This window comes from Elephas maximus, chromosome 5 (genome assembly GCF_024166365.1).
Source record: "Elephas maximus indicus isolate mEleMax1 chromosome 5, mEleMax1 primary haplotype, whole genome shotgun sequence".
Taxonomy (NCBI): domain Eukaryota; kingdom Metazoa; phylum Chordata; class Mammalia; order Proboscidea; family Elephantidae; genus Elephas; species Elephas maximus.
The window spans coordinates 43,259,548-43,401,779 of record NC_064823.1 but is presented as its reverse complement, the minus strand read 5'-3'; the positions used below and the strand labels follow the sequence as shown (position 1 = coordinate 43,401,779).

General features: G+C 41.5%; 2 protein-coding genes across 2 annotated transcripts; both read left to right on the top strand.

Moving 5' to 3' along the window:
* The first annotated feature begins 22,563 nt into the window (after positions 1-22,563).
* On the top strand, positions 22,564-57,337 carry LOC126076882 (cytochrome P450 2U1). The gene is made up of 5 exons (XM_049885562.1): positions 22,564-23,159; positions 41,154-41,789; positions 43,279-43,440; positions 44,778-44,945; positions 48,001-57,337. Exons 1-5 carry the CDS (start codon positions 22,670-22,672, stop codon positions 48,177-48,179), a joined length of 1,635 nt encoding a protein of 544 aa, XP_049741519.1. The 5' UTR covers positions 22,564-22,669; the 3' UTR covers positions 48,180-57,337.
* An 18,725-nt stretch (positions 57,338-76,062) lies between these two features.
* On the top strand, positions 76,063-138,678 carry HADH (hydroxyacyl-CoA dehydrogenase). Its single transcript, XM_049885563.1, has 8 exons — positions 76,063-76,280; positions 113,881-114,009; positions 116,599-116,756; positions 123,959-124,085; positions 127,523-127,612; positions 131,366-131,438; positions 136,686-136,802; positions 137,862-138,678. Exons 1-8 carry the CDS (start codon positions 76,149-76,151, stop codon positions 137,978-137,980), a joined length of 945 nt encoding a protein of 314 aa, XP_049741520.1. The 5' UTR covers positions 76,063-76,148; the 3' UTR covers positions 137,981-138,678.
* The last annotated feature ends 3,554 nt before the right edge of the window (positions 138,679-142,232 follow it).

Here is a 142,232-nt window from a genome sequence, read left to right as displayed (position 1 = left end):
AATGACACTTTGTGAGCACCTGCTTTGTGACAAGTATGGCAGAGTGGGAAATAAGATAAATATGATATAGGCCACTGCCCTCTCAAATTACTCATAGTCTTTTGAGCAGACAAATATATAAACATACACAGTGTAATGTATGGAATAATAGCAGAATGCACACGTTACAAAATGATTAGTTCTGCTGGTGGAGGTGGAGTGGGGAATGAAGGCTTCACAGAGGACATCATGTCTGGAAGAAACAGAGACTCACCAACTCCTGAGAAGGTAAACAAAAGAAGTGAACTATTCTCTACCTGCAACTGGGAAGGCTGATCAGAAATTCAACAAAGGGAATATACACACCTATCAAATGAAAAATTTCTGTGTGGTAAAGCAGAAAGGTATAGGCATCAGATGCAAACAGACCTGAGTTTATATCCAGTTCCCCAACTACACAGCAGTGTGAATTTGGGCAAGTTATTGAAGGCATCTGGACCTCAGTTTCCATACAGGGCTGGTGTGAGGACTAAAGTGTATAAAGCCAACAGTGGGTATTACAAAATCATCTTTTGATAAATGTTTCAAGGAACAGAATGGAAAGCTGGCATAAGAATTGATAAAACCCAGTTTGGGCAAAGGAGTGAGAATCGGTACTGTATATAAAAAATCCTTATAATAACTGTGACCAATAATTCTACTTCTGGAATCCTAAGGAGGGAGGGAGATTTAACCAAGTGTTCAAAAACATATTAAAACAATGTTTATTCCAACACCATTTATAATAGAAACTGGAAATAACCTAAATGTTTATCAACAGATGATTAGGTTAATAAATTGTAATGTGCCCATCTTGATCTCTTAATGGCCTCCCTGCTTTCATCTTTGCCCTCTTACAGAGCCAGATCACGGTATTCCTTTTTTAAAAAAAAAAAAAACCTCCAATGGCTCTCAGTCATAGTAAAAGCCAAAGTCCCTACAAGGCTATCTCTCTAATTTCATCTCTTACCACTCTGCCCCTTGCCCTCTCCACTCCAGCCATACTGGCCTCTTTGGTCCTACAAAGTCTCCAAGGACACTTCAGCCTCAGGGGCTGTGCACCTGCTCTTTCCTCTACCTGAATGCTCTTCTTCTAGATATCTGTAAGCTTTCCACCAGGTGATCAGGCGTCTGCTCAAGAAAGATCTTCCCCAGTTACCCTATATAAGATAGCAACCCCCCGCACACACATACACACACACACACACACACACGTGTGCATGCACAGATAGCAGTCTCTACCATCACTTTTATGTGCCTTATTTCCTCCATAGTACTTACTACCAACTGACACATTATACATTTGTTTATTTTTAATCTGTCTTCCCCAACTAGAAAGTAGCTCCTTGAGGGGAAAGCATTTTATTTCGTTCACTTAATACTCCCACTGCCAAGAATACTGCATGATACACAGTAGGTGTTCAGTAAATATTTGTTGAAGAAGTGAGTCCATTCAATGAAATACCAGACAACTGATAAAAAGGATGAAGTAGATTAATACTCACTGAGAGAGCAAGGTTATCAAAATACACTGTTAAGTTAAAAGAGCAGGTTACTGAACCAAATACACATTATGATGTCATTTATGGGGAAAAAAATCTATGTAAGCATATAAAAATTCTGGAAGGATATATGCCACACTTTTAACAGAGGTCGTCTCTGAGAGTTATTGAAGAGGAATGAAAGCAACATGCTTGTATGTGTGTGTGCATTTTATGTATCAAAAGTCGTAGAAATTCTACTTAATAATCAAAGATGCATATTTCACCGTACAGCTCATAATAGCAAAAACTGAAAATAACCTAAGTGTCAACCACAGGGGACTGGTCAGATAAATTTTAGAATATTACATAACAATGGACTAGGTTTTTTAAATTGGGGGATCAGCAAACAAATGATCTGCAGGCTAAATCCAGCTGCTACCTTTTTTGTAAATAAAGTTCTATTGCCCATCCTTTCCATGTTATCTATGGCTGCTTTCCCACAACAATGGCAGAGTTGTGTAGTTGTGACAGAAACCATATGGCCCACAAAGCCTAAAATATTTACTATTTGGCCCTTTACAGAAAGTGTTGCCAACCCCTGAATTAGAATATAGTAGTTAAAAACGATTTGTGGTAACTCTACAACTTGAGGAACTAGAAAAAGAAGAGCAAATTAGGCCTAAAGCTACCAGAAGAAAGGAAATAATAAAGATCAGAGCAGAAATAAATGAAATAGAGAACAGAAAAACAATAGAGAGAATCAACAAAACCAGAAGTTGTTTTTTAAAATAGATCAATAAAATCAACAAACCTTTGGATAGACTGACAAAAAGAGAGAGAAGATGCAAATATCTAAAATTAGAAATGGAAGTGGGAACATCAGAACTGACCCTATAGAAACTTAAAAAAAAAAAAAGGATTGTGAGAATACTACAAATGGTTATATGCCAACAAATTAATTTAAAAAAAAGACTAATTTCTTAAAACACATAAACTCCCTACACTGATTCAAGAAGAAATAGTGAATCTCAACCAAGCCATAACAAATTAAGACATTGAAGCCATAATCAAAAACCTTCCAACAAAGAAAAGCCCAGGACTAGATGGCTTCACTGGAGAATTCTACCAACGTTTATAAAAGAAAGGACTTCAATCCTACTTAAACTTCCCCAAAAAACAGGAGGGGAAGGAATATTTTCTAACTCATTCTATAAGGTGAGGATTGCCCTGATACCAAAGCCTGACAAAGACACCACAAGAAAACTACAGACCAATATCCCTAATGAACATAAATATTGAAACAAAATACTATCAAATCTAATCCAAAAACGTATTAAAAGGATTATATGCCATGATCGAGTGGGATTTATCCTAGAAATGCAAGAGTGGTTCAGCCTTAGAAAATCAATGTAATACATCACATTAAAGAACAAAGGAAAAAAATCACAGGATCATCTCAATCAATATAGAAGTATTTGATAAAACTCAACACCCTTTCACAATAAAATCACTCAACAAGACATGAATAAAAGGGAAATTTCTCAATACAATAATGAGCATTTATGAAAAACCCACAGCAAACATTATACTCAATGGAGAAAGACTGAGAGCTTTCTCATTAAGATCAGGAGCAAGACAAAGATGCCCATTCTCACCACTGCTATTCAACATTGTTCTGGAAGTCCTAGCCAGAGCAATTAGGCTAGGAAAAAAAAAAAAGTATCCAAATTGGGATGGAGGAAGTAAAACTACCCCTTTCTGCAGACAAAATTCTGTACATAGAAAGCGCCAAAGATTCCACAAGAAAACTATTAGAACTAACATATAAGTTCAGCCAAGTGGCAGGGTAAGTGGTCAACACAAAAAAAACAGTCACGTTTCTATAAACCAGCAATGAGCAAGCTGAAAAGAAATTAGGAAACATTGTCATTGACATTAACATCTAAAAGAATAAAGTACCTAGGAATAAATGTAAACAGTAATGTGAAAGAGTTGTACACAGAAAATGATAAAACATTTAAAAAATCTAAATAAGTGAAAGGACATTCCATGTTAATGGATTGGAGGACTTAATACAGTTAAGATATCAATACCACTTAAAATCTATAAATTCAATGGAATCCCCATCAAAACTCCAATAGCCTTTTTTACAGAAATGGAAAAGCCAATTCTTAAATTTATACAGAAGGGCAAAGGACACCAAACAGCTAAAGCAATACTGAAGAAGAATAAAGTAGATTAACACTTCCTGATTTCAAAACATACTATAAATCTACAGTACCTGGTACTGGTATAATAATAGACATATAGACCAATGGAATAGAATTGAGAGTCCAGAAATAAATCCACACATATGGTCAACTGATTTTCAACAAGGGTGTTAAGTCTATTCAATGAGGAAGGAAGAGTGTATTCAACAAATGATGCTGGGAAAATTGGATTACCACATGCAGAAGAACGAAATAGGACTCATGCCTCACACCATACACAAAAACCAACTCAAAACTTATCAAGGACCTAAATGTGAAAACTAAAACCATAAAATTCTTAGAAGAAAATGTAAGAGCAAGGCTGTGCGACCTAGTTTTAACGTTGCGTTATCAGGTATGACATCAAAAGCATGAAAAGCAAAAGACAAAATAAACAAATAGGACCTCAAAAAGTTAAATACTTTTGTTCATCAAAGGACTTTATCAACAAAATGAAGAGACAACCTACAGATTGGGAGAAAATTTTGGGGAACCATTATGTCTGACAATGGTCTAATAACCAAAATATATACAAAACTTATTTAACTTAACAACAAAAAGATAACACAATCAAAAAATGGACAGAGGACTTGAACAGACCTTAGAAACAAGAGGTCATTTGAAGCAAATATTCAAATGAGCAACAAGCACATGAAAAGATATTCAACATCCTTAATCATTGCGGTTGTTGCTGGGTGCTGTCGAGTCAATTTTTGACTCATAGCAACCCAATGTGACACAGTAGAACTGCCCCAAAGGGTTTTCTTGGTTGTAATCTTTATGGAAGCAGATTGCCAGGTCTTTCTCCCAAGGAGCTACTGGGTGAGTTCAAATAGCCGATCATTCAGCAAGCAGCCAAGAGTGTAACTATGGTACCACCAGGGCTCAACATCATTAGCCATTACAGAGATGCAAATTAAAACTACAACTCAGAAAGGGAGGGTGAGAATGGCTGCACAACTTGAAGGATGCAATCAGTGTACATGTAGAAACCACTGAATCTGCGTATATTCTCAACAAGAACAACATAATGAATAAAATTTAGAGGGAAAAAACCCACAATAAGATACCACCTCACCCCCATTAGAATGGCAATGATCAAAAAAAGGAAAACAACGGGTGCTGGGGGGGTTGTGGAAAAACTGGAACCCTCATCCATTGCTGGTGGGAGTGTAAAATGGTACAGCCACTGCAGAAAACACTTTGGCAGTTCCTCAAAAACTTGAACATAGAACTACCATATGATCCAGCAATCCCAGTCCTAGAAGGAGTGAAAGCAGGGGTGAAAACTGAAACCTGTACACCAATGTCCCCCGCAGCACTTTTCACAATAGCCGGAAGGTGGAAACAACCAAAATGTCCATCAACAGGTGAATGAATAAACAAAACGTGGCACATACGCACAATGGAATATTACTCAGCCATAAAGAGAAATGAAGTCCTGATGCATGCCACAACGTGAATGAACCTAGAAAACATTAGGCTGAGTGGAATAAATCTGCCCAAAAAGGACAAATAATGTATGATCTCACTTATATGAAATAGGCAAATACACAGAAAACTAAGATTATTAGTGGTTACCAGGGGTGGGAAGGAGAGGGAGGGGGAGCTTTTGTTTAGGCGGCATTGAGTTTAAGTTAATGGAATAATTTGGAAAAGGATAGCAACAGAAGTTGTACAACATGAAGAACGTAATCAGTGTCACTGAATAGTACACGTGGAAATGGTTGAATTGAAGATTTTGTTGTATATGTTTTCAATGCAGTGTAAAAAAATTAAAACTAAAATAAATGATTTATGGGAGAATAACATGGCAAGTGTTAATTATATATATATTATTCATGTAAATATGTGGATGTTGTCAATATAAATATTCATAAAAATTAAAGATTATATATATTTTTATATATATATACATAAAGACTAGAAAGACATATACAGAAATGTAATAATCACCACTGAGTTGTAAGAATAAGGAAAACCTAGTGGAGCTACTGTGAGCTATGGCTGCTAAACAAAAGCTCAGCAATTTGAATCCACCAGCTGCTCCTGGGAAACCCTATGGGGCAGTTCTATGTCCTTTAGGGTCACTATGAGTTGGTATTGACTTGACAGCAATGGGTTTGGTTTTGGTTTCTTAGCAAAAATAAAAAAAGATCATTATTTCTTTCTAAGCCTTTCCTGCATTTTCCAATTTTTGTACAAAAAGTATGTATTTATTATTTTAAAAATCAGAAGATTGACTTCCAAATATCATTTGAAAGTAGGTAACCTTTCAATGTCCTTCCCAACAGGCTTCTTTGTGTGTGTGTGTGTGTGTGTGTGCTTTAAGTGAAAGTTTACAGCTTAAGTTAGTTTCTTATACAAAAATTTATACACACCTTGTTATGTGACCCTAGTTGCTCTCCCTATAATGTGACAGCACACTCCTTTCCACCCTGGATTTCCCCACGTCCATTCAACCAGCTCCTGTCGCTTTCTGCCTTCTCATTTCGCCTCCAGACAGGAGCTCCCCATTTAGTTTCATGTATCTACTTCAAGTAAGATGCACACTCTACATGAGTATCATTTTATGTCTTATAGTCCAGTCTAATCTTTGTCTGAAGAGCCAATTGGCTTTAAGAATGGTTTTACTTCTGAGTTAGCAAAGATTCCTGGTTCCGTGTCTTCTGGGGTTCCTCTAGTCTCAGTCAGACCATTAAGTCCGGTCTTTTTACATGAATTTGAGTTCTGCACCCCACTTTTCTCCTGCTCTGTCAGGAAATCTCTGTTGTGTTCCCTATCAGGGCAGTCATTGGTGGTAGCCGGGCACCATCTAGTTCTTCTGATCTATGGCTGATGTACTCTCTGGTTTATGTGGCCCTTTCTGTCCCTCAGGCTAATATTTTCCTTGTGTCTTTGGTATTCTTCATTCTCCTTTGCCCCAGGTGGGTTGGGACCAATTGATGCATCTTAGATGGCCACTGGCTAGCTTTTAAGACCCCAGGTGCTACTCACCAAAGTGGGACGCAGAACATTTTCTTAATAAACTTTGTTATGCCAATCGACCTAGATGTCCTTTGACGCCATGGTTCCCAGACCACCCACCGCCGCCCCCCCCACCCTGCTCATGCTGCTCTGTCCCTCAAAGTGTTTGGTTGTATTCAGGGAACTTCTTAGCTTTTGGTTTAGTCCAGTTGTGCTGACTTCCCCTGTATTGTATGTTCTCCTAAGATAATTATTCACCTAAGATAATTCTTGTCTACTATTTTTTTTTTTATTTATCTAGTTAGTGAATACCCCTCTCCCTCCCTACCCTCGTAACCATCAAAGAGTGTTTTCGTCTGTGTTAAACCTTTTCTTGAGTTTTTATAATAGTGGTCTCATACAGTATTTGTCCTTTTGTGACTGACTAATTTCACTCCGGATAATGCCTTCCAGATTCATCCATGTTATGAGATGTTTCTTGGGTTCATCATTGTTCTTTATCATTGCATAGTACTCCATTGTGTGAATATACCATAATTTGTTTATCTGTTCATCCACTGATGGACACGTAGGTTGTTTCCATCTTTTTGCTATCGTGAACAGTGCTGCAATGAACATGGGCATGCATATATCTATTCGTGTGACAGCTCTTATTTCTCTAGGATATATTCCAAGGAGTAGGATTGCTGGATCATATAGGACTTCTATTTCTAGCTTTTTAAGGAAGCGCCAAATCAATTTCCAAAGTGGTTATACCATTTTACATTCCCATCAGCAGTGTTTAAGTGTTCCAGTCTCTCCACAACTTCTCCAACATTTATTACTTTGTGTTTTTTGGATTAATGCTAGTCTTGTTGGGGTAAGAGGGTATCTAATTACAGTTTTGATTTGCATTTCTCTAATGGCTAATGACGGTGAGCATTTCCTCATGTATCTGTTAGCCGCTTGAATGTCGTCTTTGGTGGAGTGCCTGTTCATATCCTTTGCCCATTTTTTAATTGTGTGATTTGTCTTTTTGTTGTTGAGGTTTTGCAGTATCTTGTAGATTTTAGAGATTAGACCCTGATCAGATTTGTCATAGCCAAACTTTTCCCAGTCTGTAAGTAGGTTGTCTTTTTACTCTTTTAAAGTCTTTTGATGAGCACAAGTGTTTGATTTTTAGAAGTGTCCAGTTATCTAGTTTCTCTTCTGGTGTTTGTGCATTGTTAGTAATGTTTTGTATTCTGTTCATGCCATGTATTAAGTCTCCTAGCATTGCCCCTAATTTTTCTTCCATGTTCTTCATTGTTTTAGATTTTATATTTAGGTCTTTGATCCATTTTAAGTTACTTTTTGTCCATAATGTGAGGTATGGGTCTTGTTTCATTTATTTGCAAATGGATATCAAGTTATGCCAGGACTATTTGTCAAAGAGGCTGCCTTTTCCCCATTTAACGGACTTTGGGCCTTTGTCAAATATCAGCTGGTCGTAGGTGGATGAATTTACGTCTGGATTCTCAATTCTGTTCCATTGGTCTATGTATCTGTTGTTGTACCAGTACCAAGCTGTTTTGACTACAGTGGCGGTATAATATGTTCTAAAATCAGGTAGTGTAAAGCCTCCCACTTTGTTCTTCTACTTCAGTAATGCTTTACTTTTTGGGGCCTCTTCTCTTTCCACGTGAAGTTAGTGATTTGTTTCTCCATCTCGTTAACAAATGCCATTAGAATTTGGATCAGGGCTGCATTGTATCTGTAGATGTCTTTGGGTAGAGTTGACATTTTCACAATGTTGAGTCTTTGTATCCATGAGCAAGGTATGTTTTTCCACTTATGTAGGTCTCTTGCAATAGTGTCTTGTAGTTTTCTTTGTATAGGTCTTTTATGTCTCCGGTTAGATTTATTCCTAAATATTTTATCTTCTTGGGGCTATTGTAAATGGTGTTGATTTGCCGATTTCCTCTTCAAAGTTCTCTTTGTTGGTGTAGAGGAATCCAACTGATTTTTGTGTGTCTACCTTGTATCCTGATACTTTTCTGAAATCTTCTGTTTCAGTAGTTTTCTTGTAGATTCTTTGTGGTTTTCTGTGAATAAGATCATATCACCTGCAAATAGAGATGTTTTTACTTCTTCCTTACCAGTTTGGATGCCCTTTATTTCTTTTTCTAGCCTAATTGCTCTGGCTAGGACCTCCAGCACAATGTTGAGTAAGAGTGGTGATAAGGGGCATCCTTGTCTGGTTCCCATTGTCAAGGGGAATGCTTTCAGACTTGCTCCATTTAGGGTGATGTTGGCTGTTTTTTTTTTTTTTTTTTTGGCTGTTGGCTTTGCTTAAATGCCTTTTATTATGTTGAGGAATTTCCCTTCTATTCCTATTTTGCTGAGAGTTTTTATCACGAATGGGTTTTGGACTTTGTCAAATGCCTTTTCGGCATCAATTGATAAGATCATGTGATTCTTGTCTTTTATTTATGTGATAGATTACGATGATTGTTTTTCTAATATTGAACCATCCCTGCATACCTCGTATGAATCCCACTTGGTCATAGAGAATTATGTTTTTGATATGTTGTTGAATTCTATTGGCTAGAATTTTGTTGAGGATTTTTGTGTCTCTGTTCATGATGGATATTGGTCCGTAATTTTCTTTTTTTGTGTGTGTGTGTGATGTCTTTACCTGGTTTTGGTATCAGGATTACGCTGGCTTCATACAATGAGTTTGGGAGTATACCATCTTTTTCTATGCTCTGAAATACCTTTAGTAGTAGTGCTGTTAACTCTTCTCTGAAAGTTTGGTAGAATTCTCCAGTGAAGCCTTCAGGGTCAGGTTTTTTCTTTGTTGTTATTGTTGGGAGTTTTTAAATTACCTTTTCAATCTCTTCTTTTGTTGTAGGTTTATTTAGTTGTTCTACCTTTGTGTTAGCTTAGGTAGGTAGTGTGTTTCTAGAAATTTGTCCATTTCCTCTAGGTTTTCAAATTTGTTAGAGTACAATTTTTCATAGTATTCTGTTATAACTATTTAATTTCATTTCGGTCTGTTGTGACATTGCCCATCTCATTTCTTATTCAGATTATTTTCTTCCTCCCCTGTTTTTCTTTTGTCAGTTTGGCCAATGGTTTGTCAATTTTGCTGATCTTTTCAAAGAACCAGCTTTTGGTCTTGTTAACTCTTTCAATTGTTTTTCTATTCTCTGTTGCATTTAATTCTGCTCTAATTTTTATTATTTGCTTTCTTTTGGTGCCCAAGAACTTCTTTTGCTGCTCTCTATTTGCTCAAGTTTTAGGGTTAATGTTTTGATTTTGGCCCTTTCTTCTTTTTGGATGTGTGCATTTATTGCTATAAATTGACCTCTGAGCACTGCTGTTGCTGTGTCCCAAAGTTTCTGGTGGGATGTGTTTTCATTCTCATTTGATTCTGTGAATTTCTTTATTCCATCCTTAATTTCTACTTTTTTTTAAATTTCTTCTACCCAACACAATTCTTAGTGAGATGTAGAAATTAGTCTTCACTGTTAGGCAAAGGGCCAACATGCTTACCTGCACAAGTAATAACAGTCCTGTGTTACTTTTGTTATGACAACTGACTTATGCTTTACCTTGTAAATATACTTTATTCCCTCAAATTTTATTGACTAACCATGCTACTAATCAGAGGCCAACTTCGAATATACTTTAGAGATAGAATGTTAGGAGCTGGAGGGATCTTAGTCCTTGTGTTACAACCCCTCACTTTACACAATGAAGAAAACAAGAGTCTGAAAATTTAACGACTTGCCCATGGCACTCAATTAGATTTGGGCAGAGCTTCCTGGTGTGGTTCCCAGAGTGGTTTCTGCATAATAAATGAGAGTAAATGAGGGTGAAGTAAAGAACAACAGGAATTTCAGCAACACTTTGGCCTAAGTAAAATGTCAAGAGTCAGTAAAATGGTCAGGCTGACTAAAGTAAGTTTATTTTCTAAGAGTAATGTTACTCTTTTCCATTCCTGTTTATTTACATACTAAATTATTAGTCATTATTGTTATTTTGGGAGCTCTGCTGCTAAACAAAAGGTCGGCAGTTTGAATCCACCAGCCACTCCTTGGGAACCCTATGAAACAGTTCTGCTCTGTCCTATGAATCAGGATTCACTCAACAGCAATGGTTTTGGTTTTGTTTCTTTTCTTTTTTTGGTTTGTTGTTATTATAGCAATACATCACTTAATTATTCCTACAAGCCCCCACTCACAGGTCATAAATCATATTAAGCTGAGCCAAGTCTTTTTACTTCACCATATTTTTTGCTCCAACATATTGGCTTTTATTTTTAACATTTTATTGATACAATTTACCAACAATGAAATGCACAGTTTTAAAGTATACAGTTCAATCAGTTTTGACAAATGCATACACCCCAGTAACCCACATCCCAATCAAGATATAGGATATTTCCACCACCCCAAAAATTTCTCTTCTGTCACTTTCCAGTCAGCCTCCATGCCTCCAGCACAATTCTGATTTTTAACACCATAGATCATTTTGCCTGTTCTAAAATTTTATTTTAAATGGATTTATGTACTCTTTTGTGTCTGGCTTTCTCACTCAACATAATAATTTTGAGATTTATCCATGTGGTGGCCCATAGAATCATATCCAATGTGTGGCAGGTATGGGAGTGGGGGCTGCCACTGACCAGTTCCTATTAACCCAGTACTGCTCAACATCCTTCCTCAAGCACAGTAGACACAGATGCATAGCTGGGCGGGGGGTGGGGGGAGGGGGTGGCAGAGGGGCCCTCATCCCCAGTTGCAAGTCCAAGGAGGCACCAGACAAGGTGCAGAATGATATTCTAAGGCGCCACAAATATGAAAGGTGCCTGACTGAGGCAGCCCGTCAAGAGGGGTGAAGGCGTAGCTGCTGACCCATCGCTACTACCAATAAGTTGCCCCTGGGCACTCCAATTGGAGGAGAGCACAACTTAGAGATTGCCCCTGGGCCTTCTTTACCGTCACTATGCCCCCGAGGGGCATATTTTCAGTGCTTGCCATAGGTTCTATTTTCCATAGATACACCTCTGGCAGCACGGTGTATCAGTTGCTGAGTAGTTGGCCTATTCCCCCACGTGTCCGTCAGTTTGTCGTACCATGAGGACTTGCATGTTGCTGTGTTGCTGGAAGCTACGCCACCTGTATTCAAATACCAGCAGGGTCACCTATGGCGAACAGGTTTCAGCTGAGCTTCCAGACTAAGACAGACTAGGAAGGAGGACCTGGCATTCTACCTCCAAAAAGATTCAGCTAGTGAAAACCTTATGAATAGCAGCAGAACACTGTTTGATATAGTGCCAGCAGATGAGCCCCTCAGGCTGGAAGGCGCTCAAAAGATGACTAGGGAGGAGCTGCCTTCTCAAAGTTGACCTTAATGACATGGATGGAGTCAAGCTTTCGGAACCTTCATTTGCTGATGTGACAAGATTCAAAATGAGAAGAAACAGCTGCAAACATCCATTAATAATCAGAAAGGGGAATGTACAAAGTATGATATAGAAAAAATTGAGAGTCATCAAAAATGAAATGGAGCGCAAAAACATCGATATCCTAGGCATTAGTGAGCGGAATCGACTCAACGGCAGTAGGTTTTAGTGAGCTGAAATGGATGGTATTGACCATTTTGAATCGGACAAGCATATGGTCTACTATGCCAGGAACAACAACTTGAAGAGGAATGGTGTTGGATTCATCATCAAAAAGAACATTTCAAGATCTATCCTGAAGTACAACGCTGTCAGCGATAGGATAATATCCATACGCCTACAGGGAAAACCAGTTAATACGACTATTATTCAAATTTACCCACCAAACACTAAGGCCAAAGGTGAAGAAATTGAAGATTTTTACCAACTTCTGCAGTCTGAAATTAAAATAACATGCAGTCAGGATGCATTGATAATTATTAGAGGTTGGAATGCAAAAGCTGGAAACAAAGAATAAAGATCTGTAGTTGGAAAATATGGCCTTGGTGATAGAAACAATGCTGGAGATCACATGATAGAATTTTGCAAGGCCAACAACTTCTTCATTGCAAATACCTTTTTTTCACCAACATAAATGGCAACTGTACACATGGACCTCACCAGATGGAACACACAGGAATCAAATCGACTACATCTGTGGGAAGAGACGATGGAAAAGCTTAATATCATCAGTCAGAACAAGGCCAGGGGCCAACTGCAAAACAGACCATCAATTGCTCATATGCAAGTTCCAGTTTAAACTGAAGAAAATTAGAACAAGTCGACGCGAGTGAAGGTACAACCTTGACTATATCCCACCTGAATTTAGAGACCCTCTCAAGAATAGATTTGATGCACTGAACACTAATGACTGAAGGCCAGATGAGTTGTGGAATGACATTGAGGACATCATACAGGAAGAAAGCAAGAGCTCATTAAAAAGACAGGAAAGAAAGAAAAGACCAAAATGGATGTCAGAAGAGACTCAGAAACTTGCTCTGGAACTTAGAATAGCTAAAGAGAATGGAAGAGATGATGAAGTAAAAGAGCTGAACAGAAGATTTCAAAGAGTGGCTCAAGAAGAAAAAGCAAAGTATTATGATGACATGTGCAAAGACCTGGAGATGGAAAACCAAAATGGAAGAACACGCCCTGCATTTCTCAAGTTGAAAGATCTGAAGAAAAAATTCAAGCCTTGAGTTGCAATAGTGAAGGATTCTATGGGGAAAATATTAAATAACCCAGGAAGCATCAAAAGAAGATGGAAGGAATACACAGAGTCACTATACCCAAAAGAATTGGTTGATGTTCACCCATTTCAGGCAGTAACATATGATCAGGAACCGATGGTACTGAAGGAAGAAGTCCATGCTGCACTAAGGCACTGGTGAAAAACAAGGCTCCAGGAATTGATGGAATGCCAACTGATATGTTTCAACAAACCAGTGTGGCACTGGAAGTGCTCGCTTGTCTGTGCTAAGAAATTTGCAAGACAGCTACCTGGCCAATTGACTGGAAGAGATCTATATTTATGCCTAATCCCAGGAAAGGTGATCCCGCCGAATGCAGAAATTATCAAACCATATTATTAATATCACACACAAGTAAAATTTTGCTGAAGCTCATTCAAGAACGGCTGCAGCAATGTATTGACAGGGAACAGCCAGAAACTCAGGCTGGATTCAGAAGAGGATGCGGAACCAGGGATATCATTGCTGATGTCAGATAGATGCTGGCTGAAAGCAGAAAATACCAGAAATATGTTTACCTGTGTTTTATTGACTATGCAATGACATCTGTGTGGATCATAGCAAATTATAGATAACATTGTGAAAAATGGGAATTCCAGAACACTTAATTGTGCTCATGAGGACTCTGTACATAGATGAACAGGCAGTCGTTCGAACAGAACAAGGGAATACTGTGTGGTTTCAAGTTGGGAAAGCTGTGTGTCAGGGTTGTATCCTTTCACCATACCTATTCATTCTGTATGCTGAGCAAATAATTAGAGAAGCTGAACTGTATGAAGAAGAACGGGGCATCAGGATCGGAGGAAGACTCATCAACAACCTGTGTTATGCAGATGACACAACCTTGTTTGCTGAAAGTGAAGAGGACTTGAAGCACTTACCGATGAAGATCAAAGACCACAGCCTTCGGTACGGATTATACCTCAACATAAAGGAAACAAAAATTATCACAACTGGACCAATAAGCAACATCATGATAAATGGAGAAAAGATTGAGGTTGTCAAGGATTTCATTTTACTTGGATCCACAATCAACACCCATGGACGCAGCAGTCAAGAAATCAAAAGACACATTGCATTGGGCAAATCGGCTGCAAAAGACCTCTTTGAAGTGCTTATCATGAGGGTTAGAGAAAAAGGGGAAAACCTTCAACATGACAGACTGACACAGCAGCTGCAACAATGGGCTTTAGCAAAACAAGGACTGTGAGGATGGAGCAGGACCGGGTAGTGTTTCGTTCTGTCGTACATAGGGTCGCTTTGAGTTGGAACCAACTCAATGGCACCTAACAACAGTAGTCCTATAGGGTCGCTATGACTCAGAATTGAATCATTGGCAACAGGTTTGGTTTAGCTTTTTTAGTAGTTTATTCAACAAATGTATCACAACTTCCCTTCCCAGCCCTGCGCCACTCTTCTGTTGAAAGACATTTAAGCTGTTTTAAGTTTTGGCATTTTAAAAATATTACTGAATCGATATATGCACACCCATGTTTACTGCAGCTCTGTTTACAATAGCAAAAAGCTGGAAGCAACCAAGGTGTCCATCAACGGATGAATGGTTAAATAAATTATGGTATATTCACACGATGGAATACTATGCATCAGTAAAGAACAGTGACGAATCTGTGAAACATTTCATAACATGGAGGAACCTGGAAGGCATTATGTTGAGTGAAATTAGTCAGATGCAAAAGGACAAATATTGTATAAGACCACTATTATGAGATCTTGAGAAATAGTATAAACTGAGAAGAACACATTCTTTTGTGGTTACGAGAGGGGGGAGGGAGGGAGGATAAAAAAAAAATGGGAGAGGGTTATTTACTGATTAGTTAGTAGATAAGAACTACTTTAGGTGAAGGGAAGGACAATACTCAATACAGGGAAGGTCAGCTCAACTGGACTGGGCCAAAAGCAAAGAAGTTTCCGGGATAAACTGAATGCTTCAAAGGTCAGCGGAGCAATGGTGGGGGTTTGGGGACTATAGCTTAATGGTACTTCTAAGTCAATTGGCAAAATAAATTCCATTAAGAAAACATTCTGCATCCCACTTTGAAGTGTGGCATCTGGGGTCTTAAATGCTAACAAGCGGCCATCTAAGATGCATCAATTGGTCTCAAACCACCTGGAGCAAAGGAGAATGAAGAACACCAAGGTCACACGATAACTATGAGCCCAAGAGACAGAAAGGGACAAATGAACTAGAGACTTACATCATCCTGAGACCAGAAGAACTAGATGATGCCCAGCCACAACCGATGACTGCCCTGACAGGGAACACAACTGAGAACCCCTGAGGGAGCAGGAGAACAGTGGGATGCAGACCCCAAATTCTCATAAAAAGATCAGACTTAATGGTCTGACTGAGACTAGAGGAATTCCGGCCGTCATGGTCCCCAAACCTTCTGTTGGCCCAGGACAGGAACCATTCCCAAAGACAACTCATCAGACATGGAAGGGACTGGGCAATGGGTTGGAGAGAGATGCTGATGAAGAGTGAGCTACTTGTACCAGGTGGACACTTGAGACTGTGTTGGCATCTCCTGTCTAGAAGGGAGATGGGAGGGTAGAGAGGGTTAGAAACAGGCAAAATGGTCACGAAAGGAGAGACTGGAAGGAGGGAGTGGGCTGACTCATTAGGGGGAGAGTAAATGTGAGTATGTAGTAAGGTGTGTATAAGCTTACATGTGACAGACTGACTTGATTTGTAAACTTTCACTTAAAGCACAATAAAAATTATTTGAAAAAATATTACTGAATCCTGGCACCACTTTGTTCAAATAAAATGTTTTGAGCACGGGATTTGTTACTTTTGAGATTCTACCTTCTAATGAAATTTAGATTTTTTAGGTGCCCCTCCTTCCTCTGCCTCCTCTGCAAATGTATCAGAGTATGGACATGCAACTGGAGAGGAATAAAGTGGGTAATACTGAACTCGGCTAAGTCTACCTCACTGATCATACAAGGCATAAAAGCCAAATACAGAAAGCAAGTCAATAATATCCTGGCTAGTCTCACAATCGAATCTTGGAAAGGGCTGGTAAAGCTGCAAGGGGTGAGAAAGGGGCAGCAGCAGTGTCGAGCTGCAGGCTTTAAAGTATTATTAGGACCACAATGAAAATTACTATAATTACAGCTTGGAGTTATTGAGTGTTAATTAATGCTAGACATTGGACTAATTATTTAATTTAATCCTTACTCTTGATGCTATTTTTATTGGCCAACAATTCACCTCGCCTCATGGCGGCTCCATGCACAACAGAATCAAATGCTGTCCAGTCCTTGGCCGTCCCCATAATCAGTTGCTGATAGGTCCGTCGTGATCCACAGGGTTTTCAGTGATTTTCAGAAGTAGATCGCTAGGTCTTTCTTCCTAGTCCATCTCAGTCTGGAAGCTCCACTGAAACCTGTCCAGCATCATAGCAACTCACTGACAGACGGGTGGGGCTGTACACAGGGTGCATTGACTGGGATATAGATAAAATTTTTATCCCAATTTCAGGTGAGGCACATGAAGAAGTACATAAAAATGTAGACACTCAATATATAAAGAGCAAACCATAGAAACTTAAAGGAAATGCTTAATGGATTTGTGCAAGTAAATAGTATTAACAGCATTTCTAGTTCCTCTTTTCATTAGCATTTTGTAAACCCATTTTAAGCCATTCGCCCTCTCTGTCCCTGTTCACTGACTCTGCAGGGGTGGGTGTGTGGCATTTACCTCCCAGGCAATTCTGAGCCAGCTGGACAATTGTAGTTTTACAAGTGGAGTAATTTAACACCACTTTTGATAACAATATAATAAGCGCTTCAGTATTTTGAATATACTGTTACCAACAATGCCGGCCAAAAGCCTTGTAGAGCAAAAAGGATTTCAGTAGGAAACTGAATGGTTTAAAATTATCATTGAGGCCTCAATGAAAATGATTTTTAAAATGTTCTCCTTATCTTCCTTCTCACCTCTTTCAGCCCAAAAGAGTTTTAGTATTCTCTTCCTTTACTACTACTATTGTTTTATCCACCTATTTAAAATAGGAAGGCTGGAGCAGGAAGTATTCCTTTATCTGGAAAGGAAGCTGCGAAAGCAATATTGGGAAAATTCATCTCTAACAGGCACCACCCATGGAAGCAGCAGACAAGAAATCAAAAGACGCATTGCATCAGGCAAATCAGCTGCAAAAGACCTCTTTAAATGTCACTTTAAGAACTAAAGTGTGCCTGATCCAAGCCAAGGTGTTCAATCGCTTCATATGCATGTGAAAGCTAGACAATGAATAAGGCAGGTTGAAAAAGAATTCACGCCTTCGAATTATGGTGTTGGCAAAGAATATTGAATATATCATGGACTTTCAGAAGAATGAACAAATCTGTCCTGGAAGAAGTGCACCCAGAATGCTTTTTAAAAGCAAGAATGGCGAGTCTTCATCTCACTCTCACATACTTTGGACATGTTATCAGGAGGGATCAGTCCCTGAAGAAGGACATCATGCTTGGTAAAGGGTCAGTGAAAAAGAGGAAGACTCTCAATGAGATGGATTGACACAACAACTGCAACAACGGGCTTAAGCATAACAAGGACTGTGAGGATGGTACAGGACCGGGCAGTGTTTCGTTCTGTTGTGCACAGGGTCGCTATGAGTTGGAACCGACTCCATGGTGCCTAACAAAAACAACAATATTCATAGTATTAAGAACAATATAGCTTCCTGTTATCTGCCCCAGAGAGCTGTTAACCTAATGAAAATAAGAGAATATTTGGAAAATCGTTATGAATGCAATTACATCCTGTATAATACAAGAGGGTGATTGTTGTTTGCTGGGAGCCAGGCTGCAAGGGCGGCCCCTCTGCACCCACTGCCCCCAGCATAAACATTGAAGAATTCCTGAAAAGTCAGGAGGAGCCAGGCTGCAAGGGCGGCCCCTCTGCACCCACTGCCCCCAGCATAAACATTGAAGAATTCCTGAAAAGTCAGGAGGAGCCAGGTTGCAAGGGCGGCCCCTCTGCACCCACTGCCCCTAGCATAAACATCGAAGAATTCCTGAAAAGTCAGGAATATCTCTGTCATCTGTGTTATGTTTCTGTTTCATTTTCAGCCTGTGTATAGCAGAATGTATAAGCATAAAATTCCATTATAGATTTAGGGACCTTTGGAGGGGGGCGTCCTACTCATAATCCCCCGGTAAAATCCCGGGTAGGGACAGCCTGTGTATTACCTGGGGATCAACATGAAGTTGTCTTAGGGGGAAAACGAATAGCTCAACTATGGAAAACAAAAACAGGATGGTGGAATGCTGGTATTTACCAAGGCCCTTTTTGTGATTAAACCACCACCCACACATGATCCCATAAAAGTGGAAAAACAAAAGGCAGTGAGTTCTCTCAGCCAATTTCTCAGCCAATTACAGGTCAACCTTCTCGTCTACCCCGCTCACTGCTGCGCTTGACTGGTCTTTGGGTATAGAGATTGGGCTAATTGTCCTTGGCATAATCGTGGACAATATGACGTAACCCAAAGTGGCTGGACTTCAAAAATTTGGCCACCCTGGACAAAATGGACAAAGCCTATGTGGCAATGGTTTTTGCAAAAAGATTAATTATTATAAAAACTGTGGAAGGTATTGCAAGATTAAGCATAAGTGTAAAGCAGTATGAAGTCAATTGTTACTTTGTGTAAAAATAAATCAATAAAATATTCTCTTCAATTAAACAAAAACTCATTGTACTTGTGTGTGTATGCGGAACTGTACTATGTGTCACTTGGAAAATTATGTCTCTGGGAAATGATGTTTATGATTATATCTTGTACTGCCCCTTTATTGATCATGCGATGTTATGCTTTTGTAAGCTTATGATATAAAAGACCATGTAAAAAATAAAGAAAAGGCTTCTTTTTCTGCAGAATGAAAATATAAGACACACTACCTCTCATTCTTTTTCGCCAAACTCTACCCCTCCTCTGGTGACCCTGTTCTTTGCTGAGGCTGGCCCCCGGCAGTTGTTTGCTTGCTTGTTGTTGTCATCAAGTTGTCTCAGACACATAGCGACTATGCATATCAGAACCAGTCCTATGCCATCTTCACAATCTTTGGTAAATTTGACCCCATTGTTGCAGTCACCATGTCAAGCCATTTTATGGAGGGTTTCCCTTGTTTTTGCTCACCCTCTGCCTTTGTCAAACATGATGTTCTTTTCTAGTGAGTGGTTTTACATGATGACGTGTCCAAAGTAAGCAAGATGAAGGTTCACCATCCTTACACCTAAGGAGCACTCTGGCTGTACTACCTCAAGACAGATTTTTTTGTTCTTCTCGTAGTCCACAGTACATTCAATATTCTTCACCAGCACCACAATTTGAAAGCATCAATTCTTCTTCGTTGTCCAGCTTTTGCATGCATATAAGGCAATTAATACCATGGCTTGAGTCAGGTGCACCTTTGACATCAGTGACATCTTTGCTTTTTAATACTTTAAAGTGGTCTTTACCAGCAGATTTGTCCAATGCAACAAGTGTTTTCCTTTCTTGATTGCTGCTTCTATGGACAGTGGTGGTTGATCCAAGTAGAATGAAATCCTTGACAACTTCAATTTCTTTGCCATTTATCATGATGTTGTTTATTGGTCCAGTTGTGAGGATTTTTTGTTTTCTTTATGTTCAGGTGTAATCCACAGTGAAAGCTGTAGTCTTTGACTTTCATCAGTAAGTGCTTCAAGTTGTCTTTACTTTCAGCAAGCAAAGTTGTGTCATCTACCTATCATAGGTTGTTAATGAGTCTTCCTCCAATTCTTACACCATGTTCTTGTACATGTAGTCCAGCTTCTCAGATAATCTATTCAGCATCTAGATGGAAAAAGTAAGGTGAAAAGATACAATCCTGCCATACAGCATTTCCGATTTTAAATCACTCGGTATTCCCTTGTTCTGCTCAAATGACTGCCTCTTGATCTATGTCTAGGTTCCACATGAGCACAATTAAATGTTCTGGAATTCTCATTCTTTGTAATTTTATCCATAATTTGCTATGATCCACACTGTAGAATGCCTTCATGTAGGCAATAAAAACAGGTAAACTTCTTTCTGGTATTCTCTGCTTTCAGCCAAGATCCATCTGACATTAGCAAAGATATCCCTCATTCCACATCCTCTTCTGAATCTGGCTTGAATTTCTGGCAGTTCTGTGTTGATGCTTGGGTGCAGCCATTTTTTAATTATCTTCAGCAAGATATCACTAGCACGTGATATTAATGACACTGTTTGATAATTCCCACATTCCATTTGATCACTTTGCTTTGGAATAGGTACAAATACAGATCTCTTCCAGTTGGTTGGCTAGGTACCTGTCTTCCAAATTTCTTGACATAGTTGAGTAAGCACTTCCACCATTTTATCTGTTTGTTCAAAAAGCTTGTGGATTTAAAGTGTTTGTAAGGAAAGATGATCATAGCTACTATTTTAGAGAAGAAGACTATGAGAAAATCAGATATACTGAACAATATATCTTCAAACAAGTAGTTTAAATTTTAAATTCTCTAATTTAATTTAGAAATTTAATAGAATAAGAAAAGTAATCAACAATTGATGGTTAATTATAGAAGTGAAGTGTATGTTTGTGTTTATCAGCTTAAAATAACTAATGAAAAACTTGTCAAAAATGGTATCAGGAGAACAGAGTGGACTTTTAGAAAAAAACTGGGATGGGTCATAAAATGAGTAAAGAGGACTCTATACTTTGGTTACACCTTAAGGACAGTGTGGTTCATAATTTTTAGTGTGAAGAGTGAGAAAAATCAGAAGTCAGGAAATGAACAGATGTGTACATTATTATCAATAAGCTTGACATATGAAACTTACCTTTTAATAGATAAAATACGGCTGAATGTCCACAATTCTACATGTGTCAACCTAGAAACCAGAGGATTTGGCCCGTAGGGGATGGAAAGGGAAGAGCCTAGGCGCCACTATCACAGAAGATCAAGAAAGACTTGAATACTATTATGCTATTCCATACTTTTTTTTTTTATTATTCCATACTTAGTAGCTCGAACTCAGCATTTGAGATCGGGTTTAATACCAATAATAATATTGTCACTCCTCCCTTAGCTGATTAACTTTCTTTGTATATCACTAGTTACGTAAATTATCCAAGCAAATTCTTGTTTATCTACTCCTGGATTAGATCTGCTTTACCGAGGCCACGGAAACCCTGGTGGCATAGCGGTTAAGTGCTACGGCTGCTAACCAAGAGGTCAGCAGTTCCAATCCTCCAGGGGCTCCTTGGAAACTCTATGGGGCAGTTCTACTGGGTCCTATAGGGTCCCTGTGAGTCGGCATCGACTCGACGGCAGTGGATTTGGTTGGGTTTGGGTTTATCGAGGCCACACGCAAAAACGGACTCCAAGCTTTCACCCTCTGCACAGCATATTTGCTGTACTGTCTCCCTCCTCTCCTACGCCCCGCCCCCATCCTCCGTTCTTAGCAGCTTGGGCTTCTTCACCGCCAAACTCTACACCCAGCTGATGGAGCATCACCCTGCTGCTGCCTTTGGGTGGAGGAAAGGGCCCTTTCTTGCTGCGCATCCCGGTTTGGAAAAATAAGTCTTTTTTTCTTTTTTCTTGATACCCAAAACTCTACACCAAAGTCTTTTGGGAAATGGAGTGGGAACCCTATTCTCCCGACTGAGGGCAAAGATGCCATTGTTGAGGCTGAATCATTTCAGGACGCCGCCGTTCACAGCAGTCTCCCCAGCACTCCGTGCAGAACAAGGCACACTTCACGCGCTCCCTAACCATTTGTCAACTGACTGATTATTGACACAAGGCAATTCGACAGCCAATCAGAGCGCAAGGTTTGTGTTGCAAGCGCCCCTGCCTCGTGCGGTCACCACCGACCAGAATCCAGAGTCAGGGGCGCAACCCGACTTTGGAAGGAAACTTTCAGATTGCGCGCCCTCCTTGCCTGAGGATCTCTTCTGCCGGGTTGCGGGCACGTCCCCGGGTTCCGCTCGGACGTCGCTGATTGGAGAAGGCGGGGAGAATGCTGTGGACGCAGCCAATCCGGAGCGGTGTCGCTGCTTGCCTCCGGGCGCCGACCTTCTGCGGACTTGGCAGCGGATGGCTGGGGGCGGGCGTCTGCGCGCGCGCCTCCTAGTTAGAGTCAGCCAGAATCGCCCGGCCGGCACACAATAACAAAAGAGCCGAGGGCTGTGGGTGCGGAGGCCTGAGCGCGGGCCATGGCCTCTCCGGGGTCGCCGCAGCCCCCCGCCGAGAGTCCACCCTGGCCTCTGAGCCTCCTGCGCGCGTCTCTTGGGCTGCTGCGGCTGGACCCTACCGGCGGCGCGCTGCTGCTGCTCGGCCTGGCGGCGCTGCTAGGCTGGAGCTGGCTGCGGCGGCACCGGACGAGGGGCACGCCCCCTGGGCCCACACCCTGGCCCCTGGTGGGCAACTTCGGCTACGTGCTGCTGCCGCCCTTCCTCCGACGACAGAGCTGGAGGTACCGCCAGGCGAGGGCCACAGGGATGGAGCCCGCGGCCCTGAGCCCGCAGGTGCTCCTGGCCCAGCTAGCCCGCGTGTACGGCAACATCTTCAGCTTCTTCATCGGCCACTACCAGGTGGTGGTCCTCAACGACTTCCACAGCGTGCGCGAGGCCCTGGTGCAGCAGGCTGAGGTCTTCAGCGACCGCCCGCGGGTGCCGCTCATCTCCATCGTAACCAAGGAGAAGGGTGAGCGTGGCCTCGGCCGCTGGAGCCCTGGGGTCGCGGGCTGCGTGAACGTGCGCTGGGGCAGCGGTTCCAGCCGCCCCTACCATTCGCACACACCCTGCCCCCCTCACATCTGCATTCTGTGCCAGAGGTTCCTGGTGATGGCTGTAAGACCCCATCGAGCAGTGATGGGTGCATGACTTTTTCAGATTCCTAGATCAGAAGCAGGAAACCCACCGGGAAGTTTAGGGAAGATGATGTGAAGCCAGGTGCCATCCTTCCAGGGGTGTAATTCTCCTTTCCAGAGCTAGGCTTCACTTTTCAGGCTGTGGCTCCTGGGGGGAATTTTGGCCGTTTTGGAAAGAGTGAGGAATCTTCTTTCACTTTGTGAGTTCTGAGTGCAAAAGTTTAAGGTGATCTCAGCCCAATAATAGATTGGCTTACAAAAATAAACAGTATAACTCCTGAGTAATGTGCTCCCTTAAACTAACTATATGACACCAAACGGTCAACGTTTACCCAAAAGCAAAGATGAGAAAGCAAGGAGAGAAGGGAAGCTAGATCAGTGGAAACAAACAGAATGGAAATAATGACAATGCTGACCCAATGTAAAAATCGTAACCACAGCACAGAATAATCTGTATAAAAATTGTTCACCACCACCCACTCCCATCTAGTCGATTCCCACTTATAGTTACCCTATAAGACGGAGTGGAACTGCTCCATAGGGTTCCCAGCACTATAATCTTTACAGAAATAGATTCCTACATCTTTCTCCCAGGGAGTGGCCAGTGGCGAACTATAGGCCTTTGGTTAGCAGCCCAACGCCTAACCACTGTCTGCCAGGGCTCCCTCCAATAAAAACTGTAAAAGGGGAAGCTAATTTGTTGTGTAAACTTTCATCTAAAACACAATAAAATATTAATAAGAATAAGAGTTTAAGGGGATCTTTTCCCATAAGATAGAAAGTCCAGAAAACATGCTAGGAGCCTATTAGCAAACCTAATACACTGTGCTTCCTGTTTAGTATGGGAGACTAAGTTGGGTAGTTTCAGAGCCTGGAAAACGTGTTGTCTGCGTTGGAAAATCAAATTTAACGTTTCGCTAACCCTTTTTTTCCTTTCTTCTTCTTTATCAGTCCTCCCCTTTGCCCTGTTGCCTGGCATAACTCCCAGACTTCTTTGTCTGGGTCACTCCTACCCAGCAGTCAGGTGTCAGTTTAAGTGCCTTTTCCTCAAGGAAGCCTTTTTTCACTGTCTCTCAAGTAGATTAGGCTCCTTTGTTAGAGGCAGTTTCATTGCATTGTGTCCTTTTCTTTATTGCAGTTACGAAAACAGAGGTTACCTAATTTTGTAACCTTTGGCCTAGATGTGGGTCTTCACCACTAGACTGCTGTCTAGAACAGAGTCATTACCTGTTCTGTCTGGCACACTGTAGGGCTCAAGGAGTATTTATTAACATAAATGAACTGCTACTTCCTGTTTCTGGAACATGGCATAAAGACATCCAGCCTTTTTTGAATCTGATAATGCCAGAGTTTTGCGTACTCTAAATGCCCCACTGGAAAATAAACATCACAGTTTGTAACTCACCCTCTCCATATCTTCATGCATGCTGTTTCTTCTACTTGGAGTTCTTTTCCAGTCTCTTGGCTGCCTGGAAAACTCCTGTCTGCTTATAAGATTGTGCTTAAATGTCACCTCTTTGAGAAGGTGTTCCCTCACACACTTCTTCACCCCGCAGGCAGATGTGAGTTTCTCTATGATATCATGGTTCCATTTGAAGACCCACTTTATCTCTTTCCAGTCAACCAGCAAGTCTAGTCAATTCCTATGACAAATAAGGGAGTCCATGAGTGGTGCAAACATTTAACATGCTCAGATGCTAACTGAAGGTTGGAGGTTCAAGTCCACCCAGGGGTGCCTCAAAAGAAAGGCCTGGCTGTTTACTTCTAAAAAATCAGCTATTGAAAACCCTAAGGAGCACAGTTCTACTTTGACACACGTGGGATTGCCACGAGTCAGAATTTTCTCTATGGCAACTGGTAACTACAAATACATGTCCTACATCCATCCTCTTATCTCCATCGTCACTGCCAGCACCCTCATCCAAGCAACGACCATTTCTTATATGGTACTTCAGAAGCCTTTTAACTAGCCTGCCTCAGGCTACCATGTTTGTCTTCGTTGGGATAGAATGATTTCTCACTTGGCTGAGTCCTTGTCATCTGTCAGGCCTCTCAGGCCAGTTGTCACCCTTCAGTCCTATTTTAGTCACTGTCCAGCACCATACTTTATTTTATTTCATTCATTAAACACTTTGAAATACTACCCCCGCCCTCACTGGAATGTGAGCTGCAAGAGGGCAAGGATTTTATCTTGTTAACCGCTGTACCCCCACCACAAGGCACAGAGCAGGTAATCAAGAAATGAATGGCTGTGTGCATACATGCATCTATTGATACACTTACCGCATTATGTGGCACATTGTGTTGTGTGTCTATCTCTTCCTCTAGGTTTCTTGAGGGTAGGAATTAGATTTGCTTCTTTAAAGTCCTAACATCACAGTGCCCAACTCTTAACACAGCACATAATTTGTCAGAATGGTTCTTTGTGGGTATGTAGTTTCCTCAAGAATCTATAATAAGGCAGTCTCTAAGCATTAGTTGGATCGCTGCTTGTTATTAGATTCCTCTTTTACTTAGGAAAAGGTCCCTGGATGACACAAACAGTTTGCACTCATCTATTAACCTAAAGGTTGGTAATTCAAACCCCCTCCGCAGTGCCGTAGAAGGAAGTCCTGATGATCTGCTTCTGTAAAGATTATAGCTAAGAAAACCCTACGGAGCAGTAGTACTACTCTGTAACACATGGGGTCGCCATCAGTCAGAGTCAACGGCAATGGCTTTGGTTTTTTGGTTTTTGTTTAAGAAAGAGCTGGGAGCCTGGGTCACTTGATAGTCCACTATCTCAACTAAAGCGTTTGTCCCTTCAAGAGACCGAATTTGTTAGTCAGTGGTGCTGTGATATTCTGGTAGGTATGCATTGGATGAATGTGCTGTGAAAGAATTAATGAGAAATTTCTGTGGCTAGTGGAGGTGACTGACGAGAACATAAAGCAAGAACTCTATGTCACAAAAAAATAGTTGTGGACTTAATTTGGAATAGTGAACAAATCATGTGGATAAAAAATATAGATGAAAATCTGTAAGAAAATACATAATGCAGCTTTCTCAAGAGCAAAGAATAAAAGGGAAGAAATGTAAGTTTATTTCAAGATGCCTATCAGAGGAAAAAGGAGTAGACTTTAAGAGTTTAAGAGTAGACTTTGCAGATTAAGAAATGAACAGTGTGACCATCCTGAAGAAGAGAGGCCAGTAGAGTTAAAGGCCAAGCTACTGAGCTCAGCAAGATCCTTGGGGACAGCCCAAGGTAGCTTTGGCTACTGTTTCCAAATGCAAAAGAGTTATAAATGAAATTATCCAGAGACAAGACATGCGGACCATAAGAAAAAAGAGATGAGATAGAAATTATAGGCCATAACATTAAATATTGATTACAAGATATTTTCATAGAGTTTTGCTGCCAGATTGGTAAGGCTAGCAGAAAAGGGGATGTTTCCTAAACAGTGATGTGGATAGAGAGGCTGGAAATAGTCTGGCTTAACACATTTGCCAAAAAGTTCTAGCATGTGGAAAGATTATTTATTATATTTGAGTTTTTCAAAGTCTCATTATCAGACAAATCAGTGTCCTTTTTATGCCCATAAAAACTATATAATAGTGTAGATAGGTCAGAAACACGTACTATATTATACGACCGTGATTCTCACTGATCTACCTGATTGTTTTCCTGGGCAGGAAAGGAAATAAAGTTACAAAGTCAGAGGAAAGGATACTAAATGAATGTTTCACTCTAATTGTGGTTTATTTCTTACAAAAGGTTTGTGCATATCACATTTTTATTATAAAATATTTCAAATACAAAGTTCAGAGAGAATATAAACATTTATCCACACTCAGATTTGCTTCAGTACCATAAATAAATAATAGGTAATATTATTTGGTATGGTTTTCAAAAACTTAACATACATTGTGTACTTAAGAAAGTGTGATTCTACCGCTAGTTTTTGTTATCCAACACTTTATGATTTAACCATGTTGTACAGTATTTCACTGAGTGGAATGTATCACGTTATTTCCCTGTTGATAGAAATTAGGTCCTCTCTAATTTTTTGCTCTTACAAGCTGTGTTGCCACGTGGTGGACACGGTTTGTGGAACAGAGTGTGAAGGCAGAAAAGGGAATATTGACTTGACTGTTGAAACCTGTTACAGGCATACCTCGGAGATACAGCAGGTTCAGTTCCAGACCACTGCAACAGAGCAAATATTGCAATAAAGCAAGTCACACAAATTTTTTTGGCTCCCCAGTGCATATATAAGTTATGTTTACACTATATTGTAGTCTGTTAAGTGTGCAGTAGCATTATGGCTAAAAAGCCAATAACAATACTCTAAAAATACTTTATTGCTAAAAATACTAACCATCATCTGAGCCTTCAGTGAGTGTAATCTTTTTGCTGGTGGAGAGTCTTGCCTTGATGTCAATGGCTGCTGACTGATCAGAGTTTGTGGTTGCTGAAAGTTGGGTGGCTGTGGCAATTTCTTAAAATAAGACAACAATGAAATTTGCCGCATCAGTTGACTCTTCCTTTCAGGAAAGATTTCTCTGTAGCATGCAATGCTATTCGATAGCATTTTATCCACAATAGAACTTCTTTCAAAATTGGCATCAATCCTCTCAAACCGTTGTTGTTAGGTGCCATTGAGTCAGTTCTGACTCATAGTGATCCTATAGGAGAGTAGAACTGCCCCATAGGGTTTCCAAGGATTTGAACTGCCAACCTTTTTTGGTTAGCAGCTGAGCTCTTAACCACTATGCCACTAGGGCTCCTCTCAAACCCTACTGCTACTTTATCAACTAAGTTTATGTAATATTCTAAATCCTTTGTTGTCATTTCAACAGCGTTCGCAGCATCTTCACCAGGAGTAGATTCCATCTCAAGAAACCCCTTTCTTTGTTCATCCATAAGAAGCAACTCCTCATCCATGAACACTTTATCATGAGATTGCAGCAATTCAGTCACATCTCAGGTTCCACTTCTGATTCTAGTTTTCTTACTGTTGCCACCACATCTGTAGTTACTTCCTCTACTGAAGTCTTAAACCTCTTAAAGTCATCCATGAGAGTTCGAATCATCTTCTTCCAAACTCCTGTTAATGTTGATATTTTGACCTCCTCCCATGAATCATGAATGTTCTTAATGGTATCTAGAGTGGTGAATCCAGAAGGTTTTCAATTTACTTTGCCCAGATCCATCAGAGGAATCACAGTTGATTGCAGCTATAGCCTTATGAAATGTATTTGTTAAATAATAAGACTTGAAAGTTGAAATTACTCCTTGATCCATGGGTTGCAGAATGGATGTTGTGTTAGCAGGCATGAAAACATTAATCTCCTTGTACATCTCCATCAGAGCTCTGAGGTGACCAAGTGCATTGTCAATGAGCAGTAATATTTCGAAAGGAATAATTTTATTCTGAGCAGTAGGTCTCAACAGTGGGCTTTCAGTAAACCATGTTGTAAACGTGTTTGTCAGTTTGTTGGATTGTGGTGGCTTACATTTTGCTGTGATACTGGAAGCTTTACCACCGGTATTTCAAATATCAACAGGGTCACCCTTGGTGGATAGGTTTCAGTAGAGCTTCCAGACTAAGACTAAAAATAAGGACCTGGCAGTCTACTTCTGGAAAAACTGGCCAGCAAAAACCTTACGAATAGCAGTGGAACATTGTCTGATGTAGTGCCGGAAGATAAGCCCCTCAGATTGGAAGGCACTCAAAATACAACTGAGGAGAGCTAGCTCCTCAAAGTAGAAAAAGAGCCGACACTTAATGACATGGATGGAGTCAAGCTTTCAGGACCTTCATTTGCTGACATGGCATGATTCAAAATGAGAAGAAACAGCTGCAAACATCTGTTAATAATCAGAACCTGTGTCATGGATTGAATTGTGTCCCCCAAAATAGGTGTATCAATTTGGGTAGGCCATGATTCCCAGTATTGTGTAATTGTCCACCATTTTGTCATCTGATGTGATTTTCCTAGCTCTGTGATGTAATGAGATGGGATTAGTGGCAGTTATCTTAATGAGGCAGGACTCAATCTACAAGATTAGAATTTGTCTGAAGCCAATCTCTTTTGAGATATAAAAGAGAGAAGCGAGCAGAGAGACACGGAGACCTCATAACAGCAAGAAAGAGCATGTCCTTTGAACCTGGGGTCCCTATGCCTGAGAAGCTCCTAGACCAGAGGAAGACTGATGACAAGGACCTTCCTCCAAAGCTGACAGAGAGAAAAAGCCATCCCCTGGAACTGGCACCCTGAATTCAGACTTCTATCCTACTAGACCGTGAGAGAATATATCTGTTTGTTAAAGCCACCCACTGGTGGCATTTCTGTTATAGCAGCACTAGGTAACTAAGACAATATGGAATGTGCATGGTATGAATCTAGGAAAATTGGAAGTTGTCAGAAATGTAATGGAATGCATAAAGATTGATATCCTAGGCATTCATAAGCTGAAATGGACAGGTATTGGCCATTTTGAACGGGACGACTATATGCTGTACTATGTCGGAAATGACAAAGAGGAATGGCGTCGCATTCATCATCTAAAAGAACATTTCAAAATCTATCCTGAAATACAACGCTGCTAGTGATAGGATCATATCCATATGCCTACAAGGAAGACCAATTAATATGACTGGTCAAATTTACACACCAACCACTAAAGCCAAAGATGAAGTAATTGAAGATTTTTACCAACTTCAGCAGTCTGAATTGATCACGCATGCTATCAAGACACAATGATAATTATTGGTGATAGGAGTTCAAAAGTTGAAAAGAAAGGTCGGTAGTTAGAAAATACGGCCTTAGAGATAGAAACCATACCAGAGATCGCTTGGTAGGATTTTGCAAGACCAACAACTTCTTCATTGAAAATAACATTTTTAAACAGCATAAATGGCGACTATACATGTGGACCTCGCCAGATGGAATACACAGGGATCAAATTGACTACATCCTGGAAAAAAGATGATGGAGAAGCTCAATATCATCAGTCAGAACAAAGCCAAGGGCCAACTGTGGAAAAGACCATCAATTGTTCATATGCAAGTTCAATTTGAAGTTGAAGAAAATTAGAACAATTCTAAAGTACAACCTTTAGTATATTCCACCTGAATTTAGAGACCATCTCAAGAAAAGATTTGATGCATTGAACGCTAGTGACCAAAGACCAGACGAGTTGTGGAATGACATCAAGGATATCATATATGAAGAAAGCAAAAGGTCATTAAAAAGACAGGAAAGAAACTAAAGACCAAAATGGATGTCAGAAGAGACTGAAACTTGCTCTTAAACTTAGAGTAGCTAAAGTGAAAGGAAGAAATTGTGAAGTAAGAGAGCTGAACAGAAGATTTCAAAGGGCGGCTCGAGAAGACAAAGTAAAGTATTTTAACGACATGTGCAAAGACCTGGAGATAGAAAATCAAAAGGGGAGAACACACTCAGCATTTCTCAAGCTGAAAATATGAACAAACAATTCAAGCCTCAACTTGCAATATTGAAGGATTCTACAGGAAAAATATTAAATGACACCAAATAACCCAAAACCAAACCCGTTGCCATTGAGCCGATTCCAACTCATAACGACCCTATAGGACAGAACAGAACTGCCCCATAGAGTTTCCAAGGAGCATCTGCTGGATTCAAACTGCCGACCTTTTGTTTATGTAGCTCTTAACCATTACACCCCCAGGGTTTCCGTTAAACAATACAGGAAGCATCAAAAGAAGATGGAAGGAATACACAGTGTCACTGTACTAAGAAGAACTGGTTGATGTTCAACCGTTTCAAGAGGTAGCATTATGATCAAGAACCACTGGTACTGAAGGAAGAGGTCCAAGCTGCACTGAAGACATTGGCAAAAAACAAGGCCCTAGAAATGACAGAATACCAATTGAGATGGTTAAACAAAGGGATGCAGCACTGGAGGTACTCACTGGTCTGTGTCAAGAAATTTGGAAGACAGCTACCTGGCCAACCGACTGAAAGAGATTCATATTTAGCCTATTCCAAAGAAAAGTGATCCAACAGAATGCAGGAATTATCGAACAATATCATTAATATCATGTGCCAGCAAAATTTTGCTGAAGATCGTTCAAAAACAGTTGCAGCAGTACGTCAACAGCGAACTGCCAGAAATTCAAGCTGGATTCAGAAGAGGATGTGGAACAGGGATATCATTGCTGATGTCATTTGGATCATGGCCAAAAGCAGAGAATACCAGAAAGGTGTTTACCTGTGTTTTCTCGATTATGCAAAGGTATTCGACTACATGGATCATAATAAATTATGGGTAACATTGTGAAGAATGGGAATTCCAGAGTACTGTGCTCATAAGGAACCTGTACATAGACCAAGAGGCAGTCGTTTGAACAGAACAAAGGATACTGAGTGATTTAAAGTAAAAAAAGGTGTGTGTCGGGGTTGGATTCTTTCACCATACTTATTCAATCTGTATGCTGAGCAAATAATCTGAGAAACTGGACTATATGAAGAAGAATGCAGCATTAGTTTTGGAGGAAGACTCATTAACAACCTTCAGTATGCAGATGACACAACCTTTTTTGTTGAAAGTGAAGAGGACTTGAAGCGCTTACTAGTGAAGATCAAAGACCACACCTTCAGTATGGATTATACCTCAACAAAAGAAAACAAAAGTCCTCACAAGAGGACCAATAAGCAACATCGTGATAAATAGAGAAAAGATTGAAGTCGTCAAGGATTTCATTTTACTTATATCCACAATCAATGCCATGGAAGCAGCAGTTAAGAAGTCAAACAACGCATTGCATTGGGCAAATATGTTGCAAAAGACCTCTTTAAAGTGTTAAAAAGCAAAAATGTCACTTTAAAGATTAAGGTGCTCCCGATCCAAGGCATGGTGTTTTCAGTAGCCTCGTGTACACGCAAAAACTGGATGATGAATAAGGAAGACCAAAGAAGAATTGATGCCTTTTGACTTATGGTGTTGGTGGAGAATATTGACTATACCATGGACTGCCAGAAGAATGAACAAATCTGTCTTGGAAGAAGTACAGCCAGAATGCTCCTTAGAAGCAAGAAGGGAGACTTCATCTCACATACTTGGGACATATTATCAGGAGGGACCAGTCCCTGGAGAAGGACATCATGCCTAGTAAATTAGAGGGTCAGCAAAGAAGAGGAAGAGCCTTGATGAGATGGATTGACATAGTGGCAGCAACAATGAGTTCAAGCATAGCAATGATTGTGAGGATGGCGCAGGACCAGCCAGTGTTTCATTCTGTTGTACATAGGGTCACTAGGAGTCAGAACCGACTTGACGGCATCTAACAACAACAACATGTTGTAAGCAGATGTGCTGTCATCCAGGCTTTGTTGTTCCATTTAGAGAGCATAGACAGAGTAGATTTAGCATAATTTTTAAAGGCCCCAGGATTTTCAGAATGGTAAATTATCATTGGCTTCAACTTAAAGTCACCAGCTGTGTTAGCCCTTGACAAGAGAGTCAGCCTGTCCTTTAAAGCACTGAATCCTTGAAGTGAAACGCTGATTTCTCCTCTCTAGCTATGAAAGTCCTAGATGGCATCTTCTTCCAGTATAAGGCTGTTTCGTCTGCATAGAAAATCTGTTGTCTAGTGTAGCCACTGGCGTTGATTATCTCAGCCGGGTCTCCTGGGTAACTGCTGCAGGTCCTACATCAGCACTTACTGCTTCAGTTTGTACTTTTATGTTATGGAGACGGCTTCTTTCCTTAACCTCATCAACCAGCCTCTGCTAGCTTTTAACTTTTTTCTGCAGCTTCATCACCTCTCTCATCCTTCATAGAATTGAAGAGAGTTAAGTTAGGGCCTTTCTCTGGATTAGGCTTTGGCTTAAGGGAACATTGTGGCTGGTTTGGTCTCCTATCCAGACCACTAAAATTTCTCCACATCAGCAGTAAGCTGTTTCTTATCATTCGTGTGTTCACTGGAGTAACGCTCTTCGTTTCCTTCAAGAGCCTTTCCTTTGCATTCACAGCTCAGCTGTTTGGTGCTAGAGGCCTAGCTTTTGGGTTGTCTCAGCTTTCGACATCCTTCCTCACTAAGCTTAATCATTTCTAGCTTTCAATTTAAAGTGAGACATGCGACTCTTCCTTTCACTTGAACGCTTAAGGCCATTATAGAGTTATTAATTGGCCTAATTTCAATACTGTCATGTCTTGGGGAATAGGGAGGCCTGAAGGGAGGGAGAGACACGGGGAACGTCCAGTCGATGGAGCAGTCAGAACACACCCAACACTTATCAATTAAGTTTGCTTCTTATATGGGCACAGTTTGTGGTGCCTCAAAACAGTTACATTAGTAACATCAAAGATCACTGATCCCAGATCACCATAACAGATATAATAATGAAAAAGTTTGAAATATCACAAGAAAATTACCAGAATGTGACACAGAGACATGAAGTGAAGTGAGCATATGCAGTTGGAAAAATGGCACCGATAGACTTGCTCAATGCAGGGTCACCACAGACCTTCAATTTACAAAAAATGCAGTATTGCAAAATGCAGTAAAGCAAATGCCATAAACCAAAGTATGCCTGGATGGCTCAGATAGTACCACTGGCAAAGACAGAAGGAAAAAAAAAGGCTTAAAATGTTGAGCGTGCCAGAAACTTGGAGCCAGGGTCAGTAAAGCAAATTGCAAAGCCATAAAAATGGGAAGTAAAAAGGAACTTTGTAGAAGTTTAAAAGGAAGGGACAGATCGGTCAGTCAGTATTGACTACCGCAAAGGAGAACAAGATGCAAAATTAAAGTCGGAACTGAAGATAAATAGAAAGCAAAAGTTCATCTAGGGAATTTGAAAATGTATGAGGAAAACAAGATAATGTGAAGTAAAATAGGTGTTTGAGATAGTTATGTACTCATGTCAACAGGCTGGAATTCCTACCGATAGGAATGCTCCTGTGACCCGTGGAAGGAAAGGACAAATGTAATGAGTAGATGCAATTACTCTGTTGCAGGAGGGAGAAGATGTGTCTGTGATAATGGTAGAATTGTATCAAACAATGTATTTTAAGTAATTTTATTAAAATAGAAATGTATTTTTATTATTAGAAAATATAAGACATGGAAAAGGAAAAAAATTAAATCACGTAATCAACGTTATTTTGAGACAGTCATTTTTATGTACATTTTTATGTATTACCATCTATTTCCTACATGTACATATATTTAAACATGTATTTTCTTCCTTGAGAAGCCCTGGTGGTACACTGGTTAAGCCCATGGCTGCTAACTGAAAGGTCAGCAGCATTTAGTCTTCCCTGAGGTGGGAACATCCCGATTTTTTGGTTACATAAGCCAGTTGGTCTTTTTTGGCTATACTAGCTCAAGGGTGTATTTCTGTCATTCTCAGTCAAAGGAGTTCTGATTTTTGCTTTTGAGATGTTTTTGGTTTTCAGTATTATTACTCTCCTTGGAGTTAATTATTTATAATTATTTATACACTACACATTCATGAATACCATTGGTTTTCAGAGCTAATGGAGAAGATGGCAACAACAGTTGTAAGATGTACCTGAACTTCTTCCAAATACTCCTAATATCCTAAGCCTTTTCTGGCTCCAACACAGGTATTTAGTAAAATCTGGAACCCAAAGCCATTAATTCTGTCCACACTTGTTATCCCTGCCATTCTCAGGCACTGTCTCTTTGGTCACCCTTTTTCTTTTACACTTTATTCCTGTCAACTCATCCTCAAAAGTTCTTGAATCTTTTCCTCTTCTGAGAAGGTTCCCTCCACTCCTTTGCCTTTTCTAAAGCCCTGATTTCCCCTTGAAGGTAGTTTAGCCCTTCTTGAAACACCCTCTTTGACTTGGCTAGAGTTCTTTATTTGTCTAAAATGTGCCTCAACACATCCTCAGCTGACATGGTGCTCCTTCCTCTCTGTCTGCATCAGAGTTCCAGTACACCTACAACATGTAAGTGCGTTATGTTTGTTGGTTTACCAAGTTCCTTACAAGACTCTAAGCATCTTGAGAACAGGGATTGTGACTTTTAAATCTGTGCGCCCTTAGTATCTGACATGTAAAAGACTCTGAATAGATTTTGGAAAAACTGATAGGAAAAAGGCATTTTGCTAGACAACGATATTTCTAAAATACAAGGGGCAAACTATACAAATGTGTAGTTTAAAAGATGGTGAATAGATGAAACAGACCTAACAAAAATAAAGTGCCTTGAGAAAGTGTAGAAAACAGGACAGAGCAGAAATGTCTTATGGGATATCTTAAATAATGAGACCCAAACCAAACCCACTGCCATTACATCGATTCCAACTCATCGCGACCCTATGAAACAGAATAGAACAGTCCCATAGGGTTTCCAAAGCTATAAATCTTTATGGAAGTAGACTGCCACATCCTTCTCCCATGGAGTGGCTGGTGGGTTTAAACCGCCAACCTTTCAGTTAACAGCCATGTGCTTAACCACTGCACCACCAGGGTTCCTTAAACAATGAGAGGGTTAAAATTAGTATCAAATCTTGAAGTAGTGTGAGAGACCACATCTGTCCAAGAAAAAAGAAGGAGGCCCAGCAATACTTAGCCTCTGAATACTCTGCAGCAAAAGACTTGGGTATGGTTAAAGACAGGAAGAGTAGTGACTAAGGTTAGGTTGCCTAGGAAATAGCTTAGGGGCTCTTATTAAACAGAAGGAAAGCTCTGGTTTCAGGATGGATAAAGACATTTCTATTTCTTCTTTGTCTTGACAATCACACAGCAAACCAGAAGGACTTTTAACAGAAGGAGACACTCCTTCCATGATGAAATGAGATATCTGCAATCCTGCACCACAACATCTGAAGACAAAAAGTGGATATAAGTTTGGCAAATGATTTAGCAGACTGGAGGAAAACCACAGCTAAGCATTGACAGGGGAAAACCTGGGGTGTGAGACAATTTACCTTATAGGACCTCAGAAAGGCTCAGGAATTGGAGGTGCCAGTGACCACAGGGGACAGGGTTAGGTTAGTCAGCAATTGTTTGAAATGCACATAAAGTAGAGGTAGACCAGTTCCTTACCACCACCCACCCCTGCTGAAAATAGAAGGTAGAAGCTCTGGAGAGCCTTGGACTTTAGTGACCTCTTGGCTGGACATGCAGGGTAGGGGGCCAGGGAGACCTGGGCTTGCAACATGTGAGATGAAAAGTTGCCTCTAGATAAAGACGAGACTCTTGGGGGGCTTCATTATGAGTGAAAGCATGGATTAGACAAAGAACACACGACAAACCTGGCCACCAGCAGAAGAAAGAAGGAAATTTGTCTGTCGTGGCCTGGAACCTGGCAGAGAATATGTTCTTCTACCCTTAATCTCTGCTGCAACTACTCTTCTTTTAGGGCAAAAGAAGCCATAGACCATGTGTAGATGAATTATTGTGGTTCATTAACTGGCTGTGTTCCACTTAAACTTCATTCATAAACACTGAAATTTGAATTTCATATGATTTTCACATATCAGAAAATATTTTTCTTTTGATTTTTTTCAGCCATTTAAAAATGTAAAAATTCTTCTTATCTCTTGGGCCGTATAAGAACAGGCAGCAGCCTGGATTTGACCTGTGGGCTGTAGTTTGCTGACCACTGAACTAGACTTTGCATGTGCGTGTTAAAAACCTAAGTGTGAGCATTCACCCTCTTTCTTTCAACCTAAATGAAGGCAAGAAAGGAGTGTATGGGGGGGAGGAGGGGAGAGGGGAGGGAAGGATAGCAGGACAAATAGAAAGTTCAAAATTAAATGTTAGAAATAAATTATTAATCATAATAAATGCAAATGGACTAAACTTACTGGTTAAAAGATCGTCAGAATGCATTTTTTTAAAATCCAATTTATGCTATTTTGAAAGAGACATACCTCAAACATAAGGATACAGAATGGTTCAAAATAAAAGGAAGGAAAAGGTTATACCCTTCCTTAAAGAAAATACTTGAAAAAGTGATACATATTAAACAAAATACACTTTAAGTCAAACTTCATTGTCAGGAATAAGGAAGGGCATTACATAACGATGAAAGGAGCTTTTTTTTTTTTAACCAGGAAGATACAGTAATTCTAAACTTGAATGCACCTAACAGCATAGATAGATAGATACTTTGATATATATTCGTCTACATATAGCAAAAATTGACAGAGCTACAACAAGAAATTGACAAATCTATATAGCAAAATATATGAGCATATGTATTTGAATAGTTGAGAGGTCAAGCAGACAGAAATTTGGTAAGGATATATAGATCTGATTCCCACAGTTACCAAGCCTTCTCTAGTGGACATATAAAGAAACCTGCACCCCAACAATTACTGAATAAACATTTCTGTCAACTGTATTTGGAAATTTTATTAAAATTGAACACATGGTAGGTGTCTTAGTCATCTAGTGCTGCTATAACAGAAATACAAGTGAATGGCTTTAAAAAAGAGAAGTTTATTCTCTCCCAGTCCAGTGGGCTAGAAGTACAAATTCAGGGCGCTGACTCCAGGGGAAGCCTTTCTCTGTCAGCTCTGGAGGAAGGTCCTTATCAGTCTTCTCTTGGTCTGGGAGCATCTCTGTGCAGAACTTTGGGTCCAAAGGACATGCTTTGCTCCCAGTGCTTCTTTCCTGGTGATACTAGGTCCCCAACTCTCTGCTTGCTTATCTTTCCTTTTATGTCTTGAGAGAGAAAAGGTGATACAGGCCACACCCCAGGGAAACTTCCTTTACATTGGCTCAGGGAGGTGACCTGAGTAAGGGTGGTGTTACAATCCCACCCTAATCCTCTGAACATAAAATTATAATCACAGAATGGAGGACAACCACACAGTACTGGGAATCATGGCCTAACCAAGTTGATACACACATTTTTGGGGGGACGTAATTCTAGCCATGACACTAGGCTAAAAAGCAAACATTAAATGTCAAAAATCAGTATAATCAACTCAGACGGCAAAGAATCATATAGAAAAAAAATTTTTTAACTTAAAACTGACCAGTGAAAATGCATGCAAACAATGCTTTTGGACAACAACTAAAGTGGTATCTCAAGGCAAATGTAGAGCCTTAAATTTTGTATTAGGATAAAAGTCTGAAAATGAGGTAGGTAGCCAACTTTATATATTAGGAAAATAATAATAGAAGTAAACCTGCAGTATATAATAAAGGTAAAAGCAGAAAGGAATTAAAGTACAAAGACAGGAAAGATCAGCAGGGCTAAAAGTTGTTCTTTGAATAGATTAATAAAATAGGGAAAATTAAGAAAGAACAAGAAATACTACATTTTGCTAATAAAATACAACACTTAGTTGAAATGGACAGTTTCCTGAAAAATATATAACTTAATGTTTTGACTCTAAAAGAAACAAAACCAGAAAGATCTATAATCGTTAAAGAAATTGAACCAGTAATATACAATACACACATGCACACCCAGTTTCACGGTTGGTTTTACCATGTATTCAAGAAACCAATCATTCCAATCATACACAAACTCTTCCAGAGAGAAAGAATACTCTCTGGCTCATTTTAGAAGGCCAGTATATCCAGACAAGTACATGATGAGAAAGGAAATATATAGGCCATTTTTATTTACGAATATGAATTAGAAAAACCAAAACAATGTATTAAGAAACAAAATCTAGCAATGTTAAAAAACAAAACATCATAGCCAAGTTTGGGTTTATCCTCAGATTGCAAAGAAGTCTAATTATCAAGGCAATTTTCAAATTAATCTATAAATTAAATATAATTCCAATAAAAATCCCAAAACCTTTTTTATAGAACTTAATGAATTGATTTTAAAGCTTTTGTAAATGATTAAAGAGCCAAGAATAACCTAAAACAATTTGAAAAAGAACAAGGTTGATATGTTGGGGGGGGGGTGGCCAGGGGGGAAGGAGTGACTTTCTTATTAGATATTAAGACATTATAAAATCTATATCTTATAAAGTAATAATTAAAACAATGTGCTTTAAGTACAGCAATAAACAAATAGACCAATATAGCCAGCTAGAAAGCCTAGCAACTGAGCCACCTAAATAGGAAAGTATGACAGAGGCAACATTGCAAATCAGTGGGGGAAAGGAGAGGCTATTTGATAAATGTTACTTGAATAGCGGGCTACTCTAAATGGAGAAAAAATATATATGAATCCCTGTCTCAAACTTAGCACTCACATAAATTCTTGGCAGATTAGAGACTTAAATATGAAAGACAAAATGTTAAAATTTTACAAGAAAATAGAGAATTTGTTTATGAACTCTTGGTAGGAAAAGGTTTCTTAAATAAGACATACAACACAAATCATAAAGAAAAAGATCGATAAATACCATTACCTTTACATTTGAAACTTCTGAGTGGGTGAGTACATTTTGGGTGTGCTCTCTACTTTGGAGAATAATTTGGCAGTGCCTAGTAATGTTGAAGATAGTGCATATTTTATTACTCAGCAATCTGCTCTTAGCATTGCCTTTAAAATGCTGAGGACATACCATCCAAGGCACAACAACTGGTCTCTTTTCACCTGGCGCAACTGAGGAAGAAGGAGAGTCAGGAATAGAAAGAGGATGTAGAATGTGTGGCCAGTTGCCTCCATGAACAACTGCCTCCTTTGCCGTGAGACCAGAAGAACTGGTTGGTGCCCAGGTACTATTACTGAACATTTTGACCAAAGATTCTATAGAAGAATCTGATCAAAAGGGGGAAAATGCAGAACAGAATTAAAATTCTCATGGATTCCAGACTTTCTGGAAAAATGGAGGCTGGATGAAGCCCTGAAACTATTGCCCTGAGATAATCTTTAAATCTTAACCAAAAATATCCCCTAAGGTCTTCTTAAAACCAAACAATAGCTTAACTAGTAAAAATGTCTGCCTTGAGCATTATGCTCTTTTAAGGTCTATCTATATGGAATCAAATTGGCAACAGCAACTTGAAAGATTAGATAGGAACCTTCGGGGCATTGAGTGTATATTAATGGGGGAAGAACAACTCAGAAAAGGAGGGTGAGCATGATTAGACAACTGGAAGAATGTGATCAATGTCACTGAGTTGTACATGTAGACACTGTTGAATTGGTATATGTTCTGTTGTGTATATTCTCAACAACAAAATAAATAAAATTTAAAAATAAATAATTTTTAAACATTCTTATGAAAAAGTATCAAGTCCAAAGATAGAGCAAATACATTTTCAGGTGTGTAAAATCTTAAGAAATGTATCTCCTATGCATCTTTTATCAGGATACTAAAAAAATTAAAAAAATTTTTTTTTAGTATCCTGATCTTTTATCAGGTTACTACAGGATGTATTTCAGCAAAATGAGGGAGTAAAGCAAGAAAGAGGAACACATAGGATTCAGGAAACAAGGATTTCGACACAGGAGAGAGTAAAAGAAAATTCTTAAATGATGACAAATACAAGTCACAAGACAGTACCTGCCTAGAGAACAACCATGTAGATTTGAGCAGAAATGTGGAAGGTTCCAGGGTGGAAGATGGAACTGATAGATAATCTGATGCATTTGACTACATGGATATTTATATTCAGAGGCATTTATAGAGTATTAGAGATTGTGAGAAAACCTAACCACAGAGTAGGTTCGTTCTTTCATTCACAGCTGTATCCCTAGTACCCCAGTGCCTGGCACATAGTAGGTATTCAGAAATATTTGTTAAATGAAGCATGTCTTTGAAGGTGGTCTTTCTCTGTGAACCCGTATATGAACTACACACACGTAACTTGAGAAATCCAAAGTATATTTCATGGTAGATCCCGTTTAGTATTATCAGGTATTGCTCTCTCACATTCCATTCTCGGTGTCCTTTTGCAGGGATTGTGTTCGCACATTATGGTCCAGTCTGGAAACAACAGAGGAGATTCTCTCATTCAACTCTTCGTCATTTTGGCTTGGGAAAGCTCAGCTTGGAGCCCAAGATTATTGAGGAGTTCAAATATGTAAAAGAGGAAATGCAAAAGCATGGAGAAGACCCCTTCAATCCTTTCCCTATTGTCAATAATGCCATCTCTAACATCATTTGCTCCTTGTGCTTTGGCCAGCGTTTTGACTACACCAACAGTGAGTTTAAGAAGATGCTTCATTTTATGTCACGAGGGTTAGAAATCTGTCTGAACAGCCAGGTCCTCCTGGTCAACATATGCTCCTGGCTTTATTACCTTCCCTTTGGACCATTTAAGGAATTAAGACAAATTGAAAAGGATATAACCAGTTTCCTTAAAAAAATCATCAAAGATCATCGAGAGTCTCTGGATGTAGAGAACCCTCAGGACTTCATAGACATGTACCTTCTCCACATGGAAGAGGAAAGGAAAAATAAGAGCAACAGTAGTTTTAATGAAGATTACTTGTTTTATATTATTGGGGATCTCTTCATTGCTGGGACTGATACCACAACTAACTCTTTGCTTTGGTGCCTTCTGTATATGTCACTGAACCCTGATGTACAAGGTAAAAGATGTTTCCTTAATTCATGGTAAAACCAAAATCAGGATCAGCAACCTCATGATCCTGGCTCCTAGCACTAAGCATTGTCTTCAGGCTGGAAAATAAAATACTGCATCTCATAGAGAGTGAAACCCCAAGTTTCTAGACAGTGAGACTGATGTCATAACTTGCTTGCCCTGCTTTAAATACCTACAGGTCTGATTCTCTGTGAAATCTATGATGGAGAAAGAACTTCAGAGAAGGACAACGTTTTAGAGATGAAAGGAATCATAATGATCATCTGAATCCATTCATCTGTTTTGAAAATGGAGAACAGAGCCCCAGAGAAGTTATGTGACTTTCACAGGGTCTCATAGCTATTTCCACCATTTCAACACCAATAGGAAATGAAAGTCAGTGGCACTTTATAGTGAATGCGTACAGGGAAGGATGGTATATTGGTTTTCCATTGCTGCTGTAACAAATTATCACAGATTTAGTGGCTTGAAACTACACAAATTTATTATCTTACAGCTTGGTAGATTAGAAGTCTGACACATGTCTCACGGGGTAAAATCAAGATGTTAGCAGGGCTCCATTTGTTTCTGGAGACTCTAGAGGAAAATCCGTTTCTTTGCTGTTTCCAGCTAGCTTCTAGAGGTCACCCATATTCTTTGGCTCATGGCCCTTGTCCTCAATCATCAAAGTCAGCAATATTGCATCTCTCAGACCATTCTTCTATAGTCACATCTCCCTCTAACTCTGAACTCCACTGGGAAAGATTTTCTGATTTTAAAGATCCATGTGATTACATTGGGCCCATCCAGATAATCCAGGATAATCTCCCCATCTCATGGTCCTTAATTTAAATGCACTTGCAGAATCTCTTTTGCCCTGTAAAGAGATTAGGGTGTGTGCATCTTTGAAGAGTCATTATTCTGCCTGCCATAGATGAGACTGTGCCTACCTGTATTATTTATCTTGCTGAGTAACAAATTATCCCAAAATTTCTTAGCTTAATACAACAAACATTATCTCACACACTGGTAAATATTTATCAAACACATTGCAGTATCTTTTATAGCCTAAGGTCAAAAGTGACATACTTTCACATTTGCCTTATTCTGTTGGTCACATAGACCAACCTGGTACAAAGCGAGAGGGGACTACAACAAAGATTGAACACCAAAGGGACCTTTGGGAGCCATCTGGGCTACCACACATTATCACAATCCGCTTACAGAGTCAATCAGTATTCATATGAGAGAATGATTCAGGGTGCTTTTGAATCCAGAATGCTTTCTTCCTTGTCTCTCTATTATTCTCCTATAAAATCACAGAGTGGCACATGATCCCTGGGGTAGCTGTCTCTACTCGGGGTATCTGAACAATGTTTCACTTCACTGAGGCTGAATCAGGCAGGTACTGTCAGCTTGTGTAAGTGGTGATGGGAAGTGTGCATAGGAGGGCAGACTCAACTCTCTTCTGTCTTATTCTTTTCTTTCTTGTATAGAAAAGGTTCATGAAGAAATCGAAAGGGTCATTGGTCCCGACCGAGCCCCTTCCCTCACTGACAAGGTCGAGATGCCATACACGGAGGCCACCATCATGGAGGTGCAGAGGCTGACTGTGGTGGTGCCACTCGCCATTCCTCATATGACTTCGGGGAAGACAGGCAAGTCCAGGTTCTTCCTCCTCTAAATGCCCTTGGGGGAAGCACAACCCCGCTAAAGATAGATATTCTATCTCCCCAATTCAATGGAGGAAACCCTGGTGGCACAGTAGTTAACAGTCCGGCTGCTAGCCAAAAGGTCAGCAGTTCCATTTCGCCCTATGGGGCAGTTCTACTCTGTCCTACTCGACAGCAACAGGTTTTTTTTTTTTTTTTTTTTTTTAATCCAGTGGAGATATGGAGTGTTGTGTGGTGACTGTTGCCTAGCTTGATCTTTCTGAGGGTTTAGCGTTGCATTTTGGAGAAGCAAATGGACAACCTCAGTTCTCCGTTATGAGTTGTACTGGCATTCTGGCACCACTTTGGCTTATAAATAGCTGTCTTTGCCTTCAGAGCACACACTGGGAAACAAATTATGCCACAATTTAAGTTGGCTGTGTTGGCTGAAACAACTTCAGAATTAACAAAGGTACCTCTCTGTCCTCTTGATGGGTCAGAGGAGCTGGTATAAATGTGAAATTAAGGATTTTAGCTGGAAATTATTCTCCAGTTTTTACAATTCTGCAGCAGAAACATAAATATTACAGAATTAGAAGTCCCCATCTGATTCTATGGTCACATATTTCAGCCTCTCATCTGCAGCAAAATGTGTCTGTTTGGTCATGTCCTTGACACATAACCAGCCACCTAGACTCCCTTTAAGCATCCCTGTTAACAAGGATTCTACCTTCTCTGGAGATAGCCCACTGCATTGTTGCTTTGAATATTATCTTAAGTAATCCCTTGTAAATGGCATTGGATCACATAACAGTTTTTTGGGTACAAATTAGATATACCGTGTGTACAGCGTCTCTTGGGCACCTGTTTAAAGTACATATTAACTTGCCAGCTGGTAGGAGCCAGTGGCTTCCCCGAACCTTCTTTTACCTTAGTTTACCTTCCTCACCATATTGTTTGCAGACATAAGAAGTTCTGTAAACTGTAAAAGCTTATCCAAGTATTAGGAATTTGAATTCTTTGGGAAGGTTTTCCTGGAATGCTTTATTAATTCTTTTTCAGTGTTTTCATTGTTTTTGTGGTCTGATTTAATTTATCATCCATCCAAGCATCTCCTGTGCTCCACCTCAGGCCGGGTTCTAGGAAGATGTGGTTAGAGGGACATCAATAGATAAGACCTTTTCCCTGTCCCCAATGACCTCAGCCTTTAGTCTCAGTATATTAAATGCTGGAAACTAGATTTTTTTTTTCTTTTTTTGAGATAACGAAGGTTAGGGAGAGCTATTAGTAAAATCATGTTGATTGACACTGTGTTTTTTTTTGTCTTGTTTTTTTTGTTTCAGTGCTTCAAGGGTATACCATCCCTAAAGGCACTGTGGTCATACCCAACTTGTGGTCAGTACACAGAGACCCAGCCATCTGGGAGAAACCAGATGACTTCTACCCTAATCGATTTCTGGATGATCAAGGACAACTTATTAAAAAAGAAACCTTTATTCCTTTTGGGATAGGTCAGTTTAACTTTTTAAAAATGATATCAATAAAACTGTAGAACTCAAAGAATCTTTTATTATTTTATGTTTTAAAAAATGCTTCTCTTTAAGGGGATAGAGAAACAAATCACCAATTTCATATGGAAGGGTAAGAAGCCCCGGATAAGCAAAGCACTACTGAAAAAGAAGAAGAAAGTGGGAGGCCTCACTTTACCTGACTTCAGAACCTATTATACAGCCACAGTAGTCAAAACAGCCTGGTACTGGTACAACAACAGGCACATAGACCAATGGAACAGAATTGAGAACCCAGACATAGATCCATCCACGTATGAGCAGCTGATATTTGACAAAGGACCAGTGTCAATTAATTGGGGAAAAGATAGCCTTTTTAACAAATGGTGCTGGCATAACTGGATATCCATTTGCAAAAGAATGAAACAGCACCCATACCTCACACCATGCACAAAAACTAACTCCAAGTGGATCAAAGACCTAAACATAAAGACTAAAACGATAAAGATCATGGAAGAAAAAATTGGGACAACCCTAGGAGCCCTAATACAAGGTATAAACAGAATACAAAACATTACCAACAATGATGAAGAGAAACCCGATAACTGGGAGCTCCTAAAAATCAAACACCTATGCTCATCTAAAGACTTCTCCAAAAGAGTAAAAAGACCACCTACAGACTGGGAAAGAATTTTCAGCTATGACATCTCCGACCAGCGCCTGATCTCTAAAATCTACATGATTCTGTCAAAACTCAACCACAAAAAGACAAACAACCCAATTAAGAAGTGGGCAAAGGATATGAACACACATTTCACTAAAGAAGATATTCAGGCAGCCAACAGATACATGAGAAAATGCTCTCGATCATTAGCCATTAGAGAAATGCAAATTAAAACTACGATGAGATTCCATCTCACACCAGCAAGGCTGGCATTAATCCAAAAAACACAAAATAATAAATGTTGGAGAGGCTGCGGAGAGATTGGAACTCTCATACACTGCTGGTGGGAATGTAAAATGGTACAACCACTTTGGAAAACTATCTGGCGTTATCTTAAACAGTTAGAAATAGAACTACCATACAACCCAGAAATCCCACTCCTCGGAATATACCCTAGAGATACAAGAGCCTTCATACAAACAGATATATGCACACCCATGTTTATTGCAGCTCTGTTTACAATAGCAAAAAGCTGGAAGCAACCAAGGTGTCCATCAATGGATGAATGGTTAAATAAATTGTGGTATATTCACACAATGGAATACTATGCATCGATAAAGAACAGTGACGAATCTCTGAAACATTTCATAACATGGAGGAACCTGGAAGGCATTATGCTGAGCGAAATTAGTCAGAGGCAAAAGGACAAATATTGTATAAGACCACTATTATAAGATCTTGAGAATTAGTAAACCTGAGAAGAACACATACCTTTGTGGTTACGAGGCGGGGAGGGAGGGAGGGTGGGAGAGGGTTTTTTATTGATTAATCAGTAGATAAGAACTGCTTTAGGTGAAGGGAAAGACAACACTCAATACATGGAAGGTCAGCTCAATTGGACTGGACCAAAAGCAAAGAAGTTTCCGGGATAAAATGAATGCTTCAAAGGTCAGGGGAGCAAGTGCGGGGGTCTGGGGAACATGGTTTGCGGGGACTTCTAAGCCAATTGGCAAAATAATTCTATTATGAAATCATTCTGCATCCCACTTTGAAATGTGGCATCTGGGGTCTTAAATGCTAACAAGCGGCCATCTAAGATGCATCAATTGGTCTCAACCCACCTGGAGCAAAGGAAAATGAACAACACCAAGGCCACACGACAACTAAGAGCCCAAGAGACAGAAAGGGCCACGTGAACCAGAGACCTACATCATCCTGAGACCAGAAGAACTAGTTGGTGCCCGGCCACAATCGATGACTGCCCTGACAGGGAGCACAATAGAGAACCCCTGAGGGAGCAGGAGATCAGTGGGATACAGACCCCAAATTCTCATAAAAAGACCAAACTTAATGGTCTGACTGAGACTAGAGGAATCCCGGCGGCCATGCTTCCCAGACCTTCTGTTGGCACAGGACAGGAACCATCCCCGAAGACAACTCATCAGACATGAAAGGGACTGGTCAGCGGGTGGGAGAGAGACGCTGATGAAGAGTGAGCTAATTATATCAGGTGGACACTTGAGATTGTGTTGGCAACTCTTGTCTGGAGGGGGGATGGGAGGATAGAGAGAGAGGGAAGCCGGCAAAATTGTCAAAAAAGGAGAGACTGAAAGGGTTGACTCAAGAGGGGGAGAGCAAGTGGGAGTAGGGAGTGAGATGTATGTAAACTTATATGTGACAGACTGATTGGATTTTTAAACGTTCACTTGAAGCTTAAGAAAAGTTATTAAAAAAAATTGCTTCTTTCTTGGCAAGCTAATATAAAAAATATATATAAGCGATAAATAATTTATGTAATGCACCTTCACTGTTCATTTCAGATTTTAGAAACAAAATGAAAGAAGTCAGTTTTAAATGTTTAAATATTACTAGAAATCATTCTTTCTGAGTTGCCCAAGTAACCGTTTGGGTCTCTGACAACTGTTGGAGTTGAGAGCTACCCCTGACTTTTTGCTGGGTTGGTGGGTGAGAGGGTGAGTTCTCTAATCTGGCCAGTCTCTCTTTTAGGTTCCTAGATTAGAGTACCGGGGATTCTTTCTATGGAAAAGGAAGGCTTCAGAGATTTTTATCTGACTTTTTCCCCTTTAATCTTCAGGTAAGAGCAAAGAAAAGGCATGGAGGAGACAGAGTAGCCTGCCTCATTGGTTCTGGCCTCTCCTTCTTGGCTGGGATGAGGCTAGGCTTTTATGAGTAGGAATGAAAATGTGAAATTGTCATATAAAAATTCTGCTGAGCATACATTAGAGAGGCCATGTGGTCTATGTGGCAATTTTATTTTAAAACTCCCTATATGTGCATTTAAACATTCATATTTAGATATTTCATATAAATTTGTTCTTTTTGCAGTAGGAAAAGGGATAGCATTATGATCCTTTTTTGTGATCTCCTTTTTAGGGAAGCGGGTGTGTATGGGAGAGCAACTGGCAAAGATGGAATTATTCCTGATGTTTGTGAGCCTAATGCAGAGTTTCACATTCACTTTGCCTAAGGATTCAAAGAAGCCTATCCTGACTGGAAGATTTGGTCTCACTTTAGCCCCACATCCATTTAATATAATTGTTTCAAAAAGATGAAGAAAGTCTCCAAAAGGAGACAGTGAACAGACAACATAATGACTTCTGAACAGATTTTCCTTCTGCAATTAACGGCAATAACTCAGCAGATCCAGATTAGACTCAAATTAAGGCGATTTCATCTGTGAGGATTCCTCAGCAGGACACATCAGCCCTTTATTGAGGTATGTCTGTAATTTTGGAGACAAGGACCAGAGCACTGTTTGGGAAGCAGGAGATCTGGATCTGAGTCCCAGTGGCTTCTACCAATGAGCATTTCTTCTCACCCTCTGTGCCTCAGTCATCCGTCTATAAAACGAGGGTACCAGAACTTGCCTTCTCTCTACCTCTTAGCACCAGTGAAGTTAACACGCCTTCTGTCCTTTCTGACATGGCCGAGACACTGTTAGGTTCTGGGGAGGAAATTCCAGAGGAGAAATGTTTATAACCTGTGACAACATGAAGTGTTTGAACTCTTTGTCAGAGAGGGATATGGGTTTAGGTTATGTTGAGCTAGAGCTTTTCTCAGCACAGATCCTTTGCCAGTTTCTTGTCTTGTTATCTTTTAATTATGATTTTAGTTTTGTTTTTGTGGACATAGGATGAAGCAGACTTTCTTCCAGTATGTTAAGGAAATTAGGATTTAAAAAATCCTCCCATAAGGTAATTATTTGAATTTATGTGGCTACCTTCTACTTCAACTACATGGACAGTAAGCCTGGCTGAAGAAGCAGATTCATGTTAGAATTCCTTCCTGCCGACTTGACTTGCAAAGTTGTAACTTACCTTTTGACTTGAGCCCTGAATGGTGAGGTCAGGAGTTTCTATACTGGGATTCATCAGGAAAGGACTCTTCTTTTAAACTGTACTGAACATTTTTTTTTCCCGTTCTCCCTGCCACCAGACCCAGTATATCTCATCCTTGAATACTCTTGAAGACAAGAAGACATTCTTACTGTTTATTAATGGAACTAAATTGTTTCTTAATTAAAAAAAGGTCCCTGTAGAAGAGTACCTACACCCTACAGAGGGTGTTTGGAAATGTGTGGGTACATTATTTTGGTAATCACAATGACAGGGGTGCTTCTGGCCCTATGCTGCTGTGGGGGCCAGGATGGTAAATGTCCTGCAACGTCAGAACAGTCCTATATACAATGACGACTTGCCTAACTCTGTATGCCAGTATTTGTGCCAACGAGAACACTGCTCTAGAAAACCACAGTCCAAGAAATGAATAGCCCTTTCCTGTAGCAGTTCTTATATAGAAGTAATCACAGTAATGATACAATCAGCCATGTTTTGACCTCTCCCTCATGCTGGCACCATGCTCAGTGCTTTACTTGTAAACTTGTTTAAAATTCTTGCAGAAACTCTATTAAGAGGATGCTGTTTTACAGCTGATGGAACTGAAGCTTTGAGAAGTGAAGGCACGTAGTTCAAAGGTGTCATCGCTGGGTTTCAAACCTACCAGTCTTTGTGACTAGAGAACTCTTTCTGAACCACATCTCTGTACTGCCACCACTCAGTCCCATAGCAGTCAGCACCTCTGCCTCACGCTGTAGGCATGTGGGCTCATCTTCATCCCATGCTGAGCTCCTTGAGGTGGGAACTTGTGTTGTTTGCCTGCCTCACAGTGCCTTGCTGTTAGTAGGTGCCCAGTCACCATGCGAGTGACTGTTAAGTGTTGTCGTTATGGTTGGGTGCCGTTGAATCCATTCCATCTCATAGTGACCATGTGACAGAGTAGAACTGCCCCATAGGGTTTTCTTGGCTGTAAGCTGTACAGAAGCAGATTGCCAGGCCTTTCTCCTGAGGAGCGACTGGGTGGGTTCAAACCAACAACCTTTCAGTTAGCAGCTGATCACTTAACTGTTGCGCTGTCAGAGCTCCTTGTTAAGAGGTGTAATTAAAGGGGAAATCCCACCCTATCTGAATAACCCACCCAACCCAGTGCCCTTGCATCGATTCCGATAAGGAGTGCAGCTGAATAACTGCAGGTCATATTTTTGTTACTTAAAGATAATAAAAATCAGTGTGTGTTGTTAATGTCAATTAAAACCAGTTTTATTTTTTTTGGTCTTTTTAATTACTGGACTTTTGTTCATCTTTTAAAATAACCATTTTATGCAAACTTAGAATGATGCCTTGGCAGTTTAAATATAACATGGGATGCAAGCTCCCAGCAGCTGGAGACAAGGCCACATGCAGGGGCCTCTTCTTTACTTTCCTAAAGGAGGGAAGCAGCTAATGCCATTCCTACTGCTGGGGATTTAAAAGAGGACACGGAGCCAGGGATGTCATTGCTGATGTCAGATGGATCCTGGCTAAAAGCAGAGAATGATGTTTACCTGCGTTTTATTGACTATGCAAAGGCATTTGACTGTGTGGATCATAACAAATTATGGATAACGTTGCAAAGAATAGGAATTCCAGAACACTTAATTGTGCTCATGAGGAACCTTTACATAGATCAAGAGGCAGTTGTTCGAACAGTCAGGAGAGGTGTGCCTCAGGGTTGTATCCTTATACCATACCTATTCAGTCTATATGCTGAGCAAATAATCTGAGAAGCTGGACTATATGAAGAAGAATGTAGCATCAGGATTGGAGGAAGACTCATTAACAACCCTGCATTATGGAGATAATATAACCTTGCTTGCTGAAAGTGAAGAGGACTTGAAGCACTTACTGATGAAGATCAAAGACCACAGCCCTCAGTATGGGTTACATCTCAACATAAAGAAAATGGAAATCCTCACAATAAGCAACATCATGATAAATGTGGAAAAGATTGAAGTTGTCAAGGATTTCATTTTACTTGAATCTACAATCAACACCTTTGGAAGCAGCAGTCAAGAAATCAAAAGATGTACTGCACTGGGCAAATCTGCTGCAAAAGACCTCTTTAAAGTGTTGAAAATCAAAGATGTCCCCTTGAAGACTAAGGTGCCCCTGATCCAAGTCATGGTGTTTTCAGTCGCCTCCTATGCATGTGAAAGCTGGATGATGAATAAAGAAGACTAAAGAATTGACGCCTTTGAATTGTGTTCTTGGCGAAGAATATTGAATATACTGTGGAGCGCCAAAAGAATGAACAAATCTGCTTGGAAGAAGTACAACCAGAAAGCTCCTTAGAAGCAAGGATGGCAAAATTACGTCTCATATACTTTGGACATGTTATCAGGAGGGATCCGTCCTTGGAGAAAGACATCATGCTTAGTAAAGTAGAGGGTCAGCAAAAAAGAGGAAGACCTTCAATGAGAAGGATTGGCATAATGGCTGCAACAATGCGCTTAAGCGTAACCATGATTGTGAGGATGGCGCAGGATCGGGCAGTGTTTCGTTCTGTTGCACATAGGGTTGCTTTGAATCAGAACTGACTCGATGGCACCTAACAATAACTGCTGGGGAAGAGGGAAGAAAAGATCCAGGGTGGTTGTTACTTTGAGAAATAAATGAAAAGGGGAAGATGCAACTCTGAACTGGAGCGCGTCAGTTAGCAAGGCCTCCTATGAGTTCCTTGCCCAGCTTTCCAGACCAGTCAAGAGGACGCCAGACCTCCCCAACCTCTGACTTCTCCATTTGTCAGTAGCCACACTTTGAATAGTCAGATGTTCTTGGTGCAGTCCGGGGCAATTTTGAGTACTAGGCTAAGTTTTCCCTTTAATTTAGCACATGCCTAGGCAGACTTCTACTGCATGCTTGAGGAATGGAAATAATATCTGCTTAATAATAAAAAAGATCATAAAAGGAAGAAAAGAGCTGAATATTATGTAAGCAAAAGTGGATTGTTTTTTTTTTTACTCCACATTTTTTATATTATCTACTGCACTGCTCTTTTCCTTTTTATAAATGTAATTAAGCATTTTCAATATAAACCAAATCAAACCCATTGCCATCCAGTCAATTCCAAATCACAGCGACCCTATAGGACAGGGTAGAACTGCACCACAGAGTTTCCAAGGAGTGCCTGGTGGATTCGAACTGCCGACCTTTTGATTAGCAGCCACAGCACTTAACCACTATGCCACCAGGGTTTCTGTTTTCAACCTAGGATAAATGAAATACAGGCTAATATTTAGGTGCGTTGGGAATTTTAGTTATTGTGAAGGAAAAACCACAAGACTAGATGCAGAGGAACTGAGAGTGAATGGGAGGCAGTTGTGTAGGTTTTGGATGAGATGATGTGTGTATGGATCCCACTACACCGCGGGCCGATGAATCTGTCCCTCACGTGTGATTTCACATGCTTTTGAATGGCGCTGATGACTCAGCATTAGCAAGTTTATTCTTCTTCAGTGCGTGCTTGGCATTTTCAGTATTCCTAACCAAAGAACTTTTAACTTACTTGAGAAACAGCCTCTGCTTTCTGTGAGATTCTGTTGAAACTAGATTTGTATTAAACTTTTAAATATAATGCCTCAAATTGTAGCACTTTTTAAAAAAATCTTTACATGGTAAATCGCTGAAGGGGCTGTTAATGCTTCCCTTGCACACGTTAGCATTTTACAATTTTGTACTTTTTGGTTTACTTGAAATGTAAAAATAATTGTACTTTGTTTTATGAGCCTGCCTAATATCTGACTGTTGGTCCTCATCTTCAACATAATTTTGATGCTTATATTAAACTTTTAACAGACAGCGTCTTGTCTGATTTTTTATTTCCGTTTTGGGTTGCTAAACAACAGTCTATTTTACCAGATGTCAAGTTTTTTGTTTTTTTTTTTTCAAGTTAGGAAATGGAGGAGGGAATAAACCTCCAAAAAAGATGTTATTGTTAGCTGCCATCAGAATGGCTTGAGTCATGACAACTGCATGTACAATAGAACAAAATGTTGCCTGGGCCTGCACCATCTTCTCGAGTAATGGTATGTTCGAGTCCATTGTGGAAGCCGCTGTGTATCTCTGTGCCTTCCACCCTAGGGGGTTCATCTTCCAGGAAGCACTATATCAGACAATATTTGTTGTGATCCATAGGGCTTTTCACTGGCTGATTTTCCTGAATAGATTTCCAGGCCTTTCTTCCTAGTCTTAGTCTGGAAGCTCCACTGAAACATGTCCACCATGGTTGACTCTGAAGGTATTTGAAATACCTATGGCATATCTTCCAGCTTCATAGCAACACACAAGTCATCTGGCAGACTGACAGATGGGTAGTAGTTAAAAAGAGTAATCGCAATATAAGCATAGTCTTTAGGCAGGAGGATGAATCTAAAAAAAAAATTCCTTTAGAGCCCAGTTACTCACAGGACTGTATCATAGCCCAAGCTTCTTATTTCCCACTATTTAAGGGAGGGATGGAGCCTTGGTGGTGCAGTGGTTAAGCACTCGGCTGTTAACCAAAAGATTGGCAGTATGAATCCACCTGCTGCTCCTTAGAAACTCTATGGGGCAGTTCTACTCTGCTCAAGTCCACTGTGACAAAGTATTGGATGTCAGTCTTACTCATCTCAGCTAAGAAGAGCTTTTTAATATGTAACCTTTTTTTTTTTTCCCCTCTGTGGACGAACCCCTGCCGGCTTTTCTCATGGCCCACTCCCCTTCCTACAGGTGGCAGCTCCAAGGTTACCTCCTTAGAGAGGTCTTCTGGTGAGGCCCCACCTAAAGTGGCCTCTCCAGAGAGCTCCCTAATCTTATCACCCAGCTTATTTCCTTCAGAGTTCTCATCACTATCTGCATTTACCTTGTTCATTTAAGCTCTTTTTCAGTCATTTCTCTCCCAGCTCCAGCCCGAGGGGTGTAAGGGGTTGGGTGTGTTTGTCTGTTCAGTATCACCAGGCCCAGCACGGTGCCTTGCACAGAGCAGGCACTCAGTAAGTGTGTTGGAGAAGCAAAGAATGAAGAGGTAAAGCCATTGTCTGAAGACCTTGTAAGCTGCAGAGGGGTTGACACTGGCAAGCCTGTCTCTGTTGCCTGTCTCCCTCCTCTGTGTTTGTGGTTGTGAAACGAGAGTATGAATTTCAGTTGAAATAGCAGAAGTGATACTAGGGAAATGCTGAAAATGCAGTAAGTTGACACCCTCAAATCTACTTCAGTTTTGCCATATTTGTTTAGAAACCAAATGAATGTAGGTGGGGTATTTATTCATTAGCAATACAGATGTTTTATTAGCTAAGTGGCTAATCTTACTGGGTTTTATCACAAGTGAAATATTTTGTGTTCATATCAGTTCTCCCTTTTGTATGAGAATTTGAATGCTTCATCAGTTTTCATTAATGGATGTTGTCAGATGCTGACAAGTTGATTTTCGACTAATAGCGACCTCATGTAACAGAGTAGAACTGCCCTGTAAGGTTTTCTAGCCTGCATTCTTTATGGAAGCAGACCGTAGAGCCTCTAGGTGGGTACAAACTGCCAACCTTTCCATTAGCAGCCAAGTGCTTAACCGCTGCACCACCAGGGTTTCTTTCTATTAAGGGATAAACCCAAAAAACCCATTGCCTTCGAGTTGATGACAACTCATAACAACCCTATAGGATAGAGTAGAGCTGCCTCATAGGGTTTCCAAGAATGCAAATCTTTATGGAAGCAGACTGCCACATCTTTCTCCTGTGGAGCAGCTGGTGGATTCTAACCACTGACTTTCAGTTAGCAGTTGAGCATTTTAACCACTGCACCATTAGGACTCCCTTCATTAAGGGATAAACCCACTGCCCTCGAGTCCATTCTGACTCATAGTGACCCCATAGGGTTTCCACGGCTATAAATCTGTACAGAAGCAGACTGCCACATCTTTCTCCCAAGGTGGTCTCGAACCAACAGCCTTTTGGTTGCAGTCGAGCTCTTAACCACTGTGCCACCCAGGGCTCTTTCATTAAGAGATAGGGCTAATTAACCAAGGCACAATTAAAACTCAACTTCTTCATCTTGTTTAGTCAAGGATTTCATGGAGCAACATGCCCAAGGTTCTTTAGGGGCAATGTTGTTTGTAGGATAATCTAGTTAATATTTAATACCTAAAAAAAAAAAAAAAAATTTTTTTTTTTATTAACATATAGTAGGGAGCCCGGGTGGCACAGTGGTTAAGTTTTCGGCTGCTAATCAACATAGTAGCTGCATTTAACAGATTCTCTAAGGCATATTTTTATTAGAAACTCATAGAAAGACAATCTTTGAGGTAATCTAACTTTACTACCAATATTATCTGTTAACATAGGAAATGACTTAAAAAGCCCCACTGAAAATTCACTCTCCTATTTTCAAAAGAAATATTCTCTAGAAATAAAATGATCTATGTTTTTATGGATTATTTTGTTTTTATAAATTTTGGGACTCTTTTAAGTAAGCATGGTGTCATAGATTGAATTGTGTCCCCCAAAAGTATCTGTCAACTTGGCTAGGCCATGATTCTCAGTATTGTGTAATTGTCCTTCATTTTGTCATCTGATGTGAGCTTCCTATGCATTGTAGATCCTACCTCTATGATGTTAATGAGGCAGGATTAGACGCAGTTATGTCAATGAGGCATGATTCAGTCTACAAAGTTGGATTGTGTCTTGAGCCAATCCGTTTTGAGATATAAAAGAAAGAAGCGAGCAAAGAGACATGGGGACCTCATGCCAAGAAACAAGAGCCAGCACAGTGCGTTCTTTGGACCTGGGGTCCCTGCACTGAGAAGCTCCTCAACCAGGAGAAGACTGATGACAAGGACCTTCCTCTAGAGTTGACAGAGAAAGCGTTCCCTGCGCCTGACACTCTGAATTTGGACTTGTAGCCTACTAGACTGTGACAAAATAAATTTCTCTTTGTTAAAGCCATCCACTTGTGGTATTTCTGTTATTGCAGCACTAGATGTCAAATGTCTTCAATGGAAATATATTTGATTATCTTAACTTTTGTAATAATTTTCTAGCATTCTGAAATCTTAAAAGCTCGTTTTGACCCTTTCCTTACATGATGCACAGGCCCCCAACTCCTGATGTAGACTCCAATTAAATATGACTACTTGTTTTTTCAAGAAGCCTAGATGTGCCTCCCAGGACACAGCACAAACCAGAGTCCTGAAACTGGGCCCACATATCTCCAGTAGGCCCTAATAAGGAAGAGGCTTCAGTGTTACAGAGGTGTGCTTTTCTTTAAGGAAACATTTTTATCGGCATGCAACACAGTTAGGTGAGTTTTCACAAATGAACACACCTGTGTAACTAACACCCAACTCAAGAAAGAACATAATCAATGCCCCAGAAGTTGGAGACCCTCCCCATCTGGACCTACTTCCTCCCTGAAACATAAGCCTACAGGTTCTTAATTAGAAATCCTGAGCTGCTTTTGGAGAGCAGAACATTTAGAGATGTAATGTGTGAGGATGTGTTCAAGTTCCAATTCTATTTGCTGACAAGCTGATAGTGCTCCATAGGGTTTTCAGTGGCTTAGTTTTCAGAAATATTTCACCAGGTCTTTCTTCTAAGGTGCCTCTGGGTGAACTCAAACCTCCGAACTTGTGGTTAGCAGCCAAGCAAGTTAACTGTTTGCACCAGCCAGGGACTCGTGTTCAAGTTACTATTCTTTAAACCTAGTTCCTATTTACACATCAAACTTAGTTTCTGTCTCCAAGTTTAAATGGCAGACGCAAATGAGTAATGATTTTTCTCCCTACAAAGCCATTTAGCATATCTTCTTATTTTTAGCCTCGTCTCAGAATTAGTTAGAAATCATGCTATTGACTGGTCATTCATTCTAGAGATACAATGATACTATCTTTTAAAATAATAAATCACTAAACAGTGTTCTGCTAACCCAGAATATACAGATGCATCGATGAAACAAAAATGAGGGCATAAACCCATGTCTTCTGGAGTGTATAAAAGTGGCATCACTCTTTGAAGGAACTTAAAGAAATATTCAAAAAACAGTGCTGGGAGCATCAAAGAACCTTGAAAACGTAGTGCTGAGTGAAGCAAGTCAGTCACAAAAGGACAAATACTGTATGATCACACTTACATGATATATCTAGAACAGGCAAGTGTTTAGAGGCCTAAGCTTATTAGTGCGCTCCCCAGGAACAGGAGGGAAGGGGGAAGGGAAGTTATTTTTCTCGATTGAGTTTTTGTTTCTGGTGATAAAAAACTTGGCAATGGATACTGGTGATGGTTGCACAATATGATCATTGTATTTGGTGTCACTGAAATGTACATGTAAAAAATGTTGAATTAGCAAATGTGTTTTATATATATAATATGTGCGTGTGTGTATTTTATATATATATATCAACAATAAAAAAAAAAAAAAAACAGTGCTGGGGCAATTGGTTAATTATTAGAAAATTAATTCCAGGAGGTCTGAAAAGTAAAAATACCCTGTCTGTATGCAACTGTCTATGAAACAGGGAATGGGAGGTACCTTTCTAAGCACAAAAAAGGAATGAAAGCAATTGTAAAACTAAAGCAAAATAGATTTGATGACATTAAAAATAGAAGACTTCTATGTTCCAAAAAGAGAATTGGCAAATCATGAAAAATACTTGTATCAGCCTTGATAAAAACTTAATATCTTTAATATATGAAGTGTTTATAAATCAGTGAGTAGATCACCCCAATCAAAAAAAGATAAAAAAAAAATTTAATACAAATAGCCAATAATATGAAAAAATGTTCAAACTCATCAAAAATGCTAACTACAACAGTGAGATACCACTTTTTAATCACTAAATTTTAAGGATTTTTTTTTAAAAAAGGACTAAAAAAAAAAAATTTTTTTTTTTTATGCCAAGTAGTACTAAAGGAGAAGTATTCATACACTGCTGTATGGCAATGTATATGGTATGTCAACAATATCAACTGGAGCCACAAATCGGGAGAAAATTTAAGAATACACACCAAATATCTAAAAGTGTTTATTCTTAAAATGCAATGTGGTATCCTAGATTGGATCCTGGAACAGAATAATAACATTAGTGGGAAAACCGGTAAAATACAAATAAAACCTGCCATTTAGTTAAAAGTATTGCACCAAAGTTAATTTTTTAGTTTTGACAGACGTACGATGGTATTTAAGATGTTAACGTTAGGGGAAGCTGGGTGAAGGGAATATGGAAACTCTGCACTCTCTGTGCAATGTTTATAAAAACCTAACATACAAAATAAAAAATATATTTACTCCATTTAGCCAAGTAAATTCTACTTCTAAGATATTAACTACGGGAAATAATCAGAGATTAAAGTAGTTTCAGATAAGTTATTCATTGCAGAGATATATTTGATAGCAAAAGAGAAAAGAAATGGAAAGGAAAGAAAAAAGTAAATAATCCAAATGATCAAAACTACGGACAACGGAAAAGCCATATTCATTCATGTATAAAATAATTATGAGAATTATTCTGATGTTGGGACATAATGAACCAAACAAAGATCCCTATCATCAGCAGCTTAATTCCCAAGAGGGGGAAAAAGACAGTGAGATAAATATAATATGCAGCATATTAGCGATGTGTTATGAAGAAAAATAAAACCAAGAAGAGGATGCAAATTATCAGCGAGAAGTTGCAATTTCGGTGGTGAGGTCAGAGGAAGACTATATGGGAAGGTGATTTTTGAGTGAAGATGACCTGACGGAAGGGAGGAAGTGAGTCCTGCAGATATCTGGGGAAAGAACATTCTAGGCAGAGAGAAAAGTCAGGAAAGGTGTGCACCAGGGTTGTATTCTGTCACCATACCTATTCAATCTGTATGCTGAACAAATAATACGAGAAGCTGGACTATATGAAGAACAGGGCATCAGGATTGGAGGAAGATTCATTAACAACCTGTGTTATGCAGACAACACAACCTTGCTTGCTGAAGTGAAAAATACTTGAAGCACTTACTAATGAAGATCAAAGACCACAGCCTTCAGTATGGATTGCACCTCAACATAAAGAAAACAAAAATCCTCATGACTGGACCAATGAGCAACATCATGATAAACGGAGAAAAGATTGAAGTTGTCAAGGATTTCATTTTACTTGGATCCATAGTCAACACACATGGAAGCAGCAGTCAAGAAATCAAAAGCTGCACTGCATTGGGTAAATCTGCTGCAAAGGACCTCTTTAAAGTGTTGAAGAGCAAAGATGTCACCTTGAAGACTAAGGTGCACCTGACCCAAGCCATGGTATTTTCAATCACATCATATGCATGTGAAAGCTGGACATTGAATAAGGAAGACCAAAGAAGAATTGATGCCTTTGAATTGTGGTGTTGGCAAAGAATATTGAATATACCATGGACTGCCAAATGTATGAACGAATCTGTCTTAGAAGAAGTACAAGCAGAATGCTCCTTAGAAACAAGGATGGTGAGACTGCGTCTTACATACTTTGGACGTGTTGTCAGGAGCGATCAGTCTCTGGAGAAGGACATCATGTTTGGCAAAATACAGAGTCAGCGGAAAAGAGGAAGACCCTTAACGAGGTGGATTGACACAATGGCAGCAACAATGAGCTCAAGCATAACAATGACTGTAAGGATGGAGCAGGACCGGGCAGTGTTTTGTTCTGTTGTGCATAGGGTCACTATAAGTCGGAATGGACTCAACAGCACCTAACAAGAACAACAGGCAGAGAGAACAGCAAGTCAAAAGCTCCAAGGCTGCAGTGTACCTGGAATGTCCCAGGGAACAGCAGGGAAACAGTATGTCTGGAGCAGAGTGAGCAACAGCGGATAGTAGTAAGACAGGAGACAAGAGAAGTGAAGGTGGGGAGGGCAGACCTTAAAGACTGGCCTTTATCTGAGAGATGCCAGCCATTGGAGGGTTTTGAGCAGAGAAGGGACATGATCTGCTTTATGATTTAATAGATTTGTGCTAGCTACTGTGCTGCAAATAGAAGGGGGCAAGGATAGAATAATAGAATATTACTCAACAGTTACATATTACTGTTAATAATATTTACTGATATGAAAAATGCTCAAATATTACATTATCATTTTTAAAAGAAAGGCACAAATCTAAATACACTATGATTTTTCTAAAAACAATTACAGACTGACAAGACTTTGGGGAGTAAAATGATGGTTGATTTTATTTTCCTTTTAATTCTTTTCTATTTTCTATAATGAACATCTAGTCTTAAAAAAAAATATATATATATATATATATATATATCCTAAAGGTTATGAATTGCTCACAGGTAAGGAACTGAGTTACGATTGTGATTTCTTATAGCAGAGAGCCTGTTTGGTTTAGGATACTTTAATATTAATCTGTAAAATGAAAGCCTTCATAGCTCTTAATAAAGCATACTGAACATTTTTAATGGAAAACTTACAAAAAATTTTATTTTGCTGTTGTTGTTGAGAATATACACAATGGAAAACTTCTTTGTCTAAAATGATGATTTAAAAAAAACAAGGCAGAAACCACTTGCTGTCAAGTTGATTCCGACTCAGGGTGACCCCGTGTGTGTCAGACAGAACTGTGCTCCGTAGGGTTTTCAGCGGCTGGTTCTTCAGTAGATCATCAGGCCTTTCTGCTAAGGTGCCTCAGGGTAGCAGCATTAACTCTTTGCTCTACTTAAAACCCACTAAAAAACCCACTGCCATTGAGCCGATTCTGACTCATAGCGGCCCTCAGGGACAGAGTAGAACTGCCCCACAGGGTTTCCAAGGAGCGCCTGGTGGATCTGAACTGATGACCTTTTGGTTAGCAGCTGTAGCTCTTAACCACTACACCACCAGGGTTGCGCTACTCAGGGACTCCTAAAATGATGATAGGCTAGGGTTTTTAAATTATAGAATTCTAGAGCTAAGAAAGGGGAGTTTAGAGGGGATCTAATTCAGTTCCCTACTAGATGAGATGGAGGAACCCAAAAGTAAAATGACCAGTCCAAGGGCTCTTGAATCCAGAACTAGAACCTAACTGTCTGATTTCAACATATTGTCAAAGAAAATTGAGAGTAAGATGCCAAATTTTAAGGACCCACTTAAAGCGATCACAGGTAAGATTCCTACTTCCTGTTGTTTCAAGCAGTAACTTAAATGGCATAAAAATATCCACCAATCTTAAGCTTTTTATTTATTCATTCAAGAAATATGTTGAATGGCTAGTAGGTGCCAAGCACTGTTTAAAACTTAAAGATAAAAAATTTTACTTCAATGAAAAGCTATACTTATAGTTTCTTCTCTTGTTATTGTTGTTGTTAGGTGCCATCAAGTCGATTTTTGACTCACAGTGACCCAAATGTGACACAGTAGAATTGCCCCATAGGATCATCTTGCCAGATCTTTTCTTCCGCAGAGCTGCTGGGTGGGTTCAAACCACCAACCTTTCAGTTAGCAGCCAATTGCTTACCTGCTGTACCACTAGAGCTCCTAGTTTTTTCCTATATGTACACTTTAAAGAAAGAAGGCTAAGAAAAGTTCTTTAAAAATAAAAGGTGCAGGCAACATCAGATTTTAAGCACTCGATAACTGTGTACAATTGTGGCGATGGTGCAGGAGCACGCTGCGTTCCCTTCCCTTGTGCACAGGGTTGACGTGAAGGGCAGCTAACAAGAACATAAACTGTGAATCGAAAAAGCTCTTTGCTGCTCTCTTGTGGAAGAAAAAAGATTTTCCTATTAAAAATCTTAAAGATTAAGAGATACCTTAGAAGTTACAAGATACGTTTGGTTTGGGGGGCTGGGATAAGTTCAGTATAATTTAGCTGTATGACTATATATTCTTTCTAGTCCACTAATGAAAAATGTAATTTTAAGGAAAACAATAGAGCCTTGTTCTTTTCAGGAATCATGCCATGAGGTATGTAGAAGTAAGTTATAGAAAGAAACTCTCAAGGGACCAGAAAATAAGCTGGTGGTAAGAGTTGCTGGCCTGAGTGAGTGGAACTCGGTAAGAAACCAGACAGAATAGGATAATGAGAGCAGGATTAGGAGCATGGCAGACCTCAGACCCAAGTCCCACCCCTGCCAGTAAATGGCCATATGACCTCTCTGGACCTCAATTTCCTCATCTGCCAAAGGATTTGGAGAGATGATCTCTCAGGTCTCTGACTAGCTTCACTATTCCATCTTTTCAGCCTCCCACATTGAGCATTGGGGCCATGTCCAGGACTGATAATCTAATATCCCCTTCTCCGCCTCAACTTCTGCAGCTCCCAGATGTAGAGACTTAGGAAGTCTTCAGGCATCTCCCTCCTCCCTGCTTTTTCCACTAATCTGCAGTGGCATATCCAGGAATAAATGCACAAGGGTGGAAAGAGCACTGAGCTGGAAGGCAGGACACCAGGATCACAGCCCTGGCCATGCAGCTGCCTCTCTGGGTAAACTTTCGTGAGCACTTAACACCTTTGGCCTTGATTCCACAGCTCCCACAGAACAGAGTTCAACTAACTAGTGGTTCCCAACTTTGGCAATACTTTAGAATCACCTGGGGAATTTAATAAAAATAGTGGCGCCCATCAACTTGTACAAGCCAAGGTCATGGAAGCTCCACAGATACATCTAAACTCCCTGAGGGACCAAATTGCTGGGCTGAGGGCTGTGGGGACTGTGGTCTTGGGGAACATCCAGCTCAATTGGCATAACATCGTTTACAAAGAAAATGTTCTACATTCTACTGTGGTTAGTAGTGTCTGGGGTCTTAAAAGCCTGTGAGCAGCCATTTAGGATACTCCACTGGTCTCACCACTTTGGGAGCAAGAAATAATGAAGAAAACTCAAGATACAAGGGAAAGATTAGTCCAAAGGACTAATGGACCATATCTACCACAACCTCCACCAGACTGAGTCCAGTACAACTAGATGGTGCCCAGCTACCACCACTGACTGCTCTGACAGGGATCACAATAGAGTGTCCCAGGCAGAGCTGGAGAAAAATGTAGAACACAATTCTAATTCCAAAAGACCAGACTTGCTGGCCTGATAGAGACTGGAGAAACCCTGAGAGTATGGCCCCTGGACACCCTTTCAGCTGAGTGATGAAGTCACTCCTGAGATTCACCCTTCAGCCAAAGATTTGACAGGCCCATAAAACAAAATGAGACTAAAGGGGCACACCAGCCCTGAGGCAAGGACTAGAAGGCAGGAGAGGACAGGAAAGCTGGTAATAGGGAACCTAAGGTTGAGAAGGGAGAGTGTTCACATGTTGTCAGGTTGTTAACCAATGTTATAAAACACTATGTGTACTGTTTAATGAGAAACTAGCTTGTTCTGTAAACTTTCATTTAAAGTACAATCAAATAATAACAATAAAAGGTTTAAAAAAAAAAAATAGTGGTACCCGGGTTCTACCCCAGACCAATTAAATCAGAATCTCAGGGTAGTCAGGTCTAAACATTCATAGTTATAAAAAGTGGCCAAGGCTAAATAAAATGTATCTGTAAAAGCCAAACAATATCAAATGTCAAGACTCCTTACGAAGTTATAATAAGCAAGATAGTGCAGTATGCACAAAGATAGACAAGTAGACCAATGGGACAGACCCACACATATAAGGGCACCTAATTGTGACAATGATATCACTACAATATGGTGGAAAAAAGGTGGAATTTTCAACAAATGGTGCTGCATCAATTTGATATCAACATAGAAATAAATGAACCTTGACTCTTCTATCTCATACCATACATAAAAATCAACTCCAGAGGGGGGTAGACCTAAATGTGAACATTAAGCAATAAATATTCTAAAAAAATAAAAGTATCTTTATTGTCTGAGGTAGCTAGACTCCAAGATGGCCTCTACTGATTCCTTTGTATAGTTCCCTTCCACAGTGAACAGGGCTGACTGTGTAACCACTAGGATATTGCAGGAATGATGATTTGTAACTCTATAAGCTAGGTCATAAAAAACACTGTGACTCCTGCTTCACTCTCCTTTGGTTTACTCGTTCTGTGGGAAGCCACCCGCCACATTGGAAAGACACTCAAGCAGCCCTGTAGAAAAGTCCATGCAGCTAGGAACTGATTCTTCCTGCCATTGGCCAATACTGTTGGTGTTATGGATTGAATTGTGTCCCCCCAAAATATATGGTGGGATTCTAGCTCCTATGTCTATAGATTCACTCTGGATCGTCCATACATCAGGTTGGTCATCATCCAACCTCTGGACTAGAGCCAGAGGCCTGCCTATTGCCTGCCGAACTTCAGTTCGTCAGCCCCCTGTAGCTACGGGACTCAGAAGAAGCATCCAGGGGGATGCCTGACCCACCGACCAGGGACCTGCCAGGCTCTACAACCCTGAGTTGAAGAGGGGGGAGAGCGTGACCAGACTGGCCTAGAAAGGTTTCCGAGGAGCTAAGGAGGGACCCCATGTGTCTGTCAGTTTGTCGTACCGTGGGGGCTCGTGGGTTGCTGTGATGCTGGAAGCTACGCCACCAGTATTCAGATACCAGCAGGGTCACCCATGGAGGACAGGTTTCAGCTGAGCTTCCAGACTAAGACAGACTAGGAAGAAGGACCCAGCAGTCTACTTCTGAAAAGTATTAGCCAGTGAAAACCTTATGAATAGCAGCAGAACATTGTCTGATATAGTGCTGGAAGATGAGTCCCCCAGGTTGGAAGGCACTCAAAAGATGACTGGGGAAGAGCTGCCTCCTCAAAGTGGAGTCGACCTTAATGACGTGGATGGAGTAAAGCTTTCAGGACCTTCATTTGCTGATGTGGCATGACTCAAAATGAGAAGAAACAGCTGCAAACATCCATTAATAATTAGAACCTGGAATGTATGAAGTATGAATCTAGGAAAATTGGAAATCGTCAAAAATGAAATGGAACACATAAACATCAATATCCTAGGCATTAGTGAGCTGAAAGGGACTGGCATTGGCCATTCTGAATCAGACAATCATATACTCTACTATGCTGGGAATGACAACTTGAAGAGGAATGGTGTTGAATTCATCGTCAAAAAGAACGTTTCAAGATCTATCCTGAAGTACAACACTGTCAGTGATAGGATAATATCCATATGCCTACAAGGAAGACCAGTTAATACCACTATTATTCAAATTTACACAACAACCACTAGGGCCAAAGATGAAGAAATAGAAGATTTTTATCAGCTGCTGCAGTCTGAAATTGATTGAACATGCAATCAAGATGCATTGATAATCACTGGTGATTGGAATGCAAAACTTGGAAACAAAGAAGAAGGATCAGTAGTTGGAAAATATGGCCTTGGTGATAGAAACAATGGCTGAGATCGAATGATAGAAGTTTGCAAGACCAATGACTTCTTCATTGCAAATACCTTCTTTCACCAACATAAACAGCGACTATACACATGGACTTCACCAGATGGAACACACAGAAATCAAATTGACATCTGTGGAAAGAGACGATGGAAAAGCTCAATATCATCAGTCAGAACAAGGCCAGGGGCTGACTGTGGAACAGACCATCAATTGCTCATATGCCAGTTCAAGCTGAAACTGAAGAAAATCAGAGCAAGTCCACGAGAGCCAAAATATGACCTTGAGTATACCCCACCTGAATTTAGAGACCATCTCAACAATAGATTTGACGCATTGAACACTAGTGACCGAAGACCAGACGAATTGTGGAATGACATCAAGGACATCATCCATGAAGAAAGCAAGAGGTCCCTGAAAAGACAGGAAAGAAAGAAAAGACCAAGATGGATGTCAGAGGAGACTCTGAAACTTGCTCTTGAGCATCGACCAGCTAAAGCAAAAGGAAGAATTGAAGAAGTAAAAGAACTAAACAGATTTCAAAGGGCTTCTCAAGAAGACAAAGTAAAGTATTTTAATGACATGTGCAAAGAGTTGGAGATGGTAAACCAAAAGCGAAGAACACGCTTGGCATTTCTCAAGCTGAAAGAACGGAAGAAAAAATTCAAGCCTCGAGTTGCAATAGTGAAGGATTCCATGGGGAAAATATTAAACAATGCAGGAAGCATCAAAAGAGGATGGAAGGAATACACAGAGTCATTATACCAAAAAGAATTAGTCGATATTCAACCATTTCAAGAGGTAGCATATGATCAGGAACTGATGGTACTGAAGGAAGAAGGCCAGGCTGCTCTGAAGGCATTGGCGAAAAACAAGACTCCAGGAATTGATGGAATATCAATTGAGATATTTCAGCAAACAGATGCAGTGCTGGACGTGCTCACTCGTCTATGCCAAGAAATATGGAAGACAGCTTCCTGGCCAACTAACTTGAAGAGATCCATATTTATGCCTATTCCCAAGAAAGGTGATCCAACCAAATGTGGAAATTATAGAACAATATCATTAATATCACAAGCAAGAACAATTTTGCGGAAGATCATTCAAAAATGGCTACAGCAGTATATAGACGGGCAACTGCCAGAAATTCAGGCTGGTTTCAGAAGAGGATGTTGAACCAGGGATATCACTGCTGATGTCAGATGGATCCTGGCTGAAAGCAGAGAATACCAGGAGGATATTTACCTGTGTTTTATTGACTATGCAAAGGCATTCGACTGTGTGAATCATAACAAACTATGGATAACACTGTGAAGAATGGGAATTCCAGAACACTTAATTGTGCTCATGAGGAACCTTTACATAGATCAAGAGGCAGTTGTTCGGACGGAACAAGGGGATACTGATTGGTTTAAAGTCAAGAAAGGTGTGTGTCAGGGTTGTATTCTTTCACCATACCTATTTAATCTGTATGCTGAGCAAATAATCCCAGAAGCTGGACTATATGAAGAAGAAGGGGGCATCGGGATTGGAGGAAGACTCATTAACATTAACAACCTGCGTTATGCAGACGACACAACCTTGCTTGCTGAAAGTGAAGAGGACTTGAAGCACTTACTAATGAAGATCAAAGACCACAGCCTTCAGTATGGATTACATCTCAACATAAAGAAAACAAAAATCCTCATGACTGGACCAATGAGCAACATCATGATAAATGGAGAAAAGACTGAAGTTGTCAAGGATTTCCTTTTACTTGGATCCACAATCAACACCCATGGAAGCAGCAGTCAAGAAATCAAAAGACGCATTACATTGGGCAAATCTGCTGCAAAGGACCTCTTTAAAGTGTTGAAGAACAAAGATGTCACCCTGAAGACTAAGGTGCACCTGACCCAAGCCGTGGTATTTTCAATCACATCATATGCATGTGAAAGCTGGACAATGAATAAGGAAGACCGAAGAAGAGCTGACGCCTTTGAATTGTGGTGTTGGCGAAGAATATTGAATATACCATGGACTGCCAAAAGAACGAACAAATCTGTCTTGGAACAAGTGCGGCCAGAATGCTCCTTAGAGGCTAGGATGGTGAGACTACATCTTACATACTTTGGACATGTTGTCATGAGGGATCAGTCCCTGGAGAAGGACATCATGCTTGGCAGAGTACAGGGTCAGCGGAAAAGAGGAAGACCCTCAACGAGGTGGATTGACACAGTGGCTGCAACAATGAGCTCAAGCATAAAAACGATTGTAAGGATGGCGCAGGACCGGGCAGTGTTTCGTTCTGTTATGCATAGGGTCACTGTGAGTCAGAACTGACTCGATGGCACCTAACAACAACAATATGTCTGTAGATGCAATCTATTTAACATAATGTAATCAATTTTTTTAAATCACTTTCCTTAATACAAAGTAATGTAAAGCAATCAATCAGTTGAGGCTATACCTGTGAGAGCAGATTCTAAATCTAGTAACTTTGAATTATACAATGAGTAGCATAGACACTGGGCAAGGCAGAAGCCATGTGATGATCATCTACAAGCCAGGAAACCAAGGAACACCTGGGGCTACCAACACAGCAGGAACACTGGTTTAGACTTTAGCCTCTAGAACTGTGAGAAAATTAATTTTTGCTCCTTAAAACCACCAAAAGGAAAGTAAGACAATTTACCTGAGAGTGGGGGGTGCTGTTCTAATAAAACACCTAAAATGTGGAAGTGGCTTTGCAATTGGGTAATAGGGAGTTGTTGTTGTTAGGTGCTGTTGAGTTGGTTCTGACTCATAGCGACCTGATGTACAAAAGAACGAAACACTGGCTGGTTCTGCACCATGCTCACCATCATTGCTTTGTTTGAGCCCATTGTTGAGGACACTGTGTAAATCCATCTCGTTGAGGGTTTTCCTCTTTTTTGCTGACCCTCTACTTTACCAAGCATGATGTCCTTCTCCAAGGACTGGTCCCTCCTGATAACACGTCCAAAGTATGTGAAACAAAGTCTCACCAACCTCGCTTCCATGGAGCATTCTGATCGTACTTCTCCCAAAACACATTTGTTTGTTCCTCTGGCAGTCCATCGTATATTCAATATTTTTCACCAATACCATAATCCAAATGCATCAATTCTTCTTCAGTCTTCCCCATTCACTGTCCAGCTTTCGCATGCATATGAGGTGACTGGAAACATCATGGCTTGGATCAGGCGCTCCTTAGTCCTCAAGGTGATATCTTTGCTTTTTAACACTTTAAAGAGGTCTTTGCCAGCAGATTTGCCTATTGCAATACGTCATTCGATTTCTTGACTGCTGCTTCCATGGGTGTTGATTGTGGATCCAAGTGAAATGAAATCTTTAACAACTTAAGTCTTTTCTCAATTTATCGTGATACTGCTTATCGGTCCAGTTGTAAGGATTTTTGTTTTATGTTGAGGTGTAATACATACTGAAGGCTGTAGTTTTTGATCTTCATCAGTAAGTGCTTCAGGTTCTCTTTTTCGGCGAGCATCAAAAGAAGACAGAAAGAATACTGAGAATCACTGTACCAAAAAGAACTAGTCAATGTTCAACCATTTCAGGAGGTAGCATATGATCAAGAATCGATGGTACTGAAGGAAGAAGTCCAAGCTGCACTGAAGGCCTTGGCGAAAGACAAGGTTCCAGGAATTGGCAGCATGCCAAATGAGATGTTTCAACAAATGAATGCGATGCTGGAAGCTCTCTCATCTATACCAAAGAATCTGGAAGACAGCTACCTGGCCAACAGACTCAGATTCATATACGTACCTATTCCAGAGAAAGGTGATCCAACGGAATGTGGAAATTATCGAACAATATCATTAATATCACATGCAAGTAAAATTATGCCAAAGATAATTCAAAAATGGTTGTTGCAGTACATTGACAGGGAACTGCCAGAAATTCAAGCCAGAGGTAGAAGAGGATGTGGAAGGAGGGATATCATTGCTGATGCCAGATGGATTTTGACTGAAAGCAGAGAATACTAGAAAGATACTTACCTGTGTTTTATTGACTATGCAAAGGCACTCAACTATGGATCATAACAAATTATGGATAATATTGTGAAGCATGAGAATTCTGGAACACTCAATTGTGCTCATGCAGAACGTGCACATGGACCAAGAGGCATTCATTCGAACAGAACAAGGGGATACTGCATGGTTTTAAAGTCAGGAAGGGTAGCATCAGGGTTGTATCCTTTCATCACACTTATCCAACCTGTATGTTGAGCAAATAACCTAAGAAGCTGGATTATACGGAGAAGCCCACAGCATCAGGATTGGAGGAAGACTCATTAACAACCTGTGATATGCAGATGGTAATAGGGAGACTGGAGAAATTTTGATATGCTTGATAGTAAGAGCATAGAATGCCTGAAGAGATTTTGGGGAGAATTATGGACATTGAGGGTAATTTTGATGCAGGTCCAGGAAGAAATGAGGAATTCCATTGAGAAACCTTCTACTGCCATGAATAGAATGTTGCTAGAAATATGGATGATAAATGTGCTTCTGGTAAGGATTTAAAAGGAAATGACGAACACGTTATTAGACACTGGAGGAAAGTTGATTCTTGCTATAAAGTGGCAAAGACCTTGTCTGAACTATGTTTGAATGTTTGGTAGAAAGTAAAACATAGAAGTAATGAACTTGGGTATTTAGCTGAGGAGATTTCTCAGCAAGATCTTAAAGGGGTACCATGGTTTCTCCTTGCTACTTAAAGTAAAATGCAAGAAAAAAATAGATTTAGAAATGAACCGTGCAAAAAACCATTAAAACATAAAGATTTGGAAAATTTTGTTATATAAACTAAAAAGGCATGTCCTGGAATTTTCAACAAGGGTATGGCTCTAAATCTTCTCCTAAAGAAATCAGACCTGTGAATGATGGATCTAATCAACAAGAGGCTGCAGAAATACTGTGAGCTTAGAATGAAAGGGACAGAGACAGGGTGAAATGAAGGAAAGCATCTGGCTCCAAGAATTCTTTAGGCAGGAAATGGGCCAAAGGAGCTACCTGGTTGAGAATATCTGTTGTCTTCCTAGAAAAGGAAGGCAGCAGCACCCTGGGAGCAGTTCCAAGATCAGCAGAACTGTTAGAAGGAGCAAAAGTGGAGTCATTGCTTCTAGGTTTCAAAGGGTGGAGCCACCACGGCCACCTCTGTTCTGGAGAGTGAGACTGCCAGCTCTGGAGGGTAGAGGTGCTGTTCAAGTGGGCCAGGAGAATGGGGACACTGCCCAAGGGTGAGCAGGCAGAGCTGCCATGCCTATGAACCAGAAAAAATGGGGTGGCAGCCCAAAGTTGAGAGGGTAGGACTGCCATGTCAGTGGGCCAGGAGAACAGAGCTGTCTAGGGCTTAGGGGCTGCGGTCACCATTCTCAGGTGTACCAGGAGAATGGGGTTACCCAAAGCCAAGGGAGCAGGACTGCTATCCTAGGGGGCCTTGAAGGCAGGGCTGATGCCTAGGGCTAAGGGGCCTATACCAAAAATCCAGAGTGTGGCTAACTCCAAAAGTCAGGAAGGCAGAGCCATTGCATAGATGTGCCCAGAGGACAGAGGATTATTTTCAAAAGCCTTGAGAGTTGAAACTTTCCTTGCTTAGTTTTGAACTTGCTTAGTACCCATGACCCTTCTTTTCCTCCAATTTCTCTAATTTGGAAGGAAATGTCTATCCTGTGTCTACTCGACCAGTGTACTTCAGGAACAGATAACTTGTATTCTAGGTTTCATGGGTTCACAGATGGAAAGGAGTTTTGCCCCAAGATGGAACACACCCAAGGTCTCACCCATACATGATTTAGATGATTTGGAAAATGAGATTTTGGATTTACAGTTGATGCTGTAATGGATAGAACCTTTGGAATGATATGATAGGGTCAATATGTTTTGCACGTGGGAAGAACATGAATTTGGGGGGGCCAAAGGGTAGAATGTTATAGATTAAATTGTGACCCCCAAAATATGTGTTGTAATTCTAGCTCCTGTAACTGTGCATGTAATCTATTGTAATCACCGTTCATAATACAATCTAATACAATTAATCAATCAGTTGAGGTCATACCAGTGTAGGGTAGATCCTGAACCTGATCTGTTACAGGTTATATAAAGAGCAGCATAAACACAGGGACATGTAAGCACAAACTAGGGAAGGCAGAAGCCATGTGAAAATCAGCTACAAGCCAAGGACCAACGAACACCAGGGACTACTGAGAGGGAAGGAAATCAACATGGCTGAAACCCTGATTTGGACTTTTAGCCTCCAGAACTATGAAAGAATAAATTTCTGGTTTTTGTAAAGCTACCCACTTGTCATACCTATTATAGCAGTCCTAAGAAACTAAGACTAAAATCAAAATCAAACCAGATGCCCTCAGGTCAATTTCAACTCATGGAGACCCCATATATTACAGAGAACTGCACTCCCTAGGGTTTTCAAGGCTGTGACCTTTCGGGAGCAGAGTAGCAGGTGTTTCTTCAAAGGCACTTCTGGGTAGGTTCGAATCATCAACCTTTCAATTAGAAGTTGAGTACCTGACAGTTTGTGCCACCCAGGGGCTCCAGAAACTAAGACAGAGGGGTGTGATTAGTACCTACCATGTAGGGTTCCTGTGAGGGTTAAATGAATTGATTCATGTGAAGCACTTAGAAGAGTGAAGAACATAGTAAAAGGGGTCAATATACGGTGGCTGCTACTACATGGAAAACCATTTAACGGAAGTGTGTGGCCTGTAAGAAATACTCCAAGGGATGACCATTATTTTTAGCATTATTGTTAAGGCTAGTAAAACGGTTAGCTTCAGATACATGAACGTCACACCTGAAAATTCTAAGAAAAATCAAAAGGTGTGGTTTGTGTCAAAGGACATATTCTGTAGGTCATTCTCCCCTATGGCAATAATGAAATTGTATTGTGCTATCACCCTTACTTGGTGGTCCTTGTGATTTGAGGCAAACATTTGGAGATTGCTGGCTGAGGTTAGAACTGTAATCCATTCTCAATACTTCTGAAATCTTTCACTTCCCATAAAATACAAGGAAAATCTTGGCCTACATTCAGTGAATCCCACGGCCATTAATAAAAAACAAATCCATTGCCATTGAGTCGATTCTGACTCATAGTGACCCTACAGGACAGTAGAGCTGCCCCACAGGGTTTTTAAGGAGCAGCTGGTGGATTCAAACTGCCGACCTTTTGGGTAGCAGTGGAACGCTTAACCACTGCGCTCCAGGGCTCCATTAACGCTTAGGGTGAAATATGCAACTGTTTCCCCTTGTGTGCAAATCCCATGCTGGAGGTAGAGAAACATTCTGTCTCCCTAGCAAGAATCCAAATGAACTCTTACCCAGACTGCAGAATACGTCTAAAATCAAGATTGCATTAGCTGTACTACCCACCACCCACTTTCCTCCAAGAGGAGCATTTCATGCAAACGCTTGTTGTAGGTGCGTATTTACCACTTTGTTCCCAGGAATCCTGCGCTTCACACTTTCTAGCACTGGGAGTGCCATACTGCTCTGTAACAGAGAGAAACATTTTCCAAGCAGGGGACAAAACGTAGGTGCAAAGGAGATGATATCGAGGTGACTGCTGGCATGACAGAAAAACCAAGAAACATATTTAAATTCTATTTTTTTTTTTTTTTTAGGCTCAAAAGGGTAAATGTATTTGTAAAGTTGTTCAGTGTTTCAGGATATTAGAGGTCTTGCTGATACGTATTATATAAGTCATTCTGAGGGCATATTTTAGTAGGATATACAAATCTATTACTGGGCCCTTCTCAAACTAACTATAAACTATACTTCTTGATTATGCAAACCATATGATTAGTTCTTTGAAAACACTGCTGATGATAGTGGCAACGTCAGCCCTCATTAATTTTGCAGTAGTTAAGCTCTTGGTTGAACTTTCTAGACTTTGCTGTGGTATCACTCAGCAGCTACAGCTTCTAGTTTTCTACTATATAAAATCTAAAAATTGCTCAACACAGGAGACACAGCATTAATTTTTCACTCTTTCCCCAGTAAGTCAGAACTCATTAATTTCCCACAAATAGAAGGAAAATTCTGCCTCACTGAATGAGTCCCGCCTCCATTAATGCTTCTGACTCTTTGCACACCCTGTCCTTAGGTCAACATGTCTATCACATGACAGTGTAAAGACTGGGTGTCCGCTCAGATCCCTGCCTGCCTACTCATAACTCACGATGACCAGAGAGCCTTTGATATTTTTTCTGCCCAACGGGACTTTGTTGGAAGCAAAGAACCTACCGTACTCCCTGCTTCTGCAGCTCTCGAGGGCCACCACCATGCATGTTTTCAAATAATGCTTCTTTGATATCTATTTTTTAAGTATTACAGTGATCCATTTATGGGACAAATCATATAAAAGCAGTGATTACTCACTCCATTCTCTGTGCCAGCCCTGTTCTTTGTTAAAGCGCTTGTTGTCTCTGGGTTGGTTCAATGGTCATGGCCACACTTCCCAATAATCCGCTCTCTCTGCAGAAAGAAATGAGGCATGACCCCTAGAAAAGGGTGAAGGTACAGGTCAGGGGCCACAGAAATTCCTACCCGGTTGCCAAAAGTCCAAGGTCACACTTGGGAAAAGTTTGCAGTCCTTGCAAAAGAAGGATTCTGTTTTAACTATCATCTGACCAGGACTGGACAGGAGGAGGGGCAAGGGAAGTCCTCCAGCTTCAAAAGACAGTAAACAGGGTTTAGACTCTTAGTGGGAAACTGGAAAGTTATTTGTCTGACCACTTCTTTCAACAGACATTGGAGCCTGGGGAGTTAAGTGTTGGCAGGTCAAACAACACACTAATGACGGAGCCAAGACTGTTAACTCTCACTATACTGTTTTCTTTATACCACACCTTTGCATCATGGAGACCACCTCAGATTTGAGAATTGCTAGAAAATCCTGTAGCGGTTAATTTTTTTCTTTTGAGGAAAATAAGTCACAGATCTCAAAATGTACCATATTAAGGCATTATGTTTTGTATTACACAAAAATTTTATTTTTAAAAAATATATTGTGACACCATAACACTGTAACTGGTATGTTTGGCCTTGTATTGCATAAACCTTGTAAATGAGAAAAACTAACACCCGCCTGAACAAATTTGAGTGCATCCTCATTTATCTTCCTAGCTTCACCTTTAACCACATCTAACTCCTCACCCTTTCCCCAACTGCAATGCTTCCTCATGTTTCTGCCTTTGCTCATGCTGCTTCCTCTATCCAAAATTCCTTTCTCCATAAACTTACCCATTCTTCAAGCTACTAGGTTTCTCTGTGTAATCTTTTCTCTTTCTATTTCCACAGGTTTTGGGAATGGTCAAGTCCTAGACTCTAGTGGTTAATGGAGTTTAATTATGTGGATAGAATGCTCTCTTCCCAAACAGTAGTGATCTCCTTAGTATTGTCCTGAGCCTAAGAGGGCACTCAACAACAGGACTTCTCCCATATTCCTATAGAACTAGTTATAAAATAAGATCAGATCAAAGGAATGATGAACACAGATTCACCATGATAGTTATTTCTGGTAGGGGAGGCCAACTTTTGTTTGGATGGTGGGTTTGTGGGTCCTTATTAAATATTTTAAAGTAAATTAATAAACAATTTTATAACACTATGGAAAACCTGGTGGTAACAGGTTTTTTGTTTGTTTTTTATCTACACTAACTTTAATCTTGACCCGACGGCAATGGGTTTGGTTTTTTTGGTTTAAGGTGCCAAAACCCGTTGTAGTCAAGTCGATTCCTACTCATAGCGACCCCATAGATCGAGCAGAACTGCCCCATAGAGTTTCCAAGAAGCGTCTAGCAGATTCAAACTGCCAACGTTTTGGTTAGCAGCAGCGTAGCTCTTAACCACTGCGCCACCAGGGTTCCTATCACTAAGGTACAGTAAAAAAACTAGAAATTATTCACCCTAGTGCAAAGATTGGCCTAGGTGGTCCCAAGTCTTCCACTATCTGGAAAGACATTCCTTTCTTATGTTTTCTAACATTGCATTGCTCTTTGATCTTAATCCGTCCACGTGTTCACTGCATTGATCTCTGGTTAGCTGTAAAGTGGAACAGTGAAATACACACTAGATAACTGTTTTGGATATCGGCAGTTTAAGTTTCCTTCCTTCTTAGCAGAAACGATCAACACCCGCTGGAAATAAACGACACAGTGCACATTTTAGATTCCAATACCACAGCTGCCAAACAGCAAATAATTACTCAGTGCCTAGTTGTGTACAGAACTCCCTGTCCTTGGAGTCGATTGCGACTCAGAGGTACGCACAAAACCAAACCCGTTGCCATCGAGTTGATTCTGACTCATAGGAACACTATAGGAGAGAGCAAGAACTGCCCGCATAAGGTTTCCATGGAGCGGCTGGTGGAATCGAACTGCAGACATTCTAGCTAGCAGCAGCCTCTTAGCTCTTAACCACTTACAAATCAACACCGCGCACTTTGTTATGTTATACAAGGCGCCCGTGCCTTTTCCAAGGGCGGGCCGGTGCTCAGCCCAACAAGGGAACGCGAGCGTCCCAGCTCGCCTCAAGACTCGGAACAGACTCGCTCGCCAGCTCTGGTGCAGCTCTACCTGCAACTAGTCGGCCACTCCCAGCGCAGCACAAGGCGGTGGCCTGCGCCGGCCCACTCGGGCCCGGACGCAGCGCACAGACGTTCAAACGTGGTAGCCCGCGGTCTCGGCCAATGGGTGGAGCGGGCCGCAAGTCCCCGCCCCGCCGCTGGGTGACGTCACAGAGCCGCGCGGGACGGTGGGGCCATCTGGGTCTCCGCCCCCAGAGATCGTCTTGCCTTGGTTCCCTCGCTGACTGGGACTTGTCGCTGTCGCCGCCGCCGCCGCGCCATGGCTTTCGTGACCAGGCAGTTTGTGCGCTCCGTGTCCTCCTCGTCTGCCGCCTCGGCCTCTGCGAAGAAAATCACCTTCAAGCATGTGACAGTCATCGGCGCCGGGCTGATGGGGTCAGGCATCGCCCAGGTGAGCCGCCCCGCGGGCTGCGGGTCCCGCTCGCTTTAGTGCCCACCCGAGGCTGGCAGCGACCAGCAGGGGGTGTCCGGCCGGGTGGCCACCACCCACCGGAGACCGGAGGACTTTTCACCCCTCCCCTCCCCTGTGTAGTCGAAATATCTGGAGTCGGGGCCTGCAAAGGCTCAACAGGCTCCATTCGCCCAGAGGCTAAATGCCCTCGGACTGAGTCTCGGCTTCCTCGCCTCTAAAAGTCCAGCTCCTTCCAGGGGCCAGTGAGGTTCTGTGGAGAGTGTTCGCGAAAGCACGAGGAACCGAAACACGGCGGTGCAAAGGAAACCAAAAGGCAAACCAAACCCGTTTCCGCTCATAGGGACCCTATAGGACAGAGTAGAACTGCCCCGTAGGGTTTCCAAGACGGTAAATCTTTACCGAAGCAGACTGCTTCATCTTTGGGTGGGTTGGAACCGCCGACCTTTTAGTTAGCAGCCGAGCACTTTAACCACTGCGCCGGGGCTGCTTGTGCAGAAAGAAGGCAATATTATATGTGCCCCCCATAACGTGTTTCCTTCTTACTCACTTCAAGCAGGAATTTGCTTCCTGAAACCTGGACTGCCATCATTTTTTAAACTTAATTTGCTAGTTTTTAAAAATAACTGCAGTCTTTGCTCTCCTAAACGGTCCCCTCTCTCCCGCGTGTGTTTCTTTTGCTGGTTACAAAGAATAATAATAGCCATCCTTTTTGTAGTATTTGAGAAGGTCACTTAATCAGAGCTTGCTGACCACCTGGACTTGGTCGACAGTAGCATGAGGCAAGTTTGGCCCTTGACTTGGTGCCCTCCGTGCAGAGAACTGTGCTAGGTTTAGTGCTGGGGAAAGGTGGGAGGGAGAAATAAAGCTGCAGACTGGCCTTCTACTCTGGAGGAGTCTCTAATCTCACTGCACATTTCAGGACTATACCCTGCTCACCCTGTTCCAGGCCAGCTGTGGTTCAGGGTCCGTTGTGCAGTTGATTTCCTGGGATACTGTAATGCTTGCTTTTCATTTATTTTTAACGAATACATCCCAGCTGACGTTGGAGGACCATGATTTTCATATTTGGGCTGATTATATTCTTAACATTTCAACTCTTTACAACTTGAGTTGTTGGGGAAGGGAAAGTAATTTTTCTTGATGGAGGAGCCTCAAGTTCAGTATCTACAGTCACAGCAGTTCAATTTTTCAGCATCTGTTTCCAACCAAGGGCTCACTTTTTTGCTTGCTTTTAAAATAAATCTCTCTATTGTCATAAATCTTAATTTTTTCCGCTCTGCAAAGTTTTTGCAATATGTTAGATTGATTGCATTTTCTCCTAAAATATATGTTTCTGTAAATGTTTCATCCTTCTGACTTCTTACAGTCTTCCATTTCTCTGAATTGAGATCATGTTTTTGAAGATACATTGCCTTTTTTATTGTGTAGGTGCTGTAACTTCCAGATTATGGTGTCCCCATAGTCTGTGTTATACATGGGATGGAAGGAAAAAGCCACTTTAACCTAAAAATTTCGGATGTTATACTCAAGACAGAGTTTAGCTTGAGAGCACTTTCATCCCTCTGTTCAACCCACATCTCCCAAGGTTGTGAGAGTGAGATTTGTGTGGGCAGAAATAAAATACTTGTTTAAAACCACACACCTGAGGAGCCCTGATGGTTCAGTGGTTAAGCGCTCTGCTGCAAACCCAAAGGTTGGCAGCTCTACAGGAGAAAGACCTGGTGATCTGCTTCTGTAAAGATTACAGTCTAGAAAACCCTATGGGGCAATTTTACTCGTGTCACATGTGGTCACTAAGAGTTGAAAGTCGACTCAATGGCATCTAACAATAATAACACAATATCTTAGTCATAAGATATCAGAGCCATAAGCCTCTAATGACAATAAAGGAAATGGATCCAGAAAATATTGTGGATGGTGTGCTTGAAGACATCAATGGAAAAAGATTAGAAACTGAATAGAAGGCATCACCTTTTGTACAAAATCAAGGTTGCTCAGTTCTTGGAATACAGCATCCATTATTGGCCACATAAAGGGATTATGTTGCATGAAAGACACAAGGGAAACTCAAAATTCAGGTGTGGTATTGGAGCTCTCATATGAGAAGAGAGGGATGAGAAATGATAGACATTAATGGGGAACACAGACTTGTGGATCAAATCCTTTAATAACTGAGCCAGGGAATACTTTTTGAAACTTGAGAGGGCAAAAAAGCTATTTGCCCCACAGCTTAGAAACATAACGGAACTTGTGATTCCAAAAGGTGATAAAGAAATCTAAATAGTGGACAGTCAAAAAGAACAATAGTTCCATCCTTACACGACAGGGTTTAAGAGTGCCTCAGCCACTTTATGTGACAGTCATAATCCTGTGAAGGAGAACCATGCTTTCCTGCAAAACATCTCTGTGTCACTCTCAGCTGGTTGGTTTCAGCAGCGTTTTCATTCTTTATGTTCCTTTACTGAGACGAGCTAAATTTCTTTTGCTTATTGAGTGCCACTGACTAATTAGTTGGTGTGTTTTGAGTACAGATTCGCCCCAGCTCAGGGTAATGGTTGCAAGTTTAGGCCTGGAGTTGGATGTGGCCTGAATGTTAGCTCTGCCTCATGCTGGCTCTTAACATGGGAAAGTTGCTTAACCTGTGTGCTTTGGTTTCCTCATCTCTAAGGTAGGACCAGTGCTAGTATTTGTAGGAGTATGGGGAGGATTAACTGACTTAACGCATGTAAAGCACAGCCCACAATCTGGCACCTATTAAGAGCTCAGGAGATGTGATTTGTGATTATTATCTTAATTGCAGTTATCCCTGTCCTGTTGCCCTTTTCCCCTAATATCTGCTCCCATCCCTGATTGTTGCTGCTGAGATAGGCCTATAATGTTTAGGTGGAGAGCATTTGACGTGACTATTTGTTCCATCTGGCTTAATTTTGAATGCAAATGCTAGTTGGTACTGCAGTTCGTTTACAGACCTCTGAAAAGAGAATGGGCACTTTTTATCTACCTCTCATTTTATTGTTAAATTTCATCAAAGCCTTTAAAACACAACCACAGATCATGGTGCTAATTCACACTTAAGTCTCCTAAACTCCTCATGAAGTAGTTTTAATTTTAATCAAGATGCAGTTCTGTCTACAATTTTAATTTTTTAAATAATTTTTATCATATGTTCCAGTTCGTGCTGAGCAGGATGAAAAAAAAATTAAACAGATTTTTGGGGGCCTGGTAATTCCATTTGTCAAAGAATTAAACAGTTTAAGACAAGTGAGGTCCCTGCTTAATTACATTTGATCAGAGCACAGGCCATTTGTCTGTTTGTATTCTCCAAATGTATTTATTTTGCCTGTCATTTGTTTGTTTTAAATTTAAAGGAAAAAAAAAAACTCTTAGGCTGCTGGTTAATATTTAAGTAAGGCTAACTTGTTTTATGTGTTTGCCCATTATACACTTCTGACTTGGTTCTGATTGCCTTTTATCTTCAGCTGCGTACTTAGGTTGGAAAGGAAGCTTAGACCATTCAGTGATCCTTGGGTGAGGGACAGGTTTTTATGTTTTATAAAGGAGAAAAAAGAATTTTCTTTTTCTCCAGTTTATAGACTGAATACTGTATAAGCTTTGCCTCATGCATTTTCTTTTTTTATGTGAAGATCCCAGAGAACTCATTAAATCACTGGTGAGGAGGAGTGGGCTCCCTGGGAATGAAATTCCGTAGGCTTGATCTCTCAGGGCTCATCAGCATAACTTTTCGTTTCAGTGCGCTACTCTTCTTTGAGGAAGTGAGGAGGTTTGTATTCTGAAGGGGTTGGACATGGGTTTTTCTCATCCAGAGCTGTTTTTGGGAGTGCATCTTTCTTAATACAAAAAGTTGGCATTTCTTCTGCGGAGAGCACCTTAAGCTGTTAAAACAAAGGGATAGGGCATTCCAAACTACTCCTGTTACTGTGCAGTGTTTGAGGAGGACTGAAGACCGAAGTGGACCTGAAGGCTTTTCTTTAGCCACTGAACTTCTCTTATATCTTCTCCCTGCCCTGAACTCTGAATTTTCTGATGCTGAATAGAAGGGTGATCAGAGTTGCTTTGTATTTCTTTTGTGGGGGGCGGTTAGGGGGACTTTATTCTTTCATTCTGCTACAGTGAATTGAACATTTATGTTTGCTTGAAAAACAGTGCAGTGGCCTGGGAGAAGTTTCAGGATCACAAGAGATAGGCACAGTCACCTGACCATAAATACTCCTTTTGACGGTTCTTTGTGGAGGGAATATTTTTATTCCTAGATATTAACTTCTACTCAAGGCGATGGATACATCTGTTTGTCAGAAAGCTCTTGCCTCATTTCCTAGGTTGTTGCTTAGTTCTTTATTGGGTTGTTCTCTGATCTTAACTGATGTACTGGGATAGTAAAACCACCTTCTATGGACGTATTAGCATTGCACTTGGGGCAGGGTAGAAGATACTGTCATTCCCAGAGCAAAGTAAGGCTGACAGGTAAAAAAAATAATGCCATGGAAAATGGTTGAACATTTTGTAAAGCAGAAATGGCCCCTCAGTCAGGTTTTGGTTTTTCTCTGCCATGTCCTAGATCCAGCCTTACTATCTCCTGCCTCTTGCTGAGTTTCAAATTTCCTCCCTTACTCGATCTGTTTCCTCACGTATCTGCCTTAGGCACACACTTGCTTGCCTAGTTTTACTGGGACCATAGGAAACCCTGGCTTCATTCCAGTTCAAAGCCCTGTGGAGGACTTGTATTTCCACAAGATTCCCATAGGGATCTTGTTCAAATGTAGATTCTGATTCAGTGTATCTGGGTTGGAAAGGCAATTTTCAGCAGGGGTTCGAATTGGAATGAACCAATTTGAAGCCATACAGGAAACTAATTCTGCTGCTCTCTATTCTGTGTTGCTCCCTGGATTATGCTAATAATGTTATGGTTTCTGGCGAGTGATCTGCTGATGGGGAGGGGCAGAAAGAGCTGACTTGACAGTACAGCCTCTGAGGTGCCTGTGCCGGAATTTGAGTCCCAGTCCTCCTTCTCCTAGCTGTATGAACCTTGGGCAAGTTACTTCAGCCCTCTGCCTCTTTCCTTTCTGGAATAATGGTACTGGCCTACAAATTTTAAGATTTAAATAAGCTAATATGTATAAAAGTGCTTAGAATAGTACTTGCCATTGATTAGTAACTGTTTAGTAAAAGTTAGCTGTTTTTGTATAGGTCCATCAGATCTAATCTGATGATGCTTTCTCTTATTTTAGATTCTCTTAACTATCTTTAGAACTGTGTTTAAACAGTTCTAAAGATTTTAAGACTAATTATGTGGGTTGTTGAGAAAGGTAATCTTAGTGCTCAACTTTTGGGCGTTACAATGAGTTCATACATATAATGCATTTAGAACAGAACCTGGCATTTAAAAAACACTACAAATGTGACACTTTATTCTGTTCAGAGCACTTTGACATCTGCCATCTCATGTGACCATTAAGTAATTATCCCTGCAGAAATGATACTTGGGGTCAAGGGTCAGAGGTGGAGCTAGGGCTGGAACTCAGGTCTGTTAGATCCTGGTTAGCTGACTGGAGATTCCTGAGGCTGAGAACCATCACAGTTCTGCCTCTACCTCTGGCCCCTGCTGTCTTGTGGGGAAAAGTGTGTTGCCCTTGGGAAGGAGATTTGTGGGTATGTGAAGTCAGTGGACATCAGCTTGGCCTCCCCTCGGCTCTAGACTCAAATTTAGAATCACCTGCTGGTCATCTCCATCTAGATGCTCTGTTGCCATCCCTGTGCCCGTAATAAAGACTCAAATACAAAGACTCAAACACACCTGCCAAGACTTAATTAATTCATCATGTGCCCCCACCCCCACTTCTTCCCAGAGTTTCCTCCTCCTAATATTGTCATTGTTCATCTAACTACATACACTGAAGATGGTGTCATGGGCAATGTCTCTTCCATCCTTGAAAAGGCTTTGTAGCTTTCCATTCTGAGGAGGGCTCTTCTACTCCCTCCTTTGTATTTCCTGGACTAGGCCCTGTTACCTGAATTGTGAGAGCATCCTAATTGGTGCTTTCAGCAAAAATCCCACTCATCCTAACAAGCCTTGACAGGTTATTTTTCCTAGAAACCAGTCTGAGTTTGTGTCTACCCAGAAGGTGTCCTCATTACATGTCTTTCAGGGATTCTTAAATATAACCAAGACTTGGTTGAGATGCTGTCGATATGTACAGTTATCCCTTTTCCAGGATTTGTAGGAGGAGGGAGGAAAGTCTTGGGAGAAATAGAGGTATTTTCACTACATTACCAACTCTGGAAGCTTATCGAGTTTTTTTTTTTAATTGTTTAACAGACTTTTCATCTAAAAACGGAGGCATGTTTTCTTGGCTCTTTAGATATACTTTTTGAAATATAAAGATACAAGTCTTAAAAAAGGAGGTCAGCCAATGAATTTAACTGTTTCAAGAACAAACCAGCTGGTCACAGTAGTGGTGGTTGGAATTCTCAACAAAATGCCTTTTTCTGATTGTTGAGGTTAGTGAATACAGCTTATGCTGTTGGCAGAATTCAGAGCATTGCACAACCAGAGATAATCATACGCCTAGACTTGCCAGTTCTGAAAGAGGCAACTGATTTATGGCTTTACTCTGTGGATCAAATATTGAGAACGCAAAAGGATAGCTAGCAGCCTCTGGGCACAGTCAGCTGAGGGAGAGCCCTGAACAAACCAGCTGGTCATGGTGGTGGTGGTTGGAATTCTCAACAAATTGCCTTTTTCTGATTGTTGAGGTTAGCGAATACAGCTTATGCTAATGGCAGAATTCAAAGCATTGCACAACCAGAGATAATCATAAACCTAAACTTGCCAGTTTTGAGAGAGGCGACTGATTTATGACTTTACTCTGTGGATCAAATGTTGAGAGCCCAAAAGGATAGCCAGCAGCCTCTGGGCACAGTCAGCTGAGGGAGAGCACTGACTTAGTGTACTTATTCTGGGGATTGGGAGGAAGACCAAATTCAAGTGGTAGGTGGTTCACACAATGTTGATATTTTTCAGAAGCAATGTAATCTTGATGACATGAAGCTGCCTTATGGTGTAAGGGCAAATGGGATACCTCCTTCCCCCCTTGGAGCTGTGTTGAGAAGGAGAGGATGGGAAAGAGACTAGTTACTGGACTAGTTGATGTAACTCTCACAAATTCACTACTCCGCTTATGTTTCGGAGAAGCTGCCTCAAATCTGGTCATACATTTGGAAAAATATAAGTTCAGTATGCTTCTTCTTGGCATGTTTACTTGGCTCTGTGGCCAGATTACTCATGGCCTTTGACAAGTATGCTCTTCACTCAGCCTATTTTTATAGCTCTGAAGCACTCTTGTCTAAAAATATTTCCTCTCTGGCTAAACTTGCCTTCCACCAAGCCTAGAAAAGTCATGGAGTCGAGGACATAGCCTTCAAATAAATTTTTTTCCATTGCAGAGTTCTCATCCTCAAGGCATAACGGCATGTAGGTCACTATCAGAAAACAAGAGTTCTTAATGGATTGGCTTAAATTATGGTCACTTAAGCTTAAATAGTGATAGAAATGATACCAGAGATCACATATTAGAATTTTGTTAAGACCAAAGACTTCTTCATTGCAAATACTTTTTTTCAACAACGTAAACAGTGACTCTACATGTGGACCTCGCCAGATGGAATACACAGGAATTAAATTGACTATGTCTGTGAAAAGAGATGGTGGACAAGCTCAATATCATCAGTCAGGAGAAGGTCAGGGGCCAAATGCAGAACAAGTTCAGGTTGAAGCTGAAGAAAATTAGAACAAGTCCACGAGAACCACAAGTACAACTGTGAGTATATCCCATGTGAATTTAGAGACCATCTCAAGAGTAGATTTGATGCGTTGAACACCGATGACCTAAGACTAGATGAGTTGTAGAATGACATGAAGGGCATGATATCTGAAGGAAGCAAGAGGTCATTAAAAAGACAGGAAAGAAAGAAAAGACCAAAGTGGATATCAGAAGAGAGTTTGAAACTTGCTCTTGAACATCAAGTAGCTAAAGCATATGGAAGAAATGATGAAGTCAAAGAGCTAAACAAAAGATTTCCAAGGGCAGTTCAAGAAGACAAAGTAAAGTATTATGTTGACATGTGCAAAGACCTGGAGTTAGAAAACCAGAAGGGAAGAACATGCTCAGCATTTCTCAAACCGAAAGAGCTGAAGAAAAGATTCAAGCCTCAAAGTTGCAATAGTGGGTAAAATACTGAACAACGGAGGAAGCATCAGAAGAAGATGGAAGGAATACACAGTGTCATTGTACCAAAAAGAATTGATCGACTTTCAACCATTTCAGGAAGTAGCGTATGATCAAGAACCGATAGTATTGAAGGAAGAGGTCCAAGCTGCACCAAAGACATTGGTGAAAAAGAAGGCTTCAGGAATTGACAGAATACCAATTGAGATGATTCAACAAATGGATGCAGTGCTGGAAGTGCACACTTGTCTATGCCAAGAAGTATGGAAGGCAGCTGCCTGGCCAACAGTCTGGAAGAGATCCATATTTATACCTATTCCCAAGAAAGGTGATCCAACCAGATGCAGAAATTATCGAATAATATCATTAATATCACATGTAATTAAACGTAGCCGAGTTTCATTCAAAAGTGGTTGCAGCTGTACATCAACAGGGAACTGCCAGAAATTCAAGCCAGATTCAGAAGAGGATGTGGAACGATGGATATCATTGCTGATATCAGACGAATCCTGGCCGAGAGCAGAGAATACCAGAAAGATATTTACCTGTGTTTCATTGACTATGCAAAGGTATTTGACTGTGTGGATCATAACAAATTATGATAACATTACAAAGAATGGGAATTCCAGAACACTTAATTGTGCTCATCAGGAACCTGTACAGAGATCAAGAGGCAGTCACTCGAATAGAACAGGGGGATACTGAGTGGTTTAAAGTCAGGAAAGGTGTGTGTCAGGGTTGTATCCTTTCACCGTATTTATGCAGTCTGAGTGTTGAGAAAATAATTGGAGAAGCTGGACTATATGGAGGGGCATCAGGATTGGAGAAGGGCTTATTAACAACTTGTGCTATAAAGATGACACAACCTAACTTGCTGAAAGTAAAGAGGACTTGAAGCACTTGCTGATGAAGATCAAAGACTACAGCCTTTAGTATGGATTACACTTTAACATAAAGGAAACAAAAATCCCCACAACTGGACCAATAAGCAACGTCATGGTGAACGGAAAAAATATGGCAGTTATCAAGGATTTCATTTTACTTGGATCCACAGTCGACACCCAAGGAAGCAGCAGTCAGGAAATCAAAGGATGGACAGCATTGGACAAATATGCTACAAGAGACCTCTTTAAAAAAAAGAGTTGAAAAGATGTCACCTTGAGAACTAAGGTGTGCCTGATCCAAACCATGGTGTTTTCAATCACCTCATATGCATGTGAAAGGTGGACAGTGAATAAGAAAGACCAGAGAAGAACTGAAGCCTTTGAGTTGTGGTGTTGGCAGAGGATATTGAATCTACCACAGACTTCCAAAAGAAGGAACAAATCTGTCTTGGAAGAAGTATAGCCAGAATGCTTTTTAGAAGTAAGGATGATGAGATATTATCTCACATATTTTGGATGTGTTATCAGGAGGGACCAGTCCCTGGAGAAGGACATCATGCTAGGTAAAGTGGAGGGTCAGCAAAAAAGAGGAAGACCCTCAAAGAGTTGGATTGACACAGTGGCTGCAACAGTGGGCTCAAGCATAGCAGCAGTCATGGGGATGGCGCAAGACCAGGCAGCGTTACGTTCTGTTGTACGCAGGGTCCATATGAATCAGAACCGACTCATGATGGCACCTAACAACAACAACAAACTTCAGTGCCAGAAGAGTCTTCCTTATTTATTGTAAAAATAGCAAATGTCTATGGGAGGAACAAAAAAAGGCCTTTATCCTTTTGTGTTCTCCTCCTCGACTACCATCTCCTTCCCAGAAAAGTAACTTGGGTGGTATTGTTGCATAATTGAAAATAATGAGTCTCATTGGTTTCCTTAAATCCAAGACACATGAAATTGTTTTCTAAATAAGAACCCTAATCATATAATTATTTTCATATTATAAGAGGCCCTCAGCTATGCTGTTAGGGTTATTGGACAATGGAAAGAGCCCTAGACTTCAGGTGACCAGTTCTCATCTTGGCTTTACCATCAGATGTATTTGTTCAGAAGCTCTGGTGGTACAGTGGTTAAGAGCTCAACTATTTTCCAAAATGTCCAAAGCTTGAATCCACCAGCTGCTTCTTAGAAACCCTGTGGGGTAGTTCTGCTCTGTCTGATAGGATCTCTGTGAGTTGAAATCAACTCAACAGCAATAGGCTTGGTTTTTTGTTTTTTATTTTTTAATTGACTAACCCACTGCTATCAAGTCAATACTGACTTAATGAAAGAGTAGAACTGACCCATGGGGTTTCCAAGGCTGTGATCTTTACGGGCACAGACTGCCACATCTTTCTCCCCCAGAACAGCTGGTGGGTTTGAACCACCAACCTCTTGGTTAGCAGTCAAGTGCTTTAACCACTGCCCCACCAGGATTCCTTTAATTGACTTAAAACCCGTTGCCATCAAGTAGATTCCACTTCATAGCGACCCTTGGGACAGAGTAGAGCTGCCCCATAGGGTTTCCAAGCAGCAGCTGGTGGATTTGAACTGCTGATCTTTTGGTTAGCAGCTAAGCTCTTAACCACTGCACCACCAGGGCTCCTTAGTTGACTGAAGGCTCTGGGTATTAGCTACTTTTTTCTTACTGTCCTTTTCAAACTAATAGTGTGATTTCTCATAATTCTAAAATAACTTGAAAGGTCACGTAATGTTTGTTATAAAGGGCTCGTAGCAACAAAACCAGTCATTATTTCTTGAGGACTTATTCCTAAAATAATTTACAAATTCCGGTGTTCATTTCATGAGTACTAAGTGTCTCCCTGAAAGGAACCCTGGTGGTGCAATGGTTAAGCACTTGGCTACTAACCAAAAGTTTGGGAGTTTGGACCCACCAGCGGCTCCGCAGGAAAAAAGACCTAGTGGTCTGCTCGCATAAAGATTATAGCCACAAAACCCTATGGGGCAGTTCTGCTTTGTCAGATAGGGTCACTGTGAGTTGGAATCAACTTGACAGCACAGAACAAGAAGTATCTCCCATGTATTGGGGCCTGGGAAGTGTAAGATGTGGTTGCTGCTCTTAAGGAACCCACTGTCCAAAAGAAATAAGATATGAACAACTAACCATAATAAAGGCATGGATTGTCTACCTGTCATATCTGGGATTTAGCCTGAGGCAGTCAAAAGTTTTAAATAATTTAGGTAACCCTGGTGGCGTAGTTGTTAAGAGCTACCGCTGCTAACCGAAAGGTCGGCGGTTTGAATCCACCAGACACTCCTTGGACACCATATGGGGTAGCTCAGCTCTGTCCTGTAGGGTCCCTATGAGTCAGAATAGACTCAGTGTCAACAGGTTTTTTTTTTTTTAATGTTAAGGTGCCTTGAGTTACTACATATAAAAAAGGCTTTTAAACATTTAAAGTGTACTATGACACATAGGTTGTATCTTATTACGGTAAAGAAAAAAAGACATTAAAAAAGAATATGATGATTAAAGGGACGATATGCCAGGAGGATATAACCATATTAAATATTTATGTACCCAATGACAGGGCTGCAAGATATATAAAACAAACTCTAACAGCATTGAAAAGTGAGATAGATAGCTCCACAATTATACACCACTGTCGGTGAAGCACAGAACATCCAGAAAGAAGCTCAATAAGGACATGGAAGATCTAAATGCTACAACCCACCAACTTGACCTCATAAACATATACAGAACACTCCACCCAACAGCAACCAAGTATACTTTCTTTTCTAGTGCACATGGAACATTTCTCTGGGATAGACCACATATTAGGTCGTAAAGCAAGCCTTAGCAGAATCCAAAACATCAAAATATTACAAAGCATCTTCTCTGACCATAAGGCGATAAAAGTAGAAATCAATAACAGAAAAAGCAGGGAAGAGAAATCAAACACTTAGAAACTGAACAATGCTCTGCTCAAAAACGACTGGGTTGTAGAAAACCTCAAGGGTGGAATAAAGAAATTCATAGAATCCAATGAGAAAGAAAGCACTTCCTATCAGAACCTTTGGGACACAGCAAAAGCAGTGCTCAGAGGTCAATTTAGATCAATAAATGCACACATACAAAAAGAAGAAAGGGCCAAAATCAAAGAATTATCCCTACAACTTGAACAAATAGAGAGCAACAAAAGAAACCCTCAGGCACCAGGAGAAAGCAAATAATAAAAATCAGAATTATATGAAATAGAGAACAGAAAAACAATTGAAAGATTTAACAAGACCAAAAGCTGGTTCTTTGAAAAAATTAACAAAATTGATAAACCACTGGCCAAACTGACAAAAGAAAAACAGGAGAGGAAGCAAACGACCTGAATAAGAAATGAGTTGGGCAATATTACAACAGACCCAACTGGAATTAAAAGAATCATGTCAGATTAGTACGAAAAATTGCACACTAACAAATTTGAAAACCTAGAAGAAACGGATGAATCCCTAGAAACACACTACCTACCTAAACTAACACAAACAGAGGTAGAACAACTAAATAGACCCATAAAAAAAGAAGAGATTGAAAAGGTAATTAAAAACTCCCAACAAAAAAAAAGCCCTGGCCCGGATGGCTTCCCTGCAGAGTTCTACCAAACTTTCAGAGAAGAGTTAACACCACTACTACCAAAGGTATTTCAGAACATAGAAGAAAACGGAATACTCCCAAACTCATTCTGTGAAGCCACCATATCCCTAATACCAAAACCAGATAAAAAAAAAAAGACACCACAAATAAAGAAAATTACAGACCTATATCCCTCATGAACTTAGATGCAAAAATCCTCAACAAAATTCTAGCCAATGGAATTCAACAACATCAAAAAAATAATTCACCATGACCAAGTGGGATTCATACCAGGTGTGCAGGGATGGTTCAGCATTAGAAAAACAATGTAATCCATCATATAAATAAAAGAACCACATGATCTTATCAATTGATGCAGAAAAGGCATTTGACAAAGTTCAGTACCCATTCATGACAAAAATTTTCAGCAAAATAGGAATAGAAGGAGAATTCCTCAACATAATAAAGGGCATTTATACAAAGCCAATAGCCAACATCATGCTAAATGGAGAGAGCCTGAAAGCATTCCCCCTTGAGATTAGGAATCAGACAAGGATGCCCTTTATCACCACTCTTATTCAACATTGTGGTGGAAGTCCTAGCCAGAGCAATCAGGCTAGATAACGAAAGTGCGTCCAAATTGGTAAGGAAGAAGTAAAAGTATCTCTATTTGCAGATGACATGATCTTATACACAGAAAACCCTAAAGAATCCTCAAGAAAACCACTGAAACTAATGGAAGAGTTCAGCAGAGGATCAGGATACAAGATAAACCTACAAAAATTAGTTGGATTCCTCTACACCAAGGAAAAGAAAAATTGAAGAGAAAATCACCAAATCAGTACCGTTTACAGTAGCCCCCAAGAAGATAAAATACTTAGGAATAAATCTTACCAGAGTCGTAAAAGACCTATACAAAGAAAACTACAAGACACTACTGCAAGAAACCAAGAGAGACCTACATGAGTGGAAAAACATACCTTGCTCATAAATAAGACTTAACTTTGTAAAAATGTCTATACTACCAAAAGCCATCTATAGATACAACACAATTCCGATCCAAATTCCAATGACATTTTTTAATGAGATGGAGAAACAAATCACCAACTTCATATGGAAGGGAAAGAGGCCCCAGATAAATAAAGCATTACTGAAAAAGAACAAAGTGGGGGGCCTCACTCTACCTGATTTTAGAACCTATTATACCACCAGGGTCAAAACAACCTAGTAATCAGGGTCAAAACAACCTAGTACTGGTATAACAACAGATACGTAGACCAATGGAACAGATTTGAGAATCCAGACATAAATCCATCCACATATGAGCAGCTGATATTTGACAAAGGCCCAAAGTCAGATGGGGAAAAGATAGTCTCTTTAAGAAATGGTGCTGGCATAACTGGATATCCATCTGCAAAAAAACAAAACAAGACCCATATCTCACACGATGCACAAAACGCAACTCAAAATGGATCAAAAACCTAAATATAAAATCTAAAATGATAAAGATCATGAAAGAAAAAATATGGACAATGCTAGGAGCCCTAATACATGGCATAAACAGTATACAAAACATTACTGACAATACATAAACAGCAGAAGAGAAACCAGATAACTGGGAGCTCTTAAAAATCAAACACCTATGCTCATCCAAAGGCTTCACCAAAAGAATAAAAAGATTACCTATAGAGTGAGCTACTTGCATCAGGTGGACACTTGAGACTATGTTGGCATCTTCTGTCTGGAGGGGAGATGGAAGGGTAGAGGGGGTTAGAAGCTGGCAAAATGGTCACGAAAAGAGAGACTGGAAGGAGGGAGCGGGCTGTCTCATTAGGCGGAGAGTAATTGGGAGTATGTAGTAAGGTGTATATAAGTTGATAAGTGAGAGACTGACTTGATTTGTAAACTTTCACGTAAAGTACAATAAAAATTATTTTAAAAAATCATTAAAAAAAAGTTAGCTACAGACTGGGAAAAAGTTTTTAGCTATGACATTTCTGATCAACGTCTGATCTCTAAAATGTACATGATACTGCAAAAACTGAACTACAAAAGACAACCCAATTAAAAAATGGGCAAAGGATATGAACAGGCACTTCACTAAAGAAGACATTCAGGTAGCTAACAGATAACATGAGGAAATGCTCACAATCACTGGCCATTAGAGAAATGCAAATCAAAACTATAATGAGATTTCATCTCACTCCAGCAAGGCTGGCATTAATCTAAAAAACACAAAATAATAAATGTTGGAGAGGCTGTGGAGAGACTGGAACGCTTCTACACTGCTGGTGGGAATGTCAAATGGTACAACCACTTTGGAAATCAATTTGGCACTTCCTTAAAAAGCTAGAACTAGAACTACCATATGATCCAGCAATCCCACTCCTTGGAATATATCCTAGAGAAATAAGAGCCTTTACACGAACAGATAGATGCACACCCATCTTTATTGCAGCACTGTTTACAATAGCAAAAACATGGAAGCAACCAAGGTGGCCATCAACGGATGAATGGATAAATAAATTGTGGTATATTCACACAATGGAACACTACACATCAATAAAGAATAGTGAGGAATCTGAAACATTTCATAACATGGAGGAACCTGGAAGGCATTATGCTGAGTGAAATTAGTCAGTTGCAAAAAGACAAATATTGTATAAGAACTTGAGAAATAGTTTAAACTGAGAAGAAAACATTCTTTTGTGGTTACAAGAGCGGGGAGGGAGGGTGGGTGAGGGGTGTTCACTAACTGGATAGTAGAGAGGAACTACTTTAGGTAAAGGGAAAGACAGCACACAATACAGGGCAGGTCAGCACAATTGGACTAAACGAAAAGCAAAGAAGTTCCCTGAATAAACTGAATGCTTCAAAGACCAGTGTAGCAGGGGCAGGGGTCTGGGGACCATGGTTTCAGGGGACATCGAAGTCAATTGGCATAATAAAATCTATTAACAAAACATTCTGCATCCCACTTTGAAGAGTGGCGTCTGGGGTCTTAAACTCTAGCAAGCAGCCATCTAAGAGGCATCAATTGGTCTCAACCCACCTGGCTCAAAGGATAATGAAGAACACCAAGGAAACAAGGTGATTATGAGCCCAAGAGACAGAAAGGGCCACATGAACCAGAGACTACATCATCCTGAGACCAGAAGAACTAGATGGTCCCCAGCTACAACCGATGACTGCCCTGACAGGGAAAACAACAGAGAAACCCTGAGGAAGCAGGAAAACAGTGGGATGCAGACCCCAAATTCTCATAAGACCAGACTTAATGGTCTGACTGAGACTGGAAGGACCCTGGTGGTCATGGCCCCCAGACCTTCTGTTGCCCCAGGACAGGAACCATTCCCGAAGCCAACTCTTCAGACATGGATTGGACTGGACAATGGGTTGGAGAGGGATGCTGGTGAGGAGTGAGCTTCTTGGATCAGGTGGACATTTGAGACTATGTTGGCATCTCCTCCCTGGAGGGGAGATGAGAGGGTGGAGGGGGTTAGAAGCTGGCGAAAAGGACACAAAAAGAGAGAGTGGAGGGAGAGAGCAGGCTGTCTCATTAGGGGGAGAGTATTTGGGAGTGTGTAGCAAGGTGTATATGGGTTTTTGTGTGAGAGACTGACTTGATTTGTAAACTTTCACTTAAAGCACAATAAAAATTATTAAAAAAAAAAAAAAGAAGGCCTGCTTCAGGTGGTTAAGGAAGCCCCCAAACCCCACTGCCTTTCTTTTTAAATGGAGCGGGATCACAGCCTTTTCATAAAAATGGAAGGAGGCAGAAGAGAAAACCTGAAAAAGAAAACTGAAAGGGGACAAGTCCTGAGATCAAAAGGTGTAAGAGCAAATGCACAATATAATAATTTACTTTAGAAATCTGAACCTGGATTTAGTCATAGACCACAGACCCTTGCAGGAGGAGGAAGGGGGCTACCTAGAATAAGAATAAGCTCTTGTGATGTGCCAGGCACTGTTCTAGGTGTTTAACTTGTATTAATTCATTTAATCCTCCCTGTTTTTACAGGAGGAAACCCTGGTGGCATAGTGGTTAAGTGCTACGGCTGCTAAGCAAAAGGCTCACAGTTCAAATCCACCAGGTGCTCCTTGGAAACTCTATGGGGCGGTTCTACACTGCCTTGTAGGGTCCCTGTGAGTCAGAATCGACTCAACGGCAGTGGGTTTGGTTTTGAGTTTTATTTTTACAGATGAGGAGATGACCAGCAGAGGTTAAGGAATGTTTTCTGTCTCACAGTTGGCAGAAGGCCTCCAGAGTCTGGCCCTTGTCCAGCTCAGTACTGTCTCAGACTGTTTCCCTCAGAGCCAGCCATGCCTTGCAGGGTCAAGAACTGCACTTGAGCTCTGGATGCAAACAGTCAGACCCCAGTCAGGCCCCAGGCTTTCAGTGCTTATGGTTACAATGAGAATAACACCATGCCCCCAGAGGCTGTTAGGAGGATCAAATGAGATAATTTACGTGGAATGAAAGCTCTCTGAGAGTAGGGGATTTGTTTTGTTCACCACCTTATTCCAGGGCACGAAACAGATTCCAAGTTACTGTTTTTACTCAAATAATGTGCATGTTATTATATGTTTTCTTTGCCAGCTGCACCCTCCCTCACTCAGGTATTTACATAAGAGTAATGTGCTAATTTTTTACAGCAACAGTTAAAAAATACCCTCGTTATTGGCATAAAAACACAGTAATAGAGGGCAGCAGTCAATGAAGGAATGAGGGCAGAGAAGTGCTCAGCACGGTAGTCTGAGTGGTAGTTCCCATCCGTTCCACAGATGTGAGGGGAAGGAGGCAAAAGAGCTCAACTCTGAGAAGCTTCATTCTTTGTGACCTTTGCCATAGGTTGAAGCAAGAAAAGTGGTGGGAGAATGAGCAATTACTGGCACTTGATGTTGCTGTAAGTACTGAATACCGAAGAACGTGCCCCGCAGTAGTGAGGACTGCGTTCCTGTTGGGGGCACATGTGTTGAGTTGGGTGTTCTGTTTGGGGGAACCAACCTGGTGTAATTAGCAGTAAGCCTGGTGGTAACGATGCAATTCCTTTTCCTGTTAATGTCAAAAATAATTATATGCTCGTTTAATGCAGATTTTAGCATAAATGTCGTTTCAAGAGGACAAACTACAGAACAATAAAGTGACACATCTTTAAAATTGATATTTGATGCTTGTGGGCAGAATTTGTGTGTGATGATGATCATTCCCAAGTGGCAAACAAAGCCCTGAAGTTGTCAGGATGGGTTTTTAATGTATTTTGTGAGTAGGCAGTTTTTCATTAGTGTTATCGAAGTCAAACTAGGGAAACTGAGTAAATAAATATAAAAGGGATCATGAGGCTGCAGCTTCCTGGTGTTAACCCGGCATCGGTGATTCAGTTATAGGAACACAAACTCATCTGTTATGTTGATGTCGTTAATTTGAATTGTATCGGTTTTATTTAATTTATAAATTTGGTTTTATCATTGTGAAGTTCTGTAAGTATAAGGTGTCTCAACTTGATGGCAGCTAACAGCAACTCCCTTTTATTTAAGTGTGAACTGGAATAGCTGTGTTAGTTTAGAGGTGCTCATTAAAGAGCTTGGCTTTGAGCTCAAATTCTAGTAAAAAGGCCAGACTTAATGGTCTGACTGAGACTGGAGGGACCGCGGAGGTCATGGCCCCAGACTCTCTGTTTGTCCAAAACTAAAACCATTCTCAAAGCCAACTCTTCAGACAAAGATCGGAATGGACTATAAGACATAAAATGACACTGCTGAGGAGTGCGCTTCTTAGCTCAAGTAGACACGTGAGACTATGTGTCTGGAGGTGAGACGAGAAGGCAGAGGGGGACAGGGCCTGAGCGAATGGACACAGGAAATACAGGGTGGAGGGAAGGCGTGTACTGTCACATTGATTGTAGGGAGAGCAACTAGGATCACATAATGATGTGTGTATCCGTTTTTGTATGAAAAACTGACTTGAATTGTAAACTTTCACTTAAAGCACAATTAAGAAAAAAAAAAAGCTTGGCTTTGGCGTCCCAGGGACTTGCTTGGTTTAGAGGTATTCCGTACTAGATAGTATCTCTGTGGCATTTCTAGAGTTACTCAATCTCTCTCAGCTATTGTTTTCTCATCTGGGAGATGAAGATAGTAGTTCTTTTCAAAGGTTGAGCATCAAATTATCAAAAACTTAGCAGCTAATAAGCGTCAGCTGCTGTTCTAGGTGCGGAGGTATAGTGGGGAGCAAAGCCGCTGCCTTCGTGCCACTTAAATTCTAGTGGTGTCAGCTGCTGTGCGGTCAGCGCCAGCTCATGGGATTCCACACACAATGGACCAAAACACTGCCTGGTCCCGTGCCATCCCCGTGACTGGTTGTGGGTAGGGCCGTTGTGATCCATTGGGTTTTCATTGGCTGATATTTGGAAGGAGATCACCAGGCCTTTCTTCCTAATCCATTTCAGCCTGGAAGCTCTGTCAAAACCTGTTCAGCGTCGTAGTAACACATAAGCCATCACTGACAGATGGGTGGTGACTGCGCACAAGATGCATTAGCCAATCGAACCCAGGCCTCCTGCATGAAAGGCAAGAATCCTACCACTGAACCATCAGTGCCCTTGAAGCTAAATGTAAAGTAGTAAAGCTGTGTGGGGCAAGAACAGCGCATAGTGTGTAAACCCTGGAGCGAGATCACGTAGCATCAGATCAGATGCCTTCATGTTATTAGCTATTTTAATTGTTGCTGGGAAACATCTAGGAATACTGAGGAGGGGCACATAACTCCAAAGGGACAGGGAAGGGTTCCTGGAGGAGATTACAGTAAGACATGAAGTATTAGCCAGGTGAACGGTGCAGGTTACAGGTGTTCCACACAGTGGGAGAGCTCCAGAAATGAGTATCACCCGTGGTTAAGACTCTCAGCATGGCTAGAGCATAACACATGGGGCAGTGGTGGTTCGTGGTAGAGCTCTTGCCTTCCATGGGAGAGACCCAGCCTCGGTCCCCAGGGCCAGTGCCCCTTATACGCAGCCGCCACTTGCTGAGGCTTGTGTATTGCTGTGATGCTGAACAGATTTCAGCAGAGCTTCCAGACTAAGACAGACTAGGAAGAAAGGCCTGGTGATCTACTTCTGAAAATCAGCCAATGAAAACTCTATGGATCCCAATGATTTGATCCCATTTTACATGGGGTCATCATGAGTTGGCTGAAGACTAGATGGCAGCTAAAAACAACAGCAAGAGCATAAAATGGAGTTTCTGGGTGGTGCAGACAGTTAATGCACTTGGCTTCAAACCAAAAGGCTAGAAATTCGAGCCCACCCAGAGGCACCTTGAAAAAAAAGCCTGACGATCTACTTCTGAAAAAACAGCCATAGAAAACCCTGTTGGAGGTGGTACAAAATGAAAAATGTAGTCAGTGTCATTGAATCGTAAATGTGGCAGTTGTCGAATGTTTTGGAGTGTATATTTTCATCATGGAAACCCGGGGGGCATAGTGGTTAAGAATTGTGGCTGCTAACCAGGCGCTCCTTGGAAACCGTATGGGGGCAGTTCTGCTCTATCCTATAGGGTCGCTATGAGTTGGAATCAACTTGACGGCAACGGGTTTGGTTTTTTTTGTTTTTATCTTCATCACAATATACATAAATCCAAATCCACTGCCATTGATTCTGACTCATAGCGACCCTATAGGACAGAGTAGAACTGCCCCATAGGGTTTCCAAGGCTGTAATCTTTATAGAAACAGACTGCCACCTCTCTCTCCTACAGAGCGACTGGTGGGTTCAAGCTACTGACCTTTTGGTTAGCAGCTGAGTGTTTAACTACCACACTGCAAGGGCTAGTAATAAAGAGATTATACACACACACACTAAGAGAGTATACACACACATACACACATTGTGAAAATGGCGTGAGGGAGGCATCTGACCTCCTCTAACTTCACAAGGAGGAAGGAGAATCAAGATCAACAGCTCAAGGCTGGTTGCTATGGGACAGAGGGCAGACATACTTCCTTTCGCCAGCCCTTTTTACCAGTTCTGACACCTTCCATGGCACTCTATTGTAACCAAAGGAGGGTTCTTGTCCTGTCCTATGAGCTGATCGAAATAAGATGGATGTCTCACACCACCAGCTGCAAGGGAAACAGAAAGTGGAAATTTATTGTTGTTGCAAACGAGGAGCAACGTGGGACCTAGCAGCCAAAAGACCACTCGATCCCAGCCCCAGGGGAGCTTGGAGCTTTTATGCCATCCACTTCCCAGGGGGCGGGATTGGCGCCCAAAATCTGACACCCCGGTCCGTCCCATGTCCATATTTGGAGATCCAGGTGCTGAGTCATTTGCAAAGGAAGGGAACTTCCACTTTGTAAATGAGCGCGGGTACAGTTGTTTGCCAGAGAACATCTTCCTCTCCAGAGAAGTTCAGGTCCAGGGTCAAGTTTGGGGCAATGGATCTTCAGGTCCTCTGCATGTGCTGAGATCTTGGCTTGTGTATGCACGGGATTTCAGCACTGAATTCAAACCGCAGTTTGGGCCTGTGGTGTGGTCGGGCCAAGCTGCAGTTAGAAACCAGGGCGTGGTGGGCTGCAGGAGGGGGAGGGGGGCACTGTGGCTGAGCAGAAAGCCTTGGTGGAAGCTTCAATCCTGTGGTGCTCTACTCTGCTAAGTTCTATTAACTCATCGCAACAGACACACACAACTCAAAGATATGGGGTTTATTTACAATTGTGGGGTTTATTAGGGAAGTAACAGGTTATAATTCAGCTTCAGGAACAGTCAGAATATAATTCTTCCACTCTTTCCAGCCATGCCCACAGGCAGGCCTTTTTCTGGCCCCATGGCCTGGCCTCTGCCCTGCTCCAGCAAGTGTTACGGAGCTCTTTTAGTTCTACTGATAAGTGCCCCGAGGCACCCCATTTCTCCAGTAAGTCCTCTGCCCTGAGGCACTCAGCTCTAGCTCTTGGAGTCAGCAAACCTTGCTCCACCAAGTGCCCGGAGGTACCTTTTTCCACCAGCAAGCCTCCTGCCCAAAGGCACTTAGCTTTTCTGCCCTGTGGGGTAGGACGTTTCCTGCCTGTCCTGGTTTGTTGCCACCACTTGTTTGCTTTTGCTTCTCACCATCTTTGTTGTTACAGCTCTCTCTCTTTTTTGCTCTTTCTCAGTGTCCTGGTTCCAGGAGCTTCTCAGCAAGTGACTCAACCTCTCTAATTCCATTTCTTTTGCAAAATGGGAATGATGTCTACCTTGACAGGTGTATGCCTGCCTATCTGCCTGTATTGCACATGCAGACAGGCTGTGCCTGAAACTTCTAGGCAGACATAAGACTGCTAGAAGTGAGGCACGTACACCCACTGGCATCAGCCATTCCGTGGTTGCTACATTCATCTGTGATCAAGCCAGACACTCAAGACACTTACACAGTGTTAGCAAAGTGAAAGCCATTATTATAATTTATAGAACGCAAACAGCAAAAACAGAGTCTTAAAGGGGAACTGCTTACCCTTTCCCAAATTACTCTTGTCCATGCTTATGTTGCTGGGCAGGCATGCTGTGGTTCAGGTCGGACGCTGTCTTAACATCATCGCCTCTGGCTACTACCGTGCTGCTTGGGGGTCTTCCTAGCTCCTGAGGCTTCTCCTCTGTCGCTGGGTCTTGCTGATGAAGACCCCTGCACAGGATCTCCTGGGCCTCTGCCACTGGCTCCCACCATGCTTCCTGGACCTGTGCTGCCCAAGGGCCCGCGTGCCTCCTGCCATGCCGACAGGGGTGGGGTCAGGGGGCAGCGTGCAGCCCTTGCGTGGGACACACTCAGGCCTCTGCCCTGCATGGGCAAGTGTTACAGTTCTTTTAGCTCTGTGGGCAAATGCTGGGCAGCACCCAGCTCCACAGGCAAACCTCCTGACCAAAGGTGCTCAGCTCTGTCTCTCTCCGTGGGCTGGTAAACCCACCACAGCCACCTCTTTCTCTCCACGGGCCACCCAGCCTACTGTCGCTGTTGTTCCATCTTCAGTGTTAACAGCTCTCTCTCTTGTGTCTACGAGATTCTCGGTGCAGGAACCCCAAGCTGAAAGAACATGCTCCACTCCAAACTCTTCTTGGTATGGTAGTCAGGTCACCCTGAACCTCTGTGGGATTGGCCTTTATATAAGCAAACTCCTTGTCAATCAATTTTAAGGCATGGCCCTCCCAGCAGGACCATGAAGCAACCAATCGCCTCAGTGGACCACAAGTCAGCCAGTCCTACTGAGTGGGTTTTCAGACCAGCATTTGCATAATAATTGACCAATCCCTTGTTAGATTGTGGCACAGCCAGCCATTTTGTGGGAGTTACAAGACTAGGACTAGAAAGACCATATAAAAGTGATTCATTGTACTGCACCAGGATTGTTGGATTGATCAGAAATTGTCTTGGAAAGTCCAAAGCTTGTGCCTGGCGCACAATAGTTGCTTCATACGTGACATCTCTTATTTTTGCTGCATCTGGCTTTGTTCTTTCAAAGGCTTATGTTCTTTCTGTTAATGGCATGTAAACCCCTTAAAGGTAGAGACTGCTGCTTACATAAGCTCTCCTGGCTCTCATAGGAGAAATAAGAAAAGCTCATTAATAATTCAGAAAGAAACCAGCTGGCCTTCAATGCCCCATGGCTACCTAGCCATGCTTACGGCTGCATTAGCTTATCAAGCCAGCCTGGGATGAAAGTCATGCAGCTTTCAGGTTTAGTGTGGATCGCGTAGGGGCAAGGAACAGATTGCCTGTATTGTGAATCTGTCTCTATGTAAGACAATCGAAGGCAAGTTTTATTATGCCTAATGCTGTCAGGGTGCAGACTAAGAACATTACTATCCCTTGCATTTGTGGTCTAGCCCACGTACTTATTCTTGATGGTAACCAACTAAATAATTCTGGTGTTTATAAGAGTGTTAAAGTGTGTAACCAACTAGCTTGCTGTCTAATTTCTATGTATATCCTGTTCTACTTCTCCTGTGTTATTTATCCGTATGCAACAAGAGGTATTTGCTACAGCGTAGACTACACTTTCTTGGGCTAATAAAAAATCTTAAGGCTATGTTGTTATCTCAAGTCACCTTGGTTGATGAGGTCGGAGATTACTGTTGTGTTTTTATCTAATTAGCAACTTCGTCTGTTATTCGTCCCTTAATGATTGACCCATTTTCTAGTTTCTGTAACTTGCGCCTTATGTCTGGCACGCTCTGAGAGACAAAAGTCAGGTTAACAACTTTCTGGAAAGTAGAGTCATCAGAATTTATATCAGCATGTTTTCTATAAGCTTCTAGGACCCACTCAAGGCAGGCAGAGTGATTCTCATCTGGCTTTTGGTGAACCTCTTGAATTTTGTTAAGGTTCCTGGGTTTGGGTGCTCCCTGCTGGAGCCCCTCTAGGATACATTCTTGATAATGTTGTAAGAAAACCATATTATTAGCCTGGTGGACCTCACCAGACGGAACACACAGGAATCAAATCAGCTACATCTGTGGGAAGAGACGATGGTAAAGCTCAATATCATCAGTCAGAACAAGGCCAGGGGCCAACTGCAAAACAGACCATCAATTGCTCCTATGCAAGTTCCAGTTTAAACTGAAGAAAATTAGAACAAGTCGACGCGAGTGAAGGTACAACCTTGACTATATCCCACCTGAATTTAGAGACCCTCTCAAGAATAGATTTGATGCATTGAACACTAATGACTGAAGGCCAGATGAATTGTGGAATGACATCAAGGACATCATACAGGAAGAAAGCCAGAGCTCATTAAAAAGACAGAAAAGACCAAAATGGATGTCAGAACAGACTCGGAAACTTGCTCTGGAACTTAGAATAGCTAAAGAGAATGGAAGAGATGATGAAGTAAAAGAGCTGAACAGAAGATTTCAAAGGGTGGCTCAAGAAGACAAAGCAAAGTATTACGATGACATGTGCAAAGACCTGGAGGTGGAAAACCAAAATGGAAGAACACGCCCTGCATTTCTCAAGCTGAAAGATCTGAAGAAAAAATTCAAGACTTGAGTTGCAATAGTGAAGGATTCTATGGGGAAAATATTAAATGACCCAGGAAGCATCAAAAGAAGATGGAAGGAATACACAGAGTCACTATACCCAAAAGAATTGGTTGATGTTCAACCATTTCAGGCAGTAACATATGATCAGGAACTGATGGTACTGAAGGAAGAAGTCCATGCTGCACTAAGGCATTGGTGAAAAACAAGGCTCCAGGAATTGATGAAATGCCAACTGATATGTTTCAACAAACCAGTGCGGCACTGGAAGTGCTCGCTTGTGTGTGCCAAGAAATTTGCAAGACAGCTACCTGGCCAACTGACTGGAAGAGATCTATATTTATGCCTAATCCCAAGAAAGGTGATCCCGCCGAATGCGGAAATTATCAAACAATATTATTAATATCACACACAAGTAAAATTTTGCTGAAGATCATTTAAAAACGGCTTCAGCAATGTATCGACAGGGAACAGCCAGAAACTCAGGCTGGATTCAGAAGAGGATGCGGAACCAGGGATATCATTGCTGATGTCAGGTAGATGCTGGCTGAAAGCAGAAAATACCAGAAATACTTTTACCTGTGTTTTGTTGACTATGCAATGACATCCAACTGTGTGGATCATAGCAAATTACGGATACCATTGTGAAAAATGGGAATTCCAGAACACTTAATTGGGCTCATGAGGAACCTGTACATAGATGAAGAGGCAGTCGTTCGAACAGAACAAGGGAATACTGCGTGGTTTCAAGTTGGGAAAGCTGTGCGTCACGGTTGTATCCTTTCACCGCACCTATTCATTCTGTATGCTGAGCAAATAATTAGAGAAGCTGAACTGTATGAAGAAGAACGGGGCATCAGGATCGGAGGAAGACTCATCAACAACCTGTGTTATGCAGATGACACAACCTTGTTTGCTGAAAGTGAAGAGGACTTGAAGCACTTACCGATGAAGATCAAAGACCACAGCCTTTGGTATGGATTATACCTCAACATAAAGGAAACAAAAATTATCACAACTGGACCAATAAGCAACATCATGATAAATGGAGAAGAGATTGAGATTGTCAAGGATTTCATTTTACTTGGATCCACAATCAACACCCATGGACGCAGCAGTCAAGAAATCAAAAGACACATTGCATTGGGCAAATCGGCTGCAAAAGACCTCTTTGAAGTGCTTATCATGAGGGTTAGAGAAAAAGGGGAAAACCTTCAACATGACAGACTGACACAGCAGCTGCAACAATGGGCTTTAGCAAAACAAGGACTGTGAGGATGGAGCAGGACCGGGTAGTGTTTCGTTCTGTCGTACATAGGGTCGCTTTGAGTTGGAACCAACTCAATGGCACCTAACAACAGTAGTCCTATAGGGTCGCTATGACTCAGAATTGAATCATTGGCAACAGGTTTGGTTTAGCTTTTTTAGTAGTTTATTCAATAAATGTATCACAACTTCCCTTCCCAGCCTTGCGCCACTCTCCTGTTGAAAGACATTTAAGCTGTTTTAAGTTTTGGCATTTTAAAAATATTACTGAATCGATATATGCACACCCATGTTTATTGCAGCTCTATTTACAATAGCAAAAAGCTGGAAGCAACCAAGGTGTCCATCAACAGATGAATGATTAAATAAATTATGGTACATTCACACAATGGAATACTAGGCATCAATAAAGAACAGTGACGAATCTGTGAAACATTTCATAACATGGAGGAACCTGGAAGGCATTATGCTGAGTGAAATTAGTCAGAGGCAAAAGGACAAACATCGTATAAGACCACTATTATAAGATCTTGAGAAATAGTATAAACTGAGAAGAACACATACTTTTGTGGTTACGAGAAGGGGGGAGGGAGGGAGGATGGGAGAGGGTTATTTACTGATTAGTTAGTAGATAAGAACTACTTTAGGTGAAGGGAAGGACAATACTCAATACATGGAAGGTCAGCTCAACTGGACTGGACCAAAAGCAAAGAAGTTTCCGGGATAAACTGAATGCTTCAAAGGTCAGCGGAGCAAGGGCGGAGGTTTGGGGACCATGGTTTAAGGGGACTTCTAAGTCAATTGGCAAAATAATTCTATTATGAAAACATTCTGCATCCCACTTTGAAATGTGGCATCTGGGGTCTTAAATGCTCACAAGCGGCCATCTAAGATGCATCAATTGGTCTCAACCCACCTGGATCAAAGGAGAATGAAGAACACCAAGGTCACACAATAACTATGAGCCCAAGAGACAGAAAGGGCCACATGAACCAGAGACTTACATCATCCTGAGACCAGAAGAACTAGTTGGTGCCTGGCCACAAGCGATGACTGCCCTGACAGGGAGCACAACAGAGAACCCCTGAGGGAGCAGGAGGTCAGTGGGATGCAGACCCCAAATTCTCACAAAAAGACTATACTTAATGGTGTGACTGAGACTAGAGGAATCCCGGCGGTCATGGTCCCCAAACCTTCTGTTGGCCCAGGACAGGAACCATTCCCGAAGATGACTCATCAGACATGGAAGGGACTGGACAGTGGGTAGGAGAGAGATGCTGATGAAGAGTGAGCTATTTGTATCAGGTGGACACTTGAGACTGTGTTGGCATCTCCTGTCTGGAGGGGGGATGGGAGGGTAGAGAGGGTTGGAAGCCGGCAAAATTGTTACGAAAGGAGAGACTGGAAGGGCTGACTTATTAAAAAAAAAAAAAGACTCATTAGGGGGAGAGAAAGTGGGAGTATGGAGTAAGGTGTATATAAGCTTATATGTGACAGTCTGACTTGATTCGTAAACGTTCACTTGAAGCTCAATAAAAATTAAAAAAAAAAAGAATAATTAGACAAGGCACGATTATAGTTGGGATTTTAACATACCTCTCTCAGTAGAATGAAAGTCAATATAAATATAAATATAGAATGTGTGAACAATATAATTAATTTACATGAACTGATTGACATATCAAACACTACACCAAATAATTGCAGAATGCACATTCTGTTCAAGTGCCTGTGAAAAATTACTTAAATAGATCACATGTTGAGAGACAAAGCAAGTCTAAACAGATTTCAAAGAACTAAAATCGGAGAGTGTATGATATCTGATCTCAGCGGAATCAAAATAGAAATCAACAACAGGAAGATAACTAGAAAATTCCTCAAATGATAAAGATTTAAACAACACATTTAAACCATCCATGGAACAAAAAATAAATTATAATGGAAATCGGAAAAAATTTTGAACTACATTATAATGAAAATTTGGCATCTCAAAACTTGCATGTCAGCTACTGCAGTTATTAAAGCTTCCCTGTTTCTGACAGTTGCTGTTGAGCTGGCCTCCAACTCATGGTGACTCCATGCACAATGGAACAAAATGTTGCCCAGTCGTGCACCATCCCCATGGTTTGTTGTGGATTGAACTGTTGTGATCCATAGGATTTTCACTGGCTAATTTTTGGAGGTAGGTTGCTAGGCCTTTATTCCTAGTCCATCTTAGTCTGGAAGCTCCACTGAACCCTGCATCATAGCAACATGCAACCCTCCACTGACAGACGGATGGTGGCTATGCATGAGATGTATTGGCCAGGAATTGAACTCAGGTCTCCTGCATGGAAAGCAAGAATTCTACCCCGACCCACCTCTATTAGAACTTTAAATACATATATCATGAAAGCGGAAAGGTTGAAAATCAATTATCTAAGCTTCCATCTTCAAAGCTAGAAAAAGTATGGTAAAATAAACCCTCCAAAAAAGGAAAATAAAAGAAATATAGAAAGCATAAATCAACGGAATAGAAAACAGTAGTACAGTAGAGAAAAATAAAGAAAACCAAAAGATGGCTCTTTGAAAAGATTAATGAAACTAATAAACCTTTAGCAAGACTGATCAAGTAATAAAACACAAAAGTTATTAATTTAGTAATGAAAAAGGAGACATTTCTATATATTCCTATAGATATCGATAATAATAGGATAGTATGAACAACTTAGAAGTCCCTGGGTGGTGCAAATGGTTAAGACGTTTGGCTGCTAAGCAAAAGATTGGCAGTTCGAGTCCACCCAACGTGCCTGGAAAGAAAGGCCTGGTGATCTACTTCTGAAAAATTAGCCATTGCAAACCTTGTGGACTCGCCAGGAATCAGAGTTGACTTGATGGTCACTGTTACTGGTATGAGCAACTTTATACTAATAAAGTTGAATATTCAGATAAAATAGAAGTATTTCCTGAAAAATACAAATGCCAAAATAGAATATTGAAATAGCCAAAGATTAAGACAAGCCCATAAAACAAAACGAGACTAAATGAGCACACCAGCTCAGGGGCAAGGCCAAGAAGGCAGGAGGAGACAGGAAAGCTGATAACAGGGAACCCAAGGTCAAGACCGGGAGAGCGCTGACGTGTTGTGGGGTTGGCAGCCAGGGTCACAAAACAATATGTATGTTAATTGTTCATGAGAAACTAATTTGTCCTGTAAACTTTCATCTAAAATACAACAAAAAAGAAAATTGAAATTAAAAAAAAAAAGAAAAGAAACCCATATTATCAGCCTGGTTTGGATCCTACTTGGGGTCTTGAAGGGGCACAGCCACATCTGCAGGTCATCTGGCCAGATTTCTCCCTGTCTAGCCTCTCTGCCTCCTGTCTAGCTTTTTCTGAAACCATCCTTCTTTCCTCCTGAGTCAGCAGGCCTCGGAAGGAGGGCTTGTACATCTGCCCGTGTTGGTTGGTGAGTATCAAAGGTACTCTGAAAGAACTCTGCCATCTGGCTGGGGTCTTCTCGGTAACTGGGCATTGATCTCCCCTGGTTCAGTTTTTTTGTTTTTTTAGTTCAGTAAGTCAATAGAAGTGAAGGGAGTGTGCACCCTCACAAAGCTGTGGAGCATCCTTTGATCATCTATTCCTGCCGGAACCTGGTGAAGAGGAACTGCTTTTGCCCTTTATCAGAAGAGGGAGGCCCCTGGCCTAATTGAATACCACTGTGGGTGTGGGAAGGAGAGGCCACTTCCTCTAATCAGGAATATAAGGTTTCTGCTGTTTTCTTGCCCTCCCCTTCCGGTTTCTGACCCTTGCTGGGTCCTGGAGTTGTGGTCGAGGGGGCGGCAGCTGCTGGAGCCCCGGTACATAAAGGGGGTGGGGGAGGTGCTGTTGGGAAAGGGAGAGGTTGCCAAGGCTCACTTTCTTCTAAAACCTCTTCCTCTTTGTCTTTCTGGTCTCGAGGCTTTTTTGCCCTCTGAACCATTAATTTACATTGTTTCTGTAAATTTCTCTTTTGATATAAAGCCATAAAAGCCTACACATAAGGGATTTCATCCCATTTCTTTTTTCTTTTACAAAACAACATTAACTGTAAGATGGTATCATAATGTAAGAGGATATTTTACCCAATTCTGATTACAGTACTTGATCATGACTTTCCTTTTCATATCCCCATAGCTGAACTGTTTCCAGTTCTTTAAAATACAACCCAACGGTGAACACTCGGGGATCGACAGCATGTCTCCCATTCTCTACACAGCACTCAGCATGCACACACACAGACAAGAGTGAGCTCACACCAGGCCTGAGGATGGAGGCTCAGGACCCTGTGGTTAATGGGAATGGTGGAGGTATCTAGGTGGGCCACTTCAACCCCTCAGATCGTAAGTCCTGAAGCAGAACTCACACCAGGGGTTTCTTGGCAGGCTCTGTTTCAGCCTCCTAGTCCCCTCCCAACTGTATCCGGGGAGCGGACTACCCGTCCAGTGCCTCCAGACCAGACCAGATCTGTCTGTCCTCTCAAAGTTGGGATTGCACTGTAACAAGGAACACCACCTGCCGAGCTTGAACTTACCTGCATCATCTGGGTCGAGAATGACCCAGGCGTAATGAGGGCGCCAGCAAGCCAGGCCACAGCCGGGATGGCACTGAGGAAACTGGGCAAACGGCAGATAGAACTGCTCACGGTCCCATCTGGGGCGCCAAAATTGAAACCGGACTGGTGGGTCTGTGCCTAGCATGCAAAAAGCCAAACTCTCAGACGCTGGTTTTGAGAGGAATAAAGAGTTTATTTTGCAGGCTAGCAAGCAGGAACTCAGAGGTATGGACCTCAGGTTGAGTTCACCAATCTGGGAGAGCAATTTACAATTTATACTTTTACATATTCATTTAAGGGTAGAGGAAAACGGTGGGCAGCATCAGAAAGTTCTAACTATTCATAGTTTCTATTGATTATATATTGAGAGGTGGGGCTAAGACTTGGCATAGAAGTGGCTGACAGACCCTCTGCTTTTGAAATAGGCTCGACTACTGCCAGTGATGTATTTCCGGTGATTTTGGTCCCTTGGCATGAGTCTTTTGTTTCCTTGACATAAGATCTCTTGTGTTATTGACCATGCATGTCGGTCATCTTTGTCTGTTCTGCACATGTCTGACTGTTCTGAACCCATTAGATCTGAATTTGTCCAGGTCTTTCTGGAGAGTCTGCAAGACAACTTGAGGGAAGTGAGTGACATGGTTGGGGAGGTGACTAGAAGTGGCCTGATAACTGGTGGAGTATCTTTAGCTTCTAGTGTCCCCTAACAAAAACACAAGAGGAAATACTGACATATAAATCTTGACCCAAAGAGAATCAAGCATTTTTCTTGATTTTGACGGCACCTTCCATGTAATTTATTAAATAAAACTTTTTAACTCTTTCCCTTTATAAAAAAACTTTTTTCGGCTTTCCATGAAGTTTCAGAGTTGTCAGGAGTTTGTTATAGGTCACTGTGAAACAATTCTTAAGTTATTTAACCAAACATGTTAAAGTAAAACCTTGGCTTTTTCTTTTTCCCTAAATGCCATGCAGCTTTGTTTTTGGCTCAGGAATCTTATTCTTTCATGAGAGGCCGAACCTCTGCCTTAAAGGCAGATTACACAAAGAATAAATTAACCCTTCAACTCAGAAATCAAAGAAAATTTTAACGGCAAAAAACCCAATTCTTTGTTTTATATTTTATTTAACATTAAAGCTCTTAAAAACCTTATAAATTAAACAAACTTTCGTCAGACAGATAAAACTTTTGACCATATCAAATAAATTTCTTTTTAATAAACCTCTGAAATGTTGTCTTTGTTGCATACTTTTTAAGACAGACACAAGAGAGTTTTTCTTGGATGAGGAAAGAACTGAGGTTCTAAGACAGCCTTACAAAAAAACAGCAATTCTCAGCCATAGCCTTCAACCTGATACAGGACAGAAACTTAGAGACACAATGCTCCAGATCAGAAACAAGCTCTTAGAACAAAAGGACACAGAAAGACCACATAAAGTTACTGAACCGTATATGGGGATTCTAGTTTCTTAAAGTGTATATAGCAATTTTTCATAAATTCAACTCAATTCAACAGAAATAACAGATTTTAGATAAAACTTATTAACTTGCCAGAGTGTCAGATGGAGGAATCCTGCTGTGACTCTTTATTGAGAAATTCTGTCATAAAACAGATACGGCGCTACCACTTCTCCCTGTGAATTTGGCAAAACAGAGCACTGTTCCCCAGGCTTACTCTGAGCCACAAAAAGAAACCTAATGAGGAAGGGCACAGGGTTTGGACAGTGTTTCACTTAGACCAATGTATACCTTCTTTGCGTGACTGTTTGCTTGTGGGTGGCAGGCAGCAAAGTGCTTTAACGTGTTTTGCAACCAACCACCTTATCCTGTCACCGGAGTCTTTAGCTCGTAATGAGCACTGGCGAGCACACCAATGGCTTTTACTGGTTGACCCATGCCTGAATTTTTGCGGCTTATAGTGGCTTAGAGCTCTTTGAAAATAGAACTACCTCTTTAATGTTTAAAACGCCCAAATCCGGACCTAAACTGCAGTTCACCAAGAGTTACTAGATACCAAAAAAACAAACCCAGTGCCGTTGAGTCGATTCCAACCCATAGTGACCCTATAGGACAGAGTAGAACAGCCCCATAGAGTTTCCAAGGAGCACCTGGCAGATTGGAACTGCCCACCTTTTTGTTAGCAGCTGTAGTGCTTAACCACTATGCCACCAGGATTTCCAAGTTACTAGATATCACTCTTAAATGATCAAGCAAAAATCTAAGATTCTCCTTAATCAAACAACGGGTTTTGCAAGCAAATATGCTGAACTAAACAAGAAAACATGAGAAAAAGAAAAAAATAATAATAAGGAAAGGCTCGTTTTCTGAGAGCACTCACCCTTTCGGTGTCTAAGGGACGTGGAGTGTGACTGCATGGGTCCAGAAGATAGGACCTCTTTTTTGCTGACTTCTGCTCCACAGACCAGGTCTCCTAGAGGTCGACTATGGGCTAGGGACTGTGGTTTATAAGATTAATAGGACGTGGTCCCTGGCCTCAAAATTCAAAAAAGTCAGAGTTGCCGACTTTGTGTCTATAGAGTATGTCTGCAGAAAATGATTACAAGGAATTTGAGTACTCAGGTTGGCTTGTTCTCTGCAGATGGGTGAAATGAAAATGCTGTTGTAACTTGAAATCATTTGAAGTCATGCTGTGACGGTGGTTTATCGCTGTGTAATAAATTGTGACCTGCACCACAGAGCTCCTCTGTAAAAACCTAGTTCACCTGTAGTTTCTTCATTCACTGTGGGTTTAAACAAGAGTGTCATTTTTATCTGCATGTCTGTGGAACGTCCACATTATAAGATTACTTTTTATTTCCCTTAAGCTTTGTGCGTTAACCAAGGAAAGAAAACTCGAAGTTTAAAAGAAAAAAAAAAAGCGCCACAAGTAACCAGTTAGAAAATATAATTGTTGCCACTCACTAGATGAGAAATGCAAGCTTGGGCATGTCGGAGAGTCCAGAATTGATGGAAGTAGAGAGAAAAATTGGGCCAACGTTCCTGCAAGAGATGCAGCCTCTTTCAGATGGATGAGGGTAGTGAGTGAGCGGCAGAGGGAAGTGTCGCAGAGCAGGAATGTGGCCAGTCAGCAACAGGCTGGGAAAGAAGACCTGTCTTTTTCCTTCTCTTAGATTTGGCCCCCTCCTTGCGCCTCTTATGAGGTCGCTAGGAGTCGGAATTGACTCGACAGCAGAGGGTTTGGCTTTTTGTTTTTTTGCACGTCTTGTATTTTGTAGGGTTGCTACGAGTCGGAGTCGACTCGACGGCACTGGGTTCACTGGGTTTTGTATTTTCTAGTGGAAATGGGAAAACAAACACTTTGTATACTTAGTCTCTTTGATATGGCCTCTTGACACACGGATTTTGCTCTCCTGGAACATTGCCGAGATTTAATAATTGTTTTTTGCCCCATTTCTGCCTTTCTGTGCTGTCTCTGGTATGCTTATGCAAACACCACGGTCAAGGAAGGCAGTAGCTGAATTGGCCCGGTTTTCCTCATATGGGTGGGAGAGTATCTGAGGACTTTGGATAGGCGCAGAGAGTCAGCATTTAGGCTAAAAGTGCTTTTTTGCCCGTGGTTTTTCCTGGTTGAATTTTAGTGTTTCATAAATGAGCATGTATATTTTAGTTTACTTGAATATTTGAGAGTGCTTCCTCTTTAGGTTTTTTCCGCTTATAGCTTTTGTTTAAATTATTACTTTTAAAAAAATTAATTATGAGGGCAACATTATGGCTTATCTGCAACATAACCAAAAATGTCCAGTGACTATTGGAATCAAACTTGTTTGTGAATAGAATAACATTGAAAGTGACTTTCTAGAAAAAAAGCCCTCATACTATCGCCTTCACCTGCTCCACTCACCTCATTAAGATTAATACAGTACCTAATACCTTGGAGGAAACCCTGGTGGCGTAGCGGTTAAGACCTGCGGCTGCTAATTAAAAGGTCGGCAGTTTGAATCCACCAGGCGCTCCTTGGAAACCCTATGGGGCAGTTCTGCTCTGTCCTTTAGAGTTGCTATGAGTCGGAATCGACTCAGTGGCAGTGGATAATACGTTGGAGGTTTGGCCTGTTCTGGATACTCTCTTCTTATCCAACCTCTGAGATCTTTTGCCTGACGGGATTCTTGACCTAGGCTAAATTCACGACGGTTTTTATTTCATTGGACGCTCCGTTTGTGGAGCTTTATGTCGTTTTTTGTTTGTTTGTTTTTTCATGTTTTCTCAATGAGATCTGCCCTTCAGCTTTGGCACAAGTACTTAGAATTTTTTCTGCCAACTTCCTGAAGAGGAAAAGGCTGAGTAATACCTGCTGGAAGAAAAGTACAGGGGAAAGTGGATTGGGACCTAAGTGGCAGTTAGAAATCCTGTTTGGCATATTCAGAGAAGGATCTAGGTCAGAGAGAAGAGGAACAAAGTAAAAATCACTGTGCCATTCCAGAGGGATTGTCAGAGGAGCCAGAAAAGAAAGGGAAGGGCCCCGGAGCCAGCCGTCTCAGCTCACCCCATCCTTGCAGATGACATACCCTTATCAGCCATCATCACTACTGCCTGTGGGCTCTTGCTCCCCAGGGTGCCATCTCAAAGCAATTCAAGTTCATCACCAGCTCCAATCAGAATTTAGGATTTATTTTTAGTTTCTGTTGGGCATCCCCGGGACCACTGACAATGTTTAGCGATTGCTTGGAGAACTCACAGGACTCATAGCTATGATTTATTACAGTGAAAAGGTACAAAGCAAAATTAGAAAGGAAAGGCATATGGAGTAAAGTCTAGGGGAAACTGGGCGCAAGCTTCCAAGAGTTCTCTCCCAGTGGAGTCACATAAACCAAACAAAACCTGTTGCCATCAAGCTGGTTCTGACTCATAGACCCAATAGGACAGAGTAGAACTGCCCTACAGGGTTTCCAAGGCTATAAACCTTTATGGAAGCAGACTGCCACATTTTTCTGCCAAGGTGGGGAGCAGCTGGTGGGTTTGAACTGCTAACCTTTGGGTTAATAGCCAAATGTTTAACCGCTGAGCTGCCAGGGCTCCCAGAGTCATACAGCACGTGCTTAATTCCTCCAGCAATGAGTTGTGACAACACATGTGAAATGTCTACTGTGAAGGCTCTCTAGAGACTGTGCCTCTGGGCTTTATTGGGGCCTGCTCACATCAGCACTCTTTCTTGGGGACGTACTGAAATCCCCAGACTTCAGAAGGTGTTCACCGTAAACCATATTGTTTGTACAACAACTTTAAGCATGGTGAGGCACTCTTATCAGGGAATGATGGGAACCCTTCCAAAATCCAAGTTCCTAGACACCAGCCAAGGGCCAGCCTTGCAAGGATGATATCTTGGGCCTGCTATGTTAACTCATTTCTGCACAGTTTCTAAACTTGCTCTTGCTTTTTTACTTTGAATTTATTGTTGACTAGATAGACCTTAGCCTCTTGGCACCTAGAGATAAACGCTTATGTTTATCTAGCTTGGTGGGTGTTTTGCTTTTTGGCACATTATTTGATTTTGCCTGCCTGTCTGAAGCCTGTGGATTGTTTCTACTGGCTCCTGAGTGCTGCTGTCCTGGGAGAAGCCAAGGGAGGGGGAGGGGACTGGTAGAAAGGTACGATTGTAATTACCTTCCATTTAAAAATTATAATTGACTTCCTTTTAAAACCCATCTAGCCATTTTGAAATGTGTTCTTGGGAAATCTTACTTTGGAATTACAGTAAAACCCAAAGGAACGTCTTTGCCTTTGGGTTTTACTGTATATTTCTTTTCCTCTTTGGTTTTCTGCTTTGAGTTTTAGTTGCCTGGCTTCAGAAAATCTCACTTCACAATGGTAGGTAGGGGCTGTTTTTTGCTCTGTCACCTCTTTTTTCTTCATTGGGTGAATTCGTTCCAGTTGACCAGCCCCTCTCCTCTGCACCGTTGATGCCTCAGAGATTTCACATCAGTGGATCTGTGGGGGCTTTTCAGACCCCAGGGGATCTAAGAAGGCCTGGGCATTGTGCTGTCCTCTTGAGTCATTTATGTTTGGATTAGGTCACCTGTGTCCTCTTGCTTCTGGCCTGAACTGATTTACTTATAACATCCTGTCTGGAAGGTGACCTGATTGCCTATTTTTAGCCACATTACCTATTCCATCCTTTTTTGCCAACACCATTAGCAAACTGGGGTAAAGTAGGGATTTACTTATCACCAACTGGCTGAATGAAGGTGGCTGTCTGCCAGCTTGGGGCAACTTTATTAAACGTACCTTGTACCCCAGGATTCCTCCCTTAGCCAGAGTTGGTGGCTGAAGGATGAGGAAGCGCCCTTCCTAAGTTGGCTAGCTGCTTAAAACCTCACTTATATGAGAGTCTTGTCACAAAATAGCCCTTGATGACAGGAGGCTTTTTGCCATTGTTAATTGAAAGTTTGTGGTCTTACCTTCTGCAATTTATGGGGTCGCTGTGAGTCGGAATTGACTTGATGGCAGTGGGTTTGGTTTGGTTTGGTGGTGAATGAGAATGGCCAAGATACCGAGCTGCATGGGACACTCCAGCACTAAGGACAAAAGGACAATGGCATGAGGAATGGCTGCTGTGTGACTGGGCCCTTGAACACTTGAAATGTGGCTAGTGTGACTGAAGAATGGGATTTTTCATTTTACTTCATTTCAGTGACCTTACATAGCCACATGTAGCTGTTGACTCCTGTATTGGACAGTACAAGGGAGGGGTTAAGAGTGTGGGCATCCCAGTGTGTGACTGCGGGGAAGCTTCTTAACTTTAGACCATTGTTTTGGGAGTTTGTGTTAATCCACAGAAAGGGCTGAGATCAGTGCACCCCGCAAGAAGTATGTTTAGTTAATGTTGGCTGTTAGTATATCCACTCATTGTTTTGAGGATGGAATGGTAGTAGAATTCATGTGTAATATGAAACTTCCATGCTGTTTAATATTTTTAAAATTTTTAGTAACTTTTATGTTTTTTCTTTTAAAAAAACTGTACTTTTCGCTCTAGGTCGCTGCAGCAACTGGGCATAAAGTAGCGTTGGTGGACCTGACAGAGGACATCCTGGCAAAATCTAAAAAGAGAATTGAGGAAAGCCTTAGGAAAGTGGCCAAGAAGAAGTTTGCAGACAACCCCGAGGTAATTTCTTGTTATTGATGTACCTAAGATCAACCTTCTGACCGCAACACATTTGTGAAGGCCTTCTGGTCTTTGCTTGCATTTTGGGGGTGGGTGGGTTGGTTGGTTGGGTTGGTTGGTTGGTGTAAAACTCATTTCCCTGTAACCATAGATCAATATAATAACAATCACTAAACATTCAGTGGGGGCTGATTAGAAAATGGGGGAAGCTAAAAACCGTATTGCTGAGTAGGGTTTGAGGTTGAGGAGAACGTTTCTACAGGTGGCGAACTCCACTGAGACTTTGGGACTGAAGAACACCTATTTTATTACAAAGCTGGAAGAGGGAGAAACAAGAAGATAATTTTAGTATTTGCAAGCTAAAAAGAGAAGGGTTAATAATAAACATTCTATTTAGAGACTTTTGATTGCTTAAATAGTATCTTGTGCGCGTACTGTATACTAGAGAAGAAATTATAAGGTGAATCATTCTCGTTTTCCAGGGAAACAAGAGGCACAAGAGCTTGTGAAACTCTTAGAAGGCTGGGAACCCTGGTTTACTGATTCTTTCTCATTGGATCATGTGGCTTTTCCACCACACTTTCACTTAGAACTTGGCAATTAACTAGAAATACTGAAAAAAATCATCCAAATGAATTTTTATTTACCTTTGTCGCCTTGTTAAAGTTGCTTAAGATTTATTTCCTTGGGCCTTGGATGTGATTTCTCTTCTCATGAAGGTAGAGAAGAGTGCAAATAGTTTTTTTTTTTTTTTTTTTTAACCTGACTTAACTATGGTGGTGTGTCTAGTCACCTTTTAAAAGCCAGAGGGGAGGGAGGTAGATAATTTTACCTCTCCCTGAAAAAATCCAAACAGTAAAAATCACAGACAAATTAAGATTTTCTTTACCTGTTCTCCATATTCTTAGTTATGGGGGGACCTGGAGCCCAGGTGGTGCAGTGGTTAAGAGCTTGTCTGCTAACCAAAAGGTCAGCAGTTCAGATTCACCAGCCACTCTTTGGAAGCCCAGTGGGGCAGTTCTCCATCCTAAAGGGTCACTATGAGTCAGAATCGACTCCACAGCAACGGATAAGAAAAAATTTTAAAAATATAGGGGGAACCTAGTATAGGGAGTGTTGCGATGAGGGCCTATGCAGATGGGATTATAAGAGTCCTGGGCTGATGGTTGGAGTCAAGGACAGAGTGAATCTGAGCTGAGATATCCTGTGTTTTTCACTTGTTTACTCTGCAAACATCTTACGAATATGGGGTGGGAGGCTCTGGGCCACACCTGAGGGTAAAAAGATCACCCCAGGCTCCCGTTGCTGGACTCCTGACTCCTGAATCCTCAGGAGTCTATTCTTCTCTGCCAGGGACATCCTTGGATGAGGGTGGCATCAGTTTGCCCAGTTGACATACTGTATTTAGCTCTGTGGTGACCATATGGTAGTCACTACCCACAAGTGAGAGTTGATTAGTTTAAATGTGGATGGTCTGACTTGAGATGTGCTGAGAGTGTAAAATAGACACCAGATTTCAAAGACTTAATATAAAAAGAAAATGTAAAACATCTCAACAATTTTTTATATTGATTACATGTTGAAATATTAATATCTTATATTGGGTTAATTAATTTCATCTTCGTTTATTAATGCAGCTAGTAGAAAGCTGAAAATTTCATATGCGTCTTGTATTATATTTCTTTTGAACAGCTCTCAGTCTCGTTTATTCTGTGATGATTTTGGATGCCTTTGTTAATCATAAACATTTTGATGCCCCGTGGACAAATTACATCTTGAAATAAAATGGCAGGCGGTAGAGGCATAATCTCTGCTTATGCCTTGAATGAGGTCTGTTTGTGGAAACCTGGCATCACAGAATGAAAATGAGGAAGAGAGGAGGCTGCAAGCTCTTTGAGAGTAGAATCCTTGTCTAGCTTGATTTTGAAACACCAGCTGCTGGCCCTTGATAGGCGATTATTGCTTGTTGAATCACTGTTGAGTTTGGCTTTTTACTCTGGCTCTTCCTTACTCAGCTCTTCTCTGCCACCTATTAGTGGGAATAGTCAGCACCACTGTAAGACTAATGGAGGGTGCTGAGCTTAAGCTTTTGCCCTATTCTGGAAAGACAAATTACAGGCTTCATGGAAACTGAGAGAACAGATGTCATGGGCCGATGTAGGTGCTATGAACAGATCATTCAGTAACCGGATTAGAGCTGACTGACTTGAAAGATCATGACTGACATAGGATTGTGGTAGCCAATAGTTGCGATTGATTGTTCTCTGGTAGACTTCTGCAGTACATTGAGATGCCATTGTCCCTAAGCAGAAATGTAGAGAGTTTTATATCTTAGAATTCCAGGGTGCATAAAAGTGGTGTCAGGCATCCAAAATCATTACAAAATAAACCAGACTGAGAGCTATTCAACAGAAATATAATGCAAGACACATATGAGATTTTCAGTTTTCTATTAGCTGCATTGATAAACTAAAAAGATGAAATTAATTAACCCAATATAAGATATTAATATTTCAACATGTAATCCATATAAAAAATTATTTTCAGGAGTGCGCAGTGAATGTTCTCTTCTTCCTCCCACTGCCTTAGGCTGCTGATGAGTTTGTCGAGAAGACCCTGAGCAGCATATCAACCAGCACAGATGCGGCATCTGTGGTCCACAGCACAGACCTGGTGGTGGAGGCTATCGCAGAGAATCTGAAGGTGAAGAATGAGCTCTTCGCAAGGCTGGACAAGTTTGCTGCCGAGTATGTGTTCCCTGGACGTTTTTGTCGCCTTCTGAGGGTTCCCTCCCCGCGGCTCAGGCCTTTCCCCTTTTTTATTGCCTCCTGCCAGGAGGGATCTTCTGACACTAAGTAACTTCTTTTTCTAACAGGCCACTGCTGTTTCCAGAAGAGGCAATACTGTGTTTTTGTTTTTTTGCCCTCCACCCTCCCACTCTCATTTGTTCCCCGAGGCTTGGTTTGCCCTGATATGATCCTTGTCCCCAAATGAGGATGGATTTTCCTGCAGCAAAACGAAGGGATTTGCCCAGGAACAGGTCTTTATATCTCTTGCAGCATCTAGATCATTGGCTCTTCCATGCCAGAGACATGAACATGTCCTTAAATGTCTGCCAAGGAGCCTCAGAGCAACTTTGTGTTACTTCTTTTTTTGGTGGAACAGATATAGTGTAGTTGAAGGGAGTGCCTCTCTACCTATACAGATTCCCCAAGACTCTGCCATCTAGTGCTTTATCTGGGTTAAACCAGAGTGCCCTTGGGAACATTAAAGGAGCATAGAATAACCAGGCTTCCTGGCAAAGGGAAGGATGGGTAGGCCAGTCACACATAGGCCAGATGCACAGGTGCCTGGTGCTCAAGACTGTCTGTAAAGTGTCAGCAAGCATGTACAAGCTCTAGGTCACCTCGAATCCAGAGCCATAGGTTGTGTTTGACTCTTGCCTTTGGACCATTGTGATAGCTGACTGATTCATTCATGCTGTCCTTGCGGCTTGCTTGGCCACACTTCACCTTCTTGTTTGTAATTGAAAGTCAGAATAAGATTATATGACAAAAGTAATTATTAGGTAGCCACCAGTGAGCAGTGGCTACAGAGAAACACTCCCATGACAGCCTGGTGGAATGTCAGCCATCAGAGTTCTGTGGCCTGGTGGCCAGAGAGGCCCTGCCCCCTGACAAAAAGAAGAGACCTTTCTTTTTGTGATCTGTGGGTCACTCTGCTGAGCAGCATGCTTATGTATGCCACACTGGCATTTAGGGGCTGCAGAGACATCTGATAAATACAGAAGACATTCTTGGTCAGGAGTTTGGCTCCCAAGTCATAAGGGAGCCCTCTAAGATAATAAAGCACTCACCCCAGGGAAGGGTGTTTCATCGAGCAACCTGGCCTTTCTTGAGATATTGGCTATTCCCTAGTAACCAGTGATAGGCTTGACTACCCTCCTGGGTCAGTGTGAGGGATGGAAGGAATATGAGATGAAAGTTAAGAGACTGGGGTCTGGTGCTAGGCTCCTACCACTTCACTCTCTGGCTTTTGACACATCATATTTTATCATCTTTGTGGTTCTCAGTTTAATCATCTATAATCTGAGTTGAGGGGCTTGGAGTTAATAATGTCTAGGACCTTTCTAGTTTATCTCCCCAAGACTAGCTTCCTTATTTATAAAATAAGGGCATGGTACCTATTACACAGGGTTGTTTAGATGATATTCCTGTGTGCCTACTGTGTGTCAGGTACTATACTAGGCTCTTTCATCTGAATTTTTATAAAAGATGTGACATGCGAAAGGCCATGACCCATAGTAGGCATGCTATAAATGTGACCTTGCTTTTGGCCTTGAGTCATCCTTCTCTGCATTCTTTATTTTCTTAGATTACCTGCATTTTTGAATGCCTGGTAAATGTTTTTCTTTTTTTAATCAGCTTTATTGAGACATACTTTGCTACTCAGTTTTACAGTTAGATCCTATAACGGGAAGAAGCTATGTTAGAGAGAGAAGGTTCCAGCTGGAATCCCTGATGAAACAACTGCATCCTGGAAAAGAACACTCCTTCCCTAGCAGCAGGTTAAAAAGTACAAAGGAAAAGCTCGGACAAGGCCCACAGTCACCTGGAGCTGAGTCATGGCTCTCCTCCTTTGATGAAGCATGGACTCTCCAGTTTGTTACACTCCCCCCACTCCCTCTCTCTTCTCCATACTGAGGTCTGTGCTGTTGATTTTCTTGTACATGTAAGGGAAAAGTAATTTTTTGTACCTGAGTTGGTCAGAAAGGGAGAGATGAGATAGTCCAGTAGAGTCAAGTGTTTCTAGGAAAATGTGAGAGTGTATTTTTTTTGATGAAAAGTAAGACAGTGCTGTGTGTTTAATATGTAAACACATTGTGCTTGTGTTGAAAGAACAGTGTGAGACCCTGTTGGAAACAGAGCCACCCTAACCTTGTGGGCTGTTGGGACTTGGCCCTTGGGAGAGACAACTGGGGTAGGCTCCAGGGAAGTCTTTTGTAAGTGGCTTCCCCCCCGCCCTTTTTTTAATTGTGGTAAAAACATACACACCAAAACTTCATAATGCCACAACTTCCACATTTACAACTCAGTGATATTGATTACATTTTTTATGTTGTATCACCATTACGGCCATCCTCATCCAAAAAGTTCCACCACCGTTAACATAAACTCAGTTGTCCTTCCCCCCACCCCATCTTAGTCGTCTAGCGCTGCTGTAACGGAAATACCACAAGTGGACGTCTTTAACAGAGAGAAGTTTATAATCTCTCACACTCTGGTAGGCTAGAGGTCCAAATTCAGGCTGCCAGTTCTAGGGGAAGGCTTTGACTCTCTGTTGGCTTAGGAGGGAGGTCCGTGTCATTAGTCTTCCCTTGGTCTGGGAGCTTCTCCATGCAGGAACTTCAGGTCCAAAGGACACGCTGTACTCCTGGCATTGCTTTCTTGGTAGTATGAGGTCCCCCACATCTCTCTGCTTGCTTCTCCTCTTGTGTACCTCAGAAGAGATTGGCTCAAGACACAATCCAGTCTTGTAGACTGAATCCTGCCTCATTAACATAACTGCTGCTAGTCCCATCTCATCAACATCATAGAGATAGGATTTACAACACTTAGGAAAGTCATATCAGATGACAAAATAGTGGACAGTCACACAATACTGGTAATCATGGCCTAGCCAAATTGATGCACATATTTTGGGGGAACACAATTCAATCCCATGACATTCTACCCTTTGGCCTCCAAAAATTCACATCCTTGCCAGATGTAAAATATATTCACCCCACCATATCATAGCAAAAGTCTTAATTCAATTCCAAGTCTAAAATCCAAAAATTCCTCTTCATCTGTGAAATGTAGAATATAAGTTATCTGCTTTCAAAGTACAGTGGTGGAATAGCTAGACATTTCCATTACAAATGGGAGAAATTGAACGGAAAGAAGGGATAACAGGCACCAAGCAAGTCAGCAGAACACATTACATTAGCCCTCAAGGCTTGAAAATAATCCTCTCTTCTCTGAGACTATTTACACAATGACCCTGCCCTTTAGACTGCAGGTACTGGCCACACTCTCCGGATTCTGAGTGGAGGCCCCTAGACCCTAGGCTTCAGCTCTGTCTTCCAGGTCCACTGGAATAGCAACTCTGCTCTCTTGGCTTTAGGCACACCATTCTCCTAGTTCGTCTGAGTGGTGACTCCACCCTTAGAAACGCCAGAGGCCATGGCTCCACCCTTTGAGACCCTAGAGGTTGTGGCCCTACCCTTTGAGACTGAAGCAGCTTGCCTTCCTGTGTTCCTTGTCTCTTCGGCTTCTACTTTCTAGTTAGTTGGCCTCACAACCCTTTGGGCCTCACTGCCCATGTCTGCCTGCTGCGGCAAGTATTGCAAAGCTGTGTGGCTCCACTGATAAATGCCTGGAGGCACCCCACTCCACCAGTACACTTCGGCGAGAAGGCACTTAGCTCTCTTGCTCTGTGGGTTGGCAAGCCTAGCTCCATCAATAAGTGCCTGGAGGTACCCCACTCCACCAGGAAACCTCCTGCACAAAGGCAGTCAGCTCTCTCACTCCATGGGTGGGCTCCAGTGTCATCTCGCACTCGTCTCCTAGTTCTGCTGCTGCCGGTCCTGTGCTGCTGCTTCTCCCCATCTGCACCATCTCTGTGTTTACTGTCCTCCCCACTTCCCTCTGAGTTCTCTATCCATTCACAGTTTCAAAACTGCTTCCCACATTTTAAGTATCTGTTAAAGCAGCACCTTACTCCCAGTACCAAGTGTCTTAGGCTGGGTTCTCTAGAGAAGCTAAACCAGTAAAGCATATAAATATATTTATATAGAGAGATTTATATCAAGGAACTGGCTCACGCGCTTGTTGAGGCTGGAACATCCCTAGTCCATCGGTCAGGATAGAAGTTTCTCCTGATTCGTGTAGCCCCCCGGGGCTGGCGAACCCAAGATTGGCAGGTTGGAGAGCAGGGCTATTGCTCACAGGCTGTGAAGATCAATAAATCCCAAGACTCGCAGGCAAGACCGAAGGTAAGCAGCTAGCTCAGTCACCAGAATCAGAAGTCGGATGGACAGGAGCCAGCTGCAGGATGCAGAACAAGCAAAAGCCCCCATCCTTCCAAGAACATCACCTTTTATTTGGATGCAGGCCACGTACCCAAGGAAACTGCCTTTCAGCTGATTGGCTACTCACATTAGATGCCATCATGGGGGTGATCACATATCAGATCTCAACAGGGAAGTGATCACAGCGTTATACGACTGCCAGCACACTGAGAGTCATGGCCAAGTTGACGCACAGTCTTAACCCTCACATCCCCCAGACAAAAACCACCCTTTACCCCAGCCTGCCACCCCTAGAAATCCACTAATAATCTGGTTTTTATATATCTGCTTATTTCATATAGTGAGATCATACCTTATTTGTCCTTTTGTGACTGACTGACTTCTCTTAGGAGCCCTGGTGGCACAGTAGTTAAAAGCTCAGCTGCTAAACAAAAGGTAGGCAGTTTAAATCTACCAGCACTCCTTAAAACCTTATGGGGGTGATTCTACTCTGTCCTGTAGGGTCCCTGTGAGTCGGAATTGACTTGATAGCAGTGGGTTTGGGTTTGTTTTTTGTTTTGTATTTCGCTCAGTATAATGTTTTCAGGGTTCCTCCTTGTATGTAACCACATTTTGTTATATGTGTTCATCTGTTGATGGACGTTGCGGTTGTTTCCGCCTTTGGTTATTTTGAAAAGTTCTGCAGTTAACATTGGTGTACAGGTTTGTAAGTGACTTTTCAAGAAGCAGACACACAAGGCTGAGGAAAAGCTCTGAGCAGGAGCGGTCTACCCAGGAGAGAGAGCCCTGGACTGTCGACATCTGGGACTGGGCTCCAATGTCCCTGTTTGTCATTTTACAGAATGTGCTTTCCAGCCAGTGCCCTAGTCTCCCCTTTTCGGCAGGCGAGTTGCCCTTTAAATGTTATATAAAAAGCTACCACATTATGACATAATACTAATTTTTGAAATAACTATTCCTTTTCTTAATGGAGGTGTAGAGCAGCTGTTAGCACAGCCTTGGGCCAAGACCGTCCCTGCTGCCCTTGTGGGCTTTACGCCCCAGACTCGTTCAGGGTGTGGAGCTAAAAGGAGTGCTTGTGCTGGCCATACATGATGTTATTGGCAGAGGAGCTTTTGTTATTACGTTAAATAATTGGAGATTTAAAAAAAAAAAAACCACTGCTGTCGCCTCATAGAGACCCTATAGGACAGAGTAGAGCTGCCCCATAGGGTTTCCAAGAAGCGACTGGTGGATTCGAACTGCTGACCTTTTGGTTTGCAGCCATAGCTCTTAACCATTGTGCCACCAGGGGATAGTTTATGTTATTTACCCTGTGGACCAAACAGCAGGAAAGTTTGAAAGCTAAAATCTAAAAATCTTAAAAATACATTTTTTTTTTTTTTAAATAGGGAAGCACCCCCGTGTGGCCTTTAAATGGGCTAACTGGAGGTTGGCTGGGAAAAATAGGTGCTACCGTGCATGGGAAGTGTTGACGCGGTGGACCTTCCCTTAAGTAAATCTCTTAATCTCACAGCTGCTGTCTGTCATCTACTGCATAGGCTTCTCCTTTCATCTCACCCTCCTCTCCTTTTTCCATATTACTTGTTTCTTCTCCCTTTGTCTTTCCAGTACTCCTGCCCACCCTGGTTTCAGCCAGATTATGGTGTTGCCTTTTGGTAAGCAGGAACTCCAGGATCTGGTCAGTCCTTTCTGCACTGTGACTAGCCAATATGATCGTAATTAGTTAGCATTAGGTTGTTGTTAGGTGCCGTTGAGTCAATTCTGACTCAGCGACCCCGTGTACAACAGAATGAAATACTGCCCCGTCCTGTGCCATCCGTACAATCATTGCTGTGTTTAAACCCATTGTTGCAGCCACTGTGTCAATCCATTTCATTGAGGGTCTTCCCCTTTTTCGCTGACCCTCTGCTTTACCAAGCATGATGTCCTTCTCCAGGGACTGGTCCTCCCTCACTGATAACATGTTCAGAGTACGTGAAACGAAGTCTCACCATCCTTGCTTCTAAGGAACATTCTGGCTGTACTTCTGTAGGTAGTTTTGTGAATTTTTATCCATAAGGTGGCGCTGTAGGAAAGCTTAGAAGTCACCTGTATTAAAGATCTGCCTATTAGGCCTTTAACAACCCACGTTACTGTCAAATTTGACTTGAGTTAGTACAGATTTTTTTAAATTAATATTTTATACACACAAAAGAAAACAAAACTGCTTTTTCAGGAGATTTTATAATCTGAAGACCTTGGACATCTTCCTTCCTTTCCCAAAACTACCTGTGTAACCTTAAAATTTCTTTTTGAACAGTGTTGGTTTTCTTCTGTTTTCATTTTAATTCTTGTTCAATGGGAAAGTAAAGCTTTTCACTTGGGGGTAAGAGATTTTAGTTCATATGTACTATCCAGTGTTTCTCACTCAGGATTCAGGTGTTTATTTACAGTTTTTGTTTATTTCGGGTGTTTGTGATACAGCCTTCTGTGTTAGCCTTTGGTGACTTAGAGTTTTCATTTTGTGACTGAGGTTGGTTAAATAGCTTGATCAGTTAGCTGCCTTCTTGTTACATACTATGATAATTAACTAATGTAAGCAGATAGGAGAAGTTTTGCTCCCTAAAATTAAGGAGCTATTTATAAAGGTTAAATATACCCTGGAAACAGGTAACTTTTAAGTTACTTAATTTAAAATTTCAAAACTTAAGTTAAACTGAGATCACTGGATTTCAGCCTCTTGTATAAAGATGGGTCTTTCTTCCAGCTTCCTGCACAGTCAGGGCAGCAGATCTGGGCAGTAAGTAGGCGTGTTGTGCATTACACCCAAGATTTGTCTTAACTGTTGCCAGAGATGAGACTCACTCCAATACCCCACCATTTTTCTCTCTGCAGACACACAGTCTTTGCCAGCAATACTTCCTCTTTGCAGATCACAGGCATAGCCAATGCCACCACCAGACAAGACCGATTCGCTGGGCTCCACTTCTTCAACCCAGTGCCCATAATGAAACTTGTAGAGGTCAGTGGGTATCTGCTCGTGCATGTCTGCTTGCTCTGCTGGCTTTCTCAGTCCTGCTTTTCTGAGTTGCACTGGCCTTGCCACCAGGGGACCGCATCAGCTTGATTTTAACGGGTGGGTAGAAGATTGTCCTTGTGCGTGTTTCTTGTGCCATAGTCTGTTCTTCCAGAGTGAAAAGAAGGCGGCAACCTAGTATATAGGAAGGCGCCTGTACCTCGTTTCTTTCGCAACCTGTGTTTTGACCAGTGATGTCCAGGAGGACTGTTAACTTTTTGGCATGTTATTTACTTGTTTGTGCCAGAGCTGATGGGCAATGCCGAGAAACCCATCAGGCTGGGAGGGCAGCATGAAAGACCACTTGCTTATGGAGACCACAAGGGGAGAATCACAGCTTGGTATTCACACTGAGGGTCATTTTGCTCCAGGCCATAAGTGGAATATTAGATAGACCTGGTTTTAAAGAGCAGGCATGCCCCATCCCCCATTCCTGGGGTGAATCCTGGCCCTATGCAACAGTCCTTGGTATTGTCCCCAGATGATGCACACCTCCTGTGTGTTGTTGTCAGAGCTATTAAAAGCAGCTCCCAATAGCCTTGAACCTTCTGACCAAACCCGAGAGGCAGAGGGAAGTGGCCAGGGGGAGCTACCCCCAGCATTCCTGTTTGGGCTGCTTCTGTTTGATTGCTTGGAGACTGGGTTATGAGGGAGGTGGAGTCACAACAGACAGTTTGCACCTGAAATGTGGCAACTTGCCTTTTACAGGGAGCTAATTACAGGGTCTGAAGAGCAGCCACCATTAAAGTAGCATTTGTTCTGAGATTGAGGAGTTACTGCCTTGCAAAGTGTGGGGGAGGCTGCTGATGTGGGTGATGTGGAGCCAGCAAACCTCCGGAAACTGGCTCTGGCCTCACTGGGAGGGGGTATGGGGTCTCCTGCAGCCCCTTCTTCTCTCCTTTACCTCCTCTGTGCCACCCACATATGCACTGATTTCTAGTTTAGTGATGACGGCATCTTCTTACAGTCTTCTCTCAGGTAGTAATCTGACCCATCTTGCAATTGAAATTTGTCGGTTCTACCAACATTGCTCCTCAGCTTCTTCCATTTACTCCTCTTCCCTAAGGCTGGTTTTGAAGACATTGAAGAATGAAGGGGAAGGACCAGGGATACAGGGATTAGAAGAAATAGCACTTATACCTTATGTGTAAAAAAAAAACCAAAGTAGTAGCATGGCATTTTTAACATCTCAGTACCTAGGGACAGATGAATTTCTTCAGTTACTATATTGTGTACATACATGGGTTTCTTTTTGATAGAAAACTTCTTTTTAGAAGTTTTAGGTTTACAGACACATTGTGGGGAGAGTATGAGTTCTCATATATCTCCTCTCCTCCCTGCACACTGTTTCAAAATGTATTTTTAAGTTAAAGACAAATTGTATAGATTTACTTCCAACCCTAAAAATGTTATCAACTGCATTTATCTGATAATGTCTGGTCATGTCTTTAGCACCTTGGTTGTTAAGAGCTAAAGTTCAGAGAATGTTACCATTTTCTGGAAAATGTTTTATAAAAGTGCTCTTCTCCGTGCAATTTTTATTCTTTAACTTTCGCTCTCGTATGTGGCGCTGGTGGTGAGCCCCAGAATGAATGGTACTGTAAGCTGAGTGGTACCTTTCCTTTACTTGAGACTGGACTCATTTATATATTTTTTTCAGACTCTTGCGTTGGAACTGTAAACGGAATAATTATCTGTAGCACATTGCCATTTATTGAATGAATGAACATGTATCCCTCTCATTTCAAAATAAAACAAAAACCTTTACTATTATAGCCACCTTTTGTCCTTGCTCAAGTTCATTAGTTCTTAAACAAACCCTAGGATTGCTGTTTGATTTTTGACACCTGCAGAGCAGTTGGTGGTCCATCTCGTTCTGCTCCTCGTCCCATCTCCAGCTTCATGGTGCTTTTTTCAGCTTGTACTTATTTACTTCCCTCAGTGTCATTACGTACCACCACTCCCCAGCCTGTGAGCACACTGGAACAGGCACGATAATAACCCTCTTCACTGATATGGCATCTTTCATCCCTTTACAGACACCAGCTCATTAAGCCGTACGGCCCTCTGACAGGGAGATGTGTGAAGCGATATTATCCCCATTTCATAGTTGAGAAGGCAGGTATGGAGGGCTGATTTGACTCGCCTACAATGGTTATGAGGATGGCGCAGGACCAGGCATCGTTTTGTTCTGTTGTGCGTAGTGTCGCTATGAGTTAGAAACAACTCAGTGGCACCTAACCACAACAACATGATCACGTAAAGGGTCTGACGGAGGAGCCGAGCCTGTTGCTGTGACTCTGGTTGACATTTCTTACTGACATTCAAATTATATATAAATTATATATACGTATTTTAAGTTTAAATTCATTTCTGTCTCTCTCCATTTGCTGAAATCTAATTCCCTGAGAGATGAGTTCCCTAAATATGTATTGAGGGCTGACTCTGTGCAGGCACTGTGCTTCTTGCCGTCTCCTGTAGATCCCAGCAGGCTGCTGAGAACAGGGCTCGTCATATGCTTGCCCTACACCTTGTAGAAGTCAGGAGGGAGCCTTCTCAGGTGCCTGGCAGACAGCAGGCCTGTTTGCTGTTTGCTGTAAATGTAAAGCCTTGCTCTGTGGGGAGAGCCTGAAGCAAAGGGCGCCTGCTGGGCTTTGATGCGACTGTGTGGGAGAGGGTAGACTAATTGGAGCAACACTCATCTAGGGGCCCAAGAGACCTGTGACTCGGTTTCCTGGGATTCCTTCTCATCTGTGATAGGCAAGGGTGGGGCTCTACGTTCTACAGTGTCTTCCAGCACTGACATCCTGTGATATAAGAGTAGGAACAGAACTTGGGCATTTCCTTTTTCTTCCTCCCTTGCAGAGAACTCTAAGGGCAAGTATCACACCCAAGTGGACTTTCACTTTCTTCCCTGAATTAACAGTAGCAGCTAAAACAGTAACAAAATCCAGCATTTACTGAGCACTTCATTCCTCCTAAGAGCTGTGCTTAGTGCTTTACCCACTAATCTGATTTCACCCTCAACACCACTCCTTGAGGTAGCTAGAGTGATTTTATTTTCAAGAAACATGCCCAGGGTCACACAGCCAGTAAGTGGTGGGTTTGGGATTTGAACCCAGGTCTTTCTCAACTATAATCCTGTAAAACTACCACACACACTCTCTCTGTCTTCTTTCTCTTTCAGCCTTGATTCTGTACATTCTTCAGTGCTTTGTTGTCTTAAGATGGACATTTGGGTAAACATTTTGTTTCTGGTTTGAGATCCCTACTTTATTTTTGCCATCTGTGCGGGCCTTTTTGATTGATATTTTCTCAAACAGTTCTATTGATGTTGTTTACTGACTCTCAAGTCATAATAATTCTCTGCTTTGCATTTTCAGGTCATTAAAACACCCATGACCAGCCAGAAGACATTTGAATCTCTGATGGACTTTAGCAAAGCCCTGGGGAAGCATCCTGTTGCTTGTAAGGTAGGGTATGGGTAGCTTGGGAAGGAGGTGGTCTTCCTTGGAGCCTGACTCATTCCTGGTAGAATTACGTGAGCAACGGAGCACTGGTCACGTGCAAGCGTGTGTGTCAGTCTCTATTCCAGTTTCCTGGCAGGGAAACCCAACTCCTAAGCCATGCCCAAGGCCATCAGGTGGGTAGTTTGAGAGCTGAATGGTGCCCAGGACTTCAGTGGAACAGAAGACGTGGGACTTCTCTCTGGGTCCTGACTTCTGTCCCTTGATGACCAGCTATATTTTCATAAATGATTTTTGTTACCTTGTCAGCTTTGGCTTCTTTGGGGCTGCTGGGAGCAGAGCCCAGTGTGGTAAGCTCAGGCTGGAGGATGCACGCAGCCCTAACGGAGAATTAGAGCTTTACTTTTGGAAAGCGTGTCATAGATGTTAGGGGAATGATGGGAGAGGAGAGAGGCCACCCTGCCCAAAATAGCATTCAGGAAGCTGTTTCTCAGCAGACCATTGCATTGTGTTGTGTTTTTTTAATAAGAAGCGTGGTCGAGTGGAAAGGCACACTTAACCTCCAGCCTTTTTTTTTAAAATCATCCCAATTGTCTGAAATGATAACCTACTTCATTTTGATTTCCTTTAGTTTCCCCGTTGGCTTTCGTTCCTCTGCCAAAAACCTGGGGATTATGCTTCTGTATGATGTCGCAGTTTTTCTAAAGGGGCAGCTGTGTCAAGAAATTAAACACCATTACTAAGTGTTATAAATAAGCGCTCTACCTTTTGACCATGATCTTTTTGTGTGTGTGTGTGTTTGTGTGTGAAAATACATACACAGCAAAACATACACTCATTCAGCAATTGCTCCCTGTGCAACATTGACCATAATCTTTTATAGCATTAGGGTTCTTCTCATGACATCCTTTTGCTTTCTAATATAGTCTCAAGTTTGAACTCACAGTATTGTATTAACCCATGTGAGATCATATGCTCAGGAATCATCTGAGTAAGTCATCTGTTCAGTCATCTGTTCATGTGGACCCCAGTAGCCGAAGACAGCAGGCCCCCCAGCCTGAGAGGGTAGTTTCTTCTTATTAGGGGTCTCATTTTTTCTTTTTCTTGTACTTTAGATGAAGGTTTACAGAACAAACTGGTTTCTCATCACACAGTTAGTATACACATTGTCCTGTGACATTGGTTAGCAGCCCCATGACATGTTAACCCTCTCCCTTCTCAACCCTAAGTTCCCTATTACCAGCAGGTCTCATTTTTTTTAACACCTTTTTTTTTGTTGTTATTTTAAATCTGGATTTAAAAATATCACATTAATAACTGGCTGCTGTGATTGTACTTTCTGTCCCCATTGTGCTCTGTTAATGGAAGAAAGTAATAGTGTTAGAAAGAACAGCCGTGTCTAGCAAATTAAAAAAAAAAATTAGCTAGGTATAAAAACGAGAGTACAAGGAAAAGCCAGTGATTATCTTCAGCAGTGTAACCATAAATCATGGAGCATGGTGATCCATTCTCCATCACAGCAGCCACAGCAGCTGTGGGGATGGCAGCACATTAGTCTCATCAAGTTGCCCTTTTTACGTCATTCCAGAACTCTTCTTCTCTGGGATACCTGAGGGCTCTCCAGGAGTCTTTATTCTGGCTTAGTTATTTAGGCTCTTGAACATTCAGAAAAAGTATGGCAACCACTTAGAACAAGGGTCAGCGAACTTTTTCTGTGAACGGCCAGGTAGTAAATTTTTTAGGCTTCGCGGGCCCATATGGTCTCTCTTGCAACTACCCAATTCTGTTTTAGTGCAAAAGCAGCCATGGACAATACATAAAGGGGTGAGTGTGGCTGTGCTCCAATAAAACTTTATAAAAAACAGGCTGTAGGCTGGATTTGGCCTGTGGGGTCATAGTTTATCAACACCTGACATAGAAGAATGACATTAATATCCCCTGAGTATGTCTTTCTTCATAGTGAGGCTTCACAGGGAGAGCATGGTGTAAAGGTTATGGGCGTGCACTCTAGAATCAGCCTGACTGGGTTTTTACTCGCTGTGTAATCGGGCAAGTTACTTAACCTGTCTCATATTATTATGAGGAGTAGATGAATTAATTTTGTAAAGTACCTAGAACAGTGCCTGGCACATAGTAAGTACAGTAAATAAAGTGTATTAAGTAAATAAATATTAAAAGATTATGAAGAATATAAGGCTTATGACTATATAAGTTAAATTGCTTTATAAAAAGGATTGTCTCTTACTAGTCCCACTAATATTATGAGAGTACCTTTCTCTCTGCATCAACAGTTTTGAATATTATGATGGAAAAAAAAACCCTGATGATATTATTGGCAAAAATGCTGTTTAATTCTAATGAATATTTCTTTGATTCCTAATGAGTTTAAATATTTTGTTAGTTTTAGTATTTTCTCTTTATTCAGTTCTGTGAGCTCTTGCAATAGAGGATATTAGCTATTATAATTGAAGCAGATATTTTTCTGAGGCTGTTTTCTGACTTTGCATCTTGTCTGTGATGGGCTTCATGTCCTCGGGCATTTTATCCTGAGTTTCTACAGTAAACCTTTTGACGGTGAAAAGCATATTTTTGCCTCAGTTTTAAGTATAAACATGTTTTCATTAATACAATCTTGATTACACTGATAAAGCCCTTTTGTGTGTGTTTGTGCTCCTGTGGAGACAGGGGTCGGGACTGTGTGCAGCTTGTCCACAGTCACAGGAGGTGCACGTCATGTTTTTATTGGCCACTTTACATCACGCAGTCCGGTTATCCACAGGAGTAATGCATGACCCTAGTCATCTTGATTCAAATGTTTATTGAGTGCCTAGTGGGTGCTGGAAACTCAATACAAGGTCCAGGGCCAGGGTGAGGATTTCCATCCTCAGGAAGATCACAGCCTTTTGACAAAGGAGGGGTCACCATTGACTTAGTGGAAATCAGTTTCACTAAATGCCACCCAAAAATTACCAACATAGCTGACCTCACAGGCACCCAAAAGAGATCAGTAGGTAAAATCTAAAACCCACACCAGTCCACAGGAGAGGCGATTAGCAACTTAATGAGGAGGAAAGATCAGTGAGAGGGGCATGCCTTAAAGGAGTCTTCTCCAGGGCTGCCGGTCTTAGGTGGTGTGCTGGGAAAGGCCAGCATCCATCGGGGATCCACTTGATTACACTGGACTGTGCAACGGAGCATGAGGAAATGCCGAGCAGCCAGAGGGCTCCGGGGAGCCTGGGATTTAGTTCTCCTTTGGGGTTTGTTCTAGATGGAGGGTTACTTTTTCTAGATTTCTAGAAGGGATGTGAGAGAGGAGTAAAGGGGCTACTGTTTGAATGTAGGCTCTGTGCACATGTCATTTACGTGTTTTTTAATTTAATCATCGTCATAACTTATGAAGCAGACATTAATACCCCCAATTCACATATGAGGAGATTGAATATCAGGAAGATGCAAGGTCAGAGTGCTAGAATTTGAGCCCAGATCTGCCAGCCCCTAGTGGCCCCTCTACCTTGATCTGCCTTTATTTCAGGATCTGTGCAGTAGGGACACCTGGGGTTGATTTTCTTTCAAGTGCCATGATTATTGGATAAATTGTCATAGGAGATAGAAATAAGGCTGTGTTGGTACTTGAAGACAGATTTGAATATGAATAGCTTTATAAGTGTGGATAACATAATGCAGGGTATAAAGGCGCAATCTATTTCACAGATGAAGTTTACTGAAAATTCACTTTTATTTTTCTCTCTCCTAAAACAGGACACTCCCGGGTTTATTGTCAACCGTCTGCTGGTGCCATACCTCTCAGAAGCAATCAGGCTGTACGAGCGAGGTAGCTGTCCTGACCCGGCCGAGAGCAGCAGGTCTCTGCTCCTGGCACCACCCTCCAGGAGCCCTATACAGTGTCTTCAGGAAGGGAGGGGTGGGTGGAGTAGAGGAAGGAGCTTGTGTGTTGTAGCTGTGTGAGCTTGGGCCTCACCCCTTTGGGCCCTGGTGCCTTGTCACTGTGTTCTCAGGGGTCCCGGGGCTCTCTGTGAGACCTCTGGGGCACAGCTCTGGGACCCCCTTAAGTCCCAGCCAGAATGGTTCCATGACCCACCTGGATTTATATCCTGGATCTTTGCTTTTAGTTAAAAGGTTTAGTGCTTTAAAAGAAATAATAATTTATAAATCACTAAGCGAGGTGATTTCTAAAATTCCTTAAGATCCTAAAATTCTATGGCTATATGATGGGTGATGGGAAATATGGGACAAGGCTGATAATATGATAAAGACTTCCTAGTAGCCCTCTGCCCTTACTGAGTGATATTGGGGTACTTTTTTTTTTTTAACCATAAGCATGGTCTAAAATTTTTTCTGGAAATATTGTTGATTGACAAAGAATAGTCTTCCCTGTTCTAGAAATACAAGACATGTATCCTGCCTGCCCCCCCCCCGCCCCCATTTCTCCAAAGGTGACTACCCTGGCTGCCTCACAGGCAAACAGGCCTGACTAAGGCTGAATAAAAAGCAAGTGTGATTGTTTGCAGTTACTTCATTCACAAATGCTTGCTCCTGAGAATGTCATTTTTGAAACAAAACATTTACACCAGCTCTTCCAGGGAGATGAAAGCACATTTACTTCCTCAAAATCTGCTTTAAATATTAAAACTTTGCTCTGTGGTTTATGGAAGCAGTTGCCTCACTTTTGCTCCCAGATCAAACCAACACTTCTGTGTTTATCTATCAACAAATATGCCTAATTACACCTCAAAGAAAGCGTAAAGCATTTGCCTTACCTTGAAAGGCTTTTTTTTTTTTTTTAAATAGCTACTTTTTAGAACGTAGCAGTGGGTGATCCCCATCTTAGTGGTGTTTTTCTCACTGAGACATATGGTTGTTTTGATATATTTTCAAATGTACTGTGTATCTGACTGTTAGTTGAAAACCATTTTCTTGTCCTCTGACCCTTACCATCCATCGCTAACCACTGTGAGATGAGGCTGGAAGGGCCACTTCTGGGCCCACATGGGACATGCTCGTCTGTTCTTAGCGCTACTAACAACAGAGCCCTCCTTGTCGGTCCCTCTGCCTCTCTCTCCAGCAGCCTTCTTGGGGCTTGTGAGCTGGAGCATTCCCTTGGGGAGGGGCTGGACATCATGTCTGGGTTGGGTGCTGCTTCCCAGGAGTCCACAGTAAGGTCTCTACTTCTTAGGTTGCACCTTAGGCTTTGTACCATGTCCCTCTGCCACCTTTCTGCTTCTCCCCATTTCAGCCAACACAGAGGAGTGTTTAACTGCATGCCCGCCATCCAGTCTCCATTTACCTGCTGCTCAGCTGCCCTGAGCGTCAGTTCCGCTTTAAAACCTGAAATTATCTTGGAATCTCCCTCTCTGGCCTGCCACTTCTGTCCGCTGGTCATTTTTACTTCGTGCCTGTTCTGCCTTTTCCTCTCTCCTTTCCCTATGCCAGTCTGGCTGCCTCAGCTCCTTCAGGCAACAAAGGAACCCACATTACGTGTCTTTACAAACTGGTATCTTCTGTAACACAGCCGTCTGCCGTGCTTGCAGTAAAAGGGTAAAGTTGTTACCGAAATGTACTGTACTGTATCTCCCACATCTACAGCTGAGGGAGTCTCAGGATCCAGCAGCTATTTAAAAAACCTCTGTAATGTAGACACTCTGTGACTTCGTTTAGCCCAGCCTTTTCTGAACTCATTTCGGAAAAAGTTTTCTTTGCAGTACTGTTGATGCCCCATCCACACATACTGTTAAATGCTGCTTTGTGTGATGGAGGCTTGTCATAAGGATGCGTGGCATATTCGAGCAGAGAATCATCTCAGCCATGGACCAGTCAGGTCTCCTGGACACTGAGCGGCTTTCAGGAAGCCTGAGGCCCTCCCGCCAGTGCCTCTTGCGAACTCCCCATGGTATCTGCTGGTGGTTCATTGGCCCTCTCTTACCACTGCCCCTGACTACTCTGAGCCTCATGGCTTCTGCTGCATGGTGCCTTCTTTCTCAGTGCCTTTCAGCTGCTGTCCTCACTCTCTTCCTTTCAGGAAAATTTGCTCTAATTGAGGGCCTGATTGGCGCAGTTAGTCACTTTTGCTCCTGTGGGTCAGAGCTCTCTGCAGACCTTTGAGGAGGCTGGTGCCCAATGGTGGCCTGCTGCTCCTGGCAGACACCCACTGCGATTGGTCGACTCTGGCAGGGTTGGCGGCCACATGGTTAGCTTTTCTTAGGAGGGCTGTGCTGGTGGCAGTGCCTGGTAGCTTAATGAGCCCGCCCCAGTCACTGTATGACATCCTGCTCACTGCCACTGCTTGCTCAAGACATTTTCAGTGGTTCTGTAGTGACCTACCAAATAAGCGCCTTTTCTTCTCACCATCAGCCCCTGCTGTCATCACCACATGCTTTACTTTCACTTTTCTCACAAGGCCTACCTGAGTTTCCTCAGTGCTGCAAAATGGACATAATCTCTGTTATCGTAACTCTGTTTATGCTTCACATCCCTGTTGGGGCTCTTGCCACTCTCTCCCCTTTCTTCTCCTGTTGTACTCTGTTTGCTGGGCAGTGTCTGGGTCCTCCTCATCTTTATACCCCAAAGTGCTTGTCAGTGACAGGCATTTAGTAAGTAACTGTTGATGAATAAAGCGGCTGTGCCCCGTTCCTGATCCTTAACCCGGCTTGTTGTCATTGCCAAGAATGGTTGGTAGGTGGCGCTGATGAGCTAGCAAGAGAAAGAAGGTGGGGCAGGTCCCAAGTCCCAGGTTACAGGTCCCCAGCCAAGAAGATTTGAAAGTTCACTGGTGAAACTTTTCTTTATTGTCTTGTCCAGCGGTAGGGGCTCTTACCCTTGGGGAGAGGGAGCTCCTGAACCTCCCACGGTTGGCGTAGAATTCTGTGTACATGTGCAGTTTTTATGGAGAGAGTGTCAGATTCTCAGAGAAGTACTTGGCTTTAAAGAAGTGTAGGAATTATTAGTCTGTACAACATGACACAACATTTAACCCGTACTTGGCACACCAATCTGCCTGTTTATTTCTCTTGGGGTTTTTTTTTTTTTTTTTTTTGGCAACGATTTTATTCTGTACTACTCAGAAGGATTTTTCCATTTACACTGACTGGAAACTGTTTAGATTTTTTACATGATATGCTCTAACTGTGTTTTGAAGTAAACTTGTCCTCAGAAGAGCCTCTGAATCTGGAATTACACCTCGCCACTAGCTCTAGGGTTCATTATCCTCTCGTTAAATATAGATTTGATTAAATAACTCTGGTTAAATTGGAACTATTATGTAATCAGATTTCTGCTCCCAAGGAGCTTACATTCTAACGAAGGGAGACAGACCATAATAAATGAACCAGTGGAGAACATGTTAGGTTGTCATCGGTGATAGTGGAGAAAACTAGTAGGATGGTGAGAGTCCCAGCCTGGAGTTCCAGCAGTTGCAGTTTTATACATTTTATATATAGGGATGTGTCACGGCTCTGATGAGGCGACACTGGAGCAGAAAACTGAAGGAAGTCAGGGTTCGGGCCATACAAATATCTGAAGGCAGAGTGTTCCAAGTACAGGGACCAGCAGGTGCTAATCCATGAGAGAGGAGTATGTTTGGCTGTCAACTCAGCGTTCTGGTTATAACACCATAGAAGCCTCGGGGTCTCATGAAATCCTCTGAGCAGAATCCATTTATGAGCTGTGGAGTCACACCCCAACTATGACATGTTCTGTCTCACCCCTGCTTTTGCACGTGCTGTTCTCTGCCTGGAATGCCCTTTTCACCTGCTCTTCTCCTGGGATTCTCTTCATCCTTGGGAACCTGGGCTTCAGTGGTGGTGGCTTTGGTGAAGTCATTGCAGTCTGAGTAAATTGCTCCATCTTTGCTCACACTGAACCTTGTGAATCTTCATGAATCTTTAGCACTTGTTAGGTTGAAATTTTTGGTGTACACATCTGAGCTCTCTGGTATCATGAGCTCTGAGAATTTGTCTTGTTTTTCTTTGTCTTGTTCAGTGCTTGGTGCATTTTAGAAACTAAATAAGTTGACTGAATGAAAAGAGGGCCTTTATAAAGCTAACGTATATCGTTATTCCTTGCTTTCAGTCACAGTTGTCAGAATCCTCTGGTTGACTAACTGGTATAGTACTCATAATGTCATCCAAGAAAAGTAATTGGGTGGTATTTTAATTTCATCCCCTTGAGTTACCTTGAAATCCTTTGATTTACTTTAGTATTCCATATGCCTTGGAAAATACAGTCTTTATAGATGTTTAAGTAGTTCTTACTCTTTGTGCCTAAAAGTTGGCGATTTTTAGGTATAAAATCCTGTCTGTTTTAGCATTTTCCCCTCCTTTAACTAGTTTTGGTATGGTTGACCATTATGTTTTGGAACAAAATTCTAGGTAGCCACTGCATAGACAGACTATTCCAGTTCCTGATTTTGAAGGAAGGGAGCAGTTCCCTATAAAGGTCTCTTGTGTCCCCAGGTCAATACAGTAAGGGTAAAATGCCTAGGAAAAAGCCCACGGGCCTTTGTCTTAGTCCACTCAGGCCACTGTCAAACCTGCATGACAATTCTAAATAATGTTTGGGCTCTTCTTTACACAGTTATCTTGAATAAAGCGTTTATGTGAATGTGACTCTGTGGGAATACTCATTGCCTGTAAACCAAGAAAGCTGGAAAAGAAATGCACTTTTCCACACAAAAACAAAGCTTTATTAATTCTTGCCTCTTTTAAAGAAGCCTGTTTCTCCATCAAAAAATACGATCTAGCTTTAAATATGACATTTTAGTAAATTATTCCAGAGTTGGAAAATCCCCATCAATTAGAAAGTAATGTTTCCAGGGCCTTCTCTCTCCATCAACGAGGTAGTAATGCTCTAGAATTCACCTCACATGGCGGAATAGCTTCAAAAATTTTGTGACGTATTTGGCTTGTACTTCTGAGATGAAATTTTAATTAAGCCAGGAATTCTGTTTCTAAGAGTTTTTTTGAATACGCAGATCTATAAAACTTCAGTAATTGTGGGACTAACCCTGTGACAGGGAGAATTGTGGGAAGGATGGCAGTGACTCAGCGTTGCCCTTTTCTCCCAGGTGACGCGTCCAAGGAAGACATCGACATTGCTATGAAGTTGGGAGCTGGGTACCCTATGGGCCCATTTGAGCTTACTGACTATGTTGGGCTGGATACTACAAAGTTCATCCTAGACGGTAGGAATTGGAATTCTCTGTTTTCTGTCTTTTATTGAGGTGAAGTTGTGTCTGTGAACTATGGACTATAAAAAAACTGCATGTTTAATAACTGTGAGTCTGAGCAGAGCTTCCAGAGTCCACACCCCTGCCTTAGCAGCATAAAGACTCAAGTTAATAGATAGGAGAAGGACAAATGTGGTGGTGTGGTACCTCTGAACAGGGTAACCTTTTTTATTTTTTAATTTTTAAATAATTAGATTTCACAGGATGTTACAAATACAGTACAAACAGGTACCCTTCACCCAGTTTCCCCAATGGTTATGTCTTATATAACCATAGTGCAGTATCAAAACCAGGAAATTGACATTGGTATAATGTGTCCTTCACCACATGTGTTGATTTGTGTAACCTCCATTGCAGTCCAGTACACAACCATTTTTTAAAAATGTATCCATTTTAATGTAGTGACTCTGAAGACAGGGTAAAAATAATTATTGAAACTGGAGTGAAGCCAAATGTAGCTCATTACTCAAAACCACCAAAGTCAAATGTAGCTCATTACTATCAGGTTTCACAAAGAATACTTGCATATTTGAGAGGACTGAGAAGTAGGAGATTTTGCATTTTATGAGGACGAAGAATTTTTTTTTTAAGACTATACCAGTAGTAGCAAATGCAGATTTTAAACATGTATTCTGGAAGCTGTTTAAATGTGTCACTAAGGAGTCAAATCAAGAAATCAGTGGCCTCTGTTTGTGTTCTTAGACCTTTGGCAAACTGAAGTCTGGCTTTAGTGATTACCAGGAAGGGCCGGGATAAGCAAGATGGCCCTCTGAAGCTGGGCCTCGAGCTGCACCGCCATGTGGCAGCCCAGGCTCTAGGGCTGATGTGGCTGGGTCAGCTAAGCCCTCCTTGTGCCTGAGCTGTGCTGGCCCGAGTGGGCACCATGCCTGAGAGGCTCTCCCACATCAGGATAGAAGCCCTTTTCTCCAAGCTCTGTCAGACTGGCCCTGGGAATGCTGAAGCATAAAAGTAAAACACAAGACTTCATCCTAAATCCTTTCCCTCCTCTAACAGGGTGGCATGAAATGGATGTACAGAACCCCTTGTTTCAGCCCAGTCCGATCCTGAATAAACTGGTAGCAGAGAATAAGTTGGGCAAGAAGACTGGAGAAGGATTTTACAAATACAAATGATGCGCAGCGCCTCTGGCTCCAGGAAGGACCCACGGAAGCGTGTACCAGCCAGCTCCCCAAGTGGCCTCGGGAATGCTCTCCAGTCAGACATTCCCTCACACCGCACAGTCTGCTCAATGTGCATTTTTGATTATAATCTTTCTGAAATAATTATTTACACTAGTTACAGTAATAACAGATTCCTTCACTGAGAACTAACTCCCTTTTTTAGTCTATTCATTTTGGGGTATTTCCTGAAAAACTTTATACCCTTGGTGCCTTGGAGCAAACATTTCTTTTCATTTTCATAAGAATTGCCTGAATTCATTCACTTGCAAAGGGAAAAAGCCTTCCTCTGAGAGCCCTGTGTTTTCATCATTGCCTTGAGGGAGAGTCATGAGCCATGGAGATGTAGTATGTCCATGCAGTGTGTATTACAGCATTTGCTACCTGCAGCTTTGAGCCTTACCCTACATTCTGGGTGTGACATAAGATGTTATGTCTTTATTCAACTCATCATCAGGATGCTGCTGCTGGATTGGTGGGAATAACTGTGCTGGGTTTGCAGGAAGAGCTTTGTTCTCATGGTCATTCACATCTGCAATCTTAGTGATTACTGTCTCTGTCTTTTTTTTTTTTAAGAAATCAGTGTGTTACAAACAACTTATAAATTGACTTTAATAAAATGTAATCTTTTAATCTATAAAAATTTGGATTGAAAATAAAAATATAATTTCAAATCATAATAAGTTTAAGTGTTTATAAAAGTAAAGATTGGTAATTTAAGCAAAAACTATGCCCCATCTTCCTTGGCTTATTATTCTTTTTTAAAGTGTCAGTGGTGGGGAAGGAAAAGGCAAGGGAAGACATTCACATATAAACCTGCCTGCGACTGTCCCTTCCAGATTTCTTACCAGTAAAGCAGTAATAGGACAGAGAGAAAGATTTTTAAGGAACATCTGTTTCTTCTTTGCCAGCAAAGTCAAATAGTGTAACACAAGCTTCTTTTAATCATTGGCCTGAGAAAGTGTCTTCCAAGATCGAATTTTGAAGCTGGAAAGATGTCAGAAACCCTGAGGTCAGTGGCCTCCCTTACAGAAAGCTCAAGTGATGTGCCCAAGGTCACCAGAAGTTTTGTAGCAGAGCCAGAATTAGAACTAGGTCATGATGATAAATACAAAATAGCACATTTGAAAACCTCAATCCAGAGTTGCAGACAGGACTGTCACCAACATGGACATCACAGTTCTAATGGCTGAGAATATTTTTTTCTTCATTCTGTGATTGATAAAAAGGAGCTTACAAATAAATTTTTAATTTGAATCTAATTATAGCAGAGTGTGAAAATAAATAAATATGCACTTACGTTTCTACCACACATAGAACCAGGTTTATTTAGGAAACTTTTGGGTTATATAAAACGTTCCCTAACGAAAAGAGGAAGCACCTGCGAAGCCACCACCATTTCCATTAATAAAGGTTACCCCTGTGGTCTGACAGCTCCCTGCTCACTCCCAGGCTGACTCTTGACCTTTAACATGAGTCCTGGGCTTAGGAAGAGGGGGCTTCACTTCTCACTCTCTGACCAGAGTCCCCGTAGGATGTGGCCCTTGGCCTGGAAATGGCAGGGCTCTTTCTTGACCACTGAATTCCAGGAAAGAGATAAAACTCAGCAATGTGCCTATCGGCCTGAGAACCACGCCTGCCAGATACAAGGGTGCGGTGACATTTTCTGAGATTTTTAAATGCATTTTTAGCCTACCAGAAGTCAAAAAGCCTGGCCTCTGAGCATCTTTTTATCCTTTTCAAGATATCTTTTCCATGCGTCCTGTTTGGGACCTGGAAGACATTTGAACATCCTTCTCTCCTTATACATGGGAGGTGGGAGTGGCTTTCTCCATGTCTTTGCTCTCTCAGGTGAGTACAGCTGCTTCCCACAGGGAACTCCAAGGGCTGAAGGAAAGTCTCCTCAGTCAGGTCCTCTGCTTTCAAATATAGACCAGCTGCACACGGAGCTGCTGCTCTTTTCCTCTCCTGTGTTTTGGCCACACTTGTTTAGGAAGGAGGGTGAGTCCGGGCAGTGCTGCTGGGCCCTGAACTCACCGCTGCCATTTCTCCTCACTTCCCAAGCTTACCTCCAAATAAAAACCATGAATCTTTTATAAAAATTTTAAAGTACCAGGTTTTGGTCAAGAGGACACTTTTCCCCCCTGCCCCTTCCTCTTAGTGTTATTTTTATTCCTACATTAAAAAAAAAAAAATTTAAGATTAAAAATAAAACCATACAATCTATGAAATGTCTTGTTGAATAAGACTAAGTGAGCCGCTGAGCATAACTGTCACCTAGACTTCAATTATGTTTATTAAAATAGAGTTTTTCAAAGAGTAGTTTTAATATTTATTAAGATTATAGCCCTTTAATATCTTTAAGATGGTAAAAAACGGCATGGGGTAGTATCTGACCTCCTCTGACCCCACAAGGGGAAAGGAGAGCCAAGATCAGTAGCACAAGCCTGACTCCCATGATGTGGAAGCCAGATAAGCCTCCTCTCTCCACCATCTTTACTAATTCTACCACCCATCTCTTGCACAGCTCTCTGTGCTTCTCTGCTGGGTTCGATAATTTGTTGCAGTGGACACACGGAACTCACCATACTCACAATTATGGGGTTTGTTAGGGAAGTACCAGTTAAGCAATTGGCTCAAGAACACTCAGGATAAAAAAAAAAAAAAAAATTTTTTTTTTTTTTTTACTCAGGATAGAGTTCTTTAATCAGGATAGCCTCTCCCCAGCTGTGCTTGCAGGCACGCCTCTCCCTGGCCCTTAGTCTCTGCCCAAAGGCACCCACCTTTCTCTCTCTGTGGGTTCGGCCCACCATGCTGTCTCCTGCTGCTGGGTCTCGCCTTCCTTGGTGGTGGTGGTGGGCTCCTCCCCTCTGCTCTGGAATTGGCTCTTTTAAGGCAAAACTGACCGATCCCCTTGGTAGGCCACAATGACCCTATCACACAATCACCTATATGGGAGTTGCAAGACCATGGCTAGGAAGGCTGAGCACAAAATTAATTAGTCACATTGCAAAGATTCACTGTAAATAACAGTTTCTCAGGGAAAATAGTTGGTTAACTTCTTTTGACATCAGTTATAAGGTGTATTTGCAGTACTGGAACTGCTAAATGGCACAGCATGGGGGTAAGGTGGGGCCAGGTCATGAAACAGAATCTGTGGTATAAAAATCAGGTGTTGTATAATGATTCATCACTGGGTTCTGGTAAGTAGTGAATTTCTGACTAACACGTCAGCTTTCAGAAGTTCATTTTAGACTGAACCACTCATAGTTGATAGGGTAAGACCAGTATGTTAGTCATGGCTTATACAACAATATGCAGTAATTACGTTTTCTCTCTGTTGGTGAGTTGCACTTTTCACACATTTGAAACAAGCTCTTGTCTTGTCCCACCTTGATTTTAATCCACTTAATATTTCACCCTAAGTAACTGATTAAGTCTACCACAAATATAAGGTGTGGCTATAATTTTATGGGACTTTCTTGTAAACAAGTATCAATGGTGCATAAATAGTAATCTTAAAAATGCTTTAAACAGTGGGACCATCGCTATATTTTCAAGGCTATGTTTTGAAAGGCAGAACCCATTTGGCTGTGGAAATTCTTTTTTAAATCAATCTCATTGTTTGATAATCACAACTTTTTTGGTTATTTCAGCAATCTGTCTTGATGGAACACCTCCTATTTTTAAATGGCAGAACAAAGTTTAACTCCTGAAAGACACAAAATCACATCACTGATACTAATTTTATTCAATTTTTTTTTTTAATTTAAAATAACTGTAGCTGCTGTAGTATTAATCTATATAAATGATTAATACCACAGACCTTGGAGTTAAAACGGATGGGTTCTGGTTCTCAACTCATCACTCTACCTATGTAACCTCGGGGTTATTTCTGGTTTGGATATATCTACTAAGACAGGCCTAATCACGGAACCTCTCCTAAGGGGTTGTTGAGAACCATGTGAGACGATGGCTTTCAAGTGTTGAGCTCACTGCCTAGCACAGACAGGCCAATTGTGGCCAACCTCCTTCTGTGCCCAGCTTGGAATGAGGCCATAGTTCCTGTAAACCTAACGGGTTACAGTCAGCCCTGAACCTTCCACACCTGGGGGGAACAGACTGAAGATTGGGAACAGGCCCAAGTGCCTCATAAAAGAGTCTTAGAAGTTAAGCTGTTGGGTCACTTGGGTAAAAGATTAGAGCT

Excerpts from the sequence above, each read along its gene's own strand:
- HADH (XM_049885563.1), top strand. The coding sequence starts at position 76,149 with ATGGCTTTCGTGACCAGGCAGTTTGTGCGCTCCGTGTCCTCCTCGTCT. Across the intron at positions 114,010-116,598 it reads AGTTTGCAGACAACCCCGAG|GCTGCTGATGAGTTTGTCGA; the intron begins GTAATTTCTTGT and ends CCACTGCCTTAG. Across the intron at positions 136,803-137,861 it reads TACAAAGTTCATCCTAGACG|GGTGGCATGAAATGGATGTA; the intron begins GTAGGAATTGGA and ends CTCCTCTAACAG.
- LOC126076882 (XM_049885562.1), top strand. The coding sequence starts at position 22,670 with ATGGCCTCTCCGGGGTCGCCGCAGCCCCCCGCCGAGAGTCCACCCTGG. Across the intron at positions 41,790-43,278 it reads ACTGAACCCTGATGTACAAG|AAAAGGTTCATGAAGAAATC; the intron begins GTAAAAGATGTT and ends TTTCTTGTATAG. Across the intron at positions 44,946-48,000 it reads CTTTATTCCTTTTGGGATAG|GGAAGCGGGTGTGTATGGGA; the intron begins GTCAGTTTAACT and ends TCTCCTTTTTAG.